Source organism: Typopeltis vanoorti, chromosome 7 (genome assembly GCF_054136105.1).
Source record: "Typopeltis vanoorti isolate ZY-2024b chromosome 7, IOZ_Tvanoo_1.0, whole genome shotgun sequence".
Classification (NCBI taxonomy): Eukaryota; Metazoa; Arthropoda; class Arachnida; order Uropygi; family Thelyphonidae; genus Typopeltis; species Typopeltis vanoorti.
The window spans coordinates 142,216,605-142,349,190 of NC_143555.1; the positions used below are offsets into that span (position 1 = coordinate 142,216,605).

At 35.7% G+C, this 132,586-nt stretch overlaps 1 long non-coding RNA gene across 1 annotated transcript; it reads right to left on the reverse strand.

The window, feature by feature from the left end:
- Positions 1 to 43,936: 43,936 nt before the first annotated feature.
- Positions 43,937 to 113,474, reverse strand: LOC150105142 (uncharacterized). The gene is made up of 3 exons (XR_016548600.1): positions 113,105 to 113,474; positions 78,032 to 78,136; positions 43,937 to 44,148 (listed from the first exon to the last, which is right to left on the reverse strand). It is a non-coding gene; the product is annotated as an uncharacterized LOC150105142 (long non-coding RNA).
- Positions 113,475 to 132,586: the final 19,112 nt, after the last annotated feature.

A 132,586-nucleotide genomic window follows, 5' to 3' on the forward strand; every position in this document is an offset into this window, starting at 1 on the left:
TGTATTTGTAGATAAAATTGCAAGGCGATTGCACGTCGTAGAATAATACTTGAGCGACCCTTAGTTTAACATTTTTCGATGATCTCGCCAAATGTAAGCGGTTATGAGTTTAGCAGTTTTGCATCAGAGCAAAGCGGACCCAAACAGACGCTCGGTCATTTCATTCATTAGCCACAGTAAATAACTTCTGTTTGACCTTGAATATCTTGATTTCAATAAATTTAGTTTATTGCCTTTAATGTTCTTGTCAGACATCAAACCTATCTTTGTACGTGGTCTTAACCACGATACAAATCAGAATTTTATGATATCGCCACTCTTTTATTGCAAAATAAACAATTTTATATCTTTTTTTATTTTTATTCTAATATATCATGTAAAAAATGTATATGTATACAATTTGCCATCAATTTTACATGAGTTTTGTTCCCACCCCATCCCAAATGCTGAATAGCCTAAAAATTTGCATGTATATCCGTGATATCTTAAGTGGTTTGCTATTATTAAAAAAATAGGTGTGTAATTTAATCGTCCAATTCCTTTTTTTTCTTTAAATCGAACATAGTGTTAATTAAAATATATATAATATATTATATTGCACATACTTTTTTAAAGGTAATTTCTCTATAAACTTCACAGAATATAAACGATATAAACTATAATGTTGCATGTTAGAACTATAAAAACCTCCATTTAAGTATCAGTAATTTGTCATGAACAAAAGATTTAACAAAATCTAAGAACGCATTTGATATAAAATTTATCTTTGCGTTAACAAATGCGAATGATAGTTAAAGGGCAATAAAAACATTACAAATAAACAAAAATCGTTAGTTCTTAATTAACATTTCAAATTGAAACAAAAAGTTTAAAAATATATTACTAAATTTAAAAAAAAGTCTATTGTTTATGCCTTTTTTTATTATTAAAACTGTTCGCAGACGTACTGTTTATCGAAATGCTATTTTGAACAGTAAATGTGTAGCAAAAAAAAAAGATTCAGTTCATTTTATTCTTATAGAAACTTAAATAAATTTAATAACTAAATTAAAACATAAAATAAATTTAAAATATTATAAAAATATTCTTATGTTTATTTCATTTTATTGCGACACCATTTATTATCGTAGAATTGAGAACTATTTTTAGTCGAAATATTGCCGTTACCCAGCAATGACTAGAGCTTTTTAGCTCAATAACACTCCATCCACACAGATTATCTTCATTCAGATGACGGGATAAAGAGTCAAGGACTCGGTCCATCGCCCAGTTCTTTTAAGAACTTTAAGATTCTTGGTGTCAGAAAAAAGGGTTGATGACGATGGAATCAATCGACCGTTAGATTCTTGGTGTCAATGAATGGGAATCATCGACCGTGAGATGCGATGATTGATTGATTCATTCAATCCAATACCCTTGGACGGTAATGGATGGCAATGCTGTAGCCAATGAAGCTCTAACTGAGGCTCGGCTATTGCTGTTACACTCCTGCCATGATCAGAGCTTTAATAGCTAATAACACCTTATTTCTACAGATAACAGGGAATATGAAAAGCATACTTGCTTCGCCCTTTTAAGCCAGTCCTTATAAGGACTATTCTTGGTGGTGTTATGAGTTTGGTAAAAGAAGAGTCCTTTTTAGGACTTCCAGGGCAACGAATGGTAATGCTGTAGCCAATGAAATTTTAACTGAGGCTCGGCTATTGCCGTTACCAGCAATGACTAGAGCTTTTAGCTCAATAACTCCCAATCCACACAGATTTTCTTCATTCAGATGACGGGATAAAGAGTCATTTCCCGGTTCTTTTAAGAAGTTGATGTTGTTTTTGCTTATTGAACAATACCGTTCTCGTATGTTTATTAATTTTGGTGCGATAGGTTATAAATTAGTAAGCTTATAATATTATAATATAATATAATATAATTAGAGGAACAAACAGAAAATAATATATAATTAGAGGAACAAACAGAAAATAATATATAATTAGAGGAACAAACAGAAAATAATATATAATTAGAGGAACAAACAGAAAAGTGTAGAATTCTAAGAGTTAGTAGAACCAGATGGAAGAGTACTAACTGGGATGAAAAATACAGAATCATCTATAGTGGAGAAGAGAAAGGACAAAAATGGTTTGGATTTGGATATGTTACTAAGGTAAGAGTGTGAGAGGAAAGTAAAAAGTACTTATCATCTGGATGACAACCTTAACAGCACCCCAGTGGATCTTACCATAATTCTCATGAACTTCCGAATTAGTTGTTGCCATGTGATAAAAGAGGCACATAAACAACTAGAGGAATTAATAATTTCAGCTAAATATAAAAGATAATTTAATTATAATGGGAAAGTTTGATGCAGGGAAGAATGCAACTATAAACAACATAGTCTATAATGCATCTATAAATAACATAGTCTTAACATGGTTTTTGGAAATGCAAAAACGAAGCCTCTATAATAGAAATCACCAGGAGATGTTGCACGAGATGAAGAAGCTAAAAAAAGCTATTATTAAATTACTTAATTAGAAAACTGTAGGAAAGGATGAAATACCTGCTGAAATTCTAAAAGGTCTGGGAGACGCAACACAAGAAGCTTTATTTAAAATGATTAGGCTAATATATCAAGATGGACAGGAAGTATTTCATTTCTATGAAGTTCGATGGTAATAATACCCAAGAAATTGAAGGCTACACACTGTGCAAATTGTTGAAAGTTAGGTTGACTCGATCATGCATCAAAAATTATACTAAATATAGTAAAGCATAAAATAAAATCAAAAATTGGATGTTATTTAGACGAAGATCAGTTTGGTTACTAGAATGACCCTTAAGAACTGTAATAGACCGAAGAATTGAAGTAAATAAAGCTACATACATTGCCTTTATAGATTTATAAAAGGCATTTGATGATGTACAATGGCACAAACTTATTCAAACAAGGAAGAAAATTGGAATCGATGGATAGATTAATAAATTGTATACCAGTCAGAAAATAACGATACGAATACAGAAAAATGAAGCAACTGCAAAAGAAAGGTGTAAAACAGGTTGGGCACTGGGTCCCTTACTTTTCTATGTATAGAGAATGCAAATAGAAGGAATAAGGTAACTGTAGATAGGTAGGTGGAGTGTAGCTACATATGATACACTTTGCTAATGATATAGCTGCATTTGCTGAGAATGGATAGGATTTAAAACAAGATATTATTTAGGATGGATGATGTTTTATTTGATTATGGACTAAAGATAGATTCAGCAAAAACTAAAATAATTGCGCCAAATTCAAAAGAACAAAATAAGATAGTGATTCGAGGCAATAATATTGAACGAGTAAATTTGTTCACATATATATTCAAGAATACGAAAGATCTAAGAAATACGAAGAAGAATTGCAATGACAAAAGAAGTCCTAAAAAAAAAAAAAACATCATTTATTGCAAGCACAAGTAAAATAAACGGATAATATTTGCTTGGAGCATATTCTTATATGGTTGTGAAACTTGGACTATATCGAAGCATTTAAAATACTATTGGACAGTATTGCAAGTTGGAGTGATTATTATTATGTCTAAAAAATAATAATCCTAGGGATGTTTTTCGCCAATGGATTAACATAGCGTGATAGTTTTTTTTTTTTTTTAACTTTCTCTTCATGATAAATCCTGGACACCAACAAGGGGTCTAAAACCAGCGTATCCGAAGCAGCTAACTGCATGTAACATATGTCCAGTAAATATAAGTTCACGGCTGACTCAGATGTCGGTTTATCGGGCCTCAAACAGAGGCCCCGCACTTTGAAATTTCTAAGAAAAATTTATAACAGAATTTTGGATGTTTCAGAGATGTATTGACATGGGAAATATTTTAGTATTTAACTATATGTATTTAATGTTTGTAAATATGTTTAATAAAATTATGATTTTTCGATAAAATAATTATTTTTTTTGCAAATATTTTGGGACCCCGCTGATAACTTTTTCTCGAGGTCCACAAAACCTCCAGCCGACCCTGTGTAAGTTCTATGAAAAATTTCGATTGTTTTTACTTAATTATTAAGATAGATTAAATGTCTTCGATATGTACTGACTGTTATTGACTAAATAGATGCCAAACCTTCCTTTAAATATTGCTTTGATTTGAGTTGTGTTTGATTGAACATTTCCAGTCTGTGGCTGATTATTAAAAATTGACGCCAAGTTAATTTTAAGACTATAAAGTGTGTCAAGGATCATTTAATCATAATACTTGGAGCACATTCGCTTGTAAAAAAAAAACATCTACGACAGTCTTCTCTGTACAATATTTACTTTTGGAAAAAATAGTTGAAGGAGACGGAAAAATAAATAGTGTGACTGTTTGGAAGATTACTAAAGAATATAAGTACGTTAACTAATAACTATGCAGTGGCTATATCAAATATTACGGAAAAATCTGGAATTATAATAACCAAATACTAAATGAATAGAAGGATGAAGAGTAAAAGAAAACTGGGATGCATTTGACTGAATCAAATATTTAATGTTTACTCTTTTTCTTTACTGAACCAATGTTAGTAAAGAAAAACGAATCAACAGAAGATAATTAAGATTCCATAGCGTATCGTATTTATGATAAGGATTGAAATGGTGAAGGTAAATAAAACTCGAACTACGACTATGAAAATTTCAGCTCTAAGAAGATTAACTTGGAATGACTGGAAGACGAAACATATGGCCCCTAATAAACTGGATTAAAACAAATACGGGTTTGTCAAGCTGATTTCAGATAAAGAAATAAACATAGACGTGTTTTGTCACCACAATTGTTTAAATAATCGCGTATGAAGATAATAAATCAGGGAGAACGACAAGAATAAGAAATTTAAAGTCGTTATATAATGTTTTGGAAAGAAGAAATTGACTAAATTATTAGGATACAAAAGATAAATATGGGGAGGGGGGGGGACAGTTGGATAATCAGGTGATAAAAACATTGCTGAATTTAAATGGAAATAAATAAAAGAAGGGATTTTTGAATATGGAGAAAAATGTAAACAGAATGATCTAAATGAAAGAATAAATTTAGGAAGGATTTAAAGTTTATAAGAGACGTAAATCTTTGCTGTAGAATTTGCCGTATGAAGAAATGCGATACCTTTTAAAGCCAATTCGAACTTTTACTAAGCAGATTTGTGATCATCTACCGACTAAAGGCATTCTCAAATGGTGTATTAGTTAGGCCATGCTTAAGTTGAGGTGATTTTTAACTTTGGCGAGAAGGTTACTATACTCTTATCGTTCTATTATAACTGTTTTAAGCAATTGTTTGGGGGGGGGGGGGGGTGAAATATCCTTAAACCGGCCTATCAGACCGCTACTAAAATTAGTTTTCCAGTCACTATTGCATTTTAAAGTGGGTGTCTTTTATCTAATTCAGGGGACGGCAACCTTTTCAGACTCTCGGGCCACATTCAACTTTTATTTTTAATAATCGGGCAGCAAGCGTTTAATTAAGAGAAAATAGTGACTGAAAAAAATACTCAAGTTATCAACTTTAATTATATCAATCTTAAAAAAAAAAACACACAGAAATATTTAAAGTACGAGATATGAGACAAGCGTGAAAATGAAACTCAATGAAAAATTATTATCAAGTAAAAACAAAGTAACAGAGTGAATTGATTGATTCATAACAAATCAACCAATTCATTTTGAATACTTTGCTTCTTAAATATGTTTTGCTGAACAGTCAAAGAAGCTTGTAATTTGATTTTTTCTAACTTCACAGTTCAAATCCTTGTATTGGCTTTTATGTTCATTCTCGTAATGACGTCTGATATTATATTCTTTCATAACAGTAACGCTTTTAAGACAAAAGTTTCGACAAAGAAGTACTTGCGGTTCCATCATCATTAAACCTTCTTCCTTCATCTGCCATTTTACGTTTTCTTGAACCCATTTTCGAAATTATTTTTAACAAATATATATCCTATGAATATAATAGCCGATGTTATAATTATTGAATTATATTAAAAGACGGACCAGGGAACGTGACTGCAAAAGTGCGCCAAAATCTCGGTTGTCGTCGGATGAACTCGTCTTTGTTATTCCCGCTCATGATGACTCACATCGTTGACGCGCGCCAAGTTGCACGGCGATATCACGAAGTATAGGTATAAAATTGTTTTTAATTTATTATTCATATTATAAAATGTATTATTTAAATAATTCAACATACGGGCCACATGCTATTGGCATGTCTCGGTACTAGCCACTCTGAGTTTTCTCTCACCGTCATAAGCCCTGAAGAAGCCGAACAGCCCCGTTGGCGAAACTTGTTGGCATTAGATATTTATAACTCAATGGTCAATTAAAGATCGATATATATTTCAGTTTAATTATGTGTGAATGACCCAATATAATCTCAACAACCCATTCGTACCATTTACCAAGTATAGCGATGCGTTGCTATAATAAACTAGTTGTCTTACACAACTGGGTGTATCTAATTCATCATCGTTATCGTATGTTACGCTTTCGCGCAGGCCTACACATTTTACCGCGTAAGCTTCCGTAACCGATAATCCCGCGGAATAGGTTGGTTGCTCCTTATTCCCGGTGGTATCCCATGTCTGACGAAGCGTATGTTCACAGGGCTGGTTTTCGGGAGGAAAATCCCCAGGATAAACTGGGGGAAAAACCCTGCTGTCCATGCCCAAGACCGGCTAACTTAGCTATGGCTGAGGAAGAGCCTTAAGGTTCTCACGTCATCGACGGGAATCGAACCCAGGACACTCCTTTCCCAGGCATATGGTTGCGAAGCGCACAGCCACTAGGCTAACCGCGCGGATATCTAATCATGCGTATTTATTTGTTGGTGACTAGCAAAAGATGTTTTATAGTATACTTATTAGTGTCTTAAAAAATCACTTTTCAGATTGTCTATATTTTCTCCTATTCAAAAATATGATCAGACTTGAATGCATCAAAAAACGTAGGAAGATGTTTAAATTAATAATTAATCCTTCTTGGTATTTTTAGGGTATCGTTTTTTATTTGATTATAAATATCACTTTCTTTATTTTTTTCTTTGGTTATACTTATTTTAATATTAAAAGACTTTCTCTATATTGTATGCATTTAAATGGTTTCCTATTTATGAAACGCATCTACGTGTTCCGATTTGAAGCAAAATAAGACAAACACTTAAGACCAAAAATTCCTTCAAATTCTAAAGGAATTGTTGGTCCCTAAATCTTGACTCTCTCTGCAGCCTAGCAACACGCCAATAAAGTCAATTTATGAGGGTTCTTCATTTTTTTTTTTTCCATTGTACTGTACATTATCACACATTTTCACAAATATGATGATAATCTTGCTGAACTTAAAACAACAATCTCAAAGTAAACATTCTAAAGTGTACTTACAACATATCGGCATATAAATCTCAAGCTACAAACAGGGAAGGGCAAAAAATAATGCATGTTAAATTGTGTTTCTCTGTCTCTTCTGTGTCACAATCCCGCAAATGACATTAGAGATCCTGGGAGGGATCGTTAATGTCGCATATCACATTAAAAATGCATCACTAAGACATGTATAGTGAGCGTCATGTCTTAAAAACCTTCCTACTATAAGGTGTGATTAGTCGAAGGTGTGCTAAGTATCCTCCTATTTTCATATTTCAATCATCTGTACATACCTTAAATGTGAATCAATTATGCATAAATATGAATTAAATTAGGATGAAATAAAAGCAAGGTTGGGGTCCCACAGCATTTGAATATGACCAATACTAATGTACCGTATTTAACATTAGCCATAATTATTTGCGATTGGGTGCAGACGGCCACACCTGCACGAAACGAACTTCGAAACTCCTCCTGTGTGTGACAGTATTCAATGAAAGATTCGTATGTCCTTAAAATTAAAATTAAAATAAAACCTAATGATTAAACCATTAGAATTATCAACCCATTTAATTATTTTTTAATTATTTATTCCACTTTAATTATTTTTAAATTATTTATTTCAAAAATATTTCGCAAGAATTTTTTTGAAATAAATAATTTCACGGCTATATGCACATCCAATTACTTTGGTAAAAAAGTTTAAAGTTATTTATGCGCATGCGTGTATAGAGTTAGCATCTCACTTTTAATACGATCTCTTATACAATGTCAAATCCTTAAAGTATTAATTTGCTTGATGATAATTCCCTCTAATATCTGAATAGCTGATAGTGGTTAAATGGTTTATATTAGGCCGGTTTGAATTTTCATTTCAACACAATAACATAGGAATTTAATATGAAAATTAAACAGCTAAATTAATTTAGATAGTTTTATTGCGTTTTCTTTAAAAAAAATGCCACGTCTCTGTTTTATTTTATAAAAGAAAAACTTTCTTTATTTTCTCGCCTTTTCTTTCCTTTTAGTCAATGAAAGAGTATTTAAAACTTAAAAAAAATCATGGTTAATAATATACATATTTATATTTTAAATTAAAAACTAATCTTTTCACTTTGTTATATTAAAATTTTTATTTTTTTATAAGCTACCTTAAAAAAAATTGTATTTTGCATCTTAAGTTGGAATAGTCTCGTATAGTTATCTTTGTTGACGAGGCATGTTTCGTTGATTAATAATACCCTTGGAGGGTAATGTATAATGGATGGCAATGCTGCAGCCAATGAAGTTCTAACTGAGGCTTGGCTATTGCTGTTACCCTCCTGCCATGATCAGATTTTTAATAGCAGAATAACACCTTATCCCTACACTGTTCTCTACAAATAACGGTGAATATGAAAAGCATCTTTGCTTCGCCCCTTCAAGCCAGTCCTTATTAGGACAACTCTCAAAGAGTGTTGGTTTCTCTTCACTTTTTGTCTCCTATCCTATATTCCTTATAGCGTCAATGAAATTCGTCTATCTTATGTATTAACAATATGATCTTAGATTGGCATTCACAGATTGTACTACATGACTTCTCAGAACTAATAAGTGTAGTATAGTATATTTATTCAATAGCTTCTAATTTTTTTTTTTTTAAAAAGTGTAGTAACATTAGATAAAAAAAATGGATAAAAGGTTGAGAAAAAGTAAGAATCTTGAAGATTTACTTTAAGAACTACATGAGTTTTCTTAAAGAAAACTGCGAAGGGATCATCATTCATCAGTCTAAATCTCCTCTTTAATATCAAGAATTTTTTGGGAGCTCTTATATAACTCGAGGTTCGTAATTCAGAATTCAAGTAAGACTTGGAGCAAAATTAATTTCTTGGATACGAAAAAAAAAGTCGCTGATAATATGTTTAAGATTCGAGGAAGATTCAATGTTATTACAATCATTCCAAGAAGAGAAATTGGATCTAATGTTCTAGACGGTTAATAACGTGAACCAAAAATGAATATTCAGTGCGTATACTGAACTGACTGATTTCATTGGCGAAGTTTCTGGTTATTAACTTTGCTTTATAATTGCCACTTGAAACGAGCAATTCGACACACAGTCGATGTATCCGATCTCTTCTCCATAAACCGAAGTAGTCTGTCACATGACCGCTGTAACTCTTTAACCCCACTTAACTTAATAGCCTGACCGTCGTAGGAGTTCTTAGTGGCTTGTAAAAAAAGTGACAAGAAAAGAAAACATGATCCAATTCATTCCCCACCTTCGTTCTTCCGTAAATCGTTTGACCCACATTCCGTCTAACGCCCTCTTTGTTATCTGGAGGGTGATATGGTTTATACGTTACCACTCGTGGGTGATGAAAAGGAGGTCTTCTTAGACCTAATAAGAAAATAATGTCCGCATTCTTAAGAGTTTGCTTTTGTTTTCTTCCTTGTTTACGTTCGATGTAAATAAGATAGGAAATACTCATCCCCCGCTCAATCATAATCGTGCAGACAGATGTCGTTTTGAAACGGGGTCATTCATTGCTCTTATATTATTAAAAAAATAAAATAAAAATGAAAAATCAACGTGTTCTTGTCCTTTCTGTTTTTCATTTATGTAAAATCCTATCATAACGTTGGTCCTTGCTTTTGTTTCAGAAAATATTTTTTTCTTAAAGATTTCTACAAGATTTTCAATAACACCTACACAGCACAGTCGCAAGAAAGGTAGAATTCTTGGCTTACAGTCCCATACAGAACGTCCTTTATGAAGAACTTTTCAATTGAATGTTGAAAAGCCGATCTTATCCAGAAGTCATAAGGTTTTTCTCTTTGAAAAACGGACAAAAAGCTGAAGAACAACACCGGCAATTCACATAGAAAATACACTACCCTCATGGTATCGATTATCCCTGCTGTAATCCCAGCCAGTATCGAACCCAATATTTGATAAATGTTAATAACAGCTTGCAACCACAATGCACCATTTTCTGAAAACATAAGTGAGATTTTTTTCGTAGCCTTGGAACAAACTTTCCGTAGTCCCTTCAGAATTTAAGATGAGTTCCTGTACTAGGTTTCGTAGGCCACCTTAAGCGCATTCTCGGGATTAACTAAGCTTACTCCGATCCATCGCGGAATGCGATCTCTTACGATCGTGATATTGGCATATTACAGACTGTTTCTGCGCGATCAAGCAGCCATATTCTTCCAGAAACCAAAAACAGTACCAAATAATTTCTAATAATAATAATAATAATAATAATAATAATAATAATAATAATAATAATACGCAGTATTTAAGGCAGTCCTTAAGGTCAGACCTGCCTCGATTGGCTTTATTAAAGTGATGTTTCAAGTTATGTATATTTTTGGGTGCGTGTGTTCTAGCGGGTTCGCCTGTTTTGGAATGAAAGCCGCTGTCCCAAAACATTAGCTGAGGTAAATAAAATAATATGATTAAGAAGTACATGTTTGGCCAACTTAAATATTTTAAAAACGCTGTGTAAACGTTTATAGTATACAACTAGTACAAGTGACACTAACTGAAGGAGAGAAATTGCACCAATTCACGTTCTGTCTCAGTAACTACCCAACCTGTAAGGTCGGGAGAACAAATAGCTCTACACGTTGATCAAATATCTAATTAAAAAAAGAAAAAAAATGAATGAAATTCTTTTTTCAATTTCAGGTTAAACTTTGTTAATGTAGTAAAAGCATAATATGCATAAACACAATAGCAACAGCGCATGCGTGTCAAATACAGCAAAGTGATGCACAAGCTTTAATGATAAACGACATTAATAACTAATGCAAAAACAACTTATCTATCGTCATGGCATCTATTTTTCTGAATCTACGCATTTGTTTTAAACAATCAATATTCTTATTGTAACTTTTTTCATTTGTTTTTACTCGGATTGACTGGTTTCTTTCCTTACTAATAAGGATACGCAATAATACCTATAGGAGTTAGAGATGTGTAGACTGTGATGGTGTGCATTATTTCTTTATGAACTTTCAGGACTGCATATTTCAGATTTTTCTGAAAAACACATCTTGTTTGATGGTTTCGTATTTGTTATCAAATAAAAAAAAAAATAGCATACTTGTCGAACGGTAGAATATTTAATAAGTATATTTGTTGCTCATTGTAATATTCTATACTCAGTAACAGAATACGTATTTATTTAGCAGCGAGAGCGAAGGTGTCGGTGTGATGGGACAGGATCTATTACATCCCTCCCTTTAGTGTGCAACAGACTGTATCCAAGGGAACATATTTTAGCATAATTCATATAAGAAATAATGTCATTTATATTTTAATTTTAGAATAAGATTGATAATTTTAAATAACTTCAGTTCTTGCTAAAATTCTGAAAATATAGAATACACCTTTAATAATTTCATATGATAATACTATAATTATTTACAAAAAATGTTATATATATAACATTTTTTGTAAATAATTATAGTACCCTCACATCCAATATATATTGGATGTGGGGGTAGAATGTATTGGATGTGGGGGTAGAATGAACAATCGAGTGAGATACGGCGATTGATTTTATTTTATATGAGATGCCCATACATATAGGGTAACGGATGGCAATGCTGAACCAATGAAGTTTAACTGAGGTTCGGCTGTTGCTGTTATCCTGGGTAAATGAGTTCGCTCTCTTAGGTTTTGTCCTAAGGAAGCACTTTGAGTCTCCGGGAAAAATTTTCTCCGGCACGGCCCGCTGAGGGGTACTTGCCGGTAAATTATTTTCTTCGGAATGAGCGGTTCTGCTCGGTACTCGAGTGTCACTGAGTAGAACCAACGCTGAGATTTGGACGGTCTTTCGCCCACGAATGAGTGGCCTAGAGATCGTCCGATATTTTTGAGATATCACCTTTACTTACACATTACGGTGATTGATTTTATATGAGATGCCCATATAGGGTAACGGATGGCAATGCTGAACCAATGAAGTGTAACTGACGTTCGGCTGTTGCTGTTATCCTGGGTAAATGAGTTCGCTCTCTTAGGTTTTGTCCTAAGGAAGCACTTTGAGTCTCCGGGAAAAATTTTCTCCGGCACGGCCCGCTGAGGGGTACTTGCCGGTAAATTATTTTCTTCGGAATGAGCGGTTCTGCTCGGTACTCGAGTGTCACTGAGTAGAACCAACGCTGAGATTTGGACGGTCTTTCGCCCACGAATGAGTGGCCTAGAGATCGTCCGATATTTTTGAGATATCACCTTTACTTACACATTACGGTGATTGATTTTATATGAGATGCCCATATAGGGTAACGGATGGCAATGCTGAACCAATGAAGTGTAACTGAGGTTCGGCTGTTGCTGTTATCCTGGGTTAATGAGTTCGCTCTCTTAGGTTTTGTCCTAAGGAAGCACTTTGAGTCTCCGGGAAAAATTTTCTCCGGCACGGCCCGCTGAGGGGTACTTGCCGGTAAATTATTTTCTTCGGAATGAGCGGTTCTGTTCGGTACTCGAGTGTCACTGAGTAGAACCAACGCTGAGATTTGGACGGTCTTTCGCCCACGAATGAGTGGCCTAGAGATCGTCCGATATTTTTGAGATATCACCTTTACTTACACATTACGGTGATTGATTTTATATGAGATGCCCATATAGGGTAACGGATGGCAATGCTGAACCAATGAAGTGTAACTGAGGTTCGGCTGTTGCTGTTATCCTGGGTTAATGAGTTCGCTCTCTTAGGTTTTGCCCTAAGGGAGCACTTTGAGTCTCCGGGGAAAGTGTTCTCCGGCACGGCCCGCTGAGGGGTACTTGCCGGTGAATTATTTCCCTCGGAATATGAGCTGTTCTGCTCAGTGGTCGGGGAGCCCGTCACTGAGTGGAACCAACGCTGAGATTAGGACGGTCTTTCGCCCACTATGGAGTGGCCTAGAGATCGTCCGTATTTTTGAGATTTCACCTTTACTTACATAGTCGGTGATTGATTTTATATGAGATGCCCATATAGGGTAACGGATGGCAATGCTGAACCAATGAAGTTTAACTGAGGTTCGGCTGTTGCTGTTATCCTGGGTTAATGAGTTCGCTCTCTTAGGTTTTGCCCTAAGGGAGCACTTTGAGTCTCCGGAGAAAGTGTTCTCCGGCACGGCCCGCTGAGGGGTACTTGCCGGTGAATTATTTTCTTCGGAATGAGCGGTTCTGCTCGGTGGTCGAGTTTCACTTAGTAGAACCAACGCGGAGATTTGGACGGTCTTTCACCCACGAATGAGTGTCCTAGAGATCGTCCGATATTTTTGAGATATCACCTTTACTTAAACATACGGTGATTGATTCATTCAATCCAATACCCTTGGAGGGTAAGGGATGGCAATTCTGTAGCCAATGAAGTTCTAACTGAGGCTCGGCTATTGCTGTTACCCTCCTGCCATGATCAGAGCCTTAATTGCTCAATAACCCCTTATCCATACACTGTCATCTACAGATAACGGGGAAGATGAAAAGCATTCTTGCTTCGCCCCTTTAAGCCAGTCCTTATAAGGACTATATACTGGATGTAAAGCGATACCAATCAAAAGTCCTTTTTAGGACTTCCAAGGTAACAGATGGCGATGCTGTAGCCAATGAAGTTTTAACTGAGGCTTAGCTATTGCCGTTACCCAGCCATGACTAGAGCTTTTTAGTTCAACAACACTCCATCCATACAGATTTACTTCATTCAGATGACGGGATAAAGAGTCAAGGACTTAGTCGATCTCCCAGTTCTTTTAAGAACTATACTATATATATATATATATATATATAGGGACCGTGAGATGCGGTGATTAATACACTTGGAGGGTAATGGATGGCAATGCTGTAGCCAATGAAGTTCTAACTGAGGCTCGGCTATTGCTGTTACCCTCCTGCCATGATCAGAGCTTTAATAGCTCAATAACACCTTATCTCTGCGCTGTCCTCTACAGATAACGGGGAAGATGAAATACATATTTGCTTCGCCCCTTTAAGCCAGTCCTTATAAGGACTGACCTAAATTGTGAAGAGATCAATGAATAAATCGACCGTGAGATTAATACCCTTGGAGGGTAATGGATGGCAATGCTGTAGCCAATGAAGTTTTAACTGAGGCTCGGCTATTGCCGTTACCCTGGGACGTAGAGTTTCGCTCTCTTAGGTTTCTTGCGAAATTTTGCTCCAGGTGAGGGGGGGGGGCTTGGATTTCAGGGGATTTGCCCAGAGAGAGCAACTTGAGTCTCTGGGGAGGGTGTTCTCCGGCCCGTGAGGGGCCCTGTCGGTGGATGCTTTTCCTTGGAATATGAGCGGTTCTGCTCAGTGGTGTGTGTGTGGGGGGGAGCTCGTCACTGAGTGGAACCACCGCTGAGTTGGACGGTCTTTCGGCCACTCATAGGGAGTGGTCCGGGGGATCGCCTAATTTTTAGAGATGGCTTTACTTATTCAGTAGCCAATGAAGTTTTAACTGAGGCTCGGCTGTTAGCTATTACCTAGCCATGACTAGTGCTTTTAGCTCAATAACAGCCCATGCACGCATATTTTTTCTTCAATCAGATGAAGGGATAAAGAGCCAAGGACTCAGTCTATTCCCCCCCCCCTCCACAAAAAAATTATATATTATATTTAATTAAAAAAAAAAAAAAAAAAACAATGCTTAAAATAAATTGCTGCAAAATCAAATACATAGCATGGAAAAATTGATTTTAAATTGATTAAAATTAATTGCTCCTTCTGAGCAATTAATTTTAAAATTACAAAGTTAATTTTTTGTAACATTAATTGAATTTATTAATGTGGAATCGGTCTGTAACTTTTAAGGTATTTTTTGAACATCTTTTTATAGATATAATATTACAAACTCCTTAAATTTTGTGGGAGACGTACAATTCTTCAGAATACAGATTGAAAATATAAAGTCCCATCAGATAAATCTGACATTCTCACGATGTTGGCATAATATGAAATGGATAAACCTGATGTTTGCCGCATTTGACTTTCTTCTTTGTCCTCTGATCCGACTATGACGAAATTCTTAGGTGATATTAAGCAGCAATGTTAGAAATAACTATATTTCGTCGTAATCGGTAAAATATACCATCAGACGGGAAGGAACCAAAGAAAAACAAAATCTCTGACAGATTTCGCTATTCTCAGAGTGGTTTAAACTATTTCGTTTATTGAATTTATCGATTGTGATCTATTGAATACCTATGTCAAATAAAAGTGGTGGATTATGATATTTAAGTTAGAAACGAAATTATAACAAGTCGAATTTGGTTCTTAATAATTCTTATAAGAGTAGTAATGACTCGCTGTAGAACTCGGATCATACCCAGAGTTACTGCTATGTCCCTTGATCTATCGCATATTGTTACTGTAGGTTTCCCTTTATTATTATTATTATTATTATTATTATTATTATTATTATTATTATTATTATTAAAAACACTTCTTAAAGTAAAAAAAATATATATATACTTAAGAACAATGGAAGTAATAAAACACCGCTAAACAGCTTAAAAACAAGTTGAAACAACATAAAACACTTAAAATTGCTTCACTATTTTTAAAAGCTTGCACGGTATAAATGCAATTGCGATAATTAAAAAAAGTGATCAAGTTAGTTTAATGCGGTCAGTGAATCAAGCTTTAGAATGTAATACACACAAAGCAAATTTATTCTTTTGTAAGAGAAAACTATAGATAAATAAAGTGCAATTTACTGTGCGTATTAAGTTTATATTTACTGCTAATGTTACTTCCAATATAAATTAACTCCCCTCTCCTATGAATCGAAATCTTAAATATCTATTTAGTAAATTTGCGTTTCTCAACTTTAAAGACAAAACGCTTTCTACAACAACATCCAAATCGTTTGCTTTTTCGCAATCAGTGACAGCGCCCTCTGTAAATAATGCAAGTACTGTGATTTATTTTGGTTTATTTACTCTAACACGATAGTTGTTTCCATAATTTTATTATAATAATTGCATTATTTACAGAGGGCGCTGTCACTGATTGTGAAAAAGCAAACGATTTGGATGTTGTCGTAGAAAGCTAGTGTTACTTTCGATATAATTTTTTCTACTATTATGACACCAAACCTGATGATATTTGCCAAAGATATACTTATTTGGTAAATTTGCATTTACCTTCTTCACAAACGAAATGTTTTTAGCACATACAAATCGTTTGCTTTTTTTTTTTTTTTTTTTTTTTTTGCAGTCAGTGATAGCGCCCTCTGTAAATAATAAATTGTTTATTACAATAGGATTGCCTTGCCAAATTCAGTACGGCCGATTTATAAGTTATTATAAATAATTTTTTCAAAGAATATTTAAGCGAAAAAAATAGCCCATATTATAACAAATTACTCTCTAATATTTCTCTAAAAATTGAGTACGGTGTAATCACAAAATACTGCAATGAAAAATACTATAATTCTTTGACAGAATTAAGTGTCGGAATTTTATTTGATTATCAATAGCTGAGTTGCCAATATGAAGTAGCAAAAAAAAAATAAAAATAAAATAAAATAAAAATAAAAATCAGATTACGCCTATACAAAATACAGAATTTGCTTTAATATGTTCACCTTCTGATTTTGGAAGCTCGTATTCTTAAAGACACTGATATCATTGATCTTAGATAATAAGTCATCATCATCATAATGCCTATCAAGGATTTAGGCCTAGCGTGGCCTGTTCCGGCCTTAAAAATCATCATTGAATCTTTTAAGAGGACGTCCTGTTTTTGTTTTGTTTTTTTTCCTAATGGCTTGTACTTTAATTCTTGTTTTGGTAATCTTTCTATTTTCATTCTTTGAACGTGTTCCATCCATTTATGTTTATATTTTTCAATTTTTTCTATTACTGATTCCTGATTTAATTCTTTCATAATTTATTCGTTTTTTTTTTTTTTTGTGATCAAATAGAGTATACTTTGCGGTTTTTCTCATAAGCTTCATTTCAGCTGTTATTGATCTTCGTTTGTCTTTTTGTTTTATTGTCCAGATTTCACTCCCTATACAATCGGACTGGGAGGGCTAAAGTATTGTATACTTTTAATCTGCTTTGTTTTTGTACTAGGTTAGATTTAAATATAGAGTTAATTACACCTGTTATTTTTAAATATTTTGCAATTTTTACATTTATATCTTTTTCATTTTCGTATGTAATTATACAACCTAGGTAGTTAAATGAATTCACCTGTTTTAAAATCTTGTCGTCTATTACTATTTTAGTTCTTGCTGGATCTTGTCCTTTAAAGGCCATAGTTTTTGATTTTTCTGTTGATATTATTATATCATAATCTTTAGCTATCTCATTTAGATTTAAAATAGCTTAGATAAGAAGTGTGTTAGCAATATGATCTCCTCTCCTTCATCCGAAAGTAAAAACATATACAGCGGAAGAGGTTACATTGTTCGAACCTATTTTATCACTTGTCCATGAGTCTAACCATGCTAGAATGCATCAAAATCTAATGTTATCTTAACATCAAGACACCGTTATCACCAATTCATATTCATCTGTGATAACCTTAATATGACAACCTCATTTCATAGCCTAAGCTACCCCCACTCACCATTTGTAACGAACAATGTTGTTCCCATTTATAATAAACTATTCAGAGGTTGCACCAATCGCCGTAGTACGTCGGAGGCAGGACCGACACAGCGACGGAAACGATTTAATCTCTACCCCCCCCCTCTCTCACTCATCTTATTCCTCCTCCCCCCTATGGCGTACGTCCCATAAGGCCGTTGACTGGTATGATAAACAAACAGACGCAGATGATGGTTTAAAAGGACCTTAAGTGACCCCAATAATCTGATTTTTAGTGTGCACCACGTCTGTAGATTGCTGTCTCTTTCTTCTTCTTCCTGCTCGCAAACGACGTTGAGGGTCATCTCGTAGGTAGGCAATCTTTTTCTCCCTCTCCCTTTGATGTAGTTTTTCCCACGGAAGAAACCATGCCGCAACGGCCTCGCGGGCCTCCTGAGGGTGAGCCGTAATGTGGCATCATCGCTATTATGATAGTGCTCGTAGAGGAGGATGTAGAGAGAGTTACAAGGCGACACGCCTTGGGAATGAGGATATCTGACGCATGACTAGTGCAGCTCACAGTCGACCAACTCTGAACGATGAAGATATGAGGAAAGATCGTGGGAGGATTGAAACGCGGGAGAGGGGGGGGGGGACGGCGCCTTTATCTACACTGGAAAGTAGACTGTAAGTCTGAGAGGGTGCAGGTTGGCGTACGTGTGTGTGTGTGTGTGTATCTATGTGTGATACGGATGCAACCCACCAGCACAAGGAAGTAAAATCTTCTACCCATTCTCTTTTATTTATTCTATCTATACTCTTTGAATTATGGATGTGATACTTAGGGTGAATAAACAAACAGCACATTTTGAATTAAAATTTTAAAGTTTGCGAAGGGGGGGGATCTAATATACACTTACTATAAGATCTTCTCCACCCTTGTACAAGTAACAAAATAGTTACTTGTACAAGGAGACGCCGTAGCTCAGTCGATATAGACAAAGCCCTTTGGTAGGAAAGGCCTCGGTTCAATTACCGGCTGTGACACTCCTGAAAATATGAGAACCGTCCCTTAACCACGCATATCATCAGACATAGAACACTTCGGGAAATGGTGGTGGCTGGCAGTAGTAACTTCCTAACAGGTGCGAATATTCAGGGTGTGCTAGGTGTGCGGTGCTCATCCACTGAATAGCAATATCACCGATATTATGTTTTTGCATTTATTCCCTTGTTAAAGACTCCCCTAATTGTTTCCAAACTTCGCGTGATCCCTAAAGGTAAACCCAATACACTAAACATTGCGTCACATTCGCGTTAATAGCCCGGATGTGCGGTCACAAATACGGACACCTTTGAACAGAGACACGTGGCGCAGCGGGTCAAATTCTTAGCGTTCTAGTAGTTTTAAACCGCTCAGAAGGGCGAGGCGGGGTGAGCTCTGAGACAATAGTACCTGGAGGCTGTGATTAGTTTTGTTTTCTGAGTCATCTGTTTTACGTGCGAGACGTGTGAAACTTGTAGACAAGTGTTTATATATAACATAGACAAGTTTTTAGTATATAATTTTCGATAAATTTATAACTTTTTTTGCCCATATTTACAATGGGAAACAGTATGCCTCCTTCGACTACAGTCGAAGGAGGCAAGCCTCGTTCTCCTCTTCCGAATTTTACACCTTTGAGTAATTCAAATATATCAACCGAATGTAGCATTCGCCTTCATCACTGTCTTCTAATATATCTTAAAACAAACACATTGTCCCCAACTCTCAACAGATTTAGTTACAATTAATTGATAAATTAAAGTATTCAAAGTTATCCTACAATTAATTGCATTGGACCAATTAAGATAAGCGCTGATGTGCTATACACTCTTAAAACTTTCATACATCAATAAAAATGCAATGTTACCGTCAAACTGACGTGAATTTGTAGCGAGGGCTGCATAAGCCACGACAGTACACCCAACCGAAATGGGCCCGCGACGCCACTGCTTCTTACCAATACCTAATATCAGATCAAAATGCCAATACTGGTATCTTGGATACTCCCATAGGCTAATAACAACTTCCAAACCAAGTTCTTACACATTTCGTTTTATGACAGCAAGCAGTCTTAGATATTATGTTATAATATGAATAAAGCAAGCTCTTAAAATGTTTGGAGGCAGTGGACCCTAATTTTTTGGTACTCCAATATGCAGAGCACATCGCATTTTACTAAATGTATGTACTAATTGTAAAATGCCACAAAGATCACTACCGAGTTGATTTCTTAGAAAACGGAAGTATACAGGGTGGACCTGGGTGCGTACTACAGAGCGGAATGAATTATAATATTAAATATATTACCGAATCGTAATGTAGGGTCAGCCGTAAATGCTTCACTCAAAGCGTTATAATATCTTTGTTCCACTCCTCCAAAGTCTAATACACGCCTGAGTTGCATCTCTTTATGAGGGAGTTCGGAACTCTATTTTATCCGCGTGTACACTTAACTATCAGTTGTATTCATACGCGTGACAAGCCGGAAGTACACAGCTTATGTCTATTTCCACTCCATCGTGCACGCGACTGTAGTAGTTGAATGCGAGTTGCTCGAGTACAGTACTGTTTGGTAATTGTGACGTCACTGATACAAACTTGCATGTTTTATTATTATTATTATTATTATTATTTGTGGAACACCAATGGGAAGTACGTCAAAACGTGCAATACAGCACATTAACGCCACGAGACATGATAAATGTTACCATTTACACATGAATTCCTTTTCCACATCCGTTAAAACCGTGTAGGTCATTAGCACTTGCATGACAGGATGATTTATGTTTCCGGTTTATTTCAGTAACTTAAGAAAACTGGGAGTTAAGGTGGCCCTTGTAAGTGCCCTTGTTTTGGTGCTTAAGCGATCCAGGTACTTATTATGGTTGGTATTAGAGTCGTTTCCAACGTTCGTCTTCTAATTGCCCAACCACGCCTCGGTGAGGCAGACTCAACCTTACGCTGCCTCGATGTGACAAACCTCATCGAAACCAACCAGTCCCACGGCTTCACGGAATTCTCTTTAATGCCAAGCATGAAAACAAAGATTTATTATTCTGCCATTCAAGATGAAAACAACATTAAAAATGCAAATGATTGTCGACCGAAATTGATTCTGGGATACAACTCAGCACAAATAACAGGACTTCACATTTCTTGAGAAAGCGGTTCGAATTGATAAGTAACTGGAGTTCTTCACGTTTGGGAAGAGTTCTTGTTAGCACAGAAGAAGTGTCGAAACTTCTAAAAGTAAAAGACGGAATAGAAAGATGGTCGTATATAATTTGATTGCGATCATAATAGTTTGAAAGGAGAAAAAAAAATGTCGGCACACAGATATTAAGAAATGGATTCGTTTAGCCCATCTCTCATAATATGTGATATTTATAAAAGTTTTATTCTTTTTTTTATGAATTATTTATTTATTATGTGTTTAACAACAGAATATTCTGTGTTAAATACAGATTAACACAGAATAATTCTGTGTTAAATGATTTATTCGGTGTTAAACAGAATAAATTTAACACAAAATAACTTAATTAAACACAGAATAAACATCAATATTTATTCTGTGTTAAATACAAATTAACACAGAATAATTCTGTCTTAAATGATTTATTCTGCGTTAAACACAGAATAAATTTAACACAGAATAACTTAATTAAACACAGAATAAATATAAATATGTATATTTATTCTGTGTTTATTCTGTATTTAACACAGGATAAATATAAATATTTATTCTGTGTTAAATACAGATTAACACAGAATAATTCTGTGTAAAATGATTTATTCTGTGTTAAATACAGATTAACACAGAATAATTCTGTGTTAAATGATTTATTCTGTGTTAAACACAGAATAAATTTAACACAAAATAACTTAATTAAACACAGAATAACTATAAATATTTATTCTGTGTTAAACATAGAATAATTTAATTTTAAACACAGAATAGATATAAATATTCATATTTATATTAATTTAAACACAGAAGAAATATAAATATTTCTTCTGTGTTTAATTAAGATGTGGTATCTTGTGTAAAATACATTCTTGGCTGCAAGGAAAGTGTTAAAAGCACCACACACATACACACACTCATCTTCCCCTCGCCGTGAAACTGTGGTTTTGAATCTCGAATAATAAAAAATAAAAAAATAAAATAAAATAAAATGATTCAATGAGAATGTGAACTTAATGTTACGAATGATGTGTGTGACGTAATGACAGAATCTAAATTTAGAATCTGAAGAATCAAATCCTCTTGACCTTAGTTTAAAAGACTCGAGGTTTGATAATCACTTGAATCAATTTTCTTTTGATTTAAAATGTGCAAAGATGGTTAGCGGGTGCCCTTCTGTCAGTTTGATACTTAGGCAGCCATCGTCTACCTGCAACGGGAGACCAATCAATCAGGATCCGCTACCATCGTGAAATCTTTCTGATCTTGTTATCGCGGAGTATCTTGGAGATTTTTTCCCGACATCATTAAACGCACGCGCGCACACACAAAGCACGACAGTTAGTTTCGAAACAGAAATCCATTCCAAACCCCCCCCACCCCTCCCAAAAAAGTTAAGGGACTTGCACTTGTCACTCCCATCATGTCTCACACAAGTAACCTGAGGGACGACAAAAATCCGTGAAACATGCCGTTATTTCCTACAGCTCCTCCCGCTGCTAAGCAAACCAGTTTTTCGCTCTTCCCCCCTCTTTTCCACCGTGTCGGCCGCAAGGACGAATAGTCTGACCTTTGCTGTGACCTTTTTTGTATCGTTCATTTTTTACAACACCAATTCTAATAGTGACAAGTGGACTGAGCCAACATGTAAACAGAAGACCCCCATCATCATTCGGACACTGGGGAAGTTTTTCTTATTACCCGTAAAATCACCTTAGGGGTTTGGTTAGGAAAGATTGGGGGAGGGGGAAGTGAAGCCAAGAGTGTCTAATTAGGTTTCTCGTAGTTTGTAGCAACATTCTACAACAGTAAGAAAACATAATACATCTTACCGACTGGACGAATTTTCAACATTTGGAGACTTTAATTAAATTTCTGGAATGATTTCAATTTTTTTTGTTTAATTGAAATAACATTTATTAGCCTAAGTATGCCACACGACTGCTGTTTGGATTTATGGCTAATGCTTTGGCCGTTAACAACCAGCCACCACCAAGATGAAAACCCGAGATCTTTATACATCCCAGGAAGTCTCAGAGCTACTGACTGAGTTCAAAGAAAGTTAATACAAAACCAGCCATTCAGTTTGTTCAAATTGCCAACTTCCAAAAACTCGTGAATGACCTGAAAAGGTCATTCTCTCAATTAGCTCCAAAACTGGTGGATATCTGCACTCCGCCCGATCACCAAGTCGAACTTCACCTCAGTTCAAGCACAGGAAAGTACCGTCGCGCTAAGCCTTTCGCTCGGAGAAGCGGCAGACAAATCGCTAAAATACATTGGCCTACCGTTCTTTTCGGAGATAAAAACAGAAAAATTAAAAAAAAAAAAAAAAAAAAAAACATACAGCAATTCCTCGATTAGCGCGCCTAATGCGTTCTTTAAAACAGGCGCATTAATCGAAAACGCACTAATCGAATATAATAACCTATGGAAAAAAGTATAATTCGTTCTCAAATTTATTTTTTGAACCCTAATTTTTTTATAAAAGAATTAAGGTGTGTCTCAGGGCCTAGTTAAAGGAAAACCATGAAGCTGAAAGACAATAAAACATATTCAGAATTTAAATTTATTATTCTACTTCTTCACAAAGAATTGAGCTAACGTAGTTTGGCAAGCATTTTGTTTCTTTTTTTTTTTTTTTTATACAACCGACGGTATGGCCCTATTTCCTCTTCTATTCTGCAAATTTTACTCTTCATCAGGGTCAGCCTCCAAGCATTGCTGCTTAAAAACTTCGATTGTACGAAAAACATTTTCAAATGGTTTCTGTAAAATCTCTTTTGGCTGACTATCAGTGATTAAATTTTCTTCATATTCTTCGGGATCTTCCCGCTGTGCATCTACATTTAGCAGATCAGAATCATTCAATTCTTCAGAATGAGATTTAATTAACTCTTGGACGTTATCATTAAAGGGGAGAAAGAAATGAAGGACGTACGAATTGGTCGCCATCACGCAAAATCACGTGCTTTATAGATAAAATTTCCCCAACTGTTATACAAGCAAAATAGTTCCCACTTTTAAAACTACAATGATCATAAAAGAGAAGTTAATGTTCCGACGTGTAATAAACAACTCATCCCAGAAGACGGATTGATTACCCTATTATCGGAATGGATTCTCCTTTTTGTGACATGCGCAGAAGTGTCGAAGGTTCTCGAATCTGTAGGCGTACTACAGCATACGACATAAATTTTAGCGGTAAAAATTTGGAACATAGTATACATAGTGTGCATGGAAGTAATGCAGTATGCCATTAAAAATAATTTTGTAAAATGTTTTAAATCGGGTAACTAAATTATTTCATTCTAGTGAGTGATTTTTTTTAAATAGCCATAAAAATGCATAGATAGAAAATTTTTTAAATCTGTAACATTTATTTTTAAGATGTATATACGCGCACTAATCGAATTTGGGTATCGAGAAAAAAAATGACGCACTAATCGAGAGATTAATGCGCCCCGATTAGTTTTCAGTTATTTAATATGCTATTTACACATATACGGGAGTTCCCACACACAAGAAAAACACTGGAAATATTTATTCGTTATTTTTTAGTAGATTTTGCTAAATTAATTAACTCTTCAGAAATAGTAAAATCTGTAGCTGATGAAAGTTTCAATTTTTCTTTTGTCAAAAGGAGTCCATTCATCAAGGGAGTTTGTAATTGATTTCTTATTTTATTCTTATTTGTTTTCCCTGCTGAATTAGGAAACATTTGTTCTCCTACAGCATTTTTCATTTCAAAAACTTTATTCCAAAACAATATGAATACTTGAACTTTATTCAAGTATTCATAGTTTTTGTTCATGCTGAATGTTACATATGGGGATATGTCACATATCTCTCATATTATTAGAGATATTTCATATTATAAAATAACTCTCATATTATTATTTTAATTATTATTCGGAAGGAAGAAAGTACTAGATCTTGGTGAACGTACTAGAACACTAAATTTATAAAAAGTACTAGATAGATGTCACCTGATTGATAGATAGGTCACCTGATTCTCTTATGAAAATAATACAGTATAATAATAATAATGATAAACAATACCAGAAATTAAGTAATTTATAATAAATTAATATATAATAATTATTATTCTAGTCGATAGAATTGGCTATGATAGACTATAATAGATTAAAAATATAATCTATAATAATTATGTCCTTATCTTATAAGGACTGACTTAAAGGGGCGAAGCAAGAATGCTTTTCATCTTCCCCGTTGTCTGTAGAGGACAGTGTAGGGATAAGGTGTTATTGAGCTATTAAAGCTCTGATCATGGCAAGAGGGTAACAGCAATAGCCGAGCCTCAGTTAAAACTTCGTTGGCTACAGCATAGGCATCCATTACCCTCCAAGGGTATTAATCACCGCACATCACGGTCGATTCTCTTTCCATTTACCTAATAAATAAGTTCTTAAAAGAACTAGGCGATGGACTGAGTCCCTGACTCTTTATCCCGTCATCTGAATGAAGAAAATCTGTGTGGATGGAGTGTTATTGAGCTAAAAGCTCTAGTCATGGCTGGGTAACGGCAATTGCCGAGCTTAAAACTTCATTGGCTACAGCATTGCCATTTGTTACCCTGGAAGTCCTAAAGAGGACTTTAATTATTTTTCATCTTTTCCCTAATAAATTAAGTTCTTAAAGTTCTTAAAAGAACTGGGCGATGGACTGAGTCCTTGACTCTTTATCCCGTCATCTGAATGAAGAAAATCTGTTTGGATGGGATGTTATTGAGCTAAAAAGCTCTAGTCATGGCTGGGTAACGGCAATAGCCGAGCCTCAGTTAAAACTTCATTGGCTACAGCATTGCCATTTGTTACCCTGGAAGTCCTAAAAAGGACTTTTCATAATCCCTATGTGTAAAAAGAAAATTGAAGTTATCTGAGAAATTGTTGCTAAAATGAAATAAAAGTTATTCTATTTAATGTATTATTAAGAAAACAAAGAAGTTTAATATGTAAATTGTCTGAATTTCTATGAGCAAAGAAAATCTGATGAAACCTGTACAATGCTTAAGAGATAGCAGCAAACCAAGTCGGAAAAAGCTGATCGAAAAATTAAATAATTAAAATGGTTTACTTTATGTTAGAAATTTAATTTTCATATTGTTAAATGAGAATTAAAAAAAATTAAGTAAAGAAAAGGGAAGAAAAATTAACTAAAGTGTAAAAGTTATAAATAAAGATTCTAATGCTTTTATTTTATAAAGCTAGTTAGATACGAAATCCACCCTCTTATAGATTATATAAAGAAATATTAAAAGGGAAATAATTCTCATTATTGAAGTATCTGAAAAAGTCATTTTTAGGATTTCCAGGGTAACAAATGACAATGCTGAACCGAGGAAGTAAACTGAGGTTCGGCTGTTGCTGTTATCCTGGGTGTGAGTTTTTGAGTTCGCTCCCTTAGGGTTTTTGCCTTAAGGGAGCACCTTGAGTCTCCGGGGAAGGTGTTCTCCGGCAGGGCCCGCTGAGGGGTTCTTGTCGGTGAATTATTTTCCTCGGAATTTGAGCGGTTCTGCTCAGGAGTCGGGGAGCCCGTTGGGGTGCTTGAACGGGGCGGCCGACACTGAGTGGAACCAACGCTGAGCGGTTCTGCTTAAACGGGGAGCCCGTCGGGGTGCTTGGACGGGGCGGCCGTCAATGAGTGGAACCAACGCTGAGACATGGACGGTCTTTCGCCCACTATGGAGTGGCCTAGAGATCGTCCGATTTTTTGAGATTTTACCCTTTACTTACTAATCAGGGTAACAAATGGCAATGCTGTAGTCAATGAAGCTTTAACTGAGGCTCAGCTATTGCCGTTAGCCAGTCATGACTGGGTAACGGCAATAGCTGAGTGTTATTGAGCTTTTTAGCTCAATAACACTCCATCCACACAGATTTTCTTCATTCAGATGACGGGATAAAGAGTCAAGGACTCAGTCCATCGCCCAGTTCTTATAAGAACTATTATTGAAGTATAGTAAAATTAACTTTGGCGTTGGTGAAATGTCACAGCTGTGCGCCTGCATGCATAACTGACTCCATCTGCTTCGAAGACAGACGTTTCCTTTGTCAATGGGAAAGTTCCTGCAGCTAGGCTGAATTATGTGTAATCCTGTCTGAATGAGGGTCGGTAACAGCCCGACTCAGGAATGGGAAAAATGTCTATTTCTTTGTATGTTTACTTTGCTTCCAACGAAATCGTTTGGTCAAAGTTGACATTTCCATTTCAGCAACTGGTGAGGTTTCACCTTTTAACGACTGCTGATGACAGCTCCATTCCTCACTAACGCGCGTTCCCGAGGTCAACTCCCTCCCTTCTCGTAGCAATCACCCAATCACGAGAATGTGAAGAATGTATGTCTCTTTTGCAAAAACGAATTTATAATTTTGACCGAAAAAAAAAAATAAAAAAAATAAAAACTAATATGTTCAAAGACTGATCATTTATTAACACGCAATTTATGGTTTCATAACGTATCTATGAAGATGTTGCCTTATTATTATCAGGAGAGATAGAAGGTATGAAGGGAAGTAACAAATGATTCGTATTTCTGTAATTTAATACAACTGAAGCGGTAAGCGGCTAAGGAGTTCGGTAGACATAACTATAATCTCCATTGAGAGATCTCAACTTTCATTTGAATGATATAATCACGTAATCACAAGAAAGATATTTATTTAACCAAATATTTCGGTCTGGAAATAGCAGACCATCGTCGGTGGTATTACAAGAACAGTTTAAAAAATATACAAGCTAGAATACTAACAATAGATCGTTGAAATTAGAACATGCCGCGTGATGTTATATCACTAAGTATGAAACGAAATATTTTGAAGTAGAAACATGATTGAATTTGCTATTAAAAAAAAAAAAAAAAAAAAAAAAAAAAAAATTAATGAGTAATCTTGATTAGGCTTTCCCAGATTTTTGATATAGATATGCAGTCATTACGATTCAGGTTGGGATGATGGAGCAAGGCCTCCACGCTTTCCTTGAACAAACGTTCGAACCTATAACGGGATCTATGTAAGAGGCGCGTTTTGGACCAAAGGATGCTGTGGTCAGTTTCAGTTTTAATAGCAAATTCAATCATGTTTCTACTTCAAAATATTTCGTTTCATACTTAGTGATATAACATCACGCGGCATGTTCTAATTTCAACGATCTATTGTTAGTATTCTAGCTTGTATATTTTTTAAACTGTTCTTGTAATACCACCGACGATGGTCTGCTATTTCCAGACCGAAATATTTGGTTAAATAAATATCTTTCTTGTGATTACGTGATTATATCATTCAGTCTTATGTCGCAAGTATCCTTAAAACAACAACTTTCATTTATTGCGATCAAGTATTGTCCTACATGGTGACACGTGGATCTGGACTCTTCCAACAACACAACGCTCGTTATCCTAAGTTCTAATGAACTTATACTACAACAGAGGTAATATATCATCAGGGAAGCATGCCCTCATACTGTATCTCGTTCTAGCAAAGGTCCACTGTGACAAGACTTCACATTTTTTTTTAAATGCACTTTCAATACGCTTCTTGGATAAGTTTCTACTCCCTGATATTTGAGGAAATGAAAACCAACTCATTGACTGTTGAATGTTAATTCCGTAGAGTGGAATGAGCAAATGCAAAGAGTGAAACTGAATGAACAATTGAAAATAAATATACTGTTCTTTATTGAACGTTGATTGCGAGAGTGATTAAGGGGCTGCTGTAGAGCGATGCAGTACTTTTAGTTGAAATTGAAATTTTACCCCCCCCACGTTGTACTTAGCGAGAAAATATGTGGAAAATTGCTACAGTCTTTTCCATTTCATTTCCATGTCTATATTACTGCAATATAAATATTCTGATTTTTTCTAGACCATTCTTTCGGCCACCCACAGTATGTAACCATTTATCTTCACTTCCTTTGCACAGTTCTTCAATCATATAAAAAGATATGAAACATATGAAACATAAAATCATCTACAACAGTTCCGTACTGTCAGCGAATTCAAAATAACGATAGTATGCTCAGACGTAAGTTGACTCGATGACGGAAAACGATTTTAAGAAAGTAATAAATCTATGCTGTCTTTAACAATAATTAAAATAAAATAAAAATCATTAAACTCGTAAACGTATTTTTCATTACAAAGTACATTTTTACTTGAATCTGAACAATGCAATACATATAATAAACAGCACCATTTTGTTTTAAATTTAGATTATTTAGATGTTTGTTTTAACTTGGTGTAAAAATACTAAATCATGAATTATTTAAAATATTTTAAAAAAATCAGGCAATAAGAAATTTTCTGGATTTTAAATATTTTATTTCAATAAAAAGTATATAAAATACTAGCATAAGTCTCTTTAAATTAATAAAAATGTCATCGTTAACATTTATATGCGCAGACAACTTGTTGAGTCAAAAGCTGGATTTCCCGTTCTTTTTGCATGTTCGAGGTCGCCACAAGTGCGATCCACAAAAGGTGCTGGAAGTGAGGTAAACCACTGTTATCCAATCTCTCAAAAGCTTGAAGTGTGGGGATAGGAAAAAGGGGAGTTATAATGATCTGTGAAGTACTTTCGGGAAGCAAGAGGAGACGTCTCCGAAATATCGTCTGGGTTCGTGTTAAGTACCGGAGGTTAAGGTTAAGTGCTAAAAAATGCTCCGCGTAGTTTGAACATCAGTTGTACCTTAGAGAAGGAAACTTAGTTTGTGTGTAGTCACACTCAAGGGATTTTCTCCGTTTAAGTGTATACGACCCGACACTCATGGATAAAGGCTGTGGAATGGTTTAAGATTTGAGAATCATCGGCTTCATCTTGAAGATGAAAAAAAAAAAAAAAGTTAAATGATTTAAGATAACACTCCTGAGTATCCGTGTAGGTTAGCAAGAAGGAGTTGAAAAGTACTACTGTGCTATTTATATTTAAATACACAACGAAGAAAAAAAAAAGTTCCTGAAACTGCATGTACAAATACATCAGTGATCTATTATTCTAGATCTCAGTAACCAGCATGTAAAAAAAAAAAAAAAAAATATATATATATATATATATATACAGTATATATATATTATATATATTTTAAAAACCAAAACACAACCATCTGCATTTTCCTGGTGTTTATAAAGTTTTGTGCAACTGTGGTCGACCTTATTTTGGCCAGACAGACAAATCTGTTTCACTTCGTCTTGAGGAACATAGACGTGACATCTCCTACAGTAGAGCACGAGCGAGCGCCCTTTCCAGTCATGTCCTTTTCTCGGCAAACTCTAACCTTGAAGAACAGCCACATCAAGTTGATTGGGAACGCACTACTAATTTATATATTTGCAAGGATGAATTCGAAAGAAGAATTATCGAATCAAAAGAAATAGTTCTGGACCCTTCACATTTAAACAATAATCTTAGCTACAATCTACCTGATTCCCATAGCGCAGTAATCCAGTACTGGCGCTCAAAAATTAGCTGTCGCACACATTCTACTCATGCCAACGGTAGCACGCGGTCACCTATTCAAATATGACTGTTACTATTCTGCTTTTTATTAAGCTGTAAAGTTCATTTTTTACCCTGTTATTTTATATCTTATGTTTTTATTTCTCACCTGAAGAAGTCGGAGCACCGATGAAACTAGTTGTGATGTATTAAAGGTTTTTGTTATACTTTCTCGGGTTCTAGTCAGTTAAATTTATTTTTATAAATGTATACATCCCGAGTAAATCCTAATTTCAACAATATTTATATATATATATATTTATATATAAATAAGTTAGATGGGAAAAAAAAAAATATATATATATATATATATATATATATATATATATATATATATATATATATATATATATATATATATATATATATATATATATATATATATATATATATATATATATATATATATTTATATATAAATAAGTTAGATGGAAAAAAAATATATATATATATATTTATATATATATATATATATATATATATATATATATATGCTTATCGGAATGGTTTAAGTTCCAGGAATGGTTTAAGTTAAGTATTCCAGTAAATACGATAAGCATTTCGCTGCATATATATATATATATATATATGCAGCGAAATGCTTATCGTATTTACTGGAATATAACTTGCCTTCGCGTATAGCTCGCGCTCCTGATTTTACTTTATGAAAAAATACATCAAAAAGTTTTGCATATTACCTTGCACACGAAAAATGTTTAAACATGTTCAGGTCGAGGAGATAGTAACTCGCTCCCCCCTCGGTTAAAAACACGCCCACCCCAAAGCCAATTATATTGAAGATGCAAGAAAAACAAGTGTAGTTTTATTGTATCCCTGAATAAGGTACAGAGGCTTTTGCAGTCTGTGTAATATGTTTCTTAACAAATAGTGTGATTCATTAGTCAGCGCCGATTTTATTCCAGCTGTCTCTAATTGCACTGTTATTGTCCCCTCCCACAGAAACTATGCTGTACATACTCAAGTCAAGAACTGTGTTTCAGTGCAACTATATGTTGCACTGAAACACAGTATCTAACTAAAACTATTGTCTAATTTTTCAATTACATGAAATAAGTGTTTGTTTGATTGCATTTGAAATTCTCGACGTCATTATGACAGATCACAAAGGCTAACTTCAAATAAAATTCTACCACGAATTGAAACATGGCATATAATTACGGTGACGTACATCCTTTATTTAAGAGGACAATCCTTTATTTCACTGATCTGTCCTTTAGATTTTTTTTTTCTAAAATGGCCATTTTGTCCTTTATTTTGTGAATTGAAATAACAAATTGAATATTAATGTCAACATATTTAAAGATGCAATTCATAAATTTTACCAAACCTGCATTGATTATTTAAATAACTGGGACAGCTGTTTCGTGGAAATTGAACTATTTGAATGGATCTTACACCCTCTGTCCAAAAAGAAACCGAAAACTTTTCGAAAATAGAAGAAACTAGTAGCGCCACCTGTTGTATCGTTTTGTTGTCGAAAGCGGCAACCTTCATTAGTGTTGTGTTAACTGTTTGAATTAGAAGCCGAGTTATAGTGCCAAGAGTGACAGTGTGTTTTGACGAAAGGTCGGAAAATGAGTTTCAAACAAAGAGCTGCGATTGACTTTTGTGTTAAACTTGGTAAAGGTTTTACTGAAACGCTTCAAATGCTTCAAAAAGCATACGGTGATGAATGCTTATCCCGTACTCAAGTTTACGAGTGGTTTAAGCGATTTCAAAGTGGTCGTGAGACGCTTGAGGAAGACGAAAAGCCGGGCCGTCCAAAAACTGGACTGAGCGAAATTAACATCCAAAAAGTGCGGGATTTCTTCAAAGAAAACCCGAAATCGTCCGTGAGATTGAATGAAGATGAATTGAGGATTCCAAAATCAACTGTGTACAACATTTTGACCGAGAGTTTCGGCCTTCGTAAAATGAATTCGAGATTTGTTCCCCACAAGTTGACCGACGACCAAAAAATATATCGAATTGACACTGCAAAGACCTCATTAAAACCGCTCAAACTTCCTTGAAAAGATCGTTACTGGTGGCGAAACGTTGTGTTTTGAGTAAGCCCGAAACAAAACGCCAGAGTGCTGAGTGGAGACCACCAGAAGAGGGACATCCGAAAACAAAAAGTCGCTTGGAAGTCAAAAGTAAAGACAATGCTGATTTGTTTCTACGATTCCAAGGGCATTATCTACAAAGAATTCGATCCGCCTGGCCAAACGCTCAATGGTGAGTTTTATATTGAAGTTTTGAAGCGATTGATAGCGAGAATTGGTCGCGTACGGCATGAATATCATGACGACTGACCGTTCGTCAAGACACACTGTCACTATAACTCGGCTTTTAATGAAACAAATGTCATAAACAGTTGACACAACACTAATGAAGGTTGCCGCTTTCGACAACAAAAAGACATAACAGGTGGCGCCACTAGTCTCTTCTATTTTCGAAAAGTTCGGTTTCTTTTTGGATAGAGGGTGTACTACGAGAAATCCCTCTGCGGGCGAAGATCGAGGAAAGTGTTTTGTTCATTTCCAATCACGGAACTTAAATATAAATGACAGCGAACTATTTGATTAAGTTTCGTGTATTAAAAGTTATGTCGCCAGTGAAAAGATTAAGAATGGCGACAAAATGACGTAGTAGGGTTGAATATTATAAATATTTCGCAGATAAACATGTGTCTTTTAAAAACATTTTAGAAATCGTTGAATTTTGCTCATATCTCCCTGGATGTAATGTCCCCCACTGAACGAGTATTTTCATTAGCGAACAATACGTGGACCAGTGAAAAAACCCAATTAAAAATCGAAACACTGAAGGCATTCGTTTATACCAAATGGAACTTTGACATGAATTGTATGCAGTTTTATGAATTTTTAAAACACGAACCCGATTTATTAAAAAAAAAAAATGTTCATTCTTGTGAAAAGTATTAAAATTAATTTTTTTAAGTAATAGCATCATTGTTTAAAATGGTACGTATATGCTTCTATTTTACAATAAACGTTATAAAGCTTTTTTAGTTTAAGTGAAACCAATAAACGCAACCTACATTGTTTATTTATTTATTTATTATGAAACAATTTCTGATTTGTCCTTTATTTTCTCCAAAAAAATATGGTCACTGCACATATAATGCGCGTGTGAGTTCGCCTGCCAGCTCAAAAGCAAACAAGCAGGAATAAAATTCAACCAAGGGTTGAAACTTGGTGTGAGTTAAGCCCGCTGGTAATGAGAAGTTCCTTCGGAACGATAAACGATACCCTGTCGTGAATGTGTTAAAACTAGGAAATATATAGTGAATGTTGTTATGACAGTTTCAGATGTTATGGAATTCGATTGAAGAGAATTAGCATTTCAACTCAAAACTTGTCGGTTTCCTCTTTATCTATTCTGTATCTATTCTGAGTCTGACTTAGAAATAACGTCAAAGTGAAAACTATTACGTCATCTCAATGTCCAGGCATGCGCAGTGTGCAGAATATTTCAAACAACAGTCGTATTACCTTGTTACTTTGAATAATTGAAATTTGAAAAAGCAGATAGTCAAATCATTCTCATGTTAAAACACAAGATTTCAGTAATAGAATATTTCTTGATGAAAGAAAATATTTATAAGTACATAAATCATTCTTGGACTGCTTCCCATCGTAGTTTCAAACAAAATCACGTTAGGATCATTAAGCAACCTACAATGTTATAAAAAAAACATTGGAGTCTGGCACAAGAAACTCACGGAGTTGTACAATCTGTAACGCTTATAATTAGTTCTAGCGAAATGATCCTTTATATGTTAATTGAGTATTCCTTTTGTACGACAGAAATTTCGTGAGCTTTTTCATGAGTGGCACACACATCCAGCCATTAATGTTTTCTGAGATTGCAAAAGACCATCATTAACGGTACGCAAACACAAGTATATTTAGATATCGTTAGGATAACGTGCATAAATGTACGATCTAATTGCTACTTAATGTTTGAAAATGGATGTACTTATAATAATTTTAGCCGTCATTTTTTTGTTTGCTGCAGGCAGTTGGATTTAGACAAATATCAGCTTAATACATGTAAAAGTACAACGAAATTTGATATTGCTTTAAAGTTATACATATCGATTTAATAAAAGCCTCATATTTCGAAAAACAGATTGCTTAAATATATATATATATATTATCTTATTATTAAAAATATTATTATTATTATTATTATAAAATAATATTATTTAAAAAATAATATATAAATATATTATTTTTAAAACTTTTTGAAAAAATTGAGACATCATTATATATTTCATACGATATACTTCTTATTGAAATAAAAAAGTTTTAAAAATTATATATATTTAGAATCAACTTTAATAAATAAAATTAACTTTTACATATTTTACTATAAAAATATTTATTATATAATTTATTAGAAAAAAATAAATATTTTATAGCGCTACAACTTTTATGACTGCTGAGATTTCAATATCATCTCTTTCATAAAAAAAGCATTGAAATAAAATAATAATAATAAAAAAAAAACGGATGCTTTTCAATTCTTTTATAAAAGGACTAAAATGTCAAAATATGTTATGTTATGCCAAAATACATAAACTTTTATAATCCTATTATCGATTTGCTTTTCAATTAGGTTTATTCTTTCTATTGGTGTTTGAGGGCACAATCAATAAAAAATGTCAAAGTTAGGTTTTCTATAAAAATAATAGTTTTTAATTCGAATAAACCATTATTAAGGAATTTTTGTTAGAAAAAGGAAAGGAATTAAAATACCATATTAAACAGAGTTAATTTATAATCGTCTTAATTGAATTTTGTTAAGTTATAAATTTGTTCACCTATCAAGTGCTTTATAAAATGTATATTCTATATATATTAAATAGTAACATGAAATTCTTAATTACTGAGAGGAGAGATTCAATCGACCGTGAGGGGTACTTGCCGGTGAATTATAAATTATTTTCTTCGGAATGAGCGGTTCTGCTCGGTACTCGAGGTTCACTGAGTAGAACCAACGCTGAGATTTGGACGGTCTTTCGCCCACGAATGAGTGGCCTAGAGATCGTCCGATATTTTTGAGATATCACCTTTACTTACACATACGGTGATTGATTCATTCAATCCAATACCCTTGGAGGGTAATGGATGGCAATGCTGTAGCCAATGAGGTTCTAACTGAGGCACGGCTATTGCTGTTACCCTCCTGCCATGATCAGAGCTTTAATAGCTCAATAACACCTTATCCCTACACTGTCCTCTACAGATAGCGGGGAAGATGAAAAGCATTCTTGCTTCGCCCCTTTAAGCCAGTCCTTATAAGGACTATAAGGTCTTAATTACTATTCTTAATATATTAAGAATAGTAATGTAAATTAATGTAAAATAATATTAATGTAAATATATGTGGGTGGGGCCGTGAGATGCGGTGGTTAATACCCTCGGAGGGTAATGGATAGCAATGATGAAGTTCTAACTGAGGCTCGGCTATTGCTGTTACCCTCCTGCCATGATCAGAGCTTTATATATATATATATAGCTCAGTAACACCTTAGCCTTACACTGTCCTCTTAATATAATATACATCTTTTATGAGGGAACTTTTACTTATAGTAACTGTTTCATTAACAGTGGGGAGTTTTCTGTTTATATTTCGTAGGAGGTCGGATATTGTGTCTCTTTTCCCATCCTTTAAAAGCATTGATAACTTCTGATCTTGTATTATTTATCAACCCTACAATCGACATGTTCTTCTTACGCAAGCATTATTGGCTATTACTTTATATATAATTCAGACAATTTATCAAAAGTACCTAGAAGTGGTACTTCAAGTACTGTACTTGATATTTTAGAGTAGGTTCCGAGCAGTTCACATCTTGGTGCTGCATATGAGAACTATTTGTCAGCACCTGAAATACTTTCTCTCTCTGTAAGGTTCATCCCATTGGTTGGAAAACACAAATTAACAAGACCTGACGCTGCTGTATTTGACGCGAATATTTCACTTCGAAGGGAGTTCTAACATGACTTGCCGACAACACTCCCGTCCCACCTGAATTTTGACACTGGTGGTGAAAGATAATCGGCGCATGATTGATGACCGCACGCTCGGACAAGGAGGAGTGCTGAGTTTGAATTGGGTGGAAAAGGTGGCAACCATCATAGCCCGGAACGTTCAAATGCCCCCCACGAACTTTTCCGTTTGGTAACCCCATTCTCGGAAACAATTTTTTGGCATCCCCTTTCCTTCTCCGCATTGTAGGTGGCGGTACAGAACACATTAGGAACGCCCCTACATTTTGCCGTATAAAAAACCGTCAAATACCAGCCTTGCTGTGGGAGTGATAGATGATCAGAAGAGGAATATTTATCCACTCTCTCTCTCTCTCTCTCTCTCTCTTCGTATGCTTTGACGGGTGTAGTAATGATGCAGAGTCACGCGCCTGTCAGATGCACAATCATTGAAAGGGGGGGGGGTCTTCCACTGCATCCTTTTACGCAATGTCTCAGAATGGTAGTCCAACTGCAACGCAGGAGGTTGCTTTCTCGCATAAGGCGTTCACAACACCAACACAGACGTCTAACCGACCACATGAGTTCGGATGAATAATTAATGAAATCCAATCAAAATCCGAAAACTCCCTCCATCCATCGGAAGAAGGGAGAGAACTACAGCATCTGACAAGACCCACAGGTGTTTTCTCTTGTGTCTGTCTATACCCCAGACAATGTCGTAGGTGTAAACTTTAGCAGATTGCTGTGATCCCCCGAAAGGCGAGGGGAGTTGTGTGGGATGACCACCCAGGTAGTAATTAAGGCAAACCATTTGCTTGGATGGGCGTTCTTATAGCCAAACCCTACTTCCGCTGTGACCTCCCCCGCTTACCTCACGGCGTCCTAGTGTTGGTACCACAGTGACCAAGGGATCTTCAGGCGACCTAATAGAGACAAGGAGGAGCTCTGTCTATTATGTATTTGACAGCCATTTGACCCCTGCTTTGAAACAAGCCGTTCTTTTAAGCTTCTGCTACTGAAACGACACTAGTCACCTGATTTCTTCCTCTTCGGGGGGGGGGGGGAATAGTGAAGTGGACATTGCATCAAAAGATTCATTTCAGACTGGAAAAGATGGCTTACGACCAGTGGGCACTCGGAAATTAATCTTTTTTTTTTGGGGGGGGGCTAGAACTTCGGGTTTAATCTTGGGGGGGGGGTAGATGATTTGAGAATAGACACTACGTATTGCATACGACCTATGACTGAGCATCTGCAGTGATCGCCAATACATGATACCCGTGATCTCCTCTGGCCGGGCTCGAGCAAACGAAGTAGCGCTCGGTCCACACAAGCGCCACCTCGTTCACCTTGCGTTCATAGCGGCCGTGATTCCTGAGATCTATAGGATATTCTCACCTTATGTGACCGCTAATTTATAAGTAGTATAGAAATAGAAGACGCGACACAACATAAATAAAAAAATAAATTTTAATTAGGAAAATATTTTTGGAAAATTTTCTAGTGTTTTTTTTTTTTTTCCTTTTTTCTTTTGGGAAGGTCCTTCTCCCTGGGTGCACCACTGCTTACGACCTTCCCCCCCCCCCCTGAAGACGAAGGCGAATCAGTCACACAAAGCTGAACTGATTTTTTTTTTTTTTTTTTTTTTTACCGATTTCACATGAATTAATAGAAAGTGTTAGACGTACTGATTTCTTCACTTGATGGAACCAAGAGACGATATTTCGCCATTGACAACACGCATGCGTAGTGTACTGACAAAGTTAATCTATTTCAATTAGGAACTACAAAAATCGTGACGCTTACAGGTGAAAAAAGAAGACCAGGAAAAAATATAATAAAATTGGAGGGGGGGAGAAGGTTGCGAAGAGCGGTCAGTCACCAAGCAACCCTCAGTAGCGTCTTTACATTCTCTTAATCATCTTTCTGTTCCCTCTAGGCCACCCACCCAGAGGGAAGAAATAAAATACAACATACACATCTGACCCTTAAGCTTGTTTCCCAACTCCGTTTGCTCAATTCCAGACTAACAAGAAAGCCCCGAAAACAGGATAAAGTAGGAAATAGGTAGATAACCCCCTCTGGGAGTGACAATATGACCCCGCTGTAGGCAGGGATTTTAATCTTGTCGTGCACAAAAGTCTTTGTTAAAGGTAAGAGATGTTGGTGGCAACTCAAATTCTAACTGCAGCTGGTTCTGCATGTGGAAATGGACCAGCGGTCAAAAAAAAAAAAAAAAAAAAAAAGAACAAGTTTTTGTGTATTTATGAGTTTCAATATATGATGTTCGGATTGGAAAGAGAAAGCTTTCTAAATTTATTTTTTATGTTACTTATATTTCTGAAATATATTTACGTTGTCATGGAAACGTTACTTGATAATATCATTAAATAAACCAACAAACAAATAAATAGTTTATCTTTAGAAGGAGATGATATCTAGGCTTAGGTGGTATCGACTGTCGTTGGGTGATGTGTTAAGCTTCATGTGGATGCGAGGCTACTCTTGTTAGGAGCATTACTAGGGATACTAAGGGGGAAGAAAAAGGGATGAAATCAATAATACTAGCGGGATAACTCATTACTCAAAGTATGAGAAAACATTCTGTGAATTCTTCTTGATTAACAAAGTACCGCAACACTGCAGACTGCGACAAATAATAATAATAATGAAAAAAAAAGCCTAAATCACACAAAAACATACTTAAAGCTAATTAGAAGTCGAGTAATTACTAAAAGACATTTAAATGCACTAAGAGATGTTGGATTATTTCTCAATCATACCATTACTGATTAAGTATTAAAGGTAACATGAAATATCTCACTAACTCTCCATTAATTGCACCGAGACCCGTCATATTCAGTAAGTTACGATGTCTATTGACTGTACTTTATTTTTACTCTTTGCATTTGCTCATCCTACACTACCAAAATAATATTTATTCATTGCAATGAGTTCTTATAGTGACGGACTATCGTTTGTGTTCAGAATGAACAAGGCAATATACGACTGATCTCCTCATCTTCAATAATGATGGCGTCATAAAGAAATTTAACTTAAGGCGAGTTAACAGACTTGAAAACATTCAGTCATTCAGTGGCAATGTACTGGATGAACTACGAAATTATCTTACATAGATATTTCGTTTTCAGAGTATTCATTGATTCTAGAATTGAGGCCATGGGGATGTTGAATAAGACATCACGCTCATGATTAAGTCTCACTTCCGATTCAGTCTGTCTGTTATTTTCTATATTTAAACAGTTACGTCACTCCCATCCTCGATGTCTTACTAGAATTATTCTCTAACTAATTAATTGCGTTTCAACATGGCAAAATCTCACTTCAGACTGTCAAAAGTGGATTAAAAGAATTTTTTTTTATTAAATATTCTGTTCATATAATAATACAATATGTTATAAAAAAAAACCCTAGAACATACTGTCAAATTCTTGCACTCTTTCTTTTACAAAGATTCGTGAAAAGAAATACTTCTTAGTGCTGTAGTTTGATACAATTAAAAACCTTTAATTGTTAGTAAATAATTTGAGTTAAGATTTTAAATATCAAATTTCGTTCAATTCCATATAAGAATGCAATTATTACTATTAATTCGATTAGTTTGTTAAAATGCTTTGATCATAATCAGAATTTAGAACATCCAAACGTAGCAATCAGTATCTAGCGCATCCGAAGTAAGATATTCCTCTAACAATTGACAATTGACATTTATGTCTTTAGGAGTGAAGCAAGATGCTTTTCATAATCCCCGCTATCTGTTGTGGTTACAGTGAGGGTAAAATTTACGAGCAGTTTGCTCGCCCTGAATGGGCATGGAGATTATGCATCACTAAAGGAGGCTAATATAGCTTTTGGTCTTCTATGTTTGAATATGTCCGTTGACTCGTATGCTGCAGCTTGCTGAACAAAATCGTTGGGGTGTGTGGACGTCTTTCGGAAAAACTTGGACGCTAAGGATTGTAGAAAAGAGAAAATATAAGGAATATTTGTATCGCTATGAAGTTGATTGTTTCTAACATACCACGGGGCGTTCAGAATCATTCTCAAGCACTTGTTCTGCACTCGTTGTATCTTGATAATGTTAGTATTAGAGGTGTGGCTCCAGGCTGGAGAGGCATAGGTGATTATAAGACGAATCGTCAGACTTGATGTGTTGGTTGAAAGATAGCTTTTTGTCGAGAATTACACCCAGGTAATTTGTTTCTGTCTGCCAGGGAATTTTAGTATTGAATAGTAACACATCTCCTGCAGGAGACATTTGCCTTTTTGAGAAAAGAACGGCTGAGCTTTTCTGGGGGTTGACTTCCAATCTCCATTTGGAGAACCAACCCTCCAGCTTTAGAAGGTTTTCTTGAAGCTTTCTGGTAACGAAATGGGGTCGGAGAGATCTGGTTAGTACTGCAGTATCGTCCGCATACAAGTCCAAAATGGAAGACATCGGATTGTGCGGGATGTCCGACATGTATACAGAAAACAGAAATGGAGCCAGTAGGGATCCCTGAGGCACTCCAGCAAAGAAATGGCGCTGGGACAATGTAGAACCGTTGATTTTTACTTGCATTGATCTATTCTGAAGATATGAATGGATTAGATGAACCATTTTTAGTGAGGTACCGGCTGAGATAAGTTTGTGTAGGAGACCAAAATGCCAGATTTTGTCAAATGCATTGGATAGGTCTAGGAAAACAGCTCCTGTGTACTGGCGCCAGTTATAGCTGGTGGTGATGTATTCCACAATTCTGTGGATTTGCTGGGTAGTACTAAGGTGTTGCCGAAAACCAAACTGTTCTTTAGGGAGGATGTTTAGGTCATTTACTGAGTTGGAGTCGTGAGAGGATGACCTTCTCCGCAACCTTACCCAGATTAGAGATAAGACTGATTGACCGATAATTTTGCGGTAGGTGTGGGATCTTTGCCTGGCTTATGAATAGGAATTGCATCAGCCAGTTTCCAGGTGGAAAGAAAATAGTGAAATCTTAAGATTGCATTTATTATACTGGTCAGGTGCACTACAGCTTTCCGAGGCAGCAGCTTAATCACCCTGTTTGAGATGCCATCTGGTCCAGGAGCTTTATTGTTCTTAAGTTTTTTAATAATATCATATAATTCAACAGGTGATGTGGGTGCAATATGGTCAGCGCTGGTATCTGGGAGATTTAAAGCGTGTCTGACCTGTCTGTGGATTTTGCACAATTGATTGAAATCTAAGTTGTTATAAGAGGGTTTGCACTGCTACTCTAGAGTCTTTAGTATGACTTCTGCCTTATCTACATCTGTGTGAACTAAGCCCTGGTTTGAGATTATGGGGGAGAACTGTTTTTATATATGATGTTTCTTAGTAACCCCCAGATAGAGTGATGAATAGGAGAGATAGAAGATAACTTTTTATCCCAAACTTGGTTTCTATGAGTTTTAAGTGCATCTCTTACTGCCCCATTTATCCTGTTTAGAGCTGTTTTATCTTGTGGTGCACGCGTGTTACGGAATCTTTTCCTAGCTCTATTTTTGTCTCTGATCAAGTTCATGATGTCTTCAGGCAAACGATCTTGCTTGCCAGCAGATTTGCAGGAGGTAGCTACCTTTATCCTCTAACATCTTTTTGCCAAATTTTATAAATGCAAATGATGTAAAAATTAAGATGGTGTGAGACATGTTGTGCTATTTCAAATGCAGATTCCTAAATAATATCTAGCTAATCAGTTTTTAGAAACCCGGAATAACTTGCATTATAAATAATTAAAAATAAATAATCAAATAATAAAAATAACCTAACTTAAGCATTCTGCGAAATGTATGTATGATTTATACATTTTTGAATATTTTTCTGTACGGACTGCTGAGACATAAATTAATATTTATTGCCATATTTGTTTAATAAGTATTAAAAAATGGTTGGTAGTATTTTTATAAAAAATCAGAAACACTATTTATCTAAGTACTGATACGCTCCTAGGTGTGTATTCAAGTGCATAATTGGTCAGTGATTACGATAATAAAGAAACCTTTGTAAAAATGATTGTTTACAAAGTTAGCAAATAACACGGTAAAAATAATCGATTTTTGACTGAAACAAATTGTGGGATAGTAGTGTAATATATGAAATATAAACGTCATAAAATATTTTAATTAATGCAAAGTTATTATTTTTATTCTACGGTTATTCATAAAAAACTCCCACATACATTATTATTATTATTTTTTTTTTTAATAATTATCTTTAGTGACAACCGCCCCGCCCTCTCACGGACATTTCTTGAACGACCTACTGTGTTTCCCAGTTGCAAATTTCAGCCCAATTAATATTTTAAGTTTCTGTCCGTGCTGTTTATGATATACCAGAAATAGGCCTAAAAATGTAGTTTTAAGAAGCATGTTTTCAGAAAAATATCCTACCATTAATCTTTCGCAGCAAACCACTCATTTCGTTCAGTACGTGTTATAACTTGCATTGTACTTGTCTACTTTGCATTCGTTTCATAGCATAAATGTTATATTATAACATATATGTTATAATAAATTGTTTAAATGAAATCATTTGTTTTATTTTATAACAAGCTTTATTATTTTTAACTTTTTGTCGTGTATCTATACATTAAAATAAAGTGTTACATTTATTATTAAAATATTTCTGTACAAATGTTAGCTTCGGTTTACATCATATATTATAACATTTATTTACACAGCTTTTGCATTTACTGTGTAAAACGACAATTAGATATACTTTTTCATGGTATTTTCAATGTAATTTATTTTATTCTTTAGAAATAATAATGTATTTATATTTTAATTGAATATATAATTTAAATTTAGTAATTGACTAAGTATTTTCTAAAATTTAAAATACACCTTTATATTTTTTCTATCATAATAATTATAAGTAAAATCATAATATTTTCATGTTTTATTTTGAGAATAATAACATCATTTAGTCAAGATTCCCAGAGTGTTATGATTATCATTACTAGCAACTCATTTTTTTAAAAAACGTATAGGAAAGGAAGGCTCGTGTAGTCTTTATATTTATATATATATATATATATATTTTTTTGTGCCTGAATTTTTTTGTAGGACTGCGATGTTTCTTCACAAACGAACTGTGTTCACCCAAGAATTAAATTTACTCTTTAGATAGGTGGGTGAAGCAAATATGCTTTTCATATACCCCTTTATCTGTGTAAGGAAACTTGGGGGGGGGGGGGGGGTTGTAAGCATTACACTCCCTTTGGGGGTTGTGGAGTTAACTGTGTTCAGCTAGGAGCAAGATTGTCTCTTTTGTGTTTACAGTGTTCAGATTCATTGTAGTTGGCAGCTTGTCTGACTAGTGGGTTTGAGTGCGTGCTTGCCTTTGAGAACTTTTCCGCTAGATCGTGAAGAGATGTACGGGATTCTGGTTTCTCTCGATCAATGGCGGTTCGTGGCTTGAAATCGTGGGGATGCTGCAACTTTTGAAATAAACATACACAGTGTAAGTACAGTGTATATGTCTTTGGATAAAATATCAAAATTATGGTAAAAATTAAAAAAAAAAATTAAATGAAAAAAAATATTGTTTATTATCGATAAAATTCTACAGTTTGGTATAATTCAAAATTACTTAAAAATAAAATCCATTCCTTTAATTGTTAATTAAAGAAATGGATTTACAATTTTTGGACATTACAATTAAATCCTTTACTTGTAATGTCCAAATATTTAAAGAGACGGAGCAAACACGATAAGCATTACAAACACTCTACGACTGGTTCAAACTGCATATAAACAAGAGTGGAACTGCGCCACGGACAGTGCCGCATTACGCTAATAGCTCGCATTTCACTATGACGTACATATGCTTGCGCGCGTAGCAGTGGCGACCGGTGAAAATATTAAGTGCGGGGTGCATATACAAAATAAAAATTCTTTTTTTCCTAATCAGTAACCAATTTATTAATAAATAAATGTACATATTTATAAAAAAATATATAAACATTTCTTTATTAAAAATATTTCACCCTCACCACGAAAAAGCACCAATAATAAAAGTTTCGTTTCTCACAGGAATAACGCGCGCAAGCATACGATACACTGCCCAAACGAGCAGTGTCGGATTCACTTGTCACGTGCAATGACAAGCGTAAACGAATATCGGCGAGTCTGGCTGCAATTGGCGCGATAATTCTCACACTTGTTTCGTAATCTAAAGCGTTAATCGAACAATTCCAATTATTAACTAGTCAATCACTGTCGAAACATAAGCTGTAATCTTTAACATGTTGTATTGCATTTATAGAATGTTGTGAGCATTGTTATTATTTATAAACACAAACAAAATTTAAATTTCTTTATTTTTTCTTTGGGGGCGCTGCAGTGCTTATGTACGAGCCATCACTAGTGCATAGCAATATGGCACTGTGTAATAAGTGCTGCTAGCGTTCTTCGCCCTCCTAAGTGCTACAAGATGGATTTTTATTATTTTTTATACAAAATAAGAGAATTGTATAGGATTGTTGATGATAAAATTAAATATTACAAGCAAATATAAATAAATATATTTATATATCGAGAAAAATTGGGGATGTGCAGTCTTGCAGTGCCTATGCACGAGCCGTCCCTGCTCTCGATGGATCCGAGTGTTTCTAATAAACCACGTGGCACCCAGTATCATCCGCAGGCACTTATTCTGTATTCGCTGCAATTTTAGAATGTTTGATTTCGAGGTATGGGGAGGCGTATGTGATTACGGGATTTATCACAATCTGGTGTATTTGTAGCTTGTTTCGTGTATCTAATTTGCTGCTGCGGTTTATCATAGGGTAGAATTCGATGTGACTGTTAAATCGGAGTTTTTTGTCGAGCTGTACTCCGAGATATTTGGTTTCTGTCTGCCATGGAATCTTTTCCCCCAAAAAAGCTGGATGTCGTCTTTGATGGGGGGCTTTCCTTCTGGAGAATAGTATGGCTGAGCTTTTATGGGGGTTTACTTGAATCCTCCAATCAGAGAACCATTTCTTCAGTGCACATATATATATATATATGTTATATGTTACCGCTAAAGTGCAGAAATCAGTTATTCTACAGATTATCTAGGTATTGTGCAGATTAACTAGGGTGATCCGTTAAAGTGCCGAAAATTGTTTCATTTCTCAAATTACCTAGGTAATCTGCAAATTATCTAGATAATCTGCACATTACCTACTAGGCACTCGTTAAAGTGAAAATAAGATCTTTGCTGGAACAACAGCAACGTTTCTGTACGCTTAAATTACCAAAATGTTGTTTATTTATTTTTCGATATCTAAAGAATCAAGTTAATACAATCAACAAATTAGTTGATAGAATTAATCATCAATCAATTAAAAAACTATAATACAAAGAATCAAACGGTTTAAAATATTATTACAATTAAGGAAATGAATTTGCAAAACATATGACACTGGCGAAACCAAACTAAAAGTGGAGGGAGAGGGGGGGAAGGAGTAGGGAAAGGAAATGAGAGAAACAAACTTTTGAACTTTAACGATAGGGAAGCCGTTAATGTGCACATTACCTAGGTAAAGTGCGGAAAACCCTTGATTCCGCACCTTAACGGAGCAAATCAGTTAATCTGCAGATTAGCTAGGAAATGTGCACATTAACGGCTTTCGAGCTTTAGCGGTAATATATATATATTGTCTTGGAGTCGTCGGATTGCCAGGCGGGAGGATCTTGCTAGTATTGCTGTGTCGTCTGCGTATAGTAGGGCTGTGATGGTTGTCCTGGGGTTTTGCGGGATGCCTGTGATGTATACATTGCAAAAACTAGGGGGGGGGGGCTGTAGAACTCCTGTTAGTTGTTCTGTTACCTGCGCTTTTATTTATATAGACCTTAGCACAATTAACTAAGCTTCTGGTGTTTCGGAGAGCGCTGTGCGAGGGGGGTACGAATCCTTGTTCGTCAGCCTTTTCTATTAACTAATAATAATAATAATTTGTGAGTTCAACAAATCTTCATCATCGGCCTGTAGAGTAAGATAGGCTGAGAGTCAGCAGATAGTAGGAGAGGAAATAAAGATAGAGTGCATAGTGGTAGGGTAGGTTAAAGAGGCCTCAGTTGACCTGTTTGCCCCCCAGGGGCGTTTCTAAAACGGTGGTTGATTTTTCACTTTACAAAAAGGAAAAATGTAACAAAACAAAAAAAGTACACAGAAAAGCAAAAATTGAAAGTTAAACTTAGAGGTGGAGGAAGGATCTGGCCCGAGTGATGCAGCTCATAAGGAACTGCACCGCCTCGCTGTAAGCCTTCGCCGCTCGGGTTCTCAGGTCCTCCCCCACCTGCGATAGCTGAAACCGGTGAAGCTGTGTACAGAAACCCCACAAGATTTTCTGCGTCATTTAGGACTTCCACCTTGTGTATATAACGCCCCATTTCCCGAATATTTCGTGGATGATCTTTACATCCGTTTTAATATATTCTATATTCTAAAGTGAATCTGGTGATTCTGAGTAGTTTGGTAATGCTCCCTACCAAAAATGGAACTATTGTTTTTCCATTACATTCGAATCCTGCAAGTAGTTTGTCTCTTGTTTGCTCACTCCTTACTACTACTTGGAAGCGGCCACCACCAACGGGAGTAAACCCAAAAATCTGCTCAGCGCCGACGCTTTCGATGAGGGCTTTGGCCAAACATCGAGGTTCCACTTCGATTCCAAGGGTCCGCGTACGCGGCAAATCCATGCTGGTGAGGGGGGCCTAAGCTATTCCCACCACCGAGTGTGTTGTTCTTGCCCCAGTCTGGGGTTTATTCTGTATCTGCTGCTGTAGTTTATTATTATCAAGTGCCTCTATGAGACGCTTTGCCGATAACAACTGAGCTAACATATACTATACTATACTATATACTATACTATACTATACTACAATTTGCGCTTAGCTAAACAATTTGCTAATCACTTATGGGGAAAGTTCACAAAAATAGTATAGTATAGTACAATTTGCTAATCACTTATGGGGAAAGTTCACAAAAATGAACTACCCACTTGACCTAAACCAAAAGGCTGAGAAGCGATATTTACCATCCTAGCAACATCTAGAAATGCCACACTAGGCAAAGAGATGATTGCGAAAAGTCATAGATAGTATTTCCCATATACAAGTAAATAAAAGGTGTTTTAGCTTATTATTAAAGTACTCTGGACTACCGCTAGATATTGAAAGTTTTTCTTTTAGTTACATAATAAATTAAATATGCCAATAAATTATATTGATAAGACCTTAATCTAAACCACAACACAGATGAAACTTTAATAAAGGTCGAAACCTGTCGGGGTAGTGATCCTTTACTTTGCATTATGGGATACTAAGGCAGTAGTGAAGATACTTCACCCGCAAATATTGTCTGCTTATACTTGGATAAACGACTAAACCAAGAATATAATTTCTTCGCATCTTTAATTATATTTTTATTATCGTATCTGGTACTTATTTATCCATTTCTGTGAGATATTTTTATCACAATATCATAATTAGGTTATGACAAACATATTATATAATAATTACATTATTGGTTTATCATATTATGGTTCTGGCTACTATATATATATATATATATTAATAAATAGATAAATAATGCTTTGTCACCCCATGTTTGGAATGATGAAATATTAAAATTATTTTTACATACATTTTCAAATTTTCTTTTGAAATAATTTTACAAAAAAAAAAAAAAAAAAAAAAAGTCCTGTTATCCGCTTGCGATCACCAAGAACACTTAACAGTACAAGCCAATTAAATATTTCCAGTGGATTCTATTCTGTTGAAATAATGCCTTCACTCCGTCAAAGAGATCGTTAAACTAATAGACCTTCACCTGCTTGACCTTGGCAAACAATCTTGTTGAAATCCCAGATCTTGTATAAGCCAGCATTGAAACAACGTCAAAAAAAAAATAAATAAAAAATAAAAACTCCGACTTTTTACGACAATCGACAAATACCAGTTTGGACAGTTAAACACAAACAAAAGCCCCCCCCCCCCTTCCCCCGAAATAAGAAAAGAAAAACGAAGATGTAAGTCAACTAATTGCCGTAACTTCATTCTTCTCACTATCGGGTAATGTTTGCGTCTAAAGGACCGTGTGCAAAAACAGGTAGTGTGAACAAAACGCTCTAAATGACTGCATAGATAATGGAGATAGATAGGGACTTCCTTTTTTTTTTTTTAAAGTTTCCTAAGCTAGCAACCGGTGCACTAATAGAACCCCTAAATGCAAGTCACACAAACAAGCATCTGCTTTCTACAACATTCTAACGATGGGAGTGGAATGCCTGAAGTACAAATGTACCAGCGGGCTCTATCACTGCCGAAGGATTTTCGCTGCCATAGAACGCGAAATAAACGGCGTAAATTATGGAGATTCATTCTTTATTTACGAGCATTGCAGCGCGAATCCCAATTTGTTCTTCGCTCCTATCAAACTCGTGCCTTTCAGCGGGAGCGCGCGCTTCTCATTTCTTGTTCGTTTCACTGTCAGCCATTATTACGTCACGCTGCCTCTCGTGACTGCAGTAATGAAGGCTGATGAAATTTACAATCTCGCAGTTGAAATTAATTAGTCGCGCCGTTTTTCGGTTTGTGTGTGTGTGATGTTTGAAGTACGTAGCGACAGAACGCGTAACGACCAAAAGGGTAAAAACATCAACATTGATATATTAAAGGCTCTTTCCTGCTCATTATAGAGCATTTTTGACATAAAGAAATATATAGACGTAGCAATGGGAAGATAATGAAAAAACAAATATTAGTTTTCTGTGCTTGAATACGCGAATTAATATTGCATATTCGATTGAGGTTTACTTCACAACTGATGACTTTAATGCTAAATGAACCAAACTTTACGTTATTATTTGAATCCATGGTAAGAACTCTATTATTATTATTATTATTATTATTATTATTATTATTATTATTATTATTATTATATGTAAAAAACAGACAATTACGACTCTTTTGGAGATTAAAATAATATTCTAATATAAAAATATTTTATTTTTATTTTGTTTATTTATTATTTATTTTTTATTTTATTTATTTATTACGTCGGTTATAAGCACGTAATAAATTTGCTTATAGGCACGTATTGTACGCCCATAGTTCATAGAACTGGGGCTGGCAGATTGCCAAGAAGAGTCAGCTCATGCTAAAGGAGAAAAAGAAATAAGCTGATGTACGAATTGGTCACCATTTCGAATTGGTCACGCGAAATCACGTGCTTATAAGCAAAATTTTCTAATTGTTATCCAACCAAAATAGTTTCCACTTTAAGATCTAGAATTTTCATAAAAGAAAAGCTAATTTTCCGACGAATAATAATAAATACTCATCCCCCGAAACGCATTGATTACCCTATTATCGGAATGGAGTCTCCTTTTTCTGACATGCGCAGAAGTGTCGAAGGGTCTCGCATCTGTGGGCGTACAGTATATATATATATAAAGATAAGCCGAAATTTGAAACGTTTTTATGTCACGTTTTTTGTCTCTTCATTGTTTTGAAACGTCCAACAATATGTTTACCAGCCCGGAACTCAGGGGGGTTGGGCGCCAGGGGGAAAACCCCCTCCCTACTATATGTATATATTCTGGCTGTTTAAAAATACGCCATAGTAATTATCGGGGAAGTGAGGGAAATATATTATGTTGGTTAGTGCGTGCGTTTTCCGGTTGGTTTGTCTGTTTAGCGAGAGATTAAATATCAAGTTTTCATAAGGAAAGAATCTTGTCTTCTCGGTATGCTGACGAATTGATCGTGAGTATAAAACAAAAAACTTTATATATGTTCCTCGGATATTAGGCAGCAAACTTATTTTCTTTGAACCCAATGATATTATCATTCTTCTGTGTTATGAAGGCCTCCAACCAATCGCTGTATTATATATTTGTCTCGATTGTACACTGTTCTTCGGATTAAAGGCCACCAAAACGCGATGAACGCAGAATGTTTAATTTTAATCCTCTATTCTTGCCGGAATGTTTAAGAAGTTCTCGATACTGCAAGTCATCACCCTTCTAACCCTTCAAATGTTTGTTGCGTCACGCAGCTTGGAACCCGTAACAATCAGAATTCCACTGAGAGGCCCACAGTAGGTCCATCAGAATAGTTTTGTTCTTCACTGTTATGCAATAACAGCGTTAATTACACGAATAATCAAACCCGCTGATTTTGGGCTGTATTTACCGTAGATATAATTTTATGTCGATTATTTTTTTTTACCGTTAAAAATTATCTGACTGAAACGAAAACTCAAAAGTTACCGGTATTGGTCACACAAAAAATACCAAAAATCGTCTAAAGAAAATTAATCTAAATAGAATATTGTGAAAAAAGGATCCTAATAAGAATTAAAACTTGCCTATATGATTATTAATAATGGGTAAATACCACGGTATTTATTTATTTTATTTTATTTTATCAATGAGAGACAATAATAAGTGTAGATAATTTGCAATGGTCAAGCAATTGAGTTGGTTTGTTCTGTGAATAATTAGTAGACAGGAGATGATTTTCATCTCTCGGTGTGAGCCTGCATGCTTAATCTCCAGGACAGAGTTGCTAGATCAGTGAGCCCTTAGTCAAGCTACAGTGCATTAATGTACACTGCAACGTAAGAAAATAAAATAAAATAAAAATACATTTCATTGTGTTTTGTGACCCAGTACTAAAACCTATTATCATCTGTGTCAAATAGGATTTTTTAAAATCCTATTTGACACAGATGACATTCTTGCTTTTGTTCAAAGTGATCTGCATTTTTTTTTTTTTTTTTTAATTCAGACTACATAAATAGGAATATGCAAGGTATTTCGATTTTCAACGTACAGGTGGCACTGGAGTTGTAATGCAAATTAGAATAATGTCTTGTTTATTTCTAAATTACCGAATGGTTTTTGTATGTTTGCACAAATATGTAGAAGGCATTTTTGATGGATCGTTTTAAAATTTCAAGGGGGGGGCGGCGGATATTTTCATTTTTAGAGCGCCAAAGAGAAGTATTTTGATGATAACGTGGTACAAAAAAAAAAAAATAAATAAAATAAAAATAATAATAATAATAATAATAATCTACAACCTTATTTTCTACGCACGCACACACACACACAATACTCAAATAGTGCAGAGAAATTATAAGATAATATATCGCACGTGAAAAATAGATCATTTGCAGGTAATTTGAATAGGTGAATAGAGTGTTGCGATTATATATTTCATCACATTACCACAAGATGTCTCCACATGAGCATGGTAAGGTAAAGTTGAGTCAATTGCAAGATGGAAGGATGACTGAAAAATTGGTTATACATGTGAACAGCGGACTTTGTGTGTGTGTGTGTGTGTGTGTGTGTGTGTGTGTGTGTGTGTGTGTGTGTGTGTGTGTAAATAGTCATCGTGGAAAGGCGCCGCAAACATTATTAACAACATATACCGATCATGCCTCCCACAAGGCATCCAAAATCTCACCGCGGTACATAAACTAGCCATAATACACAATACCTGCCATACCTCTCCTCAAACTCATTCACTGATGAAGCACTCACAAACTGATCAATAGAATAGAATTCCAATCCAAAATTCATGACGAATTTTAATTAAAAAATGCATATCCTGTACGTAATTGTAATTTTACGTATTCATTGTGTGAGTATGTAATCAAAATATAGTATACAAAATCAAGAAGGCACCCGAATAACATTCGACTGCATTAAAAACTAAGGGGAAAAAAGTTACAAATTACAAATAAATAGTTGTAATATCAGATCACTTGAAATCTAATCAAAAATATAAAAATAAAAATAAATATAACTATAAGAAAAATATAAGAAAGTACAGCCACAGCTTCCTTAAAAGAGTTTGCTACACAAAGAAATAAATTTTCATAAATAGGCTAAATAGCCATAAAAATAATAAAATTTCAACCTTCAGATCAATCAAAAAACAGATTCACAACGCTAATGATTAAAACCAACAAAGAATGAAGTCAACAAATAATATTTCCGGTCAGCTGCTAATCAACCAACCACCTGTAAAGACCTCCACAACCAATCTTATTCCTTCCACTGATATACCAAGCAATTAGTCAGCAGAGCAATACGTCAAATTACGCAGTCGCAGTAGCTACTGCGCGAAACTCTAACGACTGGTACTTCAGCGCCCTCTACCTACCGGAAATAACATGTAATAAGCCTCCCCTAGAGCTGACAACGGGAGGGACGCTAACAAGAACAAATGTCTGTCTTGATGTTGTTAGGTACCTCCATCACGTATCGCTAAACCTCGCCTCTTAGAAGACCGCAAACCTAGGCAGCTATTTTCTGCTGTGATAAATGGACATATTTTGGTAACCCCACGAACACAACGTAGTGTAGGAAAGTGTTCGGTCATCATCTATGGAAGATGGGTTCACTTACGTAAGAAAACTAAGTGTGCATTTTAAAAGTGTTATTTATTTATTAATAGCAAAAAATTAAATTATGTATACTCTTGTGTAAATAACATAAAAATGACACAAATATTATTAAGTTATCTAAAAACTACATCGTTGTTGATATTTAAATCGTGATTATTTTATGCGCACCAACTCCTGGAATGAATACAAAAATACATGTATATATAGAAACGAAGTAATGCAATGGATTGTGATCAGTTTTGTCAATTAATTCAGAGTAATAAAGTTATGGCATATCACAAGATGGCGCCACATAACCATACGAATTTGAATATCCTTAAAGAATCCAATAAGGTTGAAAACTGCATAATTTATCACATTGGACAATGCTTTATTTTGAGATTTACACTCGTTTTTGGTAAACAAAGAACATACAAACAACTTTTGTTTTCAAGGTGTAAATCAAGGTCGTTGACTGCTTCGCTTTTCCACATGTACGAATTTAATGTCCTCTCCCACGCGCATGTCATGAATACAGACACGGGCCAAAGAAGGGTTGCTTTGCCTACGGAAATGATTCTTTCGTCTTGGTGGTTAGATAAACAAGTCCAGGAAGTGGCGAGAGATGAGTTATCATTAGTTATGTGCATACCTAATAATATATAGAAAAATAAGACAAATAGACACGAAGAGAAAGGGGCTGGCATAACTGCTGAATACCTCATTCTCAATAGCCTGATGACAGAAGAAAAATGCACGTCAATGTTATTTGAGAATACTGAATATCATCCGTTTGTGTATAGGCACGTAGATTATATTCAACACTGCAAAATACTCTTCCGGTTATAACAATCTGTCATCCTCATTTCAACCTCTTTTAATACAAAGATGGTAAAGCTTCTAGAACTACGTCATGAGAGCTTGAGATTGCAGATCTCTTACATTACAGTCTTGCTTTATTCCACCCAAAGAATAAGTCTCTGTTTTGCTTTAAGTTCTCTTAAATTCTTCCATCTACTGGCATATGCGCTCAGGAAACATAGAGTTAATATGACGTAACTTAGGAGTATTGTAGGTTAGAATTGTGGCTCCAACAACAACAAAGCTTGGCGATTACCAGCGATTTAACATATTTTAGCAAACGACTATAAAACGAGGTTATTTTTATGTGAAGTGCGCAGTATGAAAAAATAGTAAAGTGGAGAAAGAAATGCTATATTACAGTTGCCGCTGCTAATGCCACCTAGTGTTAAGAATGTGAAGATCTGAAGTATAAGGTAAACCGCATATTCATACTCGTACTATGGTCAATTGTGTTATATATATATATATATATATATATATATATATATATATATATTGTGAAATGTAATCAACAAATCTTAACTCATTCAGATGTCAAGAAAATCTAGAGTATTTAGATTGGCACGATTATAAGAACAGGTGTTGGATTGACTGATTGGCTTCAGGTGAAAAACGGAATTAGGCAAGGATGTTAACTTTCTCCTCACTTGTTTAGTATATATGCGAAGAACATCATGCGTGAAGCACTGGATAAGGTCAAGACAGGAATTAGGATAGGTGGGTAGATTGATCAATAATTTGAGGTATGCTGATGATACAATACTCCTCTGTAACAAGGAAGAACTAGGACAAAATCTTGACAAAGTTAACGAGATCAACATGAACAGATAACTTCAGCCTCGATCCTAGCAAGACAAAAATTATGGTTCTCAAAGGAAATACAAACAGAGAAGCTCTTGAGGAACAAGTGTACCTTAATGAAGAAAGAATTGAGGAAGTCAGCAAGTTTGAGTATCTGGGATCCATTATTAATGTGAAGAATTGCTGTTCAGAAGACGTCAGAAGAAGATTAGGAAAGGCTAAAACAACAGTCAGAGAGTTGTATAAAATATTGAAGGATGGATCTATCTCCATGGAAACAAAGTTGAGGATTTTGGATGCAATTGTTTTTCCAACAGCGACTTAGGATGTGCGACTTGGAACTTAAAGATGTTAGATAAGATACGGATATCTGCTTTTGAGATGTGGTGTTAAAGAAAGCTCTTGAGGATATCATGTACTGAAAGGCGTACAAATGAATGGGTGTTAGAAAGGATCAGTAAAACTTTAACGCTCCTTAAGGATATTGACAGAAGAAAGTTAAAATATTTTGGACACAGAGAAAGGATGGAAGGAGGACTTCTCAGAACAGTAATAGAAGGTAAAGTTCCTGGAAAAAGAGGAAGACCATCAATGAGATGGATGGATGGTGTGTGTGTGGACTGACTGATCTTCAGAGAGTTGAAGCCTCCAAAAAAACATACAATAGGACCACCTGACGAGGACTGGCATGAACATATCACCGAGCATCGGAGTGACTATACGGCATCTGTGGATGCCCAGTGAGCAGATGGATGGAAGTTTATAAGGGATTTGTGTCATGATGGTGGGAATTGTTTGATAGTTGCAATTTTGGCTGAATTTAGTTATCAGGTGAAGGAAAGGTGACTAAGTGAAGCCTTTACCTTACTTACGTTTGTTTCTAAGATGTACTTGAAGGAATCAGGCAACATATGATGGTGGTCTGAAAAATTCTCGGCCTCGACCATAGATGATAACACCTCCGGCAAGATTTTTTTTTTCTAAGTTGGTACATCTGTTATAAGCATCCATGTGAAATTGCAAGTCATTCTATCGAGTAGTTTTTTTTATACAGTTGTCTGAAGCAAAAGTGTTGTCTGTATCCTTTCAAATGGATAAAATTGAGTATCGTGTGGTTATAAAATTCTTTGTAAAAAAAGGTTTAACGCCAAAAGAAATTCATTCGAAGTTCATAAAAGTTTATGGGGATTCTTCTCCTTCGTTTTCGACAATTAAGAAATGGGCTGCCGAGTTTAGACGTGGCCGTACCAGCCTCGAAGATGATCAATGTGAAGGACGTCCAACAACACCAGAAATCATTGATCAAGTGCACGATAAGGTAGTGAAAAGAGAGATAGAACGAATTCTAACACAACGTTTTCTTTTAACCTTCTGGAAGAAATGTACATTGGACTTCTTCAATGGATTGTGGAAGTGAATTGATGGTCGCTCTACTCAAATATACATATTAAAAAAAAAAAGAAATATTCCTACTATAACTTCGTTATCTCCTGTAATAAACACGTCCACAGTCATCATCGAAAACTGGTCGTTCGACGGTAATGAAGTTCCCAATGCTTAAAATAGATTTAATCCTCTCAGGAATGTAATCCATACAAACTTTCTCAACGATAATTTCGTAGATAGTTCTATTTCTTCCGAATGATTTCTGCTTGAGAGGGGGGGGGGGAAGGAGGATGACGTTCACTTATAAGTGGCTGCCACTGATAAGCGGTCAGTCATGTAGAAAATAGCGACACCGTCAATAGTGATCCAGCCCCGCAGCTTTAAGAGTTCGCCTTTGTCGTCCGCTCCGGGCAGTCTTGTCGCCATTCTACGCGAGAGGCCCCACACGAAAGGGGTGAACAGCGGCTCGCGGAGGCTTCGACTTAGTGTCAACCTTTCTTGTGGGTTTCCTTCGATTCTTTTGAGTTTCGTCTTGCGGGGAGATTTTCGGAGTCGACGTAGCACGAAATCGTACGTGGGACTCGAACAGACGAAGTCTATTCGCCGAGCGTAAAGGTCGCAACCTCGCGGCAAGGCTTTTGCGATCGCCTATTTACGCGTAGTGGAGTGGAACGGCAAAGAGCAGTCAGCCAATAAATACCTCCGAGCTCTTTCGGAAGTATGCGGCGTGAGAGGGACACAGAGAATATCTGTGTTTTGGCAGGTGGGTAAACCTCCTCCCCTTAAGCACTCATGGCTATTCATTACAGCCAGCAGTAGCGAGTCGGGGGGGGGGGGGGGAGAAGCGATGAGAATGAAGAAGCTCATGAAAGCTTCTCTGTATGTTGTTTCCGCTTTGGGATTGAATCCTTCGTTTGAAATAGATTTTTGCCGGAAGCACTTCACATCCTTCGATGAAGTTGGGTAAGTCAGCATTATGAGCGCTAATCAAATCAGCTGGGATTTTAAAAACATCTTCCTGATATCCATTTCAACATTTTTTATGAAATAAACAAAGCGATAGTATCCTATACGCAAGAGGGGAGGTAACTCCTCCCTAAAGAAACCAGAACAAAACAAACATTGTGAAATTTCGGTTAATTAATGGAAAAAGAGACCATCCCCTATATATGCTGTTGAATTATAATACAAACGAAAGTAAAATGACTTCACAAAAGCAACAAATACATTTAAAATAATATTTAGCGATCATTTGGCACTGTTAGTTTGGGTGACGGAACCCCCCGCCCCCCACACAGAAACTAACGTCTCTATTTGCCACAAGCCCCTCAATAGCTTTCTTCTATTTTGTTCTATCCTTAACAAGAAACGGAAAATCACCTGGGGAAGATAAGTTAGGTTAAGATCTGTATAAATATGCAGGAATAAATTCAAACAAAGACTCTTATTATTTCTAAATAAAATCTATTCAACTGGTAACCCCAAATAGAATAAAAAAAAGCAATTTTGATTCCTATCTTTAAAAAAGCTAGTAGTAGGTTGAGACCCTAAAAATTAGATTCCTGTTTCAAAATATATAGCAGAATTCCAAAAAGAAACTAATAAAATATTCTGAAAACTTTATTTTAGAAGCACAGAATGGATTCAGAAAAGGATGATCATGTATAGACCCAGCCTTTTGCCTAAAATTAATAATAGAGAAAAGAAGAGAATACAATTTTGAAACACGTATTGCATTTATTGACTTTGAAAAAGCATTTGACAAAGTTAAAAGAAGCCTTTTATTTAACATATTAAATGAAAGACAAATACCAAATAATATCCTAAAAGCTGTCACAAGTATATATGAAAATAATCAAATACAAATAAGATTAAATCACGAGCTATCATATACGAGAGAGATAAACCAAGGGGTCAGACAAGGATGTCCCCTCTCAGCAACTCTTTTCAATATTTACTTAAATGAAATAATAATAAAATGGAATAAAAATTTACACCAAGGAATTAAACTTTCTCCTACAGTTAACTTAAACACTCTCCTCTTTGCAGACGACCAAATAATAATTACAAATTCTGAAGATAACTTACAGAAAGCTATTTTGGATCTAAATGAGATAGCCGAAGATTATGGTACGATAATATCAACAGAAAAATCAAAAACTATGGCCTTTAAAGGACAAGATCCAGCAAGAACTAAAATAGTATTAGATAACAAGATCTTAGAACAGGTGAATTCATTTAACTACTTGGATGTATGATCACTTATGAAAATGAAAAAGATATAAACGTAAAAATGGCAAAATATTTAAAAATAACAGGTGTAATTAACTCTATATTTAAACCAAACCTAGTTCAAAAACAAACCCGACTCTATATAATATAATAAAACAAAAAGACAAACAAAGATTAATAACAGCAGAAATGAAGTTTATGAGAAAAACTGCAAAGTATACCCTATTTGATCACAAAAGAAACGAAGAAATTATGAAAGAATTAAACCAAGAATCAGTAATAGAAAAAATTAAAAAATATAAACATAAATGGATGGAACACGTTCAAGGAATGAAAACAGAAAGATTACCAAAACAAGCCTTAAAAGTACAAGCCATTAAGAAAAAGAAAACCAGGACGTCCTCTTAAACGATTCAACGATGACTTGTAAGGCCGGAACAGGCCACGCTAGGCCTAAATCCCTGGTAGGCATGATGATGTTGTTCTATCCTTAGTTCGTCCACAACATCCCACCCACTTTATCAGCGCATCCTGTCCTTGTTTCCTCCACTTCTATTAACCAAGCCCTATCAAAAGATATCTGAGGCATTCGTTTCAGGCATCTTTTATCGATAGCGGTTATCCTTTTAATTCCTTAGGAATTGGGATAATGTGAGTTGATGCTATTCCATACTTCAAGGTGACAACTCAATCCCAGTTGTAACTCTAGCACTTAAGTGTATTAATTTGTAATAATGCAACATTAAATTTTCAGTTATTTACTATGCTATTTACTTATATACACATATAGGGGGTGCCCATTCACAAGAAAAACGCTGGAAATATTTATTCATTATTTTTAGCAGATTTTGCTAAATTAATTAACTCTTCAGAAACAGTAAAATCTGTAGCTGATGAAAGTTTCAATTTTTCTTTCTTTTCAAAAGGAGTCCATTCATCAAGGGAGTTGATTTCTTATTTTATTCTTATTTATTATCACTGCTGAAAATATTCTTTCAGTTGCTGCTGATGAATGAGGGAGGCCCAGTACAGCTTTAACCGATGTTGTTCAATTAGGGAATAAATTGTTCTCCTACAGCATTTTTCATTTCATAAACTTAATTCCAAAAAAAACCTTTTTTCAAATGCTTCTACAGTCTTCAATAGTTGCCATTCTCTATCAAGCTTTTCGTAACGCCCCCTAGACATACGTTTCTATGTCTAAGAACTGCCCATTGTCGGCTGGATTTATCTTTTCAATGGGGTCCAAATGTGGTTACTCATATTAAAATATTTAATTTTTCCACTTGTTTTAATTGCTGTAGTGATCTTATGACGCGCGCGAGAAGTGTTTGAAGAGCAAAGAATATATTTTCATTAGCTAATACCAGTCGGATTGTGTGAGTATGGGTTCGGGGGTGGGGAAGAGAAGGTTAGCGAACAGTGAGAAGGGGAGAAAAAAAAAAAGAGAGAAATCATGCTTGTGTCACTGAATGTGACATATGGGGAGGTGGGAGAAGAGAAAAATATTAAACTCATATGTCTATCTCTCATGTTGTTGTTATTATTCGGAAGGAAGAAAGTACTACATCTGTTTGTGAACGTACTAGAACACTAAATTTATAAAAAGTACTAGATCTAGTACGAAAGTACTAGATGTGGTCACCCTGGAAGGAACACTTCTCAAATCCTGAAATTTTCATGGACCACCTTGGTTATTTTGTAATGTATTAATTAATAATTAATTGATAATTTATCTGATTTTTATTATTAATTAATAATTAGTTAAACATCAAGAACCATCATTAGATTAATTTGTGCTGATTTTCATTGACATATCCCATTCTGATCACCAAATATATTTATAATATTATTATAAGTACTTACGAGTGAATGCAGACTTTTTCTCCTGTGTGCTGGTAGTTTTCCTCTCCTTTTGTACATCCTGGAGATCTTTGTAGGCTTGAGGTGGATGACTCACTATCTGTTCCCTCGCAAACACCTTCAATAAGAGATTTCTTAATACTAAAATTATCCAAAGTGTCTTGTCTCTTATTCATATTATATTTTACATCTCTGTTCCTTTTACTTTTAAAAAAATCACGGCACTCCGGTTTCAGAACAAGCACTTACACACTGCAATACGAACTTGCAAAGAAAGTATTCAGTACTAATAGATTTGAGAACCGGATACAGACTACCTTGATCTTCAATTTCAGTGGAAATTTTTTTTTTATACTTCCTTGCTGATTGGTCACTGACATTTGCAACGTAGATGTTATTTCGTTCAGTTTTGAGAACACGCGCCCATTGTTGTAATCGGCTTGCAGGTAATTTTTATGATCGGTCATAAACGGCTGTATTCTCTTTCCCGATTGTTGAAAGATTTCGATGTTTGAAAATTAATTTTCCATGTACATCGAAATTTTCAATTAATTTCGATGTACGATAATTCATGAATATTTCCATGTTTAAAAATATACGGCTTGGTCACTGACATTTGCTAAACAGATGTCATTTCCTTCAGTTTTGAGAACAGAGGATACGCCGCCCATTGTTATAATCAGCTTGCAAACAATTTTTATGATCGGTCATAAACAGCAGCATTCCCTCTCCCAAATGTTGAAAGGTTTCCATGTGTGAAAATTAACGATACACAGATGTTATTAGGCATTCTGGGTCTGAGCTTTTCAACATATTCACGAATATTATTCTCCTCAGAATATTTTTACTAGAAAATATTTATTCATGAAAAATGCTTAGAAAACTAAAGTGGCAAATCCCAGAACTTCTTGCGAAACACAGTTTGAGAAACCCTGTTCTAGATCATTATGAATTTATTTGACTGTATTGCTCATTTAATTGCAGTAACTGTTAACGAGGCTATAATTCTAACAGTGTTGGATGATTTATTTAAAACGGGCAAAGAATTTAAAGGCAATGATCGGTATTACATTCATTGGAAATTCGTATGTATTCCATTTATGGAGTACACTTTACTCTCTTGCTTGAATAGCGATTTTAACATGTATTATTTCTGAGCTCTTTAAATTTTTTTTTTTTTTTATATTTATATCAATATTCGTTTTCTCTCAAAAAGAACATAAATCAAAAACTACATAAAACTAACAGATTCGGTAATGGAGTTCATTTATGATATTTCCCATAATCCAATGGGAGTGATCATGCAAACATTGATGGTGTTGTTACAAAATTTTTATAATACAGACGAACAAACAAGTAAGCAGACCGTTTTTTTTATTTGATATATCAGAGACAATGTTTTAATATATGGCGGTGGTAAATTTCTTTGGATAAAAGAGGGCGCTGTATTGAAATATGTTGATTACGTCTAGTGTAGTGTAAGAGTAAATGTAAGTTATTTGAATTTCAGTGGCCATGAGGATTCGTCTAAGCTTTGAGGCCTATAAAGTCTCTCAGAGAGAATACGTGTGTGCAGTTACAGCACCTTATGTCTATATGGAAAAGAATTATTTTGACGCTCGCTACAACTTGGGGGTGAGGGAGGAGAGTTATGAAAGTGGGTGGGGATGAGGATGAATGTCAGATCGTTAAGTCAACCACACCCTCAGCATCAACGACAATAGTAACTCCAGTTAAGGGAATTGTTAGCGGTGTGGATTTTCAAGGTCGCTAGTGACAAGGAGAGAAGCATCAGAATTTTTTTTTTATTCTCTTCTCTTTCCCCCTGCTGCCGACTAGTATATTTACACTTCAACCTGTGTGTGGCACTTCTATATTTGTTCGTCTCCCTCGTGCTACTTGTGTACACAGCAAGCTGTAAGCCATCATAAAGCTGACACTGGAAGTCAAGATATTGTCCACGAAAACCAGATTTCATCCAACTCGGATGGTTTTTTTTTTTTTTTTTCCTCGGACAGGAGCGAGTCTTAGAGCAAATACAGGTGGCGCTGACATTAAACGAATGGATAAAGAAAAGAATTTACAAACAAAACGTGAATTCTGACAGTTTTAATTAGATGGAAGGTAAACAGATTTGGAAGATTTCTAGAAAGTTGTGCGCATCGTTTTTTACGATGGTAAGTGGTGAGGAGATTTCGTATCAAGGTCACACCGAATGCCCTAAAGGCAAAACAAAGTTCATTCGTTAGTTTCATGGCTGTCCAGTATGCGGGATAATTTTCCTTCTAACCCCTCCTCCGATTCTCATTCCCCTTTTGTGATTTTTTTTTTTTACTTCTCTCCAGATGCTTACTCGACTGCCGTTTTCATTTAACCTCTGTCTAGTGCAGTGGAGCACTCAGGATTTAATCTTGGGGGGGGGGGGGGAGAATTGAGTAGATGATTTGAGAATACACACTACACATTGCATACGATCTATCACTGAACATCTGCAGTGATCGCCAATACATGATATCCGCCGTGATCTCCTCTGGCTCGGCTCGGGCAAACGAAGTAGCTCTCGGTCGCTTGAACACCACTTCGTTCGCCTTGCGTTCACAGCGGCTGTGATTCCCGAGAAGCTATTCCCACCTTATATGACCGCAAATTCTTTGGGGGGGAGGTGCAAGGGGCCCCTTGACTCCCTCCTGGGTGCGCCACTGGTCTAGTGCAAGATCTCAAGAAAATTTTAAATTAAAATCTGCACACACACACACACACACACACACACACACACACACACACACGCGCGCGCGCAAAAAGAGTTATGAATGTATGGATTGTATTTTTAATATCGTGACAAATTCAGTCGTTAGCATTCTTTCTATCGATGGACTACACACGCATTCCCGATATGTAATCCACACCTTAGCAGAACATTATTAGTGCATGAACCTACGCACGTGTAAACGTTCAAAAAATGGAACGCGAGTCTGAAGACCCCTGAAGTTCAAATTACAGAAGAAAAAATAAATTAAAAAAAAAAAATCAGACGGAGGTCACTCAGCTTACGGGACACGTCCACAATGCGATCCAGACAACCACCAGATATTCAAGACGTTCATTTCGTTCGCTCTTTATGAGAATAAATATTAAATACTCCAAAGGTCCTTGTATTTCTGAGCTCATGACAGGGTCAAAGATCAAGCGTTCATCTTTCCGGCCCTTCGCACGTAATTACAGTAATTCTAGAGAGCTGATAAAAGTCGCAGTTAGGCGATCTCTCTCCAGGAAATATATCGCTCCTGAGGATACCTCTTTCCGAACATTCAGTTTTAAGGGGCAAGCATCGTACCCGCCACGCGGACGAACGTTAACCTTCTAATCCACCCGTCACCGCCAAGCGGCTAAATAAGTCGTCTTGTATACGCCCGGCACGTTCAAGGGTTTAGGTAACCCCAAAAAGAAGGATTACAAGGCCTAAAGGATCCTACAAAACGCAGCAATAAAAATTAAATGCCACTTAGTAAAATTACATGGTAGACACTGCACTGTTTTTCGATCTACCTGTCCAGTGCATGCATGCATGATATTCGATATATACGCATGTATACGGCATGCTAGGGAAACATCCGATGCTGGAACACAGAAAATAACTTTTTTTTTTCCCCCTTGCTGTACGCACTCGTAAGTTATGGCAATGTCTAAAAACAACATAAGAAAATATTCACTACATCATCGGGTTAAATATTTCTAACTTCTGCAGTAACTGATAATCGTACATACTCAGTTATATGCGGACTACATAATAGCCTTTCGCTTCTGTGGGTCTCAATTTACATATACTGTATAACACACAAATTGATTCTAGGAAATATCTTTAGTTATACATTTTGTTTGTCAGTGTCTAGATGGATAATGTACACTTTTGCAAGGTTTACAATTCTAACTTATCTTATTTTTCTTAGAAATAATAACGTAACTTTTATTTTAATTAAATAATACTCACATTTTAATACGATAAAAAGTTTTTAAATTATAGAAAAGAAAAGTAAAATAAACACCTTTAACTATTCCGTATATATAACATTTAACAATATATCCCACTTATTAATCGACTGTGAGATGCGGTGATTGATTCATTCAATCCAATACCCTTGGAGGGTAACAAATAGCAATGCTGAACCGAGGAAGTAAACTGAGGTTCGGCTGTTGCTGTTATCCTGGGTGTGAGTTTTTGAGTTCGCTCCCTTAGGGTTTTTGCCTTAAGGGAGCACCTTGAGTCTCCGGGGAAGGTGTTCTCCGGCAGCGCCCGCTGAGGGGTTCTTGTCGGTGAATTATTTTCCTCGGAATTTGAGCGGTTCTGCTCAGGAGTCGGGGAGCCCATCGGGGTGCTAGGATGGGGCGGCCGACACTGAGTGGAACCAACGCTGAGCGGTTCTGCTTAAACGGGGAGCCCGTCGGGGTGCTTGGACGGGGCGGCCGTCAATGAGTGGAACCAACGCTGAGACATGGACGGTCTTTCGCCCACTATGGAGTGGCCTAGAGATCGTCCGATTTTTTGAGATTTTACCCTTTACTTACTAATCAGGGTAATGGATGGCAATGCTGTAGCCAATGAAGTTCTAACTGAGGCTCGGTTATTGCTGTTACCCTCCTGCCATGATAATAGCTCATAACACCTTATCCCTAAACTGTCCTCTACAGATAACGGTGAAGACGAAAAGCATTCTTGCTTCGCCCTTTTAAGCCAGTCCTTATTATATAAGGACTGACCTAAATTGTGAAGAGATCAAGGAATAAATCGACCGTGAGATTAATACCCTGGGAGGGTAATGAATGGCAAAATGCTGTAGCCAATGAAGTCCTAACTGAGGCTCGGCTATTGCAGTTACCCTCCTGCCATGATCAGAGCTTTATAGCTCAATAACACATTATCCTACACCGTCTTCTACAGATAACGGGGAAGATGAAAAGCATTCTTGCTTCGCCCCTTTAAGCCAGTCCTTATAAGGACAAGGACTATGTGTTTTTTGGAGGGGAGAGAAAGGAAAACCGACCTATGTGTTTTATCGCTTCCTCTGCTTGCTATGAAATCTAGCTAGACTCTCCATGAAATATTATATATTATACAATGTGAACAATTCGGCTTTTGTCGAAATCACAGTACCACCCAACAAGTTTATTGTTTAGTAGAGTATATATTACTACGGTATGCAACTGGAAGAAACACACAAGTGCCGTATTCCTTGACACTGCAAAGGAATTTGACAATATTGGCAGTATGGTTTGCTTTATAAACTTATCACCGCTAACATATCAATGAATATGATAGAGCTTCCACAGTTCAGTCGGTATGGACGAAGCCCTTTGGTCGGAAAGATCTGGGTTCGATTCCCGTCCATGACGTGAAGTGCCTTTATCTGGTCTCTTTCGACTAAAGGTGAGTTAGCCGATCTCATACGGAGGTAGAGGGTTTTTCCACACGGAAACTCGTGTTTTTCATCCCCTCAGAACAGGCTAACCAGCTTCGTGAACACACACGGATTTACAGTCATAAAAACATGTTTAATCCCTCACTAGGAGGGCTCAGGCAGTCCTAAGGGACAGTTGAGGAACGGGGGAAACCCCACACGAATAAATGAATATGATACAATTAATCAAGTTATACCTTACCAATAGAAACAAATCAAAAATTATGGAAAAAAATCAACCCAACGTAGGATTTTGGCTAGGGTTCCACGAGGATTCTTACTGGTCCCTGTTTTGTTTGCAATCAACATGGCAGATATCCCACCGAACCCCATGACATCCATCACGACTTTTTATGGTATAAATTTTATACCTTTTATGGTATAAAATTTATACCATACCTTCAGTAACCATAAAGCCGTGACGATTTATACCTGTAACCAAAAAAACTTCAAGATAGCATTTTAAAGCTAGAAGAATGGTTTTCAGACTGCAAGTAAACCCTCAAAAAAGTAGCCATACTCTTCACCAGAAGGTTAGCATATCTCAAAGGGTCAACTATTTAATACTAAACCCATGGCACACAGAAACTAGATATCTCGGGTTACTTCTAGACAAAAGATTGTGCTTCAGTAACCATATCAGGTGCATCTGTGTGAAAGTATCCAAAACTATCGCTCAACCTTATCCCTTGATTAATCGACGCAGCAATTAAACCCAAGGAACAAACTATTACTCTATCAGATGGTGATTCGTCCTATAATTACCTCTGCCTCTCCAGCTTGGAGCCATATCTCCAAAGTCAACATACTAAAATTGCAACGCGTGCGAAATAAATGCTTGCGAATGATATTAGACGCTTCATAGTTCATCGGAAACGAACTGATTAACCTGGATATCAATATTCCATAGATCTCCTCACGCCTTCGCTCTCTAGCAGTCAAGTTCTTTTGAAATCCATATATATATATATATATATATATATATATCGGGATGAGTTACGGCTCTACCCTTCGGCCATCACTGATTGTGGGCTCAAGCTATCAATAAATGAATCGAGGATTTCAGGGGTGAGACAGGAGTCGCTTTCGAAGGCCTAAACCATAAAAGGTATATATTATATAATTACGTTATTTTTTTAAAAAAAACAAAGCTCGTGTTTATTATATTATCTCAAACAAAAACTTACGAAACTTGGAAGTCAAGTATTTCGAAGCAAATGGTGTTAGTTGCAGTGTTTTCTTCCTTTCTATTGTTTTGTATTCTTGTGCTTTAAGATGAAAAATTAGCATGTGAAGATTTCCTTCTTTTTGTCAAAACTTATTAATAAAACCAATAAAAATGTAAATGAAAAAAAAAAGTTAATAAACAACAACAAAACATTACACTTAGAACAGTCCACATTTTACGACGCTACCTGACAGGCTATTCTTAGATTCTTGGGCAGAATCCGAATTGCTCTGAATCACCAATCAAATTGTTGTTTGAATGATATCTTGTTTTAGCTGTGTTTCAAAAGTAAATAAACCATAATAATAATAATAATTATAATTATTATTATTATTATTATTATTATTATTATTATGTGACACCTCTAGGGAGTCTAGAGACTCATCGAGGAACAGTGTGCCAACAGCATCGAACGACTGATCTCTTTCCAACTACTAACTGCGCTCAAACTTGCTTAACTTTTTTGCTGGCTATGTAATAGGAGAAGAAGGTGTAGTCAAAATTACTTCTCTAAGGTAGAGTGATTTTCCTGAATAAAAGTGAGTGAAATAACTTTTCTAACAGATGGTGATGAATACAAAAAGATTTGAATCCACTCTTACTTATTCTATCATATGAAATACTATTGGTTAAATTGATATGGTATTTATTAGAACAGAAATACAGTCAAATATATACGTTTTAACAAGTTTATTTCAGACTTTTTCTAGGAAAAAAAATAAAAAGAAAAAACAGTAAAATATCTGGAAAAATAAAATCCTTCCCAGAATCAATTTAAATGACAATATTTTAAGATTCTTTCATCTACCAGATTTAAGTCGGGCAAACCGTATATTTTTTATTTTCAGCTAGAGCGAGTGCGCAAAGCATGTTTAGACTTTCGAAAGCGCCATTAGTCTCACCCCTGAAATCCTCGATTCATTCATTGATAGCCTGAGCTCACAATCAGTGACGGCTGAAGAGTACTTGCAATATCTAAGGCAAGCCTGAATATTACCATTCATACAACAGTCGTTTTAATGAAACTAAACACAATATTTATCTTACAGACAATTTATGATCAGTAGCAGATCTAGAACCTAAAAAAAAAAAAAAAAAAACATTCAACGATGTAGAATGCCTTCATGTTTGCTACTGTGATTGCAACAAGTATTACTTCTACCTAGTTGATCTTTTTTGACACCTTTTGCCAAGTCTACACTGCGATGAAAATTGTATCACAAGCCACGTCACAATAAGAAAGAATAAAAAGTAAGTCCGATGAGGAGAATGAGTATCGAATAGGAATTCGGTAGCTCAGGATGAACAAACGCTAAGAGTAAAACCAAATGAATGGAAATGAAAAACCAAAATTATTTATTAAATGTGATTGGTCGCGGGTTAGTTTGAGAGTGTGGAAAAACACTCGCTCGAACCCAGTTAACGGCCAGCTTTGTCAGAGCACGTGATTTCATGTCGACTTTGTCAATCGATCACCTATCTGTCTTACAATCAGCAACAGACGACATCGATACTCACATTCTGGAATAAAATACTAATGACAGTAGCGTAATTTATTCGATCACACTATTATGCTACTGTAGTTATTTTAGGGTTAACTCAGAGCCAGCAAAAGACAGGTGGGAAAAGAAAAATAATAAACCTCCAGCTCTGTTTGAAGCAATTCACTTTAAGCTGAAGCTGGTAACTTCACGACCCAAAGACACATTGTTTTTTCGAGTGTGCACTAGACAGGAGAATGCCAGGATAAGAGCTTTGATCGTATTGATTTGTATAGCAAAAGAGATGTGGCAGCTAACTCCAGGCGCATGAATTGGAAAACAATGAAGTTTTTCGTGTAATTGGAGTTAATAATGTTATCAGGGACGGCTCGTGTATAGGCACTGCAATTTTTCTCGATACATAAATATATTTATTAATTTATTTATATTTGCTTGTAATATTTAATTGTATCATCAACAATCCTATACAATTCTCTTATTTTGTATAAAAAGTAATAAAAATCCATCTTGTAGCACTTAGGAGGGCGAAGGACGCTAGCAGCACTGTGTTTACCACAGGGTCCTATTGCTACGCGCGCAAGCACATGCACGTCATAGTGAGATGCGAGCTATTAGCGTAATGCGGCACTGTCCGTCGCGCAGTTCCACTGTTGTTTATGTGTAGTTTGCGCCAGTAGTAGAGTGTTCGTAGTGCTTAGCGTGTTTACTCCGTCTCTTTAAATATTAAAATTGTAAATCCATTCCATTAATTACAATTAAAGGAATGGATTTTATTTTTAAGTAATTTTGAATTATACCAAACTGTATAATTTTATCGATAATATAGACGTTCTTGTCGTTTTAAAATGTTTTCTACAAATAAAAAAAATGATTAACTTAAATAACATTAATAATAAATAATAATACATTATTGACCCAGCTTTTACATTAAAAAATCTTAAAGGAAAAACACTATGAATTCAACATAGAAACATGTAGTATTACCAGAATGACAATCTTTAGGAACAAACTATGGACCATACTCAAGAATCTCATTCGATAGAACAGATGACATTGATGGCATCAATTTCTTAAATTAAAAATTGTATGCGTAAATTATTAAATAAATTATTGAACTTCAAAAGAAAGATTTCGGTATTGCGACCACGTGGTTATTTACGATAAATAAAGATAAACAAACCCGATAAGTTTCGCATGTCGTTTGACTTACATCTTCAGGGTTTACACGTAACTAAAAGTTTAAACACAAGAAATGAGAAATTACTCAAATAGAAAAAAAAAAAAAAAAAGGTTTTGAACCTAAGATAATCAAGAAAATCCTCAACACACCTACAAGAATCTCACAAAAGCAAGATTTCAAGAATGCAATTATGCTACCATACATCAAGAATGTTACAGACAAAATGGCCAAATGACTATACAAGCATTACGTTAATTATACCTATATTTATATGAGTTGCTTTGCTCTAACTGTAGTGACATCTGGCGGTCAGTATGGAAAGTTTTTGTTCTTTACATAAAAATGCGGCTGATTACAAATATCGCAACCTGGTGGCTGACTACAGCGATGCTTTCGAACAGAGAGTTGCTTTTTTTTTTTTTTTTTTTCAGTCTCTCTCATTTATTTCCTGATATCTGGGAGTGGTGAACGACTTGCGCATGTCTATTAAGTTCTGCGTACAAATCGATAACAGGACGATCAAAAATTATGAATGAGTGAATACAAAAAGAAAAGCATAATGCACTATAAATTAGAGGTCACATTCTTATTATTCTGTGATCAGTAAAATCATTTTTGCTTGAATCCCAAAATTGTCTTAAGGGAAAACAATGACAAAATGATACCTGCATACAAACGAATTGTCGTTGGCCAAAAGAATACAAATTACCAGACAAAAATATCATTCGTGGTCGGTAGATGGCGTAGTAGTGTGGATGGATTGTGAAGTGTGTACATGGTGGATTAAGTTGTGTAGTGTATAGTGCCCTCCAACGATGAGGTGTCACGTAATAATAATAATTTTATTCTCCATATAAATGGAGGGTAAAATTATTTAATCACCTCCATATAAATTCGTGTGTATATTTTAAACCACAACCATCCCCTACCTACTGTCCCAAATTATCTGTGGACAAACAACATTGTCTTCAGGTGTACATACTTAACTGTACTTATTATTGAATATACAAAGACAGAAGAAAGCGCTTTGCTGACATTTCTTCTTGAGTATATTGTAGTGTTATGAACGTTACATAAAATACAAATAAAAGATGAATCTTCAATGTGTTCACAATTTTCCATCAGCTGACGACACCTTCATTGGCTATAACGGCATTCGAAACATGCCGTTTTTTCTAGCCGTGTTCCTTCAAAAGGAACAACGAAGTATTGTGAGATTTTTATGCTCCTTTTACCAGCAGATGTTTCCTTGTCTTATGGAAGAAGGGTTTGTCAGGTTGGATAATAAATTAGTGGTACCAGCAGTTCAATGGGTGGATTAACATAAACGATATGCCAATAAGCTTAGTCAACAGAGAACTTCAGATTGCTGGTGATGTGCTTTTTCAGGAAAAAAATTAATCATTCCCAGTGGCGCATCCAGGGACGGGGGCCCTGGCTCCCCAAAAAGAAAAAGGAAAAGAACACTAGAAAATTTTCTAAAAATCTTTTCCTAATTAAATTTTTTTATTATTATTATTTATGTTGCGTCGTGTCTTCTATTTCTATACTACTTATAAATTAGAGGTCACATAAGGTGGGAATACCCTATAGCTCTCGGGAATCACGGCCGCTGTTGAACGCGAGGCGAACGAAGTATTGCTCCGTCGGACCGAACGCTACTTCGTTTGCCCGAGCAGGTCCAAAGGAGATCACGGGTATCATGTATTGGCGATCACTGCAGATGCTCAGTCATAAGTCTGTGCAATGAGTAGTGTGTATTCTCAAATCGCATACTTAACTCGGCCCCCCTTCCCAAGATTAAATCTTGAGTGATCCCCCCCCCCCCCGCCGAGATTAAATCCTGAGTGCACCACTGCTCATTCCAAAGTATATTTTGCAACCTGGGGTCTTTGTACATTCGCACAAAGATATTCATGTATCACAACCAGCGTTTTTCAACATATGGAAAAAATTGTTATTTTATTTTATTTTTTTATTTTTTGGGCTAGGTGAGTGAAGCAAAAATGCTTTTCATATTCCCCGTTATCTGTAGAGGACAATGTAAGGATAGGGTGTTATTGAGCTATGAGCTCTGATCATGGCAGGAGGGTAACAGCAATGGCTGAGCCTCAGTTAAAACTTCATTGGCTACAGCATTGCCATCCATTACCCTCCTTGGGTACCCATTTTAGTCGCCTCGTACGACATGCATGGGCTACAGTGGGGCTATTCTTAACCGGGCCACCACACGTGGTAAAATTGTTAATTTGTTTTATATTATTATAATATACACTATATTATAGTTATATGAGATTTTTATGGGTGTCAGCATATATATATATATATATATATTCACCAAGAGAACATTGTGGTGAATGTATTGTCGTGTTGACAAATCCGCTTCCAAGCTTTGTAATCGCAAATATTTTCAATAATTACATCGGCAGTTTTAACACGAACTTAATGAGACTAACCCGTAGTGGGAAAATCACATGAATCTCGCAATCTTTGAACTTTGAACTTCTTTGGGATATGGACAGAGTCCTTGACTCTTTATCCCTTCATCTGGATTTTAGATTGTAGGTGATGAGATTATTGTGGGTAAATTACCCGTTCTTTGTGAGCATTGAGGCTGTATCAGCTTTCTCTTGCGATGGAGGATTTCGGTTTTTTATGTTTGAAACGATCTGAGGGCTTGTAGTCCGCTGCCTGTCGAACTAGCTGATTTGGGTGATTATCCGTGATTGTGAAGAATTTCTCCGCAATGCTTGTCATGTAGGTCTTAATATCCGGAAGATTGGCTTCTTGATGTAACTGGATGTTTCTGATGAACCATGAGGCATTAAATGTCATTCTTAGGCATTTATTCTGTATTTTCTGAAGTCTGTTGATGTTGCTTTTGGTCGTGTGACCCCAGGTTGGAGAGGCGTAAGTTAGTTGCGGTCTGATTACCGATTTGAAAAGGAGGATTTTGTTGCTTATGCTTAGGAAGCTGTTCTATTCAAAAGTGGATATAGCTGTGCTATAGTCTGACTTGCCTTAGTGGCAACACTATCCATATGTGACTTGAAGTTTAGACGTCTATCAAGATGAACTCCCAGATATTTGGTAGAATTGCGCCAAGGGATGATTTTACCAAACATTTGTATGCTTGTATTCGGTTCTGCTTTACGTCTGGTGAAAAGTACTGCAGAGCTTTTGTTTGGATTAATTGCGATACGCCACTTGGTGTACCAATCCTCCAATTCATTGACTGCTCTCTGCAGCTTGATTGTGGCCAGGTGTGGACGGAGGGATCTGACTATAATGATTGTGTCATCGGCATACAGAGCGGTGATAGCTGGGGACAGTTTGGGGAGATCTGGCATGTATATGGAGAAGAGCAGAGAGAGAGAGAGATAGCAGAGAACAGATAAATTTTCTGTTATTTAGATATGATTTGATAAGTAGAACTAGTGGTAATTGAATACCAATTTCGTGTAGTTTAATCTCGAAATCGCTATTGTCACGTATTAAAGTATGTAGTATATGAATTTTATTGTTCGGTGTGAGAATCTGCTTATTCGTTGCTCTAGAATGGATCATAGCAAGTTTACAATCTTTCATTGAAAGAATTATCATTAAAAAATGTCATAGTAATGTATAAATATCAATTATAAAAATTATTGTTTTTGTCTTAAAAAAATAATTAAAAAAAAAAAAAGGCAGACACCTAAAAACAATGAGAAGGGAAACTTAAAATCTAGAAATTTCCTTAACAATTAAAACTAGTACAATAATTATGAGATCAACCCTAAAACATTACCTCCGGGATTCAGTATGCATGAGGAAAACTGAACGCATCAGAATCACATCACTTTGCCGTTGAATCATGATAAAGACAGTGAACACCCTCCTGTGAACTTAACGCAACAAAATTAGTCCGAAAAACATTTCTATTTGCACAAAATATCACGCGGTACATTTATTTCGATGAAAACATCAACTACTGGGAAAACTCGATTAGTTCACTAAGCTGCCACAGGTGGCGCGTTACATGTGCTTCTGCTTGCTTAATTATTTACTGCACTTGGTGATTTCTTGATTTTCATTGATTCTTAGCTTATTTTGTTTACATTTAATTCTAATTAGGGCTTAATAAATAATAATAAAAAAAAGCTGTTCTACTTTTAGATAGTTTTTAAAGGTACTCAGAGATTTAAAATACTTTAACGTTATATCATATTTTACAACGGCTGCAAATTTGTGTTCCAGTCGATGCTGGAACTCTGAATTCAACGTGTCGGCCGATGAATAGCGGTTTTAACATGTCATCGTAATGGGAGCATCGTATTCTCCCAATTTATACTGGCTGCAAACATGGAAGAATGCACCTTGCATATGGGGGATACGTTAACTTCTTTCCAAGCAGTATATATACACAAAAATAGAATTTATTTATTTTCAGAATATTTCAATGTTACAAGGACATCCTTAGGGAGAAAAGAGATCGTTAACATTCAAAGCATGAATCACAAAACACGCTCAGCTTGCTCTTATCTTGGCCACAGCTCAGATAACAGGAAACTGCCTATTAGCTTCACCCAACTGTGAAAATTGTATGCAATCAGATGGTTTAAGATTCGTCAAGTTACACAACTTTTAAGAAACTGACGAAATTTAAATCTTTTGCGATGAAGAATCTCGGTTTGATTTCAAAGATTTCTGTGTCTAATGTCACTAGCATGGTAAGCAAGGGCAGACTTTTCGGAAGCCAAGAATTTGATATATCGTTGGATTCTGATCTTAGCACCGCTGCCCATTTGTCCAAAATAACAAAACCAACATGAAGGTGGACACTTACCATGGTGGATGGTAGAAAAGAAGACAGTTTCCGAGTTAGTTTAAAGGTGGTGTATAGATTAGACTTGGATAAAATAAATTTCGTGTGCGAACGTATCAAGTTTACTATTGAACGTGCATTTAACAACAGCTGTCAATTCTGATCACAGCGACTATGTAAAGAGATATTGCACGGGCCATATAATTATTATTATTATTATGTGACACCTCCAGGGAGTCCAAACATTCATCGAGGGAGAGTGTGCCAACAGCATCAAATGATTGAACTTCTTCCAACTACTAACCGCGCTCAAACTGGCTTAACGTTTTGCTTGAGCCATTAGTGGCAGAGACTCTACCAATCGACCAACCTTTTTGAGAATTTACTCAATAGACCTTTGTGTCAAACACACAACCAGATTCCTTAAAGATATCAATAAGGACTACTTGAGATTCCCCAAAATTTTCTCATGGCATTTGTCCAAATTTGGGTTAGAGAAATAAACATTTCCCTCGTCAATCAAGTTGAGGAACCCCACTGGCGATTGTTTAAATAAGTCAAGTTTCGTAGTACCGTTGAAACTTTCCCATAGAAATATGAATTGCTTCGCTGATAACATTCAGTGTCTTCCCTTTCGGCACTTTTATAATGCAAGACAACGCGTGGAATCAGAATGGTATACAGTGAGACCCAGAGGACAAAACATCCACATTGTACGTGGGTCATTAGTGAGGAAGAAATCGATAGAATTCGGAAAATGGTCAGGGTTATCTCGTATTCTGGTAGGGGCGTGAAAAATTTCTATGAGATCACCGGTGAGGCAAATGCCTCGGTGGCTCTGCCTGTTGGATCAAGGAAAGCCATTCAGAATGAGAACATTCAAATCTCCATCGAATATTTTCGAACGGTATATTTATAAGCTCCTTAGTGATAACGGAAAATAGAAGTCTACTTTGTTATACTTAATCTACACATATATATCATCTTAACGCACTGGAGCCAAGTTTTGAAATTAAGTAATTTGGAAATTAATTTAAAAAAAACTAGCGAAACCATACACCCTCTGTCCAAAAAGAAACCGAACTTTTCGAAAATAGAAGACACTAGTGGCGCTACCTGCTGCATCTTTTTGTTATCGAAAGCGGCAACCTTCGTCAGTGTTGTGTCAACTGTTGATGACATTTTTTTCATTACAAGCCGAGTTATAGTGCCAAGAGTGACAGTGTGTTTGACGAGCGGTCGGAAAATGAGTCTCAAACAGAGAGCTGCGATTGACTTTTGTGTTAAACTTGGTAAAAGTTTTTACCGAAACGCATCAAATGATTCAAAAAGCATACGGTGATAATGCTTATTCCGTACTCAGGTTTAAAAGTGGTTTAAGCGATTTCAAAGTGTTTTCAAAGTGCTTGAGGACGACGAAAAGCCGGTCATCCAAAAACTGGACTGAGCGAAGTTAACATCCAAAAAAGTGCGTGATTTCATCAAAGAAAACCCGAAATCGTCCGTGAGATTGATTGAAGATGAATTGGGGATTCCAAAATCAACTGTGCCCAACATTTTGACCGAGAGTTTGGGCCTTCGAAAATTGAATTCGCGATTTGTTCCCCAAAAGTTGACCGACGACCAAAAAATGTATCGAATCGAACACTGCAAGGACCTCATTAAAACCGCTGGTAAGGATTCAAACTTTCTTGAACCGATCGTTACTGGTGACGAAACAAGCCAAACAAAGCGGCAGAGTGCTGAGTGCCGACCACCAGAAGAGGTGCACCCGAAAAAAAATCGCTTGGAGAAGTGAAAAGTCAAGACGATGCTGATTGGTTTCTACGATTCCAAGGGCATTATCTACAAAGAATTCGATCCGCCTGGCCAAACGGTCAATGATGAGTTTTATCTCGAAGTTTTAAAGCGACTGGTAGCGAGAATTCGTTCCGTATGGCATGAATATCGTGATGACAGACCGTTCGTCTCAACACAGTCACTCTTGGCACTATAACTCGGCTTCTAATGAAACAAATGTCATAAACAGTTGATACAAGACGAAGAAAGGTTGCCACTTTCGACAACAAAAAAAGATACAATAAGTAGCGCCGTTAGTTTCTTTCATTTTCGAAAAGTTTTCTTTTGGACAGAGGGTATTCTTCAAGGATATATATATATATATATATATCCTTTTCAGTCTTTTACTTAAAATACTGAAGAATACCCTCTGTCCAAAAGAAAACTTTTGGACAGATATACTGTTCAGATATATTTTATATACTGTTTAAGATTTTCAAGGAAGAACTTCGCTATTAGGAAAGTTGGATTGGAGATTATCAACATTTAAAGAAATTTAGTTTAGAATAGTTGATGGCACTTTTTTGCATGAGTTCTTATTATTATTTAATGTGGGTTGAAACTGGGGAAATATACAGTAATTGGTTCTTTACTAAGCCATACACATGGAGAATTCTACTAAACTCCTCTGCAAATTGTGGTATCGTCCATGCCACTCCTTCACATAACATTGATCGGACACACCAGACGGAATAGTGGTAGCAAGATTATTTGCTAGCTGACCTAACGAGCACTGCATTACCTGGTTCGGTGCTGAAGTATACTATATAGCGGCTAGTATGCGAAACAACTGTTTTAAAGTTGTACCCTAGAAAAAAAGGAATGGTGGTCTCTTTATAATGTATGACATGTCTGAAAACCACTCATACTGTATGCTAAAGAAAAATGAAGGGAAGTAAGCTAGGCCGTTTCTCTGGCGTCCAAGCATGGTTTTGGTCACTTCAATACCGAACCAAGCAAAGTGATAGTGTTACACCGTACGACGAAACTCATCTAATCACCTATAATTCTTTATAAGGACTTTTCAAGGCGGTCTCATGTGGAGGTTGCAAAATTGTCCTAGAAACAGATAAACTAGCTAGAACATATGCAACTAACAGGCATAATACAATAGGCCTCATAGCCTTACGTAAGCCATAATTCCAAACAACCCAACACAATCATCTAATATAGAGAACCCAAGAAGCTTGGTGTCTCCTTTAGGAGGTGTTGACGTTATAACTCGACCTCTACCTATCTTAATTCACTCCTAGATAGTTTCCTCCAGTTCTAGTCTAATGGTTTTCACCTGTTGGCTAGAACTGGAGGAAACTATCTAGGAGTGAATATAAGTTAGTGGTGCTGAATGAATCCAGCACCACTAAGTTCACGAACGTGTAAGTGTATGCAGAGGATTACCACAGATCAACCAAACTTCATTTAAGTTCGGCATACTCGACATTGGGATTGAACATCAGTTGAATCAGTATTTTAGACTTTCATGGTTTAGCCATGGACATTGCAATTCCACAATCCATCTTGGCTACCTGAAGAAGTATACATAATCGAAAGTTAATGTTATCCAATGGAAAGTAACCCCATCCTTTCTAAAGATCTATTTATTAAAAAACAATGTCCCTAAAAAAGAATTCGTTCCAGTGCATGTGATTTTTATTAAAATTCTGAAGTAGAAAAAGAGGTAGGAAATCTATATGCTGACACTTTACAGAGAATATTACCTTAATGTTACATATTTAAAGAAAGATCACACAAGAACAGTGTTAATAGCCTTGCTTACTGGTATTCCTTTTACGATAAGAGAAGGGGTCCTACAGGAGCACTTCCTTGGTTTTCGCTGGACTTGAAATCACACATTCATCTGGAGTTTCAAGATAAACCATGCCTGAAAATAAGAAATAGGGAGAGAAGTCACAAACGTGTTATAATGCCTTTATTACATTTCATTAAACATCCCTACCATGTGTTAAAAAGAAGTGACCCAAGTAGGGAGTTAGCGGCAATTTAAAAGGGTTGTTGTTGTTGTTGTTGTTATAACGGTAAGGCTCCAATTTCAGAAGGGCATTTAAATCCTCGACAATTAAAAGAACAAAAGCTGTTACTAAATTGATAAATGTCGTGGTTCACCGCAAGAGATCCACGACATTTGTCCTTCAGTCGAAAATTAGGTTCGAATCCAATCTCCAGAACAAACCCAGCCGGTTCTAGGAAAATTCGTCGTAAGACATTTTGCATTAATTTTTGTAAATAATCAATGGATGATAAAGGGTATTATAAATTCATTAAAAAGGCAAATCTTTATTAAGGTGAATGTCAATGATGCAAGCATAATGAAATAATTTAAACACTGTGCAAATTATTATGTTATTATTAATTATGCAAATTATTGGGCAAAGAGATGACCCTAAAAACTATAGAGGTATCAGTATACTAAATTCCTGTTACAAAATATATAGCAGAATTTTAAATAACAAACTAATGAAATATTCCGAAAACTTTATTCTAGAGGTACAGAATGGATTTAGAAAAGGACGATCATGTATAGACCTGGCTTTTTGCCTAAAATTAATAATAGAGAAAAGAAGAGAATATAATTAAGAAACACACATTGCATTTATTGACTTTGAAAAAGCATTTGACAAAGTTAAAAGAAACATATTATTTAACATATTAAAAGAAAGACAAATACTAAATAATATCCTAAAAGCTATCACAAGTATATATGAAAATAATCAAATGCAAATAAGATTAAATCACGAGCTATCATATACGAGAGAGATAAACCAAGGGGTCCGACAGGGATGTCCCCTCTCAGCAACTCTTTTTAATATCTACTTAAATGAAATAATAATAAAATGGAGTAAAAATTTACATCAAGGAATTAAACTTTCACCTACAGTTAACTTAAACACTCTCCTCTTTTCAGACGACCAAATAATAATTACAAATTCTGAAGATAACTTACACAAAGCTATTTTAAATCTAAATGAGATATCCAAAGATTATGGTATGATAATATCAACAGAAAAATCAAAACCTATGGCCCTTAAAGGACAAGATCCAGCAAGAACTAAAATAGTATTAGATAACAAGATCTTAGAACAGGTGAATTCATTTAACTACCTAGGTTGCATGATCACATATGAAAATGAAAAAAGATATAAACGTAAAAATTGCAAAATATTTAAAAATAACAGGTGTAATTAATTCTATATTTAAACCAAACCTAGTTCAAAAACAAACCGGACTAAAAGTATGCAATACATTAGCCCTACCGGTCTTAATGTATGAAATCTGGACAATAAAACAAAAAGACAAACAAAGATTAACAACAGCAGAAATGAAGTTTATGAGAAAAACTGCAAAGTATACCCTATTTGATCACAAAAGAAACGAAGAAATTATGAAAGAATTAAACCAAGAACCAGTAATTGAAAAAATTAAAAAATATAAACATAGATGGATGGAACACGTTCAAAGAATGAAAACAGAAAGATTACCAAAACAAGCCTTAAAGTACAAGCCATTAGGAAAAAGAAAACCAGGACGTCCTCTTAAACGATTCAACGATGACTTGTAAGGCCGGAACAGGCCATGCTAGGCCTAAATCCTTGATACGTATGATGATGATGATGATGATGATTGTGCAAATTAAAAGAGATGCTGCGTAAATAACTTTTTGCTGTGGATCGTCAATTCAACAAACCCATCAGTAACATCGCTCATTGGAAAAAATGCTAATACTGTGAAGCATTTAATTTTCGTGTTGAATTCAGCATCTGTTTGATAGCGTAACTTCAAACCAATGGCCACAATTTTGCGATAAAGATTTTGTGCCATATCAAATAAACAACCTGTTATAGTTGTTGATGTAAATATCAGTGGCGAATTCTCCATACTTGCTAAGCTTGTGCGCAAGCTCATTAATTGAGAAAGAAGTAATATTTATTTGTTAATAAATGCACGTATTTATAAGAATTCCATTTAGGCTTTTATTTTTGTAGACAGAAGACGCTTTAAGCTTACGTATCGAAGAACCATAGGGTAGAATTTGTATTCAAGTAGCTAAATTGAAAAAGATAGAATATCATTTGTAAAATAAATGTTGTATTTGTATGATTAAATGTACATAAATTTCTAAATACAGGTCACCTTCGTATAACACGGGACTTATACAACGCGGTTTCGATATACGCGGTCTAAAATTGTAGTAACCCTTGTCGAACTTATACAACACGGTTCCGATAAAAACACGGCCTACAAATTGTAGTAACTCTTTATCTTTTCATATGTTTTTCACCGCGCGACTTAAAAATCAAATTTTATCTTCGTTAATTTTGTGTCTGCCTGTATTCCGCATGTAGTAGGGGAAATACCCTTTACCACGCATGTACCTCAGTTGTTTACCGTATAAAACGTTTATTGTTGAAAATTGTCCTCGTTTCTGCCAGGAAAGTGCATTAAAAATCATAAGTGTGTGTGTTCATCTCAAGCTGAGCACTTTATTTTCTGTGAGTTACATACAATACGTAATGATTGCTTTTTTGTATAAAAAATTATTTTTATAGTAATGGCCACAAACTGCAATGAAACGGAAAAACCAACATTGAAAACAAAATTAATTTCTTTCGAAGAAAAATATTCAAAATCTTGGATCGGTTGAAAAATGGAGAAAACCAGAAGTTTTTGCAGGGACTTTGAATTTAAATGAATCAACAATTCGAACAATCAAACAAAATGAACATAAAATCTGAGAAAGTGTTTATTGCTGGGTCAACGATAAGTGCAAAGCGCGTTGCTCGTATGCGATATTCTAATGGGAAAATGGAGAAATCTCTAATGATTTCGATAGAAGATTGCACCTCAAAAGAAAATTCCTATGGATGGAAATCTTATTAAACAAAAAACTCGCAAAGTTCATAAACATTTATAGTGCAGACCAGATGTTCAATGCGGATGAATCCGGGTTATATTGGAAAAAGTGCAAAAACGCACCTGTAAATGCCTGTAAATTTCGAAAAATGAAAGATCAGCTCCTGGATTCAAAGTTTCCATTACCCGACTGTTTTGTAGCAATGCATCAGGTGATTACATGACAAAACCAGTGTTTATTAACCAATCCTCAAATCCTCGTGCTATGGAAGATTAAAATAGGCACTATTTTATTTTGCCTAAAACATTTATGCATTATGTGCAATGAAGTTTAAGTACAATTTGTAATTTTTATACTTTTATTCTATGTATTTGTTTCATAGTTTATATATTTTCTTAACTTACATGAATTACCTGAATTAAATAAAAATATATTTTTTGTTGGATATGTCATTGTTGTTTATATAATTAAAAAAAAAACAATTAATCCTACTTTTTCTTCTATGTGATCTGAGACTCGCATAACGCGATTTATATAACGCGGCATTTCTGCGGAAACTAACATCGACGTTATACGAGGATTACCTGTTCATAGTTTTAAATGGTCAGTAATTCATTATTCCGCTAATCAGACTTCAATCACACCTTTCACTCCCTGAATGATAACAAGAGCAAGCGTGAACTTCAAGACCAGCATTCCCCTGGTAAATATGTTAGAAAAAGCATTGATAGTTGCTTTCTCGTAGTCATTAATGTTTCGGGATCTGATGATGAACGTAAGCCCTTTAAGACACTGAATAATCTGCTGTAATCTGATTTCCAGGAAGCAAAGCAAAAATCCGCCATGCAATCCTTAGGGGGGGGGGGTCTCATGCCAGTCCCAGATCTGGATTAAAGAGGAGGGTCGGTCAGATGAGTGTCGATGCTCTGACTGTAAAGAAAAAACACGATTGTTATGTGATGACTATACGATCAACAGCCTCGACATGCCAGCTCGGACGTCGCCCGGATCCACAAGGTCCGCGATATCAATCGAGCATTCGGGGGTTGGATCGAAAAGTGGGATACCGAAAGGAAACAGAAACTAAAACTATCAGTGCGATATACTAGGACAGGCGGAATTGCGATGGACATCAACAGGAAAGATAAATCAATGCGAAATGATATGGTCATGGCATGAACCAAGCATGAAGAAGGAGTTAGTTTCCTTCTTAATAAAAAAAAAACTAGAAAATCACTCTCAGTCTACAAACTAGTCAATGAACGAATCATAACAGCAAGATTTCAAGCAAAACCATTTACTATATCAATAGTCCAGATATATGCACCCACATCTGGCAGCACAGATGAGGATATTGACTTATTCTACAAAGATCTGACAGAGACAATAGAAACAGTACCAAAGCAAGATGTAATTATTGAAAGAGATTGGAATGCCAAAGTCGGAATAGATAATGATGGTTGGGAAAGAGTCATGGGAAAATATGGTTTCGGAGAAAGAAATGAACGAGGTGAAAAATGTTAGAATTTGCTGTGGACCACGAGATGATGATCTGTAACACAAGATTCCAGCAAAAGGAGTGTAGAAAATGGACGTGGCGATCAAATGATGGAAAAACCAAAAACATGATTGATATGATTATGATTAAAAGAAGATGGATAACATCAGTACAGCAATGTCGAACTTTTCAAGACTCGGACCATAGTTTAGTGATTACAAACATCAAGTTGAAATTCAAAAAGAAATATAAACCCCAACATCAGAATAGAAGAGATACGGCACGAATAAGTGAAGCAGAAATAGGAAGAAAGTAAAGAACAGTGTTAGAAGAAAAACTTAAAAGTGTGGAGAAAGAAAAAAAGTTGAATCTAAGAGTGAAAGGAGTAATAAAGGCGATAGAAAAACAGTACTAGAAGAAGAAAAGATCAAGAAGAAATAAACGCCCCTTAATGAATTGCATAACCACATTGCAAGATTTGTTTATAACGATTTATTGCAATTTGTAAAAAAAAAAAATAAAAAAAAAATAAAAAAAAAATAAAAAAAAGCGAATAATGTTGGTGTTCGTAGGGAGACTACCAAACAATTAGATATGAAAATAAAAACCCGCATAAATCGCCCAAATGACCCACAAAACGACAGTCAAGTAAACCCTCTTTGTGATAAAAAAAAATAAAATAAAAAAATAAAGAGAAACGGGGAGAAAATCCTAATCGGGTCCATAGGAAGGGAGAACGATGGGTGTCCCTCACTTCCTGTCAGTGCCCCATTGCGACTGTGAGTGAGGAAGGATGGGGGAACTTCTGAAACGAGCTGAATGAATCATGACTGTGAGAACTGCGCAGGCTGCAACGGTGAATATCAATGGATGTCACAAACGGCGTTGAAGTCAACTCAATCTACACATCAAAAGAATCCCGTAAAGCAGGTCAACCATTCTGAAGCAAAAGGGATTAATTCGGACCCTAAAATATGCCGAAATACAAAACAACACACATGGGAAATAAAGGAAGGTGAAAGCCTACTTGTGGATAACGTTTTTTTTTTTTTTTTTTTTTTTTAGAATAATCTTTGCGTGACAGCTAATGACCAAATAGGATTTTTCTATAATGGGGACCTTCCACCGCTGTTTTAATGAAAAGATTTTCTCATGAAAAAAGAAAAAAAAAAAAAAACAGACCAAACATGAATGTTAATAAGAGCTGGCGTAAGTGAAGAAGGCCTTCACTGTTTTCAATTCGAATTAGACACCTCATGGAGTGTTATGGTCAACTGATTCAGTGCTCAGCAGTTAGGCCTAATACATCCTTTGATGTATTATTAGACCTAACTGCTTGTTATCCTCTTTGGGGTACTAATGCGCTACAGATTAATCTTATTGCGTATTTTTCTACCTATTTTGTGTAGGAAGAAGAAAATCTCATCTCCAGTTGTAAAGCTCTAGCTATTGGTACCTTAGACGAGATTTGAACGTCGCTACCGAATACGCTACGATGGTGCTTATTTTTATCTAGTTATGCAAAACGAGATGGAAACGTTAATACTGAAAGCGGTTAGTTATAAAGGAATGCTATGATGAAAGCGTATTTGCTACTTGTATCAAGAAATTGATGGCGTAAGAATTCGTGTTTGTCTTATCCTGAAATTTTGGAAGAGGTCACTCTCTTATCCAAAATTCAGACATTTTATTTGCATGAATAATAGATGGCTTCCTACAAAGTAAGCCACCGTATAGCGCTCGCCCATGAAGCGGATACAATTTCTGAAACTCATACAGTCATGCATCAAAGATGTTGTTCACTGTATGCTCAATGAGAAATCCTGTTAACAAATTGATAAAATTTCCTTCTCAAACAATACGCAGAATTCATGATATAGCGGGGATATATAGGAGAAACCTACATTAATTTTCGATTAGTGCGTCATTTTTTTTCGATACCCAAATTCGATTAGTGCGCCTCTAAAATTCGATTAGTGCGCTTATATACATCTTAAAAATAAATATTACAGATTTTAAAAATTTTCTATCTATACATTTTTAGCTAACTATTTTAAAAAATCACTCATCAGAATGAAATAATTTAGTTACCTATTTAAAACATTTTACAAAGTTATTTTTAATGGTATACTACACTACTTCCATGTACACTATGTTCCAAAATTTACCGCCAATATTTATGTCGTCTGCTATGTACGCCCATAGATTCGAGACCCTTCGACACTTCTGCGCATGTCACAAAAAGGAGAATCCATTCCTATAATAGGGTAATCAATCCGTTCTTCTGGGATGAGTTGTTTATTATTACACGTCGGAAAATTAACTTCTCTTTTAACATGTTCATTGCCAATCACGCGATATCGCGCGATGCGAGTTCTCACCAAACGGCCGATCACGTGTTATCGCGTTGGCGTCGCTAACTAAATAAAAAAATAAAAAAAATTTGCCCACCACACGAAATTCCAATTTTCAGCTTGGCAATGAAAGTGTTAAGATCATTGTAGTTTTTAAAGTGGTAACTATTTTGCTTGTATAACGGTTGGGAAAATTTATCTATAAAGCACGTGCTTTCGCGTGTTGGCGACCGATTCGTACATCCTTCATTTCTTTCTCCCCTTCAGCATGAATCGACTATTCTTGGCACCAAGACAAGCGAAGCAGTACAAAAGTGTGGGCGTACAATAATTACATAGCGCTTTGATGGTCGTGTCTCGTGCGTCCTTTGCAATGTTATAGGAGTGTGTTTTACTTACTTTTTTTTTTTTTTTTTAAATATTTTCCCAAGCTTTAATCACGAGTAAAAGAATTAGTGAGCAAAAAAGTGGATGTGTGAAAAAGATTCGATGATGAAGAGAGAAGCAGTAAAATTGGCAGAAGTAGTAAAAGAGGCAATAGGGCCATATTGTCAGTTGTATGGGGGAAAAAAAAGAGAGAGAGAAAAGAACAGAATGCTCGCCAAACTACGTTAGCTCAATTCTTTGTCAAGAAGTAGAATAATAAATTTATATTCTGAATATATTTTATTGTCTTTCAGCTTCATGGTTTTCCTTTAACTAGGCCCTGAGACATACCCTAATTCTTTTATAAAAAAAATTAAGGTTCAAGAAAGAACCTTAATTTGAGGAACGAATTATACTGTTTTCAATAGATTATTATGTAATATATATATTCGATTAGTGCGTTTTCGATTAATGCGCTGGTTTTAAAGACCGCATTAGGCGCACTAATCGAGGGATGGCTGTATTTTAAGACTTAGTCATGTGATGAGTGCTCTTTATAATTAGATGAGACAACGGACGTTGCAAGCCTACCAATTTTAGTTGTTTAAACTACAATAATTATGTTGAAGAAGACAAGTTACTCTGTAAAAATTGACAAACGAATACAATAGGAGAAATCATATTGAAATATCGACGATTTTATGAAGACTCGTGGAATAAGTTGGAAGAAATGTGTCGATGTATGTAGCGATGGTACGAAGTCAATGATAGGACCTGTGAAAGGAGGAGTAACAGGAATTAAAAATGTTGCTAAAACGTGTATGAATAGTCACTGTGTTCTTCACAGACATGCACTGGTTGCTCGAAATATCCCTTCATCTTTAAAAAATGTTTTCAAAAAACCAGAGGAAGTATCCGCTTCAGAATATGGAAATCTCATCGACTTGACATCAAACAATCAATGTTTAATTATGTGAAAGCGAATTTTCGCTCTACACGGCGACAAAAACAAAATACAGAAGTAAGTTGGATGCCACTCCTGCGATTAGAATTCAGTTGTCCACAATTAAACTAAATTTTGAAATATTGTTTTTAATTATTGGATTAATAATTTTGATTTTCCATTATTAATCTTTTTTTTTCAATAAATTATTTTTTATTTTTTAATTCGTTGTTTTATTTGTAATCAGTAAAAAAAGTTTCAGGATTCCAAAATTTTTTATCAAGCTGAAAAAAGGGTTCCACGATCAAAATAAGTTAGGAACCTTTGACCTAGGTGATGTAGTTTTACATACAAATAATTTTCTACCAAATTAACTAATGTTCTGCTTTATTTATTTATTTATTTTTTTGGTTCATGTATTATTATTTTCAGTTCTCAGAGGCGTTAACTACCACGTTATAAAACGATACAATGCGGAGAGACCGAAAACTTAGGAGAGTCTTACAAAAATTCTCAAGGCCTCAAGAGCTTATTCAAAAACCTTGAACTGGGATGAGGACAAAAGGCATTCAAAAGCTTGTTGCTGGGCGAGAATGGGATAAAGTTGTATTTAGGCTAATGTCATTCATCTGGATCACTTAACATTAATAACAAAAACAGGATTTTAAAATGATGCGATGCCTTGTGTACTTTCCCTCTTGGTTAACAGATGGCGCTACATTACGGAACTATTACTGCACTACTGAATTCATAAAAAAAAAAAAATACAGTTATTAGATGCACAGTTCAGTCACCAGAGGTCGCGTGGCGATTTTCTTACAGCTGTTATTCGTTTTGTCTAAAATATAAACTCATGACATTTGAAATTTTTTTTTTTTTTTTTTTGGAAGAATAAAGAATAAAAAGGATGTTACAGGAGATTATCATGCCAGTAATTCTGAACTCAGAATAGACATCACGGAAGAATATCAAAGTAGATATTAGGAAAGACAACAACAGCAAACTGGATGGTCTCACTGAGGTAGTTATTTGAATTAAATAACTGTGACCTTATAACTTACGTATCTGAAAACCACAACTGGAAAGAAAAAAAGGAAAAAAAAAACCTCTTTAAAGTTGTTCCGTGACCCCCGCTGATTAGAAGCCGCATGGCAAGAGTCCGTTGTGTCGGGCAGTGAGGTGAAAAGAATCTGTGTTGACGGTGGGTCATCTGTGGGATTTCAGGTCGCCTTTTCCGGGTGAATCCATTCTCCTTGACGTTTTTTTATCGACCCGCGATTAGAATCTGCGAACAGCCAGATAAGAATGTCCGAATGGATAAGTGTTGCCGGCCTGATTTTGCGAAGAGATAGCGATCGGGCCAAGTTAACTGAGCCTGTCCAACCGCATTGATTCTGTCATAACGTCTGATGCGGATTTGTGAGATAAGACAACAATCTGTTGCTGGCCTGCCTTAGGTCTTCGTTCTATTTTTATTTTCTGTGTGTGTGTGTGTGTGTGTGTGTGTGTGTGTGTGTGTGTGTGTGTGTGTGTGTGTGTGTGTGTGTGTGTGTGTGTGTGTGTGTGATAGTCGGGATTACCAACCCAACTCCGAGATATAAGGCGAGGTTTTACTGTCAGTCCTTAAATATATATTAAATACTTGATTGAAGTTCAAGTCTGTACTTAAAGGTTCTCGAATCCAATCGGTGGAGGTCACGTGTTTTTATTCATCAGTTTTTATGATTTAACTCAAACGTTCATTATTATATATCCCATAAAGAATATTTAGTACCAATAATAGTCCCTAAGTTTAGCAGTAAAACTCTTTCGGTACACACCACTGCAGCTAGCTTAGAAGTTCGCAATTATTATTATTATTATTATTATTATTATTAATCTAGCATGAAAATGGCTGAATATAAATATAACTATTACCAATTGCGTTCACGGTCAGTTTTGTATTCGTGAGGGAAACCTACCCTTATTCGCAGTTCACGAACAACAGATGAATCATATATAGTAATAGCTCGCCTTACGACGCTTGGTTTCATGACAATCCACTCATACGACGCTTTTTAATTATGTGTTTGGTGTTTTGCTGCGAATTATAAACTGTTTATAACTTTTATTTTATTGTTATTAAAAAAGGCAAATAAAATTCAAAGTAAGGGCGCTGTTACTTCCAAAGGTTTTATAAAATGGGTAAACCCATTACAATAGCTGCTAAAATTAAATAATTAATTAAATTTAGTGATGATGTGATAAAACAGTGAGAGGGCGCTACTTGGAACTACTGTTGTTATGGTTGTTAATAACAAAGGTAAACAGTAGATGCTAAGATTAAAATAATTAAATTTAGTGACGATGGTGATAGAACACTGAGAGGGCGCTACTCCCACTAATGTTGCTATGGTTGTTAATAACAAAGGTAAAGTGAACAGTTATTCGTAAAATTACCCTTCAAGTTTTATCATGATTTGTGATTTGAATTTTGAAATATTGTATATCTATAAAACTAATATTAACACGTTAACTATTATGCATTTTGAAAATAATAATCAGTTTATTAATTTTTATGAAGAGTAACCTGGATAACGTATTTAAAATAAATACGTATTTAAAACAGTGTTATTATGATATCAATACAGACGATCTTAAAATATATTGCATCCTTTAAAATTTTATTGAGACTATTAAAAAAAAAAACGAATCAAATATGTGCTGCATATTTTGCAATATATATATTATAGTTTTGCAAGCAGGTCAGTCATCATTCTCTCGTGAACTCTGGGTCGTTTTTATTGTTAACATTCACCCATCTCGAGACTTGATGGCTCGCTTTGACGTAGTTAGCTTATTCACTATATTCTGATTGAAGCACTGATGCTTATCTCATAGCATCAGTGCTTCAATCAAAATCTCAAAAAAAACAATAATAATAAATAAAAGACTCGTGCATTACTTAAACATGGCGTAACATTCTAACATTAAACATGTTAGAAACTTTGTATGATGACCTAGAAGAAAAATACCAATACATTAAAAAAATGAACTGGGTGGATATTATCGCAAAATTTCTTACATAGTTTTGAAATATTGGCCTAATTTTGCATGTGCAAATACAGATATGCATATTATTTTTTGTGTTTTTAACTCATCAATGACTTGAACTGACATTGCACTACAACAATAAGAAAATACAATTCTATGAGTGCATATTTCTGCGAAAATTCTCAGTTTTTAAGTGTCTTTGACCTGTGAAGGCTTCTTAGAAGGACAGGTGTAACATAGGTGTTGACTATTTAGCTGACAACGCGCACAAAGTCATGCAGATTACTGGCACATCAGCAAGGGTGTGTCACCTCGAGTCTCAACAGATGGCAGTGTCAATGAGGAAGGAGGAGACAGAGGAATTTATGTCTTTACTCCTCCTCACGACACCTCTGGGCAGAGTGGTCAAATAAAACTATTGATAATTTCCCGCCTGTCGCCATACTTAATGGAGAAAACATAAACTACATCTCGCAAACACGTAGGATTTTATTAAGGTTTGTGCCATCCGTATAGGGTCGCTCTATCATTTATAAGTGTGGTGTGTCTTTGTTAAAGTAGGATCGTATGTTGTGTGTTGCTGAGTGGGATGCACCCAGACACCGCTATTGCTTACTATGATGCTCCTAACTTTCTGACATAAACTTTCCATGTCTCGAAGAGTGGATTCAGTGATTGCTTCTGAATTAAAGCGAGAATCATTAGATCTATCTATCTAAGTATCTCATTATCACGCCAATTAAACCCACAAACTGGAATATAAGGGTAATCTGAAAAGTTCTAGGCCTAACAGTGAAAAAACCGATTTTATAATTTCAAACTTATTTTTATTTTTCAACATACTCTCCCTTAATACTAATACATTTATTCCACCGATGCTCCCGCGCCATTATCCCATCCCTGTAGTGATTCTCAGTAAGATCTGCAAAATACCCCTCTACAGCTGCAATCACCTCTTGATTCGAAGAAAAACGCTGACCAGCGAAGAAACGTTTTAGTTTGGGGAAGAGATAGAAGTCAGGGGGAGCCAAATCTGGGGAATAGGGTGCATGTTCCAACAATTCATAGTGCAATCCCTTGATTTTCCCATTGCCAAAACACCTTTGTGGGCGGGTGCATTGTTCTGATGAAAGATGATTTATTTTTCTGCAAACCGTGTCTTTTCTCATGATTTTTTTTCGGCTAGTCTGATTAAAAGATCGGAATAATATTCCTCGGTTATTGTTTTACCCTTTTCGAGATAATTAATAAACAAAATGCCTTTAGCATCCCCAAACACCGATGCCATGAACTTTCCTGCTGATGGAACGGACTTTGTCTTCTTTGGTGCTGAACAACACACTTCTGTCTGCTGTTTGGATTCAGGTGTGTAATGGTGAATCCACATATCATCCGTAGTAAAAAAAAATCGACGCACAAAATCAGTTTTATTCTTGTTCAGAGATTCATTGTTCAGATTCATTGTTCAGAGATTTTCATGCGAGTGCTGCGTTTTTGATCTGCTGTGAGCAAGCACTGCACCCATCTTGCGCAAAGCTTTTTCATTTGCGATTCTTCATGCAAAATATATCCCACACGTTCTTTTGAAATGCCTACCGTCTCACCAATTTCACGCACTTTGACTCGCAGGTCATCCAATAACATATCGTGCACTCGATCAATGATTTCTGGTGTTGTTACACTTTCTGGACGTCCTTCACGTGGATCATCTTTAAGGCTGGTACGGCCACGTTTAAACTCGGCAACCGATTTCTTAATTGTCGAAAACGAAGACGAAGAGTGCCCATAAACTTTTATGAACTTCGAATGAATTTTCCTTGGCGTTAAGCCTTCTTTTACAAAGAATTTTTGAACCGCACGATACTCAATTTTATCCATTTCAAGAGATGCAGACAACACTTTTGCTTCAGACAGCTGTACAAAACCAACTACTTGATAGAATGACTCATAATTTCACATGAATGCTTATGACAGATGTACCAACCTAGAAAAAACCATCATACCGATAGTGTTGCCATGTATGCTGATTTGTTGATTGTCCTTCCTGATATACGAAGGGAGGGTTCGGAACGTTCTTATAAACACCTAAAACAAAAATCAATTAATATTACGTCTTATATAGCCTAAAAGAACAAATGATTACAATTTGATGAAACATGGGGATTAAAGTGTTTAAGATATGTTCTTTCTTGTGGTTATATCAGTTGCTTTAATATCATTTTGTTCTAGGTGTTTATCAAACCCCCCCCCCCCGTATATCGAAGAGGTTAGTATACTGAAAAAGCGACAGATTTATTTAACAATGTGTTAACAACGGTTAGCCATTAAATTCACGATGTAAAAATTGATGTGTCTGTTAACAATCAAAAAAATTCCTGGATCTTTTTTTTTTTTTTTTTTTTTGATATGGTTGTCAGGAATTCGGAGTGCAAGGCGCTGATGTAACACTTTCCCTCTGCTTTCAGGAACCTTACTGTACTGTCAAGAAAATTGTAAGCTGAAGAATACTGATCTCTGTACCATTTTACAATGACGTTGAGATAGTTATTTTGACTTGTGGTCCGTGATTTAGACATCCCTAGTAAGTCACTGGCTTCAGTTAATCCACAAATTTATTATCACGATACAAAAAGTCGACTAGTTAACTGGAATGTAAAATTTCGTTGGAAGACATAATTAGGAAGACCGAAAAAAAGCCCGAGGAGCAAATCTCACAAGAGGGAAGGCCTGATCTCATCAGTTCTATAATAGCGTCCCTGGGGAGGCCTAAAAAAGGGGACCAAAGCAAGGGAGGGAGAATCGTGAACACTGTCGCATTTAATGTCTATTTTAGCACCTCATACGTAATGATTCTCCATACCCGACCCACAGGGGTGCAGAAGCGGAACCTACCAGAGGAGAGCCCTCGTTGACAGAGACTAGGTGATTGTTTCTTCTCTTCCTGAAATAGGCCTAAAAAAAAAAGGTGGGAAAAATAAAGGGTGGTTATCTCTCGGGGGCGTTCAAATAATCCGGGTCACAGCCGCCGGAGGTACGCGCCTCCGAAAGAAGAAAAGAGAAGAGACTCCAAGGATAAGTTTACACGGCATAAAGGTCGAGTGTACGGACGGGCGTGGATGTAGCTAAGCCTAAATCATGACAAGCAACAACGCACGCCTTTGACACATCCCTGACGGCGATCTGGTTGCGTCACAAGCTTAATTCAGAAAGGAATGAGAAGGGGCGCCGTAATGATTTTTCCCTGTAATATGTACAGGGGGGGAAGAGAAATGGGGGAGGGGTTACACAACAAACTCTGATCCCAGGTGGGAGCAGTTCGCAACCGACAAGACGCGGTAAGCCCTCCATTGTGTATAACATTTGGGGTGTTCTAGTTGTGACATTAATCCGCTTCGGGAATGTAAAAGAGCTGGTGACCCCCCCTAATCCCCCCGTGGTCCTATAAGGTTCATTACGAGTGTTGCTCCAGAGCTGTGGGCACAAAGTGTGAGTTATGTGTTTGACGCAATCGGCATGGTTTGTCTGTCTGTTTAGTTCTTTGGCCACAGAGTTTTTTTTTTCTTTTCGTCAAAATATTCAAATCACCCGGTTTTTTGGTAATGCACAAAATACTAAAAGAATCTAGAGAATTCTAATGATAAATAAATTCGCCACTGTTTTCTATTACGGATGATTTGCATACTGCAACATATTTACTTCATGTTATACAAGGGTGGTACGAAAAGTTCTCGGCTTCGATTATAGATGGCAACACTATTGACAAGGTTTTTTTTCCCAAGTTGGTACATCTGTCGTAAGCATCCTGCATCTCTTGAAATGGATAAAATTGAGTATCGTGCGGTTTCTAAAATTCTTTGTAAAAGAAGGCTTAATGCCAAGGAAAATTCATTCGAAGTTCATAAAAGTTTATGGGCACTCTTCGCCTTCGTTTTCGACAATTAAGAAATCGGTTGCCGAGTTTAAACGTGGCCGTACCGGCCTTGAAGATGATCCACGTGAAGGACGTCCAGAAAGTGTATCAAGTGCACGATATGGTATTGGATAACCAGCGAGTCAAAGTACGTGAAATTGCTGAGACTATAGGCATTTCAAAAGAACGTGTAGGATATATTTTGCATGAAGAATCGCAAATGAAAAAGCTTTGCGTAAGATGGGTGCAGCGCTTGCTCACAGCAGATCAAAAACACACTCGAATGAATATCTCTGAACAGTGATTGGAGCATTTTAGCAAGAATAAAACTGATTTTGTGCGTCGATTTATTACTATGGATGAGACTTGTATTCACCATTACACACGCCAGACTCCAAACAGTAGTCAAAACAGTGGACAGAACAAAAGCCGGTTGTTCAGGGCCAAAGAAGACAAAGTCGGTTCCATCAGCAGGAAAGCTCATGGCATCGGTGTTTTGGGATGCTAAAGGCATATTGTTTATATTTTTAAAATTATCTTGAAAAGGGCAAAACAACAATAATCGGGAAATATTATTCCGATCTTTTAACCAGACTAGACGAAACATTTCGTGAGAAAAGACCCGGTTTGTAGAAGAAAAAAATCATCTTTCATCAGGACAGTGCACCTGCCCACAAAGGTGTTGGCAATGGGAAAATTAAGGGATCTACACTATGAATTGTTGGAACACCCACCCTATTCTCCAGCTCTCTCTGACTTCTAACTCTTCCCAAAACTAAAACTCTTCCTCGCTGGTCAGCGTTTTTCTTCGAATCAAGAGGTGATTGCGACTGTAAAGGAGTCTTTTGCAGATCTTATTGAGAACCACCACAGGGACGGGAGCATCGCTGAAATAAATGTATTAGTTTTAAGGAGATTATGTTGAAAAATAAAAATAATTTTGAAATTATAAATTCGTTTTTTCATTGTTAGGCCGAGAACTTTTCAGACCACCCTCGTGCAGTTCCAAGTGTTTCTTGTTTAGCTAGTGGGTCTCGCAGTGGAATATCTGGAAAATCAAGTTTTCACAGAGGAGAACGAGCGAAAAAGAGAGAGAGAAAAAAAATCCCACTGAAACCTAATAGAGATGGCAGTCCGGTGGTTTTGCTATAAAAACATGTTACCTGTTATATAAGCAAGATAGATTAAAGACAACGTGTAGGATGAAGTGTGACAAATCATCTGCGCGAAGTTTTACGTCTACCTACGCAACAATAGAAATGACACACATAACAGAGACGATCTGTCTGCATGCTTCAACAATGAGTGGCAGAGACCAGAAGCTTGAAGATCCACCCACGTGAAGTCCACAGGGAGCAACGAATATCAGATGACATAATAGCCTCTTGTGTAAGGTGATTTGTTTTTCTCTTATCCAAAAACCCAAAAGGTGTATATGTTAAGGTTTTTTTATGTTTTTATATAAGAATAAATTCTTAAAAAACTATTATTTTTTTTTGCTTGTTTATACTTTATACGTTGTTTTAATTAAAATGATTAAAGTTCTATTTAATTAATATGCACTTCCGTTCTGATCCTGGAACGGAAGTAATGATCTCAACCTCTTTGTTTTCTTTTTGGATTTTGTATAACACTTGAATTATAATTTTGTACTCCTTTTTACTATTTCCAAACTTCGACTACAAGCAGTTGCCCAACTACAATGCAAATCGAAAAATACCTCGACAGATTTTCGTAAAGATTTCGAATTCAAACACCATCCACATCCATCCAGTCGATTCTGCGGACACTGAAATAATTTGGAACTGGCTTTTAAGACGGAGTCCGGTGTCGTCATCTCCACTTAAACCAGCTACTGACCCTTCACTCTTATAACGTGATCGCTGATCAAAAACACGGACTACGGATTTAATCTAGCGCACGCTCTAAGTCTAAAAAAAAAAAAAAAAAAAACACGCATGCGGAACTCGTTTAACCGTGTTATCAACGATAACCCACTCGTTTATTTACGACTGAGGCGAACCATTTCACAATATGTTGTTGTTAATGGCTAAAAATAAACGGAAGTCGAGGATGCTGCATTCATGGTGAAAAATGTGCGTGCATTTCAAGTGTCAATTAACCTACAAATTGAGTATTTGTGGGGTTTCTCATTGTCTGAGATCTAAGCGTGTCCATTCCCGTGCGGGATGAGTATTTCTAAAATTATTTCTAGTTTTAAAAAGAAAAAAAAAAAGGAAAAAACAAAAGAAAACAAAAGAAAAAAAATTTGGAAAGAAAAAAAGAAAAGAAAAATTAGGCTGAAGATGATTTTTATCACCCGATGTGACAGTTAAAAAAACTTCTAAGAGATAACTCCGCCGAGTAAAATAGTTTAGATTATTTTGATCATATGTTTCATATCATAATTTTATTTATTTCATATGATGAAATACAATGGCCTTGAGTCCCTTTTACAGGGAGGTACGGCACCATCTTAGTTCCCCAAATATTATCCGGGCTCGGAACCGGCATAGCTGACAAATCAGGCCTATGGCTGGGTCAATATTCCTGACTGTAATCCGTGGTTTGCGGGATGAAAAACCCCTGCTGTCCATGCCCAAGACCGGCTAACTTGGCTATGGCTGAGGAAGATCCTTCAGCTCCTCACGTCGTGGACGGGAATCGAACCTAGGACACTCCTTCCCCAGGCATATGGTTGCGAAGCGCAAAGCCACTAGGCTAACCGCGCGGACTCATATCATAATGAAAATATCAAAATGAAAAGAAGGAAAGAAGAAGAAGGTAAACTTACATCATCAAGAAGAAAAAGAACTTTTAGAAGTTTGATGTCAAAGTAAGCCTATGTAAATTGTGGCCACCAGGGGCTTATGATGTGCACCTGGTGGCCACAATCGCAGTTACGTCGAATGATTTAGAAACCCCGGGAGACTTGTTCGTTTTAATGGTTTTCAGATTCCATCTATCGGCAATCTTCAGAGTGTAAGGATTATTTGTAATCAATCTGTATCAAAAAGCGAAATAAATAAATAAAAAGAATTTAGGTATACTATACACGGTGCCTAAACTGAGACTGGACACAGTAGAGCATAACTATCAGAGAGTCACTGAAGACAATGACATCTACAACCAAAATTAAACGCAATGGATGGAGATATTCGTGTGCAGAGCCAACGGTTTATAACACGATCCAAACAATTACTTGCTCTCGACTCAATGAAGAAAATAGAGATTGTGTTTTGACTGAATTTTTTCAGATTATAATCAGGAAAAGAAAGAAAAACTGGAAGCGAACACTTTCTGATGATGTAGGAGATGTAAACGTTATAAAAAATGGTTCTTGTACTGCATGATGACTACCATTAATGTCCGCTTGTATCCAACGTGTTTGCTCTTAGGGTAAAAATGTTGGTTTCACACTGGAGGTGATTGTCACGTGAATCTGAAAGATTACTGAATTTTATAAGTGATGTGTTGGGATGTAATTTCTTTATATATATATATATATATATATTTCCGAACGCAAGTCTTAATCAAGATTGTCCACAAAAACATTTTCCAATGGCTTGGAGATGCAGTTCATCTGAAACCATTGCATAAACGTCTTTCGGCATCTGGTTTTGGAACTCTTGTATCGGCATTACAGGAAACGATCCCATTTGTACCGCGTGTGGAAAGAGACGTCGATACTTCGGTTCCAACCTGTGTAAAAAGCGAAAATTTTTTAAAAAGAATTTTTTTCAGCTAAGGGAGAGTTAGACGCTCTCATGCAGTGGTGGGGGGATTACTTTTGATACAGTTTTTTATTCCTGAAAAAAAAAAAACGATACCCGCCAGAAGTCGAGACAAAAACTGACTTCACACTTAGTTTTGTCGACTGAATTCCAAGCCCAAACGCATCTGGAATGATTTCTACAACTCAATAATATACCGTGAGAAATTCTACTAAACTCATCATCTCCGTAGTCTTTCGCCTGCTTGATTAGATTTCCTCCCTCTAACCTCTCCGACGACTTCTCACTCTTTCTCCAAGCTATAAAACATTCCGAAAGAAAAATGATTGATTTCAATGACATCGAAGGTATACCGCTGAATACGGGTGTAGGCCTATCTGAGATAGTCAACATGAGAAAGAACATAAAAGATTGCAGGTAATACATTTGCAGATGAAATTGTTATTTTAACAAAAAATAAATCTCAGGGATTGCCTAGACAGAAAAGGTTAAAAGATTAACAAAAAATAAAGAAACTCAGGAATGCGTTATTGAAGTTGTGAAAAATTAAAAAAACAGGAGGAGAGGTTGCATGTAGCCCAAAAAGCCTTGGAGAGAAATATTTTCCACATAACAAAAACGGATCGAATAATCAATACTAGAATTAGAGAGATGACCTGAGTAGAAGACATTATGAAGTGTTGCAAAGTAAACAGAGATGGACTGGCCATATTAGTAGATTACCAGAGGAAAGGTGGACAATATTAAACACAAGCAGGATACCAGGAGAAAGAAATGTCTTCAAAGAACAAGATGGAGGGATGATCTACAAAGGCTTGATATGATATGGCGCCCATTGGCTAAACCAAGACAGAATTGGGAAGTTAAGAGGAAGGCCTAACTGGAGAGTTAAGGGGGTGGACGGAAAGGGGCTAAAGAATAATACGATATAATGCCTAAAACGGCTTCAGGTTCAATTGTGGTGCTGATGAATGTCACTGTCGAATGTGATTATGAAAACCATCTTTTTTTATAATTGTTAAAGGTCATTTTCATACTGGTTGTTAGTTATATATGATAATTTTTATCGTCTGAAATCATTTTGCCAAATTTTGTCACTAAAAATATTCCACTTAAATCAAAATTGGGTCGCTTGACAAATGTAAGTATGACTTTTCAAATTCCAAATTTCATTAAATTTTTTCGACACAGATGATCTTATTTTATACACAAAGTATGAAACTGAAATACGATGTTTCCCAATTCTGTAAAACGCACCTAAAAAAAAAAGACTAGCAAAAAAAACTGGACAAACCCATGGTGCTTTCTTATTGGCCAACCAACCAATCATCTTATACAAATACTATTTTACTTACGATGAAAAGGAAGCTTGCTGCATATAAAACCTTGGAGCCATCTGTTGGTCAAGGAGTGAACTATGAAACGTTTTCATATTTATATGAAAGATATAAATGTCGCCGAAAAAGAACTAAAAACGCGATCTATAAATGTGCCGAACCATCATAAATTTCCTATTTATGTAAGTAAAAAAAAAAGTTAAAGAAATTTATAGGTGTTAGAGGTGCCAGTTTTTTATAATTAAAAATAAATTTAATTATTGGGGTTTCTCTTGGAAATAATAAACAAAAGAAAGAAAGAACTGGCACGGGTGATTGTTTATACCAAGAACGAAATTTGGGAGTAAATTAAACTATTTAATTGGGGGAAAACGTATAAAAATATTAATTATCAATTCATTAGGAAAATAAGTAATAGTAAATCAAAATTACACAAAAGATGGCGCCACAATACGTGAATTTACAAATTTATTTGCTTAAAACAAAAATAAAATTAACAAACGGAAAAAATCAATTCGTTGCTCATTTACATGGAAATGAGACATGAAATTGAAGTCGCCGCCATCACGGCAGACAAATAAATACGACTACCGTCATACTTTAATTTCCCACACGTGGATTTTGCAATGTAGGTGGCACGTCCAGCCTTCTAACAGAGATGTGGCTTTCTCACCCGCACGTCATATGTTAAGCTCTTTACATTGACAGCAACATTGAACCCGTGTGCGACCGACAAGTAGGCAAGCCATAAATGTCCAAACATAAGCTACGCCGCTTATTACAGTTGGCTCGAAGACAAATACTACAAATGACTCTAGCAGTCTACCTACCGTTTTTATGATGAAGAGCCGTCCATTGTCCTCGGCGGTAGTCTATCCATATAATGTAATGGATAATAAATCTACTGGCTTTAGAACGCCTGTCCACGTGGTCTGCCTAGTAGTGAGATGAGATAGCGTGAAAGGAGCTATCATTTGGTTTCCAGCAAGCATCTACACAAATGACGTCTTTGTTTCATTGTGACGTACACATTCCGAGTGACAACAATGGATTCTAAACAACAGTCGCGTAAGATAAGCACGTGCGTGGAATACGCGTGATGGACAAACAGAGTCGTTGAAAGCAGAAAGAGATAATATAATTCCTTGGTAACCATTTGCATTGGATCCAATTAAACTGATTGCTTCGGTCGAACAGAACAAGGACGGCCAAAATTACACACCTGTCACACAAGGGGACACTTGCGAATGATGTATATATATATCGGTCGTTGTCTTTGTCGTCATAATAATCGACAATCATATTTTATTAGTACCTTGTCATTTGGAACACTTAACGACAAGAAAATTATTAATTATTGTCCGATAACCCAATGCAATTAGAGGAACATTAAAGAGAATTATAGCTATTATCTTTTCGCAAATATTATCGCATTATAGAACGGTGTTTGGGGGATACCACAAAGCGCTCTCCACTCACCAGGAAGTGGGGGGTAGCTAAATCTATTAAGCAGAACTGTGGTTCGATTAATGGCAGACAAAATATTTTTCTCAACTATTTACTTTATCCCCAGGCTCAAGTTATAAAAGAAGTTAAAATATTTTAGAAGAAATAGAAGCCAAGATGCGCCTTTTGTTAACAAGTAATTATAAGATTGATTTATCTGGATGGGGAAAAAATGTTAATATTTTATTAGTACCTTGTGATTTGGAATTATTCGATTGCGGGTGATTTGTTTGCTTGGTATCGGATAAAAGACGTTTCGGACCATGGACCCTCATCAGTAAGGAAGAAGCTCCCAATATCAGCAAAAGTCGATGACTTTTCAGCCTCTCATGTCGAATTTAGTGTGCCAAACGTGTGCAATATTTAATATGATGAACAACCTCTTTTTCTACCCACTGCAGGGTGAAGGTCTCTTCCGTTGAGGGAGGTTTGGGTCTACTACTCCCACGGTGACCAAGTTCATATTGGGAGAGTGTATCTATACTTGGGTGAATGAATGTACGAAGAAGGAAGACAATCACAAACATCCATGCGTACGCGGGATTCGAACCAGCAGCCTTTTGGCTGGAAGGCGGATACGCTCACCACTCGGCCAACCAGGCCGCAATTTTAAATATATTAAATTAAATATATTTTTAGCTGGGAAAGTTGTTGATTATTAATTTTCTTTAACTGAAAGTGGGCGATCTACTAAGCCAGAGGAACTTTATCTGGTCTCTTTCGACTAAAGGTGAGTTAGTCGGTCTCATTGGGAGGTAGGGGTTTTTTTCATCCGGAAACTAAGGTTTTTCGTCCCCCAAAACAAGCAAATTGGCCTCGTGAATACACATGGATTACAGTCATGAATACGTCCCAGCCATATGCCGGTTCTGAGCTCGGATAAAATTGGGGGAGGGGGGAGGAGGAAAAGGAATGGTGAACTACCCTGTAAAAATCTTACCAGAAATACTTTGTAGGCAATGCCTACAAAGCCACCTACGGTCGGAAACGACTGAAAGGGAAAACCAGTGTCAAGTAACAGCCAATCAAAAGGCTTGAAATAAAAAAAAAAAAAAACGTAGAAAAATTGTAATAGGATTAAAGCCAAAAAAATTCGTAATTAGCCACATTCGAGGATAATTAATGGTGTCACGTGATAGATCTCGGTAGGTCTCTTCCATTTCACCCCACGATGCTCGTCTTACATTTCATTACCTCGCGCTGCGCGTGTAATTAGCGGCTGGATGTATGACTCTTTAAAAGCCTGCCTTAACGCAACCCCGAAGTCCCTCAACCCTCTAATCACGTGATCGCTGGTATTCAAGGCCTCTCGTTTGTGTGATAGACAGAACGTCGAAACTTGCACCCATCCGCGAAAGAAAAAAAAAAAGTACAATCAGACGCGAACAACGGAGAAGGTTGGGATTTCCCGCCAGCGACTCATCCCGTTCGGCTTGACTGCACTTCGGGTTATCCTTTAATTTACAGCGACAGGCCATACTTCTTCGCTGCAACACTGCACCTTCGTCATACTAATTACTACCAATCAGCCGGGTCGAGGTCGTTTCGCAATAACCTAGCAACCCAACACGAGTAAACGGTCAATTGAGATCTCAGCGTTGGTCCCGCAATGAAGGTTCCGGTGGCTGTTATTGTGCACGAGCAATACCCAGACGTCCCGGCGAGCCGTTAGCAAAAGACCGAGTCGTCGTACACTGCAGTAAATCAAGGCGGTCAGCAGACGGTATACCGAAGGGCGTGACACAAGTATTTCAAGGTCATAAAAAGCGTCCTTCCTTTTTCATCTAACCCCCTCGTGGAGCTAAAGCATAACCCTCCCTTCAAATACACCGCCCACTTACCCCGTGAAAGAAACAATACACTTCCTATAATCAAAGTTGCTCTCGCCACCCCTTGAGAAGCAATTCCCCCCCCTCCCCCCGTATCATCGAAATTGTTCCCAATAGCATTCACACTTGTACTTCTCCGTAGAACACTTATTTCCCGTCATCGCAGACATCGAAGGAGGAAAGAATGCATGCTTTAACCATCCGAGGATCTCTGTGGAACGAACGATGAATTATCTTTACGGTAATTAATCTTATGATCAAACAAATCCTCCAACATTTTAAGCATCTTAAGGCTCGATTCCATATTAGCTTTATGGTTCATAACACATAACTATGAAACAAAGGTCAAAAAATCCTGGCTTTAATATAAAAACGATTTAAATATGAAACATTAAAATGCAAAAAAGTATTTTTTGGAATATTCAATGTTTTAAAAAGAACCTTCAAATGGCCACGTCTCAGCGATTAAAATACCTCAGAAAGAATAATCAGATATACATTTCTTTGAGTCGAAACTGGTGTTTCGACTCAAAAACGGCTTAAAAGTTTACAAAGCGAAGTGAAGATATAGCGACAGTATAGACTACTTATATGAGTTGCCTTGGTATTCCTTTTATTTTATTCGTCTATTATCAATGTGTGATTTCTCGGGCCAATTTGTCCATCATTTTAAAGGTGGGGGGAGGGGGGAGTTGAGGTTATGTCTTATACTGGAAACTAGCAGAATATTTTTCTTCAGGAGATAAAGTGATGTATATCTCAACTTTAAGTTAAAAAATTTAAGGGATTAGAACCCAGATTTTTTCAACCAAAAGAAAAAAAAAATTTGGTCGGAAGGGTTTTATTCATTTCTGTTGGGTTTTCCCCGTTTCTAGTGAGGGGTTAAGTATGTATTTTATGACTGTAGATCCGTGTTTGTTCTAGGGCTGGTTTGCGTGTTCCTGAGATCGAAAAAACTCGAGTTTCCGGATGAAAAAAACCCCTACCTCCAGATGAGAGCGGCTAACTCACATTTAGTCAAAAGAGACTAGATAAAGATTCCTCACTTCATGGACGGGAAGCGAACCCAGGTCTTTCCGATCAAAGGGCTTCGTTTATACCGCCTGAACTACGGAGGCTCTCGTTGGAAAGGTAACGGTTGTGTACGCTATGCTAAGGAGGTGCTTATTTTATTTTCTCGTTTAAAATCAAATAAACGATTCATTTTCGTTTGTGACTTCATTCTATTAATAATTCGAATCCAAAAGGTAGCTGCCAAATCTTTACCTTCCCTTGTATGATCGGGATTTAAACTTTTGAATGATCTTAACGAAGCTGAAGATGAAAATAGTTGGACCATCGGTGGACCACTATTGGCGCATAAGAATAATGTATTCAAAATAATAATAATAATAATAATAATAATAATAATAATAATAATAATAATAATAATAATAATAATAATAATTAAACCTTTATATTGTATTACGCAAAATATATATAATAAAATAAATAAAAATGATTATGTAATATTAGTAGGAGACCTTAAATGTAAGAATTGGAAACACGAAAATTAATAATAATATAGGAATATATGGAGAACATACTCTAAACAGGAATGGTAAAAGATTGATAGACTTCGTAGTTTGTAATAACCTTAAAATAACGAATTCTTTCTATAAACATAAAGACATACATAAATATACTTGGGCAGCAAGAGGATGGAAATCAATATTAGATTACTTTATCTTAAATGAAAAGACACCAAAGTCCTCTTTAGATGTTAAAGTTCACAGAGGATATGAAATAAGCAGTGACCACTTCCTCGTTAAAATAAAATTAAGATTACCACCTAAATGGCTACAAGTAACAAGAACAGAAAGAAAAATTAAAACATTTGTTTATAAACCTAGACTATTGAATGGCACAAATGTACAATGGCTATATGAACAAAGAATTAACCCATATTTAGATAAAATAAAACAAAACGAAGAAATAGAATGGCTTAATATAAAAACGATACTAAATGTAGCAGCAAATGAAAGCTTAGGAAAGATCAAAAATTCAAGGTCATATCATAAATGGTTAAGAATATTAATTATTAATAGTTAAGCATATCATAGAAGCACATCATAAATGGTTAAGCAGTAAAAGATTAGAAGATGAAAGAGAATATAAAAGAATAAGAGCCATAGCTAAAAGAGAAGTCAGAAAAAGACATAGAGAATCATGGAATAGATTTGTTTCTAATTTAGAACATGATTTATATAAAATAAGATTTTATATAAATCATGTTCTAGTGTATATAAGATTTTGAAACACTTAAATGCAGATACCAAAGAAAACATAAAATTAAACACTGAATTGAAATTAGAAGAATTTCTAAATTACTACACAGAATTGTGGACAGACAAATATTTTAAAAAAGACAACTGGCAAACAATTAACGAAAATGAAAAGGAAATAACTGAAGAAGAATTAGGAATCGGCCTGAAAGAAACAAGAAACGGAAAATCACTTGGAGAAGATAAGCTAGATTCAGAATTATATAAATATGCAGGAATAAGGATCAAAGAAAGAATCTCATTATTTAAAAATAAAATCTATTCAACAAGTAACCCCCCCAATAGAATGGAAAAAATCAATTGTGAACCCTATCTTTAAAATAGGTAGTTCAAAAAAAGGTTTAAAATTGACCCTAAAAACTATAAAGGTAAAAGTATACTAAATTCCTGTTACAAAATATATAGCAGAATTTTAAATAACAGACTAATAAAATATTCTGAAAGCTTTATTTTAGAAGTACAAATCGATTTAGAAAAGGACGATCATGTATAGACCTGGCTTTTTGTCTAAAATTAATAATAGAGGAAAGAAGAGAATACAATTTAGAAACACATATTGCATTTATTGACTTTGAAAAAGCATTTGACAAAGTTAAAAGAAACATATTGTTTAACATATTAAAAGAAAGACAAACACCAAATAATATCCTAAAAGCTGTCACAAGTATATATGAAAATAATCAAATACAAATAAGATTAAATCACGAGCTATCATATACGAGAGAGATAAACCAAGGGGTCCGACAGGGATGTCCCCTCTCAGCAACTCTGTTTAATATCTACTTAAATGAAATAAAAATAAAATGGAATAAAAATTTCCAATGAGGTATTAAACTTTCTCCTACTGTGAACTTAAACACTCTCCTTTTTGCCGACGACCAAATAATAATTACAAATTCAGAAGATAACTTACAGAAAGCTATTTTAAATCTAAATGAGATATCCAAAGATTATGGTATGATAATATCAACGGAAAAATCAAAAACTATGGCCTTTAACGGACAAGATCCAGCAAGAACTAAAATAGTAATAGTTAACAAGATCTTAGAACAGGTGAATTCATTTAACTACCTAAGATGTATGATCACTTATGAAAATGAAAAAGATATAAACGTAAAAATTGCAAAATATTTAAAAATAACAGGAGTAATTAACTCTATATTTAAACCAAACCTAGTTCAAAAACAAACCAGGCTAAAAGTATACAATACATTAGCCCTACCTGTCTTAATGTATGGAAGCGAAATCTGGACAATAAAACAAAAAGGCAAACAAAGATTAATAACAGCAGAAATGAAGTTTATGAGAAAAACTGCAAAGTATACCCTATTTGATCACAAAAGAAACGAAGATATTATGAAAGAATTGAACCAAGAACCAGTAATAGAAAAAATTAAAAAATATAAACACAAATGGATTGGAAGAATGAAAATAGAAAAATTATCAAAACAAGCTTAAAATACAAGCCATTAGGAAAACGAAAACCAGGACGTCCCCTTAAAAGATTCAACGATGACTTCTAAGGCTGGAACAGCCACTTTAGGCATAAATACTTGAAAAAAAATGATTATGATGGTGATGATATTGCATTACGTGGTAACAGATAAACGTATACTTCGTGAAATAAATCTCTATTTTTTTAAGATCAAATTGAAACAAATATTTTGCTCCTTTTAATTCTGAAGCTGAAAAATCCATCACTGAATTGTTCATCAATAAAGTTTATATAATGAGACATTTCGCAACGATCAGTGCATAGTTCTGATCCACAAGTGATACTCTAGCGCCTGGGAATGCCACAGCATTTCCAATGGCCACCGGAGGCGTAGGAGGCCGTTAAAACCAATGAGCTACCAACAGACCCAAAAGGCAAGCTGAAAAAGAAACATGGCACACACATTTCAGTCACCAGAAGCTTCCAGCTGATCTTTTAATTTACAGCGACAGATAAAACAAGTGACGTTATAAAGTACGGTTAATCCTTCAACTTTAATCCCCGACAATTATATTTACATGCTTTCTAAGCTAGCGGGGCGACATTCTAATAATGTAAACATCATTTCAGACCTCCTTGTCTATCTTAAGTTTATGAACCGTTTTTCTTCTTTTACCTAAAGAAAGTTGTCTTGGCTCAACGGAACTCCACCCCTCTCCTTACGCCTGCGTTTTTGTATCAGGGTGGTCTGGCGCTGTTGATCTACGGAACGTTTCACAGGGTTTTCCTTGAGCACAGCGAAGCCCGACACCAACACGATGTTTGATACCAAATCCCCCCTAATGGAGTATGGTTGAGCTGAAGGTTTATGAGGGGATTTGTTAACGCAAATTTTTGGCTTCGAACAGCAATTAAAAAAAAAAAAAAAATGGCGTGGTCGATCAGCATAAGATCGCTACAAAGTGGCGTATCTGCCGTTTATTTTGAAACACATTGTTGCGTCGATACTAAACACCTTCTTATCTGGCAGGTATTGCCTACCTTTAAAATTAATTTTATTTATTCACGCTCGGTAAACTTTTAACTCCTCCTGAGCGTGCCAAGAAAGTGGAAATCTTGTTTGTTACGTAACACACGTAAAAATGGGGCACGCGGAATGCAAAATCAGCTGTTGATAGGTGGCGCCCTTATCGACATAGACCCGAATCTCAAAGAAGCCAACTTGTAGCAGCTTCATCGGCAGCAGTAGTACCAAAATGAGACCTATCCTTTTCGTTTTCTTGGCCGCATCGCTTTCAACCAGGTCTCTAATCCTTACCAGCTTCCATCGGCTATCGCGTGTAAGTTGATAAACAATTGAAATCATTCACCCGCACTTAGGTAGACAAGATGCGAAGGAAAAACATACAGCATCGCTCACCTTTTGACACTCTGAGACGCATCCCGACTACTGCCGGCCCTCATGATGCGCAAAGCGACAAGAAGGGGTCAAAGGTCAACCGCTGTAGCTCGTCTTCAGTGCAGTTTTTGACAGATTCCGTGACATCTTCCTACTTAGCCATTATTTTTCTCTCTAGCTTCTTGTCAGCTTCCACTGAGCTGCCCTGTAAATTTTATATCGTCGGCACCACCGATACACACACGCTGCTTTTGTCCATTTTATGTTGGTTTTGAGCTGGTAGAGTCGTCATCTTTTGTGTTGTTGTGTTCGCGGTGGCATAGGCTCCCCTTTGTACGATATAAAAAAAAAAAAAAAAAAAAAAAAAAACTCAGCCTTAGAACAATATTTCTTTAATTACTTAGATATAAAGACGGATTAAATGCAGTAATTGTTTTTCAAATGTCAATTTTCAATCTGTCTATTAGTAAAATAAAGTAAAGAAATAGTAAAAAACAAGTTGCAATTCTGGTTTCTGGATTGTTTATTTGGGTCTATTTCACATTCTTCAATAATAGATTTTTAATCACAAAATACATTCATCCCTCGACATACGTCCGGGTTCCGTTCCATCAGGCAGGATTTAAGTCGAATCGGACGTAAGTCGATACATTAAATCAACAGAGTTATAGGGGTTAGGGACTTAACACTAATAAGTATACTGCCATTTTAATTTTTAAACCTCATTATAAAACTGTAGTGTGCGTTAGTGCCACTATAAAACAGGAGAATAATCACCCAAATCTTCCCCCACAATCACATCTTCATTACCTTCCCTGTGTGAACGATCAGGCTGTGGCTCATCTGGTGTAACCTTGGTTTTTTTGATGAAAATGACCGATGTGTTTTGCTTATTCCTCTTCTTCTTTTCATCATAAATTTGTCCATAGCAAGCAAACGTATCATGTACTTTCGTTTCTATTATTAAGTAGCGTTCAACATTGGGGTCCATGTCTTCAACCATTTTGAGAACATCGCTAACTGCACAGAACACTTCTGCAAGACCCTTCACTGCAAATTGTCTTCCTCCAGTTCGACCAATCCTTCGTTGGTCAACTCTTCAGGGGAACTTCCTACGAGTTGAATTATGTCGTCATCATTCACTTCGAGATTCAGCTTGTTTGCTAGGCTCACTATCACAAACTTCCAAAATCATGCACAATAAGCAACTCATACATTGAGAGGTCACTTCGTCCCAAGCCACAGCAATATTTATAATAGCACGAGAGTCTGGTCGTTTCCTTCAGTGGCAGAAATGGCTTGTGAAAAAGTTCTCCGTAGATAATAAGCCTTAAACACTGCAAGAACTCCTTGATCCATCAGTTGGATCAATGAAGTAGTATTTTGGAGGAAGAAACATCACCTGGAACTTGGTGAAGATCACCGCTATAAGACGTATAGGACAGATGACCTGGAGGAAGCTTATTAGAAATAGCTTTTTATTTCACTTTATTTCAATTTTTGAGTCATCCAAGACTTTTTATTGCTCCGAAAATGAATTGGAGTATGCTTCCTAATGTTTTTGAAGATTCGTGGATTCTCACTGTGCCATATTACAAATGGTTTCAGTTTATATCCAGCCACATAATTCCTAACAGAATTGTAATACGGACATTAAGAGCTTTGAAACAAGGCACAGATTTTAGCTTTTTGTGGATGAATTGTCCTCTCGGGCATTTTTTTCCGACACAAATACATCTCATCCATATTAAATATTTGCTGAGGCAAATCATTTTCCTCCGTAATAATTTTATCCAATTTTTCCACAAACTTCTTGGCAGCCTTCTCAGCACTTGCAAATTCCCATACATTTTCCCATGATGCAGTGCAAAACGCTGCTTGAATCTCATGAACCAACCGGAAGAAGCGTTGATTTCGTAGTTGTAATCGGGCCCTGCTTTCTCCTTCAACATGTTGAAGAGACTTAATGCCTTAGCGGTTATGGTCACAGTATAAGGGGGTTCGCTCTTTTGGTTCAGGTCCTCTATGCATGATGGATGTAGCTTTTCCAATCCCTGATAGGACCTTTTCGTTGCTTCGGTACTATCGTCGATTTAATGCAAAGCAGATCCTTTCACAGCCTCTACGATTTTTTCCTTATTTTTCTAAGTGGTCGTCACTGTAGAATGAGACCATCCGAAGGCACGTGCGATCGCATTGGCTGCCTCACCAACTTAATGTTGCTTTCTAACTTTGCAATTTCGTTTCAAGATCAATTGCTCGCCTCTTTTTCTGTGATTTTTCACTAGTTTTTTTTTTTATTGTGCGTGTAGGGGCCATGCGCAAAACACCGCGAAATAACTAACGATAAATACACAAAGAACCCATTTCTCACACACAAAATCAACATAGGAACTGTTGAGCACACGTGTCGACTGTGCTTGTGATTATTTATTCTTAACAATACCAATACTGTGTGGAACTAATATTTCAACAATGTGAACTATTCTTTATGAGTACAAAATGTCACAATATATGACGTCACAATCGTGCAAACGATGATTCAGTTAAAATTGATTTTATTATTGAACCTTCAATAATAAAATCAAAATAGGACACTGAATTCAACTCAGGTGTGCGAAAATTTAATGAATTTTTTTAAATAAAATTAAAAAAAAACATTGTAAGCGTTTTTTTTTTAAATAAATCTTAACATTAATAGTGTCTATTATTGTGCATAAATTCTCGTTTTTTTTTAAATAGATAATTCCAGTATTCTAAGTGGTAGATAATCTCATGATTAACAAACAGTATCTCTGATTGGCCAGATGACCAACAATGTAAACAAAGGTTTACCTATAGCTACTCTTAATTGACAAGAAAAATGCAAATTAAAATTAAATGAAATGTGTACGTCATATAATTATATAAAAGGGTTAACAGGTAAACTTATTTATTAAACATTTAAATAAAAAAAGCTGAAAAAAATTAATTGAAAAATGTTGCTTTTTCTTTCCTAAATGGGACAGAATACTTACGAAAAAAAAAAAATGCACTTGTGTAATTGCCACGCGCCCACGAAAAAAAAAAAAAAAAAAAAAAAACACTTCAAGACTTTCAGGAAACGGATGCATTCCAGTGACTTCGGCGGAACTATGCAGACCTGTTCTGAGAAGAACGCACTTGTCTTAAAGAAATGCCAATAAGGGCCAAAGATTGTGTTGGGATATATGACGACAAAAAAAAAAAAAAAGCCTGTATTAGTAGACTTAATAGTTTTTCTTTATTTAGCCCGTGCAAGCTACGAGGCCAAAAGTGCAATAAAATCATTGTTGCACTTTTGGTCTCGTGCAGTATATTTTAAATACCAACAACTTTCCGTAATCGAGTGGTATTTTGTCTATGAAAATGACACAAAGATTCTATTGTTGCAGGTGTGACTCTCGCAAGGGAAAACTATTGTTATGATAACTCGCGCCTCGCATTAAAAGTTTTAACTACGCTACATAGCCACTTTTATCTATTATTGCACATTTTGTACAGGAAATTAATTTGAAATTTTGTGGTACATTCAAATGCTGTGCAAAGGAAGAACGGTTGCAAGATCAGTGATTAACAACTTTATTACTGATTAAATATCATTCTTGAAAAATATATTGACACGAAAGCATACCTGGATGTGCTTGAAAGGGAAGAACCAAGAAATATGCGAAGTAATAAAGTTATATAAATTACAAAGAAGAATAGAATCCAAACAATAAAGCAACAATAAAAAGAATAGAATCAAGCAATAAAGCAACAAAATATAAGAATAGAATCCAATAAAATGTTAAATTGTGAAATAAGTGAACATAAAAATGCCTAAGAACACAAACTTGTAGTATGCATGGCAAGACAGTATTAAGGACGATGTCTGGCCGTTTTGGAATAATCATCATCAGATTTTTAAAGGCAGGAAGCAGATGTTTTTTAATCAGTGACCAATGCAATGAAGCTATTAGGCCAATGTATTATGTATGTAAATTGAGTCGGATCAGTTTGAAAAACCCAGGTTTTCGGGAAGTTAAGCTGTTTTTTATAATTGATAAAAAAATCCAAACATTCATCCCCTTCTTTGACACAACTGCAATTGATTATAAACCTAACAGGATAAAAATGTCATTAATAATGCATGGCGACTTATTGAAGTAATATTTTTGGGATTTTGTTATCATGTTGTCATTATAGACTGGAACGAACGTAGTATTTAGTTCCTGTTCGTTAAATACATTATCCAAATTAGTTTGGGTTTAAGGTGTCGGTGTAATTTTCACACGCTAGCTGTACGTTGCTGACAACGTTCAGTTGTCTTCCCTGAAGAATATTTTAAATGTCTGAAATTATCAAATGTCACATCTCATTAATACTGACAGCGAATTGACACTTTTCGAGGGGAATTAAGTAGATAAACTCATTAAATCTTTTCTCATATGTGCCAATCAAGAATTAAAATAACCATACCAGTTGACCTTCTAGTACCCCCCCCCCTTCTTTCTCCATTCATATTTGACTACATCGTAATTAGATTGCAATAACTGAATCTACGGTAACGAAAGCGATGGCCAAAGAGAGGTCTTTTAATTACTGTGTGTTGGAAGAGCCGTCTTAATAGATGTTAATTACGATAAAGAATTATTAATGTCTCTCTCTCTCTCTCTTCGGTTCCGATTCATCCAAGCATGACGGTTAATACTTTGCTTATTAATCGACAGTAGCTCCATCTGGCGATTACAGTGGTTGTTATGAAGCTTCGGTTTCTATGACACAAAATACAAAACGTAATTCTGTAACAAATTCATCATCTGGGTTTGTTTCTGAGCTAAAAAAAAACTTGAAGGGTTTGATTCCTCCGAAGTTTGAAAAAGAACGATAACACTGTATGGTGGAAAGTGTATAGGTGGAAAGGACAATATACCCCGGTGAAAAGATTCATTTGCGAAATTGATAAGTGCTTTTCATAGTAAGCACAGAGGAGAGGCGTCAAAAGATGTTTTTTTTCTATCATGAGAATAATGCAAACATCATTCAGCTTCCTTTAAATAATATAAACATGATTCAGTCTCCTTTAAATGATACAAACATGATTCACTCTCCTTTAAATAATATAAACATGATTCAGTCTCCTTTAAATGACACAAACATGATTCACTCTCCTTTAAATAATATAAACATGATTCAGTCTCCTTTAAATGATACAAACATGATTCACTTTCCTTTAAATAATATAAACATGATTCAGTCTCCTTTAAATGACACAAACATGATTCACTCTCCTTTAAATAATATAAACATGATTCAGTCTCCTTTAAATGACACAAACATGATTCACTCTCCTTTAAATAATATAAACATGATTCAGTCTCCTTTAAATGACAAATACGATTCAGTCTCCTTTAAATGATACAAACATGATTCACTCTCCTTTAAATAATATAACCACGATTCAGTCTCCTTTAAATGACACAAACATGATTCACTCTCCTTTAAATAATATAAACATGATTCAGTTCCTTTAAATGAAAAATACGATTCAGTCTCCTTTAAATGATACAAACATGATTCACTCTCCTTTAAATAATATAAACGTGATTCAGCCTCCTTTAAATGACACAAATACGATTCAGTCTCCTTTAAATGACACAAACATGATTCACTCTCCTTTAAATAATATAAACATGATTCAGGTCTCCTTTAAATGATACAAACATGATTCACTCTCCATTAAATAATATAAACGTGATTCAGCCTCCTTTAAATGACACAAATACGATTCAGTCTCCTTTAAATGACACAAACATGATTCACTCTCCTTTAAATAAAATAAGCGTGATTCAGTCTCCTTTAAATGATACAACCATCGAATGATTTAAAGTGCAATTTTATAACTCGAGGTGAAAACCCATGACGACTATCAAATCTGAAGTCATAACAATAGATCAACAATTAATGTATTTAACAAATAATTAGTGCTGCCATCTAGCGAGCGATAATATTATCAACGGGTAATTACAACAGATCAAAGTTCAGGCCTAATTATGAACAATAAATGACGTAATAATGGCAGACTGATTTTATCCACTAAATACAATAAGGCAGTTACCCTTATTAACTTCTAGTTGGACCAATTGATATATGCAATAAAAATACGAAAAATGTATGCAAAACAGTTTTTTCTCCACAGATCATTTGTGCCCAAAATCAACTACGTCAATGCAGCCTGGGTCTTCTCATTTATTTCTTTGGCACAAAGATAAATCATTTCATTTTTATCCTCCCTAAAACTCAATTTCTTACCTTCTGTTGTCTTTCCCGTCTTGTTCTTCTTCATGCGGTGTCTGCTGGAGTGTCCTTATTTCAACTTGGCTCTCTCGTAACATCCATCACGGCGGGTGTCCATGTGCACCGACGATTTAGGTCCGTCATTCTTCACGTTGTGCAATTAGAGACAAAGAACTCAACGTCAGAAACAAACGCTAAAGCGTGAAAAATCACTGGCCGGCAAAGAATAACAGCAAACCCTTGAACTTGAAAAAAAAATTTGTTTTTTTTTTACTTTTGGTCTTTTACTCACGTAGAGTTTACAAGCAACCGTAATTAAAAGGAAGTTCAAGGAAAGAAAAAGTACTTTAGTAAGAAAGAGAGAAAAAAAAAAAAGAAGAATGCAAATCGCATTTGCCGTTGTTTAACTGGCTAGTTATTTTGTTGGTTTTCAACCTTTAAATGTTTTGTAGTACACTGCCACAACAATACAAAAACATAAAATGCTGTTAAGTGAAGTGGTCATTGTGACGTAACAATTAAAGTAAAACAAAACAATATGTTACACTCTTGTATCATGCATGGTATGAATTCTATAAGATCCAGTAGTAATTTTTGTTTTCTCTATGTAAAAACTGTAAATAGAAATTATATACAAACTTGGGGGGAGGGGGAATAAAACTCGTAAATACAACTCTGGAAATAAATCGTTTGAGGAAAAATTCGACACAAAAAGAAATGAATGCTGCTATAGTTAAATAAATGAAAAGAAAAAAAAAATAACATTTTTAAAGGTTTCGTATATTTCGTTTAGAAAGAATCTTAGTGCTTCAGTTAATAATATCTTTCTTATCAAATAATCACTCGAATTGTTATTTCAGCAGTTTTTCCGAATTAAAAAAAAATGATGTTTTGAGATACACAACTTCCTCTTTTTTTTTTTTTTTTTTTTGGCGAGATGATAAACCTGAGTTATCGTAAAAGGAAAAACCCTGCTACCTCCATATTAACAAAATTCACTATTTTTTTTTTTAAAATTGTAACAGAAGAAAACTTGAAATGAAATTTTACAATTAATCTTGTAAAATAAATTACTTAAATCCATCTCTTCATTTACAAACTCCATAAATAATGTATTGCCAAATCTCTCGTTTATGTATTCGCATTTTCCAGCAATTATTTCCCCACAAGTCAAGCTGTTTATGAACTTATAACCCAAGCAATTTACTAAAAATCGCCACTTCTGGTCTATGAATAAAATTACTTGTTTAAAAAAAAATAAAAAAAAATAGTAATTTATTGGTCATCAGCGAGTCGACCATTACCTAGTTTAGTAAACTGCTCCTTTGTGATAAGATAAATAATCTGCAAATATTTATACAGCTCAACAGTTGCCCTCCCTTATTACATGATAAATGTGTTTAATATAGTCTGTCAGGTGTAAAAAATTTGAAGTAATTTTTCACCCCGGGTGATAAAAAACCTACAGGCAATAACTGAGTGTCAAAGGAGCAACAAATCATGGCAGGAACACAAGCCTAACACCTACCAACTCTGTCACTTTAATAAAGGTTTTCAACAATGAGCGTTCTTGTCATTTCTGCACGTGGTTATTACGCGATGCGCGCCGACTGTCATGAAGTAGCTGCTGCTATCAGAGAGAAATGTATGACAGCCGAGTCACAGCACGTGTGACAGGCTGGTGTCACGAAGGTGGTGACGTACGCAGACCACACGCATTTGATGACGTCACAATTGCATCATTTGTCGATTTCGATATATGTTTTTTTTTTTTTTTTTTTTAAACCTCCTCGGTTCTATCTGTATTGGTTTTCGCTATTTGAAGGTGCCTTCTTTAAGAATGCCCAATGTGTGTGTGTGTGTGTGTGTGTGTGTGCATTACTTGGGATGCAGATGGGGATAATTTGCCTGATTTCTGTTTTTGAAATAATTAGAACGAAAGAAAAAAAAAATTAACCTCTCAAAAACTGTAATATTTCACTATAATCCCATCTATATTTAAAACCAGAATGCATTTGTTGATAAAAATTACTATAAAATTGATTCTATTACTGATGTTATGAAAAAATGAGCAGGTAAATGACTTCATGAGCCAAAATCGTATTAGCCAGAGAATAGTTGGCGACTGAAGTTATAATCTGTAATTTTTGCAATTCAACTCCATCTTTTTTTGTTTAGAAATGAATTTTATAAAATAACTGATAATATATAGACGATCAATAATGTTTACGAAGTATCATTAAAACGTTTTCGGATTGTCCGCCAGGTGACACAACTGCAGTTAGTACAAAGTTCTTCCGCTAGGTTTCTAGCGGAAGAACTTTGTACTAACTGCAGGTAGAACTCTGTGGGTAGAATAGAATGTAGTGAGTCATTTATTTCAGAGTAGTAGTTTACGTCGTATTTCATTGTAATATAATGTAATATAAATATATTACTTTTCAGTCGCAAGAAAATTGTTTTGAAGGTAATACCATGCGATATAAAGTGAGATTTTGTATTCCAGGGCGAGCATCATTTCTAATATTGGACTGCGGGTCTTTTTGATCACAAGCAGGGCTGGCCCTACCATACAAGCGAACCAAGCATCGCTTGGGACGGCAAAATATTGGGGGTGCGCAGATTGATTCGAAAATATTTGCAAAACGCCTTGTAAAAATGTATGTAAATTTAATATTAATTCTCTGTAACCTTTAAAAGGCGACCAAAAGGCTACGCGCTTGGGGCGCAAAAATACCTCGGGCCGAGCCTGATCACTAGCAAGAAAGAATGCTATGAATGGAAATTTTTTTTTCAGGCACAGTTTTAGATTATGAATTACGCTTCTGACGGAAAAAAATATTTTTTAATCAGGTCGAAAAAATTTCAAAAAGTAATTTTTTTTTTTTCCCCTCTTGAAAACAAGATGGGAGATTCGGGAGGGAAAAAAAAAACTTCTAAGAAAATATGTTTGTAAATCGCATGAAAATTTGAATATTATTATTCAAAATATATCTTTTAAAAGTGATTCAAATTCCAATCTTGAAAAATAAATAAATAAAAGAAAAGAAAAGAAAGTGCTGATTCGACATAGTGAGCCATTGTGAGATATAAGATACGATTCAGTTTGCTAACATTGAAGATGAAAAGAATACAGATTTTGGGACTGTTTTCGCATAGCCACCGTTCGTCTTGTAAATCCACCACTGATTGGTCAATTCTCTCTTTGAAAAACTGAAAATACACCTTCTGTCCAAAAAGAAACCGAACTTTTCGAAAATAGAAGAAACTAGTGGCGCCACCTGTTGTATCTTTTTGTTGTTGAAAGCGGCAACCTTCATTAGTGTTGTGTCAACTGTTTATGACATTTATTTCATTAGAAACCGAAACAGTGCCAAGAGTGACAGTGTGTTTTGACCAACGGTCTGAAAATGAGTTTCAAACAGAGAGCTGCGATTGACTTTTGTGTTAAACTTGGTAAACGTTTTACCGAAACGCATCAAATGCTTCAAAAGGAATACGGTGATGAATGCTTATCCCGTACTCAAGTTTACGAGTGGTTTAAGCGATTTCAAAGTGGTCGTGAGACGCTTGAGGACGACGAAAAGCCGGGTCGTCCAAAAAACTGGACTGAGCGAAGTTAACATCCAAAAAGTGCGTGATTTCATCAAAGAAAACCCGAAATGGTCCGTGAGATTGATTGAAGATGAATTGGGGATTCCAAAATCAACTGCGCACAACATTTTGACCGAGAGTTTGGACCTTCGTAAATTGAATTCGCGATTTGTTCCCCTCAAGTTGACCGACGACCAAAAAAGGTATCGACTTGAACACTGCAAGGACCTTGTTAAAAACCGCTCGTAAGGACTGAAACTTACTTGAAACGATCGTGACTGGTGACGAAACGTGGTGTTTTGAGTATGAGCCAGAAAGAAAGCGCCAGAGTGCTGAGTAAGAGCACCAGAAGAGGGACATCAGAAAAAAAAAAGTCGCTTGGAGAAGTCAAAAGTAAAGACAATTTCTACGATTCCAAGGGCATTATACACAAAGAATTCGTTCCGCCTGGCCAAACGCTCAATGGTGAGTTTTATCTCGAAGTTTTGAAGCGATTGATAGCGAGAATTCGTCGCGTACGGTATGAATATCGTGAGGTTCGTCAAAACACACTGTCATTTTGGCACCATAACTCGGCTTCTAATGAAGCAAATGTCATAAAAAGTTGAAACAACACTAATGAAGATTGCCGCTTTCGACAACAGAAATATACAACAGGTAGCGCCACTGGTTTCTTCTATTTTCGAAAAGTTCGTTTTCTTTTTTGGATATAGGGTGTACAAGCATCCAAGCTCTCTTGTATGAACCGCATTGTCAAAAATATAACGTTATATTCATCACGTGAAAGGCATGCACTTCCTCACTTAATGTACTTAATTTTTGACGCAATAGTTAAACAAACTTGTGGAATAAATTATTTACAAATGCAGTTAATTCTGACTCTAACGAACAGTATTACACAATCAAACATACCTACTATAAGAAGATATCGAAAAGGTCCCGAGAACAATTCTAGCATAATGCTGGATAATCTTTATTCAATATATTTATTCAAATTAAGACATATAAAAGTATACAGATAAATTCGGCAGATAAAAAAAGATCATTTGATGCCCAAATAAATCTGAGTTTATTAATCAAATATAATTACGAAAGGATATGATGCGTTTGAATATATGTGCACAACTTAACTGAAGACTTCAAGAAAAAAGAAAGAAAGAAAATCCCTCTGTCATGCATTTATTACCAAATGACATTTTTGCTAGACGCGAACTTTTTTTTTTGTGCTGACACTCAAACTGATATTATCAGGAATTAAACAAAATCCCTCCCACACTGCATCAAAATCCATCAGAATACGTCACGCCCAAGTAATACTGAACCATACAAATCCTGAGGAATCTTTTGTAGTCACGCCTAGACCGACTTCCTTCTTATAAGAAAACAACACACGCGCTTGCATACAACCCTAGATTAGACTGCTGTCAGTTTTCTTTTTTGAATAATTTCTTTTTTTATATTAACGCAAGACAAAGGTTATTGAAAGAATTTGAGAGGGTGTTTTCACCAATCCCTCAAATGGCAACTGTCGCGGTCCTGACCTCTATTGATGGCAGCTATCGACTTTTTTTTGGAGGAATGCATTTATTTTAACGAAAATGAAGTTGCTAGGCCTAATGAATACGGAGAATGCTGCAAATGCGTATCAACACAATGACACAGCAATGATCTGCATCTTCTCTTGGATCAGATGGCATCGTGAAACCCAGTTTATCAACGAATAATTTTTGCAAGATGGAAAATCATGCTATCTTTGGTGACATCAATGTTTCCTTTAAGTAGTTTAAATGATTTAGAAACAGTTACATTCAGCTGCATCGGTACATTTATGTTTATTTATTACACAATCATTCTGATCGTTTTCGCCTATGATTTTGCATGCAGTTTAATGCAGTTTAACTTATTGTGCTGCGGCCCTTCTCCTCAGTCCCAAATGCAAAATCCTATGATCGTAATTCATATGTCCAACAGAATTGGTCACACCAACTCTGTCAAATCTGTTTGATCAGGTCTACAAAGACTAGTAGGCAAATTTGATTTTCTATTAGACAAAGCATAGCGAACAGATTTCATCTTCTTCTAGAAAGATCAAATCTGTGTGGTGTTGGATCCGATTTACTACAGATTCTATCCAATGGGTCATCGGATCCCACATCAAAAATTTTGTTTCATAATTCTCCCCAACTTTGCATCATCTGCAAAGAATTGTCTCCAGCTAATATTTCATCAATATATAAGTTAATAAGAAATCTCACTTAGTCTTTCATAAGACACTGCTTCCCAATACAACCCTCCCCGGATGTCTCTCATTTAAACAGCATCCCATTCCAACAATCAATCTAGTATTCATGTCAACTGTCCTCAATCTTTCCTAATTTTATCTTGGTGCGGCACACTGTCTTCCTCACTCCATCTTTTCCTTTGGTCTATATCTAGCCACCTCTTTTGGCAGCTGATATCTTTACATCCTAAATATATGTTCTTTCCATTTCTCTCTCTATACCTTGATCTTTTCATTTACGCTGTAAATATCTATGATGTATTCATTTTTTATATGGTCCAGTTTTGTGCATTCTTTAATTAAAAATCTCATTTCTGTAGCTTGTACATATTTTATTCATCGTTCTTTTTAACTGTCCATGTTTCTGAACAACATAACAGTATGAGTCGCCATTACTTTATAAAATTTTAGCTGAGTTTATTCAGGATTTCACTGCAAATTTTGAAACCTATATTTAATAAACTTATTCCTCTGTAATTTCCACAATCATCTCTGTCTCCTTTCTTAAATATAGATATAACCTTACCCTCCGACCAATCCGATGGAATCATACATTTCCTTAAAACAGTTATTTATTAAGTTTAAAAATCTGTGACGTAAAAATTGTCCACCATTAAAATTTAAACAATCCTGCCTAAAATTTAAACACTAAAATTTAAAATTTAAATACTTGTTTCTTTTTCGTCAAAAATTTCTTTTCAAATGTTTGTGCATAAACCTGAACACTCGCGCAAAGCACTTGGAAGTAGTGCGAAGATCTTACAGCTAGATAACGCGCATACTCTGTTTTGATGACGCAATTTACTGTTGCCATGAAAACATATGACGTAATGGTTTCATCTTAAACTAAGAGATCCAATATATTATTATTATTATTATTATTATTATTATTTGACACCTCCAGGGAGTCCAAAGACTCATCGAGGGAGAGTGTGCCAACAGCATCGAACGATTGGACCCCTTCTAACTACTAACAGCGCTCAAACTTACTTAACTGAGCCATTAGTAGCAGATGCTCACCAATCGACCAAATATATATACTGTATATTGGATATTGGATATATATTGGATAGTTTGATGGCAATGCCAACATATACTCACAGCGTTAGAAATTATCACACCTTCTGTGGACAAAACGATCAATTTTAACCTGAATAATAGAGTAATTACATGATTTTACAAACTTGACTAACCAGAACAGTGGCGCTAGTGTCTATATGATTTTCTTCAATAATACACTATTTTGATGTGTAGTTTCGAAAGAGACCGAACTATATTCACGCCAACTTTTACACATTAATGCTAATAATAAATAAATAAATAAATAATAATAAATGAGGTCTGTGAGTCACAGTATGAACTAGTGGAGCTATATTTTTCTTCACATTCTCTGAAAAAGCTTTAACGCCCTGAATTTTCCCATCAAATAAAGGGACTATTACGATCCTTATCGGTAACCTGCGAACCCAATATATTTTACCAAGTACGGTTCCAGGAAAAGCAGGGGTGCAGGGAGTGAGCAAGCACGCCCCTATTTCCCTACAGGTGTGTGTGTGTGTGTGTGTGTGTGTGTGTGTGTGTGTGTGTGTGTGTGTGTGTGTGTGTGTGTGTGTGTGTGTGTGTGACTCGTTTTATAAAATGTAGCTGTTTTGAGAAGTGGCCAACGATGACAGGCTGTCCTTAAGACGTATGGCCGACATAAAACTACACGGCAGAATACGAACCATGTCTGAGTATTATATGAACGACTTCATTTTTATGTTTGCATGAAACAAGCAACGCAACCAGCATGCAGAATGGATGGATAGCAAGAAAAAAGAAAGTACGCGATCTCTCGTCAGAAAAATAAATAATGTGTGATGGGTAGCCAAAGAGAGAACCAACGCTGAATAAAATATACAGACACTTACGGTTAAAGGTAAACTCTTAAAAGCTGTTCAAACAAATGTTCTTTTCGTATGAATAATAATAAAAAAAAATTGCGATTTAAAGAAAAAAGTAGGTAAAAATAATTTACTCCAGCGCATGCAAATAGTATCTTCTTTCGTCTACTGCAGTTTTACAAAAATACGTCATACGGCTCCATGCAATTTCTAAAATAGGTGGCGCAACTTCAGATGGTTTTTGTTAGTGATAACGGCGAAAGAATTATTTAATATTGATATTTTATTTTTGTCGATATTGTGCTATATTTTATCGGTTTTTTCCCTTCATTTTTAACTAACACTATCATAATTATTACGCAGTAATTGTAATTTAATGTTAATTAATAATATCTCATATTAATAAAATAAAATAATAATAAAAAACTGCGATTTAAAGGAAAAAAAGTATGTAAAAATAATTTACTCCAGCGCATGCAAATTCTTTCGTCTGCTTCAGTTTTACAAAAATACGTCATACGGCTCCATGCAATTTCTAAAATAGGTGGCGCAACTTCAGGTAGTTTTTGTTAGTGATAACGGCGAAATAATTATTTAATATTGATATTTTATTTTTAACGATATTGTGCTATATTTTATCGGTTTTTTCTCTTCATTTTTAAGTAACACTATCATAATTTTTACGCAGTAATTGTAATATAATGTTAATTAACAATATCTCATATTAATAAAATATTACTATATTATTATTAAATCACATATCCACAGTTCGTCTTTAAAACTCAATATAAAGCTCAATATACACAAATATTGTATAGCAATATTCTATTGCTGAACAACTGAAATGAATAACATTCCGAAAATTAATTTTATTTAACGTTTTTAAACAACAGTTCAAATATAAGAGTATATATATATATATATATATATATATATATATATATATATATATATATATATATATATATATATATATATATATATATATATATATATACTCTTATATTTGAACTGTTGTTTTTACTCAGAAAAATTTTAAATTATTTGAAACAGTTTTTAAAATTTATAAAATAATTAGTTCTTAAAATTAAAATTTGAAATGAAGCTAAACATTTTAAATTATATTAAAAACCTTTTAGGTTAAAAAGTACAGTATCCTACACCTTTTTTTTTCTAAATATATAATCTTAATATAAGAAAATAACGTGAAAACATTTGAGCGACCCTCCCGTGTGGTTGCCGGCATAAGAATGGCACCAATGTAGCTCATGCATGTCGTAAAAGGCGACTAAAATTGGTACCCAGGGAGGGCAATGGATAATGGATGGCAATGCCGTAGCCAATGAAGTTCTAACTGAGGCTCGGCTATTGCTGTTACCCTCCTGCCATGATCAGAGCTTTATAGCCCAATAACACCTTATCCTTACACTGTCCTCTACAGACAACGGGGAATATGAAAAGCAATCTTGCTTCGCCCCTTTAAGCCAGTCCTTATAAGGATATAAGGACGTTTGAGAGTATATCTGGAAAGTAGAATATTCTATCCACGGTGTTTTGCGTTTATATTTAGAAGAAATCGCACTGATATCCAAACAATGACGAAAGAGAATACTCACCACTCTAAAGTAATTAGAGCTAAGGCATAGGATTTATTTATTTATCATTATATATTTGTAATTTTTAATATAAACACATGTTATACTGCTCTTGTGTTTGTAGCCTGGTGGCACAGTTGTTGGTCAGAGACCCCCCCCCCTTAAAAAAGGTTGGCAGTAAACACGTTTCTAGAACATATTGGAATCCATTTTACTCATCGAAGTATACGTTCTAACTTAGGTTTTGAAATTTATTAACTCTCTGTCACTGTTGCTTGCGCAAATTTTCGAATTTATACGACCTACGGGGGGGGGGGTTGACAGTGGCTAAACAATGATAGACGTCACTTGCCACCCTGCCTATCGAAAATGCTATTATGTCTTGTGTTCTTCGAGTCTATTTCTTTGAACTGCTGCAAGAACGTTGCCAAAGAAGACCTGATTCTATTCTACCTCTAACTTCATTCAACTTCATCCCTTGGGTAAGTTAATTTATTATCCTTATTATAATTAAAAATAGAAAATATATTGTTGTAGAATATATAGTTGTCTTGTACACTGTGTATAGAAACAGGTTCCACCTTCAAAACAATTACCTATTTTGAAGATCAATAAATTCCCATTAATATATTACATGTGATACGCACATAAATATTTGGGGACACATAAATTCTCTAGAGAGAATTGAGGTGAAAAAAAAAAAAAAAATCTAATCCCAATTGGTCCGCTCATCTTTTAGCAATGAGAGGAACCATGTCTGTTAATTATCAGTTTAATGCAGTTTCTCAATCTTCTTTCATGTGTGCCCCATTTTTTTTAATATTAGTTTTTGTGGCTTCCCCCGTTACAATTCTTGTGTTGAAATACTGACAAAATTCATAAACGTTAGCAAAAAAAAAAAAAAAGGAATTAATTAAAAGTTTAAAATATTCATACAAATTTAAATCCATCATCAAATCTTTCGAAAATTGTATAGATCTGGGATCACTGCACAGACCGTTCAATCGTATCAGCCTTTCGGAAACATTCCCGATTTCATCAGGGGGAAGTCTCGAATGGTCTGGGAATGTTTCTGCGACTATAAATAAGGCTTGAAATAGCAAAATGGCACTAACACTGCAACAGTGAGAAGTCGATGGTCGGTGTTATTTTACTCCTATTCGCAACGACTGAGATACACGGTATAAAAACAACCTTTTCTAGTGTAGAAAAATGAATAAATTTTTATTTGCACGTAAGCGGCATCTAACGACTGTGGAGCGTCGACGTCAACAAATTTAGGTTCACAGAATATCACCCCGAAAGTAAAAAAGAAAGTATGTAGCAGAATATTTAGATTTCGGTTTTACAAAGACTGAAGTAAATGATGAAGGAAGACCACTGTGTGTTTGTTTGTTCGAAAATTCTGGCGGCTGATAGTATGAAACCGAATGAACTTAAAAGACATTTGCAAGTCCTCGCGGTTAGCCTAGTGGCTGTGCGCTTCGTAACCATTGACCTGGGGAAGGAGTGTCCGTAGTTCGATTCTCGTCGACGACGTGAGAAGCTGAAGGATCTTCCTCAGCCATAGCCGAGTTAGCCGGTCTTGGGCTAACTCGGCTATGGTCCCCCATGAACACGCATGATACAGTCATAGGATATAGTACGGCAAGGAAGGCAAAGGAAAATCACCTTGCTCATAATCGTCTCCCTAGTATGGTAACATATAGCTACCCCCCCCCCCCCGCGGCCGTATGGCAGAATGGAAGAGATAGAAGAAGACATTTAGAAACACTTCATAAGGAGTATGTTAACAAACCTCGAGTGGTCTTTGCTGCCAAACTGAAATGTTTTGAAAAGCAAAAATCTAGCATTAAAACAACTAAATCTCAGGTAAATATAGAAAGAGAACTAACGGTGTCAATTTTCAATGTATCACCATCATATGAAAAGCTTTGCTCCGCAACACAGGCCCAAGGAAGACATTAAAAATATTAATTAGTTACTCGGTATATTTTGCAATATTGATATGTTCCCGTAAGCGTAACTAGTGGTGTATTCAACACAGAGGATTTTATATATTTTATTATTTTATTTTCAGAGTGTATTTTATGTTTTTGTTTTTATATTTTTTGGGTCAATAAATAGTTTCATTGAATGCTTTTGTTTCAATAAAGCATTTTTTTTTTTTTTAATTTTCCTAATGTTTTGTTTATACAAAATCAAACCTCGAACTTATACGACAAATATCCATTTATATTAAATCCAACCAACGCAAACAAATAGCAGTAGAAACAGAAATGTTACTATGATAAGCATAAATATTTTGAGATTTTGGCTTTTAATAATAAATATAATAACAACGAGGATTGTGAAACAAAGTGATGTCCTTTGAATATTTAAAACATACACTAAATACGCATAATTTGAGTTGCAGATAACTTCAAGGTTTGCTTTTGTATAAACATTAGGGAAAAAAATATTTTTTTCATTTTGCAACTTCGGAATTCGTAAATACATGAAAAACTATTTATGTGCTTCTTATTAATGGGGCCAGTATTTTGAGGGAATTAAAAAATCCTTCACTTCTGAGACCGATTAACTTACCTTTGATTGAAAAGTCCTGGGTTCTTCGCATCATGACGAACTCGAACTCAAGTTTTTCCAACCAAATTTTTTTTTAAAATTTTAATCCTACACCAAGTTTGGTCTGCATTTATGAAAACTCAACAACAGCACATCTTTGCCAAGACACACGCTATGCTACAGAACGTGACAGCGACAACTAGCATTGTTTGAACTCTTGTATATTAGTTTAATACATCGGTTATTTATTAATCATATCCTTCAGATGAAGAAGTGTAGCATCACTGTTTTACATGACAAGCAAAAGAAACTATTTTACTGTTGATTATTACTAGTATGTATACTAGTAATTTGCTAGCAATACATACATATGCTAGTAATGTTTCTATCTCGTTACTGTGGATAGACAGAGAGAGATTGTAATGGATTAAATTTACATCATTCTGAGTAAATATTTCACTTTGTTCTCTTGACATATCTGCCTTCCCCCTTCACATTTCTCAGATTCCGTCCTTGAAATGTCTCAACATATTCTTCTTGTGTTGTTTAACATTGAAACGCATCTCTTGAACCCTTTTTCAGACCCCCAACATGTCTAGTCGTCAGAGAGATTGCGTGTCAGCTATTATCGGTGCTATCTGGGTAGTCCAGATGGTTTCTGTGTGCTGTGCATCACAAGCTTTGCTCGATCCGATTTCAGTTACCCGGATACCAGATGGCACTGAGGAACTTACAGTCTTCCTCTCTTTTCCTAAAGCCTAATCATGATCTTTAATCGTGATTAGTCTTTAGGAATTAATGTTAAAAAAACCTCTGAAAGTCAATAAAGCAAATCATAAAAGGGTGGTTTCGTTTTCCTAGTAAATTCATACCGTACTGAACTACGTGAATGTCATATTTGCGTAAGTGACTGCGGTACACCTATAATCACCATAAACTGCAATGATCTGCCAGGTAGAAATGGAAAGAGCACAACTGTACCTTGCGAATAAATGTAATGTGGCCTATGATAAGATGGCAGGTTCAAATGATTCGAATGAGGCTATGCATTTGCATTAGGTTCATTTATTTATTCGTGTGGGGGTTTCCCCCTCTTTCCTCAACCATCCCTTAGGACTGGTTGAGCACTCCTAATTCTTATTCCTTCCCTTCTCTTTTACCTTGCAGGGTCGAGGATTTCCTATGCCTCCCGGTGTGTCCTATGTCTTCCGTAGATGCGTGTGTTCACGGGCCTGTTTGCCGATTCTGGGGCACGAAAAACCAGAGTTTCCGGGTAATATAAATAAATAAATAAATAAATAAAAAACCTTCCTCCGTATGAGACCGACTAACTCACCTTTCACCGAAAGAAGCAGATAAAGGTTCCTCAAGTCACTGACGGGAATCGAACCCAGGTCTTTTCGACCAAAGGGCTTCGTCTATAACAGGGGTCAGCAAAGTGGTCGATACGGCTATCCAAGAGGTCTATAAATGTCTTGGGTTTGAAAGGGGGGGTCAATAAATACCTGAAACTATTTTGAGTAACACCTAGTAAACATGCAAGGCCAACTGGCTGAGCCAACGAGGGATAAGCGCATGCTCTCCCCCGATGAAGACATCTAGAACAGACAATCAGGGGCTCATAGCTATCAGAGTGATGTTCAGTGATATGATAACTTTGAATTCACTGTGCACATTTTGAAAGTTATAGTATGCATAATGGCGGCTCCTGATAGAAGAGATGCCGACAGTATTCGCAAGAGTATTTAAGATTTGGATTTATATCAATATTTACCAATGAAAAGGGTGAAGGAATTATTATTTATAAATTGAGAAATTTATTATTGATTTCATTTATTTAATATAATGGGGGTTGATGAGGGATCAAGGATTCCATGAAGGGATCGATGGTCTGAAGAGTTTGCCGACCCCTAGTCTATACAGACTGGGCTACTGAAGCTCTTTTGTGTTAGGTTAAAGTTAGCGTGTTAAATTCTCGACTCCCTTGATTTGATTCTTTAAAATAAGCCAATTGGAAAGAGAAGGCAAGGTAAACCTCAGAAAAGGATAGTGGATGGATAATGAGACCGGAACAGACTAATATGGTCTGTTCCGGTATTAGTGTGATGCTGATGTATACCCGTAATTAGTGTGATGATGATGATGATGAAAATAATCGAACTTCTCTTGGTAAGAATTGTTAAATAAATAAAACATTCCTTCAGAATAGTGGCTCCAAATATGGAACTCAGTTAGATTGACGTGAACAAAAAAAGATTGTCAAGACGGCCGGTGATTATATTGCCATCAGGAGAAAAAAAAATAAAAAATAAAATAAAAAGTCTACCAATCGCACCCTACCCACCATTACTTTTCCCTTAAACTCTTCTATATTAGGCTGAGAAAATCCCAATTTATTTTGACGCTTTTTTCAAATGATGTCCTCAATAAGGGACATCGCCCGGGTCACATTATCGATGGAATGCGTACAGGATTTAGATTTCTGTCTTCCGAAACGGGTCTTTCCCTTTTCACCCCTCTCCAAATCCTTATCACATTGGCGACCTGCCAAGCATCTTTGGCTTCGTCATTATAACTTGCAATCAACAATGGCCGGACGTTATCACCCGAATCTTCTGTATTGCGTCATGTCAATCGTCCACGTGACATTTCTTTCTGACAGGTTGTCTGCTTTGGAAACGAACGCTCTTCTGACATCCGACAGCGATGAAAGTTAACTGGGATGCCATCTGTGTGCTCTTCCTCTTAGCAAAAAGCGAGACCGATCCCTTGATGTGGAAAAAACTAAATGGGTCCCCCTCTTCTGCACACTTTGTGTAAGAACGAAAGATGCATGCTTCGACGACTTAAGCCACGTATCAGGGAGATCTCGGCGTTCATCGTCTATACGAGTAATAAGCGAGCAGATGTTGATCTCTGGTGTCGTCAGCTATCAAAACAACGACGGTTTTAAGAAGTAAATTTTTGAGAGAGTTGCCCTAATCAGCTTAACGATGAGTTAACTGATAGGAGGGGCGAGGTTACTTACTTTCCCCTAATTAAAAGACAAAACTAAGTAGAAAGTCAGTATTAACGGTGTTTTGACAATGCGGAAACGACATTTTTTTACCTTGAATGCTCATGCCGTCCTTTGTGTGGAAGCCGATAGGTATCGCATACCACCCTGTGACCTCTGACCTTTCCTACTAATGACCACATCTTCTTTACCCAATTAAAACGTCGCTTTTGTTGCATGAAAAGTATCCCATCACTCCCTTCAAATTGGCTGTCTTTAAACTATTTCATACGTTTTGATCAAAAATTTACTAGCATTACTAGATCTACCTGTAAAAATTAAAATCTTGTACTTACAGAATCGGAATAAAGTAGATTCTTCTGCAAGTACACAAGTCAAGAGAAAAAGAAATCATAAAACTTATCTAATCAGCTAATCAAGTTCATTGAAATTAAGCTGAAATGCTGCTTAAGACCAGTGTATTGTGTCTATTAATTCTGTGTGTTCAAAGGTTGGTTTGCTTTCGCATAATGAATTCGAGGGAGTTTGTCTGTGAGATAGGCTCATGTATGAAGATAGTAGGGATTTTTTTTAGGGAGAAAATCCCTTTCTGCATCCTTATAATACCAGCTAGCTTGCCTTCAGTTGACTAAAGCCTTTTATCTGATTAGTTTAAAGTTATTAGTATTAATTTCGTAACAATAAACAAACCTATTATTCCATAAAGAATAAATGAGCACTCAAGTTTAATTTAGTGATGTAACCCTAAATGACTCTGTTTAGTACTCAAAACTCCGTGGATTCAAAAAAGTAAAAGTGTAAAAGAGATCCTTGTTATAATTTCAAAAAACCTTATCATCGATCTGAAGGATCAACTATTAGAGATTTCGATACACATTATACGGAAACTCTCATTATCGACTTATTATGACACATGCTTCTGTGTATCATCTTCCTGAGTTTTAGTTTAGTTTGAATGGCAGCTGAATTCAAGGCCAGAGTATAATGTCTGTTAAGTGCGAAGTCTGAGTGCATGAAGGTGTTAACCGTTCTCATACGGCAGTAGCAGGGTTTTCTTTTTTCCCCGGAAATTCGGGTTTTCCATCCGGCGTACAGGTCATGAGAACACACGCAATTAACAGACAAAAAAATACTGTTGGTGATGCTGATGGGCGGTAGATGGCGTTGGTAGTAGTTGTGAGTAGTAGGAGAATTAAGTAGTAGGGAGAGACTCGCTACAAACATCACCGATGTTTGTAGCGGAGTGGAGTGGAGTGCCCTCCCGTGATGAGCCCTTAGACTCGTACGAGGTGTCACATAACAACACTACCCGACAATTGTAATATCGCGTATATAATAATTATGATTATTATATACATTTGTCTCATCATCTGAACTTCGATCAAAATCGAAGACAATTTTTAATAAGGAAATTAGGCAAAATGATTCCAGACAATACAAAAATGTACTTGAATGGCGTGCTAAAAGAGAAGTCGTAAGCCTATAACACACCGGCAGCATACTGGGCGAGTGATAGTCTGCAGACAATGCTCTAAGGATAGATAAACACACTGGTATGACAGCATTAGCTGCTTGGGTGGTAATTCCAAACCAACCAACCAACCAACCAACCAACCCATCTAAAGACATTCACAAACATCCACGCCTCCCACCAATAGTTAAAACCACAACCTACTGGTTGGAGAATAGACGCCCTATCCACTCTGTCCACTAGGCTGGCAAATAAGCGACCTACTTTGCATAAGCCAAAAAACAAATCTAAGATTAATTGCTGTAATAATGACGACATTCGCAAAACGAATCTTTTTTTTTTTTTTTTTTAAAGTTCTTTTATAAAATTTCTAAAAAAGCTAATGAAGTAAATTGCATAACGCTATTTTTCGGAATTTTTAGATTCATCACTTTCTCTTTTGTCACAAACTACCAAATGCAAACACTAGATACGCAGTAGTTTGCTCCTCGAAAAACACCCATAAAAATTGTATCACGAAAAGTATTTCTCTTACTTGGGCCAAGTCATAACACAAATATAGTAATGTGAAAAAGTTGTGTCTAGACAGCTGAAACTTTTCCAATTTGAATATATTTTCTTTATCGGCAATAATTAAAATTGGATTCTAAGTCATTTACATAATTAATTAATTAATTAATACTAACAATTTTGATAACAGAAATAACTACAAAGCATAACAAATTATGGAAAAAAGAGTGAACGCGGGAATTTTAGATCACAAGAGCAGTAGAAGAAAAAAAAAATCATTAAAAACCTCTGCGAATAATATTACTGTTCTTACGTTTCTTTGATAAACATCGTTTTCAGTATGATGGCGTGACAATCGCGCAATCGATTATCGACAGATCTATTTATTTTCCATTTGTACAATATTCAGGTCTTTTACGTTTTGAAAATGTAGTTTTCATTATTGTTGAATGCGAGAAGTTTCTATTTTTTTTTTTTTATTCTTTGTGATTTTTAAAATAATGATTTTTTTAAAAAAATCATTAACAACTTCTGCGAATATTATTACGGTTCTTAGATAAACATCGTTTCTTTGATAAAAATCGTTTTCAGTAAGAGGGCGTGACAATCGCTCAGTCAATCAATCATCGACATATTTATTTATTTTTTCCCATTTGTACAATATTCAGGTCTTTTACGTTTTGAAAATGTAGTTTTCATTATTTTTGAATGCGAGAAGTTTCAATTTTTTTTTATTCTTTATGATTTTTAAAATAATATTTTTTTAAAAACAAATCATTTAACAACCTCTGCGAATAATATTACGGTTCTTAGATAAACACCGTTTCTTCGATAAAAATTGTTTTCAGTAAGAGGGCGTGACAATCGCTCGGTCAATCATTCCATTTGTACAATATTCTTCTGCGGTTTTGATAATGTTAGTTTTCATTGTTTTTGAATGTGAGAAGTTTCTAAAAATCTTTTTTTTTTTTTCTTCCATACTTTTCTTTATTCTTTCATTTATATTTGTTTTGCAGTTCTTATTTTTTTTTTTTTTTTATACATACGTTGTGTTTAATTTTACTCTTGTGGGGAATTTCTTCTCTTTGTTTTGGAGACATGCTGCTTTATCGATGTAGATGTTTCGGTTTATTCAAGTTTGGATATTTTTCTTTCTTTTATGGTTTCTCTCTCTCTCTCTCTCGCTGGCGTAGAAGCATAGAACAGTCTTCAGACATAGAATGTAAGATGACGCAAAGATTAAGAAAGAACGAGGAAATCAAAGGAAAGACAAATAGAAGCAGACATTAAAAAAATGATGAGATGGGGAGGTAGTAGGACGGTCCCCGAACAAATATTTAGACAACTATGCCTACACACGCCCACCTAGCAGGATAAATGCTTAAAATGATTTACACACATTCAGTCAGTCCCTTTTTTTTTTCTTGTTTGTACTTCTTCCGAACAGCCTTTATTTGCTGCACGTGTATGTTTACAGACATACAATAACTGTGACTTTAACGGTTTCTGGAATAGCCGCTACACGTGAGGAGATCCACCTCCTCCGCCAGAGGGCATTCTGAATTATTTATGAACCTGTCCAATTAAATTTCCATACTCCACTATCGTCTGGCTGCTGTAACTCCCCCAACCCCTCTGTAGTCTGGTGAAGGGTGTTGTTGAGCTTCCAATATGATGAGGAATAAAGTCTAACAAGAGATAAATAACAAAGATGCCAAACAACAGGGCAAAGAAGGTATTTATTCAGCACTTACACAGCTTTTCTATTTCGTATTTATGGGGGGGGGGCGCTTTGAAACATATTAAGACAGTTTAGTATTTTGCTGTTGTTGTTTATATCCATAATTATTTAAAATAATTTCTGGTAATTGTTATTCTACTTACTGATTTTGGATATCGTAATAATGCAGGGGTCTCCAGTGTTATGCGAATTTCGAGTTACAGCGATTTAAAATAAAAGCTGATATATAAACGTGTCACTGTCACGGTTTTGTCATAGTTAATTTTTCAGACTAATAATTTTATTAATTTTTGGTTGTTTTCTGTATGTAACGCAATGTATAAACATTTTAAAAAACACAGAGCACGTTTATCGAAATGAAATAGATTTTACGAACAGTTTCATATTTGATATTGTTTTGCTAAACGCTGTCTCACATTTTGTATCTTCACACAATGCAGTGACCTGCTTGACATGTTTGTAATTACAATTACGCGAACAAAAAGTTTGACAATTTTCTAATTGGACAACATAATAAACTTGAGGGAGTAAGAATAAAGCTTCATTTCTTTTTTTTTTTTAATTTGAAATGACCTGGATATAATATATGTGTGATTGTCGGTGAAAATCTAGTGGTAGTGGTGGGCAGTAAATGGCGTTGGTGTAGATGATGATGGTAAATGCGGATGGTGGAGCAGAGAACTGTAGAGTAGGTGCTCTCCCTCGATGAGTCTTTGGACTCCCTGGAGGTGCCATTTAATAATAATAATAATAATAATAATATATGCAACGCCTGTGTAGCTCAATAGAAGTGATTCCATCTCCTGCGCTAGGCCGCCCGAAGACACACTTATAAGTTCGA